At 41.3% G+C, this 144,179-nt stretch overlaps 3 protein-coding genes and 1 long non-coding RNA gene across 5 annotated transcripts in view; 2 read left to right on the top strand and 2 right to left on the bottom strand.

Annotated features, from left to right (window-relative positions):
- The window catches only part of Rbm27 (RNA binding motif protein 27), a 64,528-nt gene extending 10,730 nt beyond the window's left edge, over positions 1–53,798 (bottom strand). The window contains exons 1-15 of one of the 2 annotated variants that reach the window (XM_051163906.1): positions 53,543–53,798; positions 40,067–40,185; positions 34,835–34,959; positions 30,074–30,165; positions 29,242–29,435; positions 28,423–28,683; positions 26,979–27,272; positions 23,082–23,216; positions 15,001–15,165; positions 10,458–10,607; positions 8,190–8,334; positions 7,363–7,516; positions 6,043–6,339; positions 3,696–3,836; positions 1,167–1,286 (exon numbers count right to left, since the gene is read on the bottom strand). In XM_051163906.1, coding sequence (XP_051019863.1) covers positions 1,167–1,286; positions 3,696–3,836; positions 6,043–6,339; positions 7,363–7,516; positions 8,190–8,334; positions 10,458–10,607; positions 15,001–15,165; positions 23,082–23,216; positions 26,979–27,272; positions 28,423–28,683; positions 29,242–29,435; positions 30,074–30,165; positions 34,835–34,959; positions 40,067–40,185; positions 53,543–53,601 — 2,451 coding nt within the window. In that variant the 5' untranslated portion in view covers positions 53,602–53,798. The remainder of the gene's footprint in view (positions 1–1,166; positions 1,287–3,695; positions 3,837–6,042; positions 6,340–7,362; positions 7,517–8,189; positions 8,335–10,457; positions 10,608–15,000; positions 15,166–23,081; positions 23,217–26,978; positions 27,273–28,422; positions 28,684–29,241; positions 29,436–30,073; positions 30,166–34,834; positions 34,960–40,066; positions 40,186–53,542) is intronic. The other variant, XM_051163907.1, reaches the window with a different exon arrangement.
- A 16,115-nt stretch (positions 53,799–69,913) lies between these two features.
- Positions 69,914–124,781, top strand: Lars1 (leucyl-tRNA synthetase 1). The gene is made up of 32 exons (XM_051163920.1): positions 69,914–70,094; positions 74,912–75,036; positions 75,899–75,986; positions 76,363–76,443; positions 77,854–77,991; positions 82,085–82,246; positions 82,907–83,019; positions 83,770–83,833; positions 84,193–84,260; positions 84,826–85,051; positions 88,968–89,055; positions 89,132–89,208; positions 90,219–90,272; positions 90,992–91,132; positions 93,521–93,598; positions 97,417–97,502; positions 97,588–97,653; positions 97,733–97,815; positions 98,648–98,786; positions 99,206–99,418; positions 100,198–100,255; positions 101,222–101,285; positions 105,251–105,434; positions 107,247–107,337; positions 108,497–108,637; positions 109,582–109,722; positions 110,478–110,588; positions 112,402–112,512; positions 114,536–114,640; positions 115,789–115,884; positions 116,849–116,981; positions 124,402–124,781. The coding sequence occupies exons 1-32, from the start codon at positions 70,089–70,091 to the stop codon at positions 124,605–124,607; spliced, it is 3,537 nt and encodes a 1,178-aa protein (XP_051019877.1). The 5' UTR covers positions 69,914–70,088; the 3' UTR covers positions 124,608–124,781.
- Positions 83,242–83,573, bottom strand: LOC127204689 (uncharacterized). Its single transcript, XR_007832501.1, has 2 exons — positions 83,375–83,573; positions 83,242–83,342 (listed from the first exon to the last, which is right to left on the bottom strand). It is a non-coding gene; the product is annotated as an uncharacterized LOC127204689 (long non-coding RNA).
- Positions 124,782–128,362: 3,581 nt separating the features above from the next.
- Plac8l1 (PLAC8 like 1) lies at positions 128,363–143,900 on the top strand. The gene is made up of 4 exons (XM_051163919.1): positions 128,363–128,546; positions 133,837–133,976; positions 142,248–142,384; positions 143,683–143,900. The coding sequence occupies exons 1-4, from the start codon at positions 128,428–128,430 to the stop codon at positions 143,821–143,823; spliced, it is 537 nt and encodes a 178-aa protein (XP_051019876.1). The 5' UTR covers positions 128,363–128,427; the 3' UTR covers positions 143,824–143,900.
- The last annotated feature ends 279 nt before the right edge of the window (positions 143,901–144,179 follow it).

Below are 144,179 nucleotides of genomic sequence, written 5' to 3'. Positions count from 1 at the left end.
ACAAAAACCTCAAAATTTGAAAATCAGAAATGACACCTTTGAATATATTTTCCCAATGATTACAGTATAACTGTGTAATTTATAGCTATACTTTGCATCTTTAAAGAAAAGCAAATTGGGGGCTGGAGAGATGGCTCAGAGGTTAAGATCACTGTCTGTTCTTCCAAAGGCCCTGAGTTCAATTCCCAGCAACTACATGGTGGCTCACAACCATCTACAATGAGATCCGGTGCCCTCTTCTGGCCTGCTGACTCACATGCAGGCAGAATATGTATAAATAATAATTAAATAAATCTTTAAAAAAAAAAAAAAAAGGCAAACTGTTTTCACTTTCCAGTATAACAGGCCAAAGCCTTATTCCTGAACCGGAAAGTCTTAAAATATGAGATACAGTTATAAATTAGGAATGATCAAAGATTTTTGATTGGAAAATTTTGTTTCTACCCTCCTGGGAATTAAATCTCTTTATGGAGACAGTATATATGAACATGTGTTTTTACTGAAATTCCCTATGTAAACAGCTTATATCTAAAATGCAATGTTACTCAAAGCTGAGTCTTACAATGGTCCACAAATGTGTTATACTTATATGAAATGTTACCTTACTTTAAAAAAGGAATTGGAAAAGAAAATACTTTGATCTTGGGATGTGGCTCAGTGGCTGAAGCTTATCCAGCAAGTGCCAGGCCCACCCTGGGGTTCCATCCCTAGCATCGTCCCACCAGCCCCAAGAAAAGAAAACTGTCTGGTTTTCTTCCTTGATTGGAAAGAATAAAAAAAGATTAGCCGGCTGTGGTAGCCCATGCCTTTAATCCCAGAACTCAACCTGGTCTACAAAGAGAATCCCAGGACAGCCTGGGCTACACAGAGAAACCCCGTCTAGAACCCCACCCACCCCAAAAGAACCACAGCATATAGAAACTATTAATGGGTATAGTTCTAATGATTATGTGCTTAAGGTCCCTGCTTAACACTCAACCAAAACCAACCTATCAATGAGTTTAATGTAGCAACTGTGGAGCATGTTTGCAGTTTGTTCATCATTTTAAGTGTATTAAATGGAGGAGAACACACAGCTTATTGTATAGCCCTACAGCAACGTGAATTTACAGGTTAGCATACGCTAGCTTAACAGAACTAGCAGGAAGAATAATGGAAATTGTTACCTGTTTCTTCTTCAGAACTTCTTGTACATCATGAGATTTAGGCCCTGAACAAAGCTTCGAAGGTGCCTTTAAGTTTGAGGAGCTATAAATTGTTTTAGGATGGCTTGGAGTAGAAAATACCTTTAAAAACAAACAAACAAGTATTGATTAAATTAAATGTTAAAAATGTTTAAAATCAAGAAAGGCGTGGTGGCACATACCTTTAATCTCAGTGCTCAGGGAGGCAGGGGAAGGCATGAGTTTGAGGCCAGCCTGGTCTACAAATTGATTCCAGGACAGCCAAGACTATATAGAAAAATTCTGTCTCAAAAAACAAAACAAAACGAAACAAAACAAAAACCCAAACAGCTAAAAAAAATTTTTTTAAGAATAACTGTTTCTACTAGAGACAGAAAGGGTTGTTTTTTGTTTTTGTTTGGGGGGCAGTGGTTCAGACTGGGTTTTCTCTCTGTAACCCTGGCTGTCCTGGAACTCATTCTGTAGACCAGGCTGTCTTTCAATTCAGAGGGATCCACTTGCTTCTGCCTCCTGAGCGCTGAGACTAAAGGTGTGCGCCACTGCACCGATCTAATCTTTTTTCCCCCTTTCATACAAGAAAGCATAGCTGATAATTTCCTTCCTGTTCTTACGAAGGGTGGGTTGATGCTGGGGATGGAACCCCAGGACCTGGCACATGCTGGGTAAGTTTTTCTCATTTTGTTTAGTTTATTATAACCTAAATGCCACTTCATGATACATATAAAAAGTATTCTTCATTCCTTTTTGAAGGTAAGTACATTTTACTATATAGATGTACTACATTTAGGAAACCAGTCCCCCACTGGTAGGCATTTGGAGACTTTCATAATTACAAAGAGCTTATAATTAGTAGCTTACACATAAACACTTCACATTTTGGACAGTGTATCTCTGGCGCAGACTCTTAGAAAAACTTTATATATGTGCATATAATTTTGTTATAGTACCAAACACTCCAAATCTCATTTCATGGGAGCCGAATTATTTAGCATTTCCATCAGCATTTAAGTCTCAAGCTCATTTATTCTAGTTTATGATGTAATATTTTATTTTATTTTTATTTATTATATATAGTGCTCTGAATGCATGTATGCCTGCAGGCCAGAAGATGGCATTAGATCACATTATAGATGGTTGTGAGCCACCATGTGGTTGCTGGGCATTGAACTCAAGACCTCTGGGAAAGCAGCAAGTGCTCTTGACCTCTGAGCCATCTCTCCAGCCCCCATTATGATGTAATTTTTTAAAACCATCTTTTCTATATGGCTATCCACTTATACTAATATCAAAAAAATTATCTTTTTTCTTTTTTTTGGTTTTGGTTTTTCAAGACAAGGTTTCTCTGTGTAGCCTTGGCTGTCGTGGACTAACTTTGTAGAACAGGCTGGCCTCAAACTTATAGCGATCCACCTGCCTCTAACCTCCCGAGTGCTGGGATCAAAGGCGTATACCACCACCGCCCAGCTAAAAAAAAATTATCATTCTTGATCTGATATTATTTAGTCAATAAATTTCTTTTGCAATGAAGTCTATTTTAGATTTTCTGTTCTCTTTCACTGGCCTGGTAAATCATGTACCACCATTAAACTGTGTTAGTCATAGACACCTTATAGTACTTCTGGACTGCCACCTTATCAATTTTCTTTTTCAGACTTCCTCTACCTCTTTGTAATAATCACTACACATATTGCATGGATATATTCCTAAAAGCAAAACAAAGACATCCAATACTTGGTTTTATGACAGAATTACATTCACTGTTTTGTTTTGTTTTTTTTTTTACATTCACTGTTTTCTAAGACTTTGTTTTTAATTTGATGTGACTACATGTATGTCTGTGCATGAGCATGCGGTGCCCACAGAGGCCAGAAAGGGGTATCAGATCCCTGGGAGTTTAAGTGACAGGCAATTGTTAGCTGCAGGTGTGGTGCTAGGAAGCATCCCCTAGCCTTCACCAGGTTCTTAATCACACCTAAGAGGAAAAGCAAGACTTGGATGTGATGGTATCAGTCTTTAATAAGAGCACTGGGGAGGCTGAAGCAGCAGGATCCTGAGCAGAAGCCAGCCTGGGTGAGCCTTCTATCAGACCATGCCTCAGAAAATGAGGAGGCAAAAAAGAAATGGCCTAACTAAGGACATCTACCCATTACTATACCACTACAAGCTAAAATTCACTAATTCTTAGATAGCTCTAATAAAAGGAAATTAAGTAACAAACTCCTGACTGAGCTATGGAAATTAGGGAAGTACATTTAGGTCAAATGTCATGTTTATCCTGTTGAGAAAGAGACTATAAATCTCCCCCCCTCACCCCACCCCTGCCCGAGACAGGGTTTCTCTATGTAATATCCCTGGCTGTCTTGGAACTCTCTTTGTAGACCAGGCTGGCCTCGCACTCACAGAGATCTTCCTGCCTCTGCCTCCCAAGAGACTACAAATCTTAATTGTAATGAGTTTTTGTGCCACTGAGTGAGTGACTCTAAATATACATGGAAGTCACAGGATGCATACCGGGCAATCCTCCCCAGAACCACCAGATTGGTTCAGCAAGTGAGGGGTGTCACTCTGGTTAGTACTTGCATGTCCAAGACGGTGTTTAACAGGAACTTTGTTAAGAACGTAGGCACCAGAGGTCTGTGGTTTGCCCATCATCTGCAAATATAAAAGAAACATCTTTGTGATCTAAGTTTATAGACACAACCAAGAGTATATAAATTTAAGATAGAGGTTAAAGTTGAAAAGAGGAGGGGCTTCATTACCTGTAAAACTGTATTTTTTTTCTAGGCATTATGAATATACAGATGATTCTATTATCCATATTGTTTTGGATGTCTAACATGTCGTAAGAGATGGGAGGAGCTCAGTAGTATAGCATGTGCTAAGTATATACAAATCCTTGGTTCAATCCTTAGCTCTAAAAATATGTTTCACAGTAATACACACACACTACTGCTAATAACTTTTTAAAATCTTCTCTCCAGTATACAATGTTTCAAAGATAGTTTTGTTTGTTTGTTTGTTTGTTTGTTTGTTTGTTTGTTTTCCGAGGCAGGGCTTCTCTGTGTAGCCTTGGCTGTCCTGGACTTACTTTGTAGACCAGGCTGGCCTCGAAATCACAGCGATCCGCCTGCCTCTGCCTCCCGTGTGCTGGGATTAAAGATGTGCCACCACCGCACCACTGAAGACAGTTTGTTTTTTGTTGTTGTTGTTGTTATTATTGTTGTTTTTTAGTATAAATAGCAGTGAAATGAAAAGGCAATCTTTGGCTACATTCTTTCACCATTCATCCAACATCTAGGACAAGCATTCACATTTTGGGTCCAAATATGAAACAGAACACAAATAAAAATGTATGGTTTAGATGCTAATGAGCAGCAATGCTTAATAGAACTGGGAATGCATACATGCACATATTTTTCAGTGTTTTGAGATAGGAACTTGCTATGTAGCACAGGCTGACCTCAAACTCAACAGACTTCTGCCTCAGAGCACTGCTTGCTTGTTTTTATTTTTTCATTAGAACACATTTACCTTAAACATTGTTCAATCTAGATGGAAATTACTGCCAACATCTGAACAGCTCTAATGTACAGTAGTTAGCTCTTTCCTTCATTTACTTCTTCATTCAAATATCTAAGAATATATATATATATATATCAGGCACTATTTATTGTTCTAACCACCAAGGACAAAATAAATACAAGGATTATAATCCTTACTCATGGCTAGACATACTAATGCAGCTTCTGAGGCAAGGGTGGACGATCATATCAAGACCAACCTAAGCTACAAACTAGGAGCTCCTCTCAAAAATATAAAACAGAATCTTAATTCCTTTTTTAAAGAAGTAAAATTGTCTTCATGGAAAATGGTAGGACAAATGGGTGAAAAATGAAGGTGACTAACTCTACTATAAAACAAAGTAGCTCAAGTTTCAGAATTTAGTGTATGTGCCTTGCTACAGGTACTTGTTTGTTTGTTTGTTTGTTTGTTTTTCCCGTGTGCTGGAATTAAAGGCGTGTGCCACCACGCCCAGCTACAGACTCTTCTCAAACACTCAGATTTAAGAAGCTCATTATCTAGAGACTGACTCTGTCCTACAGATGAAGCTAATCAGGTTAGACCTTGATAAACCATCCTGTTGTACAATAGTTCTCGCAGCTGCAGAGCACTGCAAAGCTTTTTGAACCAGATTCCTGGTCCTTTTTCACAAGAATTGATTCAAAAGATGAGGGCCTGGGAAAAGCTAAGTTTGAGAACCAGAGTTTAGAACCCCACAGTCACATAAAAGCCACACAGGTAGGGAAGACACCTATAATCCCAGTACTAAGGAGGAAAAAAACAGAGGATCCTTAGGGATGGATGACCAGCCACACTAACAAAACTGGCAAGCTTGGGATTCACTGAGTCCCTGCCTCAGTAACTAAAGTGGAGAGGATCACAAAGACACACAATGTCATCAGGTGTGGTGGCACACACCTTTAATCCCAGCACTAGGGAGACAGAGGCAGGTGACCTTGGTGAGTTTGAGGCCAGCCTGGTCTACAAAGTGAGTCCAGGACAGCCAAGGCTACACAGAGAAACCCTACCTCAAAACAACAACAACAACAAAAAAGACATACAATGTCAAGGTTGGGCCTATGCCCACACCAAATAATTGTTTAGTTAATTAAAATAAAGTTGGTGAGGTCTAAGAATCTATACTTCTATAATAATCAGGTTTCAAGAGAGCAGATGATGCCATGCTGGTTTCTATGTCATACCACGAAAAACTCTAATGTGGAAGGTGCCAAGACTGTGGATTGGAAAATACTAGCTGGGGAATGAGACTGGAGTTTTAGTTAGTGAACATGATTACCTTTTGGATACCTCCATGGACTGATGAGGGAGAAGACTGGGTTACCATCACCTGCTGTTGATGAAGATGCTGTGGTAGGCTATGGTGCTGCTGTGAAAGGTGACTCAAGCTGTGTTGCTGTTGCAGGAGAAGCTGTGCTGGGGACTGGAGTGCTGGTTGCTCATTGTTCTCTCTATGCCACAGGACTCGAATGAACCGATTGTTCAAAACTGCTTCTGTGCTAGAAATGGCTTTCCTGGCCTCCTCATTGGTAAGGTATTGGATGAGTGCTGCTTCTGGATCACCCTTAAAAGCAACCTTTAAAGAAAATAATAGGAACAACTTAAACTTAGCAGTTAAATATGGGTGGTCTAGTACTGTAAACTAAATTATGTGCCTCCAAATTCATATGGTGAAATTCTAGCTCTTAATGGAGAATAGGATTAGGGAAAAATTCAGGTTACACAGGGTACTAAATTTGTGGCCTTTTAAAGTTAAGGTGGTCTTAGGAGAAGAGAAAAGGGTCTCTACCTCTCCTACCCCCATCTCTCACCCCCTCTGCCATATGAAGACAGTGAAAACCCAGGTGTCTACAAGCTAAGACGTCATCCCTCTGAAGTAGCTTAGTATAAATAGCATTGGATCCCCTTGGAGCTGGAGTTACAGGAAGTTGTGAGCAATGTGGATGCTGGGAACCAAACTAAGGTCAGATCGTGCTCTTAATTGGCAAACTGTCTTTCCAACAATAGAACAAATTTCTAGTGTTTATTTATTCAGCTTATGGTATTCAATATGGGTGCCTGAGAAAACTGTTTTACCTAAGCCACCCAAGTTCTTTCTCAAATGCCATAAAGAATAATAATGATAGAAAACTTTTAAGAGAAAAGGACATGAATTTTAGAAACTTTAAACAAACATGTAAGTACACTCAATTAAATCCTCACTTATAACCTCAAATTCATAAATTCAAATTTCTAACAAGTAGACATCAAAAGATTATGTTAGCACTACAACTGATTTGATCTTAAACAAGATGCCAAAAATCTGAACTTCTTAGATAATGGCATTAATACAGACAGGAAAAAGTCATTTGTACAGACAAAGACATATGGACAACTACTACTACTACAACAACAAAAATAACAGAACTAGCCCAGTGTCTTTAGGAAGGGATTACAGAAAAGAATCAAATGAATTCTCAAGAGCAAATTCAACTAAATAATTCCATGATACATGGATACAACGATACACAGATGCAAAGTCAGAATTACCACTGCCTCTAATCAAGATGGACTGCTAGGAATGCACACATGCATTCTGTCACTGATAGAACTAAATTACCTGGATATTAACTATGGTTCCAAATTTGCTGAAGTGTTCATTGAGTTTGGTAATGTTGTTCAGTTCCTGGGGGATTTTTTTCACTTCTAATTTGGTGTTTGTATACTGATTCTTCCTCAAGAAGCCTGGTTTACTTTGATTGTTGTTCCCCTGTCTGAAACAAGCATTGATGAATCTTGGTTAATTCTTTCATCTTATGGCTATCCAAGAGATGCTATCAGCAAGGAAGGTAAAGTTTAAGGACTCTCCAAAAACTACAGAACTTAACATAACCCTACTGCAATACAATAAAGAAGAATAAAAGAATGAAGAATTTCAAAGAGAAGCAGTCCAAGTGATACTAAAGCATGAGCCACACACGTTCCAGTTTACCTTTAAAGCAAAGAAAGTGCAACATTTCTAAGCATGTGTTTTTCAATTTCTGCAAAGATGCCAATGTTTTCCTTCTAGTCACTTCTGATATCTCAATGATGTTTAATATTGGGTGAGGAATAGGTACAGTATACAAATATCATATCATGAAATACCATGTTAGCTTTTTAATTTCTAGGATATTCTAAAGATCTCTCGTGGAACCCTAACTCTGAGGAACATACTTTGAAAATCATTATTTGATGATTTTGTTTGTTTTTCTAAACAGAGTTTCTCTTTAACAATCCTGGCTGTCCTAGATTGGTAGAACAAGCTGTCCTCAAACTCACAGAGTCCTGAGATTAAAGGCATGTGCCACACCTAGCAAGGTTAATGATATTTTTAACAACTTTATTAACACAAATGAAACATTACAAGCATTGATTACATATTTCTAATAAACAAAACCATCTTACTTTCCCAGCCAAGGTTTCTTCGTAAGTGGCCCTTCCAAACCACTAATGGTTCTCTTTCGGCTCTCTGGTTCCAGGACTACTCTGGTGATGTTGCTATTAATAGAAACAGGAACTGGTGGTTCAGTCTGGATGACAATATTAGCAGCTGTTGAAAACAAAAATTCCCATTACTCAATTTTAAGGAAACATCAAATGATTGGAATATTTAATATAAAGCTTAAAAAGTCCTGTGTACAGAATTCACCTACTACCATTTTCTACTTTTGTGAAAAACAGATCACAACTGACTTCTTGCCTCCGTTTTCCAAGGGCTAGAATTAAAAGCATGCATAATTGTGTCTAGCTTACATCTTCGTTCTTAGAAATGCATTATCAGCAAGAATAAACACAAATGCCTCTATTCTTTACATTCTAAAAAAATGCAAGCTTAAAACCTCAAAGGCAATCCAATATGACAATTATCTCAAGCACAGATCATCAATGAATGCAAGAAAGTTATTTGAGAAAGTTGTCAGAAGAGTAAGGTATTTACTTCATAGATGCACCATAAATGTGCTTACTTTTACAATAGAAATATACAACAATTACTGTCTTCAACAAGGAATCAAACAGTACAACTAGAATTATTATCTGCTTCCAGTCATGGTCCAACAAAATGTTCACCAGGTAAAGATTTTTTGTTTTTGTTTTTGTTTTGTTTTTCAAGATACTGTTTCTTTGTCCCGGAACTCACTCTATATAAAGCAGGCTGGCCTTGCACTCAGAGATCTACCTGCTTCTGCCTCCCACGCTAATCATTTTCTTATATGCAATACTACTGCATTGTTTCCCTCCTTTTTTTTTTTTTTTTTAAATTATGGCCCCCAAAGAGACCCCATGGAGAGCCAAGGAGTCCCTCCTGGGAAGGAGGTGTTCTAAAGAAAGGAAGAAAAAACAAAAACAAAAACACTACAATGGGTGCCATCAGTTCCTGAACAGGTAGTAGATGATGGGGTGCTGGGCTCCACATTAGCTGGTGGAGACTTCAAAGACATAGGCAGTGCACAGCAGCAGTTCCTGAGTGTGCCTGTTTGTCACCACCTGGAGGATGGTGAAGTTCTTCAGGACACTGTTCAGCTGTGCAGGAAGTGCCAAAGGAACAGGCCTTGGAGGATCAGGTAAGTGTGACAGGAGCCAGCCCCCACTGCTCATGCTTCTGAGATGGGGGAGGCGGGCTGTTGGTTTTTTTTTGTTTTGTTTTGTTTTCCTTTTTTTTTTGAGATCCAGTCTCTGTAGGCTAGGCTGGCCTGGTATGTGAGCAATCTCTGCCTCAGTCTCCTGAGCACTGGCTGAGGTTATAGTGAGACAGCATGCCCAGCTCTATGCTTATATAGGTCCGTATCTTACTCTAATATATTAGCAAGGAAGGAAATGAACTCATATTAAAGGTATATGCTGGTATTTAATCTTGGCTTGATTTTTTTTGTGGGGGGGAAGCAGCTTGGAGATAGGATCTGACTACATAGCCCTGGTTGGCCTGTAACTTACTATGTGAACTAGGCTGGCCTCAAACTCACAGAGACCTGTCTTTGCCTCCTGAGTATTGGGATTAAAAGCATGTTTAATGGTGTTTAAAGCCACAACTGTCATGGCTTTATTTATTTATTTATTTTGGCGGTTTATGTCTTAAAAACTTTGAAAGAGGTACTAATATGTAAATTTTGTTTGTTTATTTGTTTGTTTTTGTTTTTAAACAGGGTCTCATGTGGCTCAGGCTGGGTTTGTACCTGCTATGTAGATAATCCTCCTGCCTCCACACAGATAACAAATTGCCATGGGACCCAGGTATATAGCTGTAATCTTAAGGAGTAAATTGATAAAATGATAATTTACTTTAGTATTTTGGCTTGAACCATTATCGGTTTGAAGCTACAGCTCTCAAAATAAAGAATACACCTTTGATTAGCCCTTTGAGGGAAAGGGACCAGTCACTTCACTTTGTACCCAGCTGTTTACACAGCACACAGCTAAAATGGTTTGAAGTCCTACCAAAAAAAAAAAAAAAAGGCAATGAAAATATTACTATTTTCTGTGTCTAAAAAGAAAGATATTCTAACTGTGCCATTAAAATAAAATTTAGAAGGTTACTAACAGACTTTTGAGATGATTACATACTATCCTTCAAAAGTATAAGCAGTGTGATTACTTCAAGAGACAGACAGACAAACAAAGGTCTTAACTATGTTACACTACATCATCGTGTCTATCATCAGAATAGGGCATTCTCACCTCTTGGATTTGCATCCATATCTCCAGATGTGAGGCCAATCAGGTTAGGACGCTGTGTCTGTGCTCTTGAAAAGAACTGTCTGTACTGTGATCTGCCAGAACTAGTGATACTAGGAGCTTCAGGATTATAACCATCTGGTTCGTATGTATCTGGAAGAAAAAACACAAAAAAAACAAACTCAGAAAATCAGAGCGTGCTTAAACTATTGTCTAATTACTATAAATAAAGAGCTGTTCAACTTAATGTGTTCTTCAAAAAAATATAATTACATCAATTCATATATACTTCTCTTTGAGTTATGTCAGACATTACTTTTAGGAGTAAAAGAAAATAGTACTACTGTCACAACATACAAACACTCAAATTTAAACACTGATATTTACTTCTCAATCCACTCAGTCATGTTTACCCTGTATATTAATCACTTAATGTAATCCTCAATAACAATACATATTCTTATCACCAATTTTTGCATACACAAAAAATTCATTCAAATATTGTTGAGTTTTGTTTCTCATAAATTTCTAGTATTTCTGTAACCAGCAAATAAATCGATTATTAAGCCTAAAAAAGAGTAGTTGGTGCCCTATCCAAAGCATATTTCAAATAAGAGGTAGGTAAGTTAATTGTATAAACATAATTATTTTAATACCACTCTATTATTCATTGATATACTTTTTTCTTTTTTTGGTTTTTCAAGACAGGGTTTCTCTGTAGCCTTGGCTGTTCTGGACTCGCTTTGTAGACCAGGCTGGCCTCGAACTTACAGTGATCTGCCTGCCTCTGCCTCCCATGTGCTGGAATTAAAGGCATGGGTTACCACGCCTGGCTCCTCGATGATAATACTTTTATCACATTTCTTATACTTTTTTTCTAAAACAAACAAACAAAAAATCACTTTTAAAATTCTAACCCTATGTAACTATTTTATTAATGTTAAAAGCAATTTTGTTTAGTTGGGTTTTTTTTGTTTTTTGTTTTTTTGAGACAGGGCTTCTTTGAGGAACAGAGCCCTGGCTGTACTGGACTTGCTTTTTAGACCAGGCTGGCCTCAAATGCACAGAGATCCACCTGCCTCTACCCCTACCACCACCACCACACACAGCCTAAAAGCAATTCTGAAAGAAATGAGAGACTCAAATGGCACATATCCTCTCTGCTCTAAATTAAATCATAGTAAGAAAGACTGAAGATAGTGGGTTTTTTTCTTTCTTTCTTTTGTTTTTTAAGATGGGGTTTCTCTGTATAGACTTAGCTGTCCCGGACTCACTTTGTAGACCAGGCTGGCCTTGAACTCAGATCCACCTGCCTCTGCCTCCCGAGTGCTGGGATTACAGGCCTGGGTCACCATGCCTGGCCTGATAGCGGTGGTCATAGTTATGATTCAGAAGTTCTTTTGTTTATTCTCCTCCTCCTTCTTCTTCTCTTTTTTTTTAAAGAGACTTGCTTATTTATTATGGTACAGTGTTTTGCCTACATATATGATTGCACAAGAGAAGAGGGCACCAGATCTCATTATAGATGATTGTGAGCCACCATGTGGTTGCTGGGAATTGAACTCAGGACCTTTGGAAGAGCAGCCAGTGCTCTTAACCTCTGAGCCATCTCTCCAGCCCTTCTCTTTTGTTCTTAATGGAAAATGGGTTTAATGAGTCACATAAAGTTAAAAGTGCAAGATCAGGTTCAAACACATCTTTACTAAAAGCCGGCATTTTTGTGATCCAGAGTATAACAGCTCATAAATGAGCCACTTGCTGGAGAGAGCTCCATGGCTAAGAAAACATACTGCTCTTGTAGAAGATCCAAGTTGCATTCTCAACACTCATGTTGATTGGTCACAACCACCTGTAACCCCAGCTCTAAAAGATCCAACACCCTCCTCTGGACGGGGTGGGCTCCTGTACTCACCACATGCATATACTCACACACAGACACACACAGACACACAGACACACACAGACACACAGACACACACACACACACACACACACACACACACACACACACACACACACACGCACAATTAAAACAAATAAAATAAGCCAGGTGTAGGGGTGCGGGCCTTTAATATCAGCAGACAGGTGGTTCTTTGTTAGTTTGAGGCCAGCCTGATCTTCATGGTAAGTTCTAGCTAGGCCAGCCAGAGCAACATAATGACAATCTGTCTCAAATAAAATAAAATTGTTAAACAATCCCCCTTAGGAATTTCCTGAATTCTAAAAGCATTTGACTCTGCAGCTCCTGTCTAAATAAGCTAAATAGACTCATGCCTTTGGTGCAGCATATCACTCCCAACCCTCTTAGATTAAGCCTTGCCCTGAATACTGGATTTCCCCCAACTTCAGGTTCCATGAGCAGATTCTCTCCCTGCACAAAACACCAAGTCCAAGTTTAAAGCAGTTAAGTGCCACTGAGGGGCAACTGACTGAGACATCTGGCATCAGAACTGGAACTGCTGGTCAATATTCCTTCTTGTACACATTTCCGCCATTTTCTTTCCTTAAACATTTAAAAATAGCTCATGGTGTAGTATAGACAAACATCAATACTTTAAAAACTAATTCCCTATAATAAAATAATAAATGATTTTGAAAAATTAGTTACCAGAGTGGTCTGTGCTCCTTCTTCGGAGGAGAATGGCTAATACATTACTAAAATAATGACATTCCTATTATAGGACTTAGATTCATTATCAAGTCTTATATTCAGCCTCAGAACTTCCTGGTGGTAATTTAATAATACTAAACTCTATCTCAACAGTTATCTAAACAGTTAAGGCGTCAGAGTATTCTTTGGATTATACTGAATTACTTCAGCTCCTTGTAACTTTCTGTCTTCCATTTCTGGAAAACAGATCAATGGTCAGTGTTTCCTTAATCCCTCACCACTTTATTTCCTGAGATAGAGTCTCCCATTGAGTGTTCACCTATAGTGGCTGGCCAGTGAACCCAGGAGTTCTCTCAACTCGGCCTCTAGTGCCAGAATGATAGGCGTGTGTCCGTGTCCCTATGCACAGCTTTTTATGAAGGTGCTGGGGATTCAATGTAGTTCCTCACAAATTGGGGACGAACTGAATGACCCATACCCTTAATTTTTTGTTTATGCCAACTAGGCTGAATTGTTACTGAGAAAAACATGCTTTAATGGCATATAGAGTAAAATAAAATCCTATCTATTTATTAAATTTAAGTACGTATAAATGTCTGAGCAACTCGGTCTGAAGAAGATATATAAAATAACAGATGCCACAATTATGCTGTCCTAGCTAGTTTTATATCAACTTGACACAAGCTAGAGCTATCTGAAAAGCAGGAACATCAACTGAGAAAAATGTTCCCATAAGATACAGCTAGCTGTAAGGCATTTTCTTAATTAGCGATTGATGGGATGGGGGCCTTGTGAGTGATAAATCCCTGGGCTGGTGGTCCTATGTTCTACAAAAAAGCAGGCTGAGCAAACCATGATAAGCAAGCCAGTAAGCAGCATCCCTCCACAGCCTCTGCATCAGCTCCAGCCTCCAGATCCCTGCTCTGAAGTCCTCTCCTTTGATGATGAACAATGATTCAGAAGCTTAAGCTGGAATAAACCCTTGCTTCCCCAAGTTTCTTTGGTCATGATGTTTCATCACAGCAATAGTAACACTAAAACATAAGCCAACTCTAAAAATGAACAAAGTAAACACTACTTCAACTTTTAAGCAACCAACAATGTATGGTCCACAGTTTTCAATCACTCCCTAGTAGTAACAGAAACTCACACAGTTGAGACTACAGAAAGGTTTGAAATTCATACAATCAAATCATCTTGTTTTATGACCCCTGGGAACACAGAACTCCAATAAACGTAATGGTTCTACAGTCATATCAGGCATGGTGAAAAACACCTGAAAACCTAGCACTCAGATTCCAAGTTCAAGGTTAATTTGGACAATGAATGTAGTGGCCCTTTCTTGTTTTTAAAAAGCCCTTTAGTTAGTTATAAACTGAAATCTAAAGGCAAAGTGAAGAAAGTATCTTTTAAAAAGAGAGACTATCAAGACAGCAATAAAGCATAACACAGATCTTCAAAACACATATATCAATAGGGCGAAGTAGTTCTACAATACTATATTCATTATGAGCCATCTGTCCATATAAAAGGGAGTAGAAGGGAGAATTTATAATTATCCACCACTAGCAAGAAACCAGACGTTTAGCTTTATTTCAAAGAAAATTAACCTAGTTTCTCTTGTAATATACAAGTAATTAACTAGAAAATACTCAAGCACATAGATACTATCTTTCTATCTACATGTTTAGATACTACCTCAAGGAAGATATGACTGTTACCAAAGCACTGAACATAAATATACAGGACAACAGAGATGACGGACACACATGCAGAGGGCCTAATCATCAACAACCTCTAGGGACAAATCAAAGAAACAAGAGAACAGAAAATAACTCTGCCTAGGAGCGCTAATGGGAACTTTTGACAGATCAGAGTGACCAGTTTAAGTGTAAAAGATCAGTGAAGTGGATGGCCATCTGAAGCAAAGCTTACCTGGGACCAGAGGGGTGGGGCTGGAGACTGAGGTATGATACCCAATGGAGGATCCCATGAGGTTTCGAGGTGGCACCAAACGAGCTGCCAACAGAGGAGGCGGTGTCCCCAACTGAAGTCGCTCGGATGCAGCAGCACCATGTTCACGAGAATACATGGGCTGTCCTACAGAGGAAAGAATAGGAGGGCAGCTGGAATTGAGAGTCACAAGCTTGTTTCTCTAAGGCAATGGTGTACTTCCTGAGACTGTGAGCCAAGAACAGAGAAATTACAACAACAGGAACAGTAGTAGAGAAAGACATTATTGAGATTCTAAGTCAAGAAAGCATAGACATGCAACTGGTTAGGATGTATCAAGGTACAAAGAAATTAGCATTACATAATCTGCCCTTTAGAATCCTCTCTGTGTCTGTCTCTCTTTCTTGAGAGTTTTGTGTAGTCCTGCTTGTCTCAAAGTCACATATAGCTGAGGCTAACATTGAAATTCTGATTCTATTGTGCTTCCATGGCTCAAGTTCTGAGACTGCAGGAATTCAACACTTGGCTTTCTATTGTTTTGAACCTTAAATGAAATAAATGCTAATTTTATTTAAAGCTGAGCAATGAACAATTCAAGTTAGAGAAAGACACCCTGAGCTACTGTTCACATAGAATCTGGTATTCAGTGAGCTGTGCAGATACCAAGGTTGTCATGCACATATCCCTCTAAGAAATGTCAACTCTGTACAAAATATACTCCTGTATCTAAAAGCAGGGGAGAAAAGTTAGAAACACAAAACAAACTACCATATTCATAGCCTCACAAAGAATAGTAAATGTTCACTAGGAGACAATTTATAAATGAGTGGATACTTGTTACCACCATAGAGAGGATGATAACAAGGAAAAAAGAAAATAAATGAAGGAAAATGCAAACAGGCCAGTGCTGGATATAGGAAATGAATCTGGATATTAGGAGCTATGTTTTAAAATAAAGTACATTTATGGACACAAACATACAAACACACACATGTCCACATACAAATACATATACAGATACAAATTGTATTGGGAACAAGATTGGGAAAAGGCAAAGTATTATAGAGTAAAACCTTCCTTTGGTTTCTATTTAGTAGCATTCCCTAACAACATATGAAACATATAAATTTGTAAGATTTAGTTTTTTTATACCACAAGGCTATACATTCACTACAACATAAGACATAATAAAGCAAAGTTAGAAAAATTTTTAATGTGACTATGTCTTACAAGTTGCAAAATCCCTTTAGGTTCTTAACACATACTAATAAGACAGGCCACAAAGTAATCAACTGATTTAATAATACTAAGGAAAAATAGAATACAATCTCTTACTTCTCTGTCCACATGCATGGAGAAAAGGAGATGACGAACCTCACTGTAAGCAGATGACATAACTACATATTTAACACCAATCCTTTCAAAATGTGTTTTAAAAGACAATCACCATACTGCAAGAGAAACTTAAACTGTCCTTGATCATTTAAAATAGTTCTAATATCATGCAGAGAATTCTCTGGGATGGGGGGGGGGGCGGGAAGGGAGGAAAAGAAGCACAACCTCAAAAGAAAACCAAAAGAAACATAATTCCAATCTATATGATGGCTTCAACTATAAGATGTAGCACAAATCTGCGTAGTATATGTAATCAGTAACAAGACTATAAACTAAAGGGCAAGCTTGCACAATGTCAATTTCTAAGATCACAGACAAGATGTTATTCAAACATTACGAAAGGTGGCTGTGAGTTGGTCAGATGCATGCCTGACGCCTATAAAGGCCAGAAGAGGGGATCACAGACCTTGGATCACACACCACGGACAGTTGTGAGCTGCTGTGTGAATGCTCAAAGAGCATCAGTGCTCCTAACCACTGAGCTGTCTCTCCAGCCTATCTAATTTCCCAACACACTGAAAAATACACATAAAGCTCTTTATTTGAACAAGTCAAATGATGCTGTTTGGAAATCAGCAGTTAACTTACAAAGGAAAACTTGAACAGTCTTAAGGGTTCAACTTACTGTCTCAAAGACAGTATTTTTAAAAACTACATTAAAATCAACTAAATGAAAAGATATTTTTTTAAAAATCTATGTTGAGGGCTGGAGAGATGGCTCAGAGGTCAAACACTGACTGCTCTTTCAGAGGTCCTGGGTTCAATTGCCAGCAACCACATGGCGGCTCACAATCATCTATAACATGATCGGATACCATCTTCTGGTCTGCAGATGTGCACATAGGCAGAGCACTATATACATAATAAATACATAATTTTTAAAAAATCTATGTTGAGAACACTATTATACTCTCCAATGATTTTATGTGCATGTTTTATGTTAAAGTATCCCTGTGAGTGTACATGTGTTCCTGTTGAGTGTTCGTATGTATGCCACTGTCTGTGTGTGTGTTATGTGGGGGCAGGGCAGAGTACCACCTTGGATGTGTTTGCTTTTTCCCCTTGCTTAGTACAGAGTCTCATGCTATTTACCAGCTGGTCCTCAAGATTACAGAACCACCTCCCCATGCATCCACTGTAGTGATGACTCAATCACAGAATTTACTAATTGATTTATCTGTGTGTGTGCACATGCAAATGTGTGGAGGTCAGAGGACAACTTACACTAGCTTTCTCTTTCCACCTTATGGGTCTTGAGAATTATATTTAGGTCACCAGCTTAGAGGCAAGCACCTTACCTTTACCCACTGAGCCATCCTACCAGGCCCCTGCAATTGTGTTTTAAATCCTTAGATGGCTATCAGATACTATTCCTAGGGTTTTAATTTTTTTCTATAAACTGTGCTTGTTGTATATGAACATGTTCATATGGTAATATGCATGGGAACACAACAAGTTGACATTAATGTTCTGCTATACTGCATTGCTTTCCTACTCCACCTGACTTTTAAAAATTGAGACGGGGTCTCATCTGTGTTTGGCTGCCTCAAATATACTATAAATGAGGAAGGCCTTGAATTCCTGCTTTTCCTGTCTTCACTTCATAAGTGCAGAGATTACAGGCATATACCACCACCTCTGGTTTTACGTAGTACTGAGCACTGAACTTCATGCATGGTGGACAAGCATTCTACCAACTGAGCTACATCCCCATCTCACCTCTTATCTCAGAGACAGGGTCTTTCATGCTCCAGGAACCCATCTGTCTCCTCCTTGCAGCACTAGAGCCACAGCTACTCACTACTATACCTGACTTGTATTGGTGCTGGGGGTCCAAACCAGATCCTCCTGAGTACACAGGAAGTACTTTACTGAGCCATCTTCCCTGCTCCTCCCTATATATTTTAGAATCAAATTGTAGGCTTTTAAATACAGAAGAAAATTCACAAAGTTGCTTAAATGACACAATTCAGATTGTTCTGATATTAATGTTCTATTTGTCAACAAATAATTCTCTTCATAAATACTGACACAGAATCTTAGACTATAAAGTAGTAAAACACAAATACCAATGAGAAATAATCACTTTTTACTGGTCTTGAAAGAAAAATGGGAACAAAAATGGTAATTATTAAAAAGCGCTGCTTTTATTCTAAGGTTTTATCTTTTGTTTATTTTGTTTTTTGTTTTTTTTTGTTTTTGTTTTTTTTTCCGAGACAGGGTTTCTCTGTGTAGCCTTGGCCATCCTAGACTCGCTTTGTAGACCAGGCTGGCCTCGAACTCACAGTGATCCACCTGCCTCTGCCTCCCGAGTGCTGGGATTAAAGGTGTGTGCCACCACGCCCGGCTTTTGTTTTTTGTTTTTCAAGATGAGGTTTTTCTGTGTAGCTTTGGCTGTCCTGGAACTCAGTCTGTAGACCAGGATAGCCTCAAACTCAGCCTGCCTCTGCCTCCTGACTGCTGAGATTAAAGGCGTATGCCACCACCTGGCTTAAAATGTTTTGGTTTTTTTGGTTTGGTGTTGAGAATGGCTTCTCTGTTACACAGAGCCCTGGCTGTCCTGGACTCCTTTGTAGGCCAGGCTGGCCTTGACCTCAGAGAGATACAGCTGTCTCTGCCTCCCGAGAATTGGGATTAAAGGCGTGCGCCAACACACCCAGCTTAAAATGTACTTTTAAAACTAAAATGAGGGGCTGGAGAGATAGCTCAGAGGTTAAGAGCACTGACTGCTCTTCCAAAGGTCATGAGTTCAAATCCTAGCAACCACATGGTGGCTCACAACCATCTGTAACGAGATCTGGTGCTCTCTTCTGGTGTGCAGGCAGAGTGCTGTATACATAAAAAAAAAAAACTAAAATGATACTATTTTCCTATGTAGTCTTTTATTGTGACAAAGTAAGAAGCTGAAAACTCTTATTTGTCTCCTAATATTCTTAAGTCTGTTACTAACCTCTGGAAAGCAAATACGTGGAGTTTCTGTTCTAAAACATCACATTCTTTCTTTTAAAGGCATGAAAGGCCACCTGAGATCTGTTACCTTATATATCTTAGCTCCCTGGCATCCACCACAATGCCTGGCACATGGTAAGCACTGAACAAATATTTTCTGAATTAATGAATATTAAGGTAGGTCACTGAGATTGCTGGCAACTGATAAACTTTTAAAAATCAGCATCAGCTGTGTGTGGTGATACACACCTTTAATCCCAGCACTCAGGAGGCAGAGGCAGGTGGGTCTCTGTGAGTTCAAGGACAGTGTAGTCTACTATATTGAGTTCCAGCTAGGGATATGTAGAAAAACCCTGTCTTAAAACTAGGTGATGATGATAAATAAACGCCAAGCAGAGCTTTATAGACTGTGTTACAATATTCAATTTGGTTTAAAAAACAAATGGGTAACTGCCATAAAAAAAAAAAAAAAACAGAAAAAAAAAACCAAAAAACAAAAAAACAGAATTTTTACTATGATTCAACACTAAATGTAAATATAAAAATGTTTGTAAGTACAAAAGACATGTTAAACTGTTAAGAGCCAAACTTGTATAGAAATGATGACAGTTAACCGCACGGTGGTCACTACTAAAACTGGATAACACTACTACACATACCTGAGTTCATTATATTATCTTTGTTTTTATCTATACTTGTATTTCTCCTAAGTAAAAACAATAATAACAGCAATAAAACAAGCCCACACTGTGAAAAGATACTAGAGTAATCATAAGACCATGAGACAGGAGAAAATGTCAGATGTATGATTTATATTCATAAAAGGAAAAATCAAACAGACCTATACTTAAGTATGTATCATTATGTAACAAATGCTTGTAGGAATCTTAGACAGCAGGCGAATGAATCTCAAGTACTTAGACTTGACCCTTGAAGCAGAAGCGAAAGCATATATGTAGCAGTAAAGAAAAGGCAAGTTGAGTCACAGCAGGAGCACCGACACTGTGCATGTTGAGAAGCAAAGAAAAAAAGAATAGGAAAGAAGACACATAGCAAGAGTCAAAAGCCTAAGAGAGGAGTCGCTGATGATTCAGAAGGAAACAGTAACTAACTACTGAAGAGTTCTCATGACAAAACCCTGCGGAATATTCACTTAACATTATGGGGGAGGTACTTAAACAGACATAATGGTGTTAAACAATCCAAATGTGCAGTGAGTCAAATGTGAATAAAAGGAGAAGGTCTAGTGGAAATATAGTAAAGGAGAAACTTCAGAGAAAAAAGGGTTTTGACGAACTAGGTTTAAGTAAGGTTGGAGCTTGCCTTGTATGCTATGGGCCCATATTCAAGCATACCATCATTGACGGGGGTGGAGGGAGGAGGCAATGTGTTAGCCATATGATGATGTCATGTGAGTAGTTGGCTCTTGTATCCATTGACAAAGACAAGAAGGGTGGAAAGCAGAGATTTAAGAACAGGCTTTATAGCCGGGCGTGGTGGCGCACGCCTTTAATCCTAGCACTCGGGAGGCAGAGGCAGGCGGATCTCTGTGAGTTCAAGGCCAGCCTGGTCTACAAAGTGAGTCCAGGATGGCCAAGGCTACACAGAGAAACCCTATCTCAAAAAACTAAAAAAAAAAAAAAAAAAAAAAAAAAAAAAAAACAGGCTTTATTAGGCAGAGGCAGAGGCAGGCAGATCTGAGTTCGAGGCCATCCTAGTCTACAGAACAAATTCCAGGACAGCCAGAACTAAAAAGGAAGGAGAAGGCTAACCCATACTGACAGGTTAAAATGGGAGATCAAGGAGCCTCATCCCTCAAAGAACAGTAGGATGCCTGTAGTGGAAGGCTGTATTTACATGTAATTCACCAGAGCTACACAGAGAAAACCTGTCTGTAACCCCTCGCCGCCGCGCCCCCCGCCCCCCATTTTCAGAGGTTGAAATCTGACAAGAAAATACTAACTACATGGAATATAACTAGTACTTTCAGGTCATCAGATGCCAAAGACATGTTAGATGCCTTACACAAATATAAATCCATTTTCTCTGTAGAAGAACCACAATGAAGCAGTATTGTTCTCACTTCAGAAAAGGAAACTAGGGTACATACAAGTTAAGTCACTTGGCTGAGACGAGAGAGTAGAAAAGCACCAGGATCTTAAACAGCTCCAACTACTTTACTTGGTTGCCTCTTTGTGACATGAAAGATGAGAACCGCTTCAGAGGCAAAGCAAATTTTTAAGCGCAGATACATAAAAAATGAACATGCCATGGTTTCTGTAGAAAAAGAGCTCATTATATGACACCGCGAAACAACCATTCTTTTGACTGTGTCTGATTTTTGAGACAATGGCTCTAGCTGCCCAAGGCAGACTCATACTGCTTGCTATATAACCTAGACTGGCCCAATGCTAGGATTTACAGGAGTATGCCATCATGCCTGGCTTAAATAATCATTAAAAATATTTCTGGAAAAACAACTTTAAAAAAACATATCAAGTTGGGCGGTGGTGACACACGCCTTTAATCCCAGCACTTGGGAGGCAGAGGCAGGTGGACCTCTGAATCTGAGGCCATCCTGGTCTACAAAGTGGGTTCCAGGACAGTCAAGGCTATACAGAGAAAAACAAAACAAACCAGCAAACAAAATCAGCTAGGCATTTGATTTTTAAAAAGGTATAAGTCAAGAGAAACCTTTGAAGGTAAATATGAATGTTACAAATGTGCTAAAACTTACTACAATTGATATGTTTCTATCTTCACTTCAACACACAGTTAAATAACTATTAGACATACTTTACCTGATTCTTATATACTTGTTTGAAAACAGGCCAAAATGTTCAGAGATTCCTTTAGCAGAAGCTCAATGTTGTGATTCCAACAGTCACTACAAAGTGACTCTACGCTGCCAGTCTAAAGTAATAGAGGGCTCCTTGCTTCTTCCCACCCCAGCATACAAAAGTACAATACAGCTTTATGACATGGCTGCTTTGTAAGTATGAATATACTTGTCCGGTTATGCATTCCACAAGAATAAGCATTTCATACACAGTGCCACAGTGCATATATGAAGATCAGAGGACAACTTGTAAAGAGTCTTTTCTTGCCTTCTACCATGCGGGACCCAGGGATCAAACAGCTTCACAGGTTTGGTGGCAATTGACTTTACCCACCATCTTGACATCCATGAAAACCATAATTTGGGTCAGTCTGTCTCTACAAATGCCCAGGCTGCCTCAGACATCATGTTGAGGCCAGACTAGGCAGAAATGACACTACAGAGCTGTAGTCGAAATGCAAGACCCATACCTTGGACCAGAATTCCATTACTGGACTGGAATTTACACTCACAGTAGCCCATACTCAAGTCCTAGATTGTACACCACCCAACTGGATGGCTATCCTTTACAGGGTACATCCCTGGAAGGTACACACAGAGAATCTTCATCAGAATATAGAGAGACATGCTGTCCCCTGTCCCACAAGGCCCAATGCCATAATTGCAGTTAGCACTCCACTTACTGCCTAGCCCATCTGATCTGTTTGGAGATGGTGGTTAAGAGCACTGTCTGCTTTTCCAGAGGTCCTGAGTTCAATTCCCGGCAACCACATGGTGGCTCACAACCATCTATAATGTGACCTGATGCTCTCTTCTGGCATGCAGGTGTACACACAGAGAGAACACTCATACAAAAAACAAAAACTAAAAATTTACTTACTTTCTGATACTGTATAAAGGAGGTTCTGGGGTAAAGGAGGAGGTAGTCTTGCTCCCACTGGTGCAAGATTGGGCACTGCACTTGTCCCAGGCTGGTCACGGCTGTTTATTAAGCTTGACTGTGAAATGGGAGGTCCTACAGGGAAAAAAAAAGTGGCAAGTAGAGATTAATGATTCCTAATAAAAAACCGTGATACTAATACTAATGTATTCAGATTTAACAATCCTGATGACATTGCTAATTCTCCAATTAGCCAAGCTCATCACAGGTAAAGGAAAGCAGAACTGGGTGCCTCTGCAGGCAGACATGAGAATAGAGGAACAACAGTAAATGGAATATGCATAAGTGAGCAATACACATACTGATGAATCTGCAATTGTGAATACCATGGAAAGTATCAAAGATAGTGGAGCCAGGCCATGGTGACTTGTGCCTTTTAGCCCCAGCACTCAAGTGGCAAAAACAGGCAGATTTCTGTGAGCTCAAGGCCTGGTCTACATATGAGTTCCAGGTCATGCAGTGTTACACACACACACACACACACACACACACACACACACACACACACACAGTGAGTGAGTGAGTGAGTGAGAGAGAGAGAGAGAAAGAAGAAGAAGGAGGAGGAGAAGGGGAGAAGGAGGAGAAAGAAAGGGAGAGAGAAAGAAAGAGGTGGAATGCTGGAGATTCAGTTGATGGAGTGCTTGCCAACGTGCATAAAACTTTGATTTGGATCCCCAGCAAGATGGCACATGTCTGCAATTGCAGCCCTATGAAGCTAAGAGGACCAGAAGTTCAAGATCCTCTGTCTCTAAATTAATAAATCGGGGACTAGAGGTGTTAAGGATGTAGTGGGAGTGTTTACCTGACATTTGCAAGACCCCGAGTTCAACTGTTAGTACCCCAGTAAGAAAACTAAGTTTAAAATAGGTAAATAAAAAAGCTTAACAAGAGAATAAAATCACTTCAATACGCCTGTAGGTGTAATGTGTTAAGAATAAAAACCTCTTAAGCTTCAGTTATATTTTCATATTACTTTTTTTAAAAAGATTGATATAATCAACTTACATGTATGAGTATTTTTGCCTGCATGTATACATACACATGATGTAAAATTGTGCCCACTACTTGTAGGAGGTAGAAGAGGTATCAGATCCCCTGGAACTAGCTATGAATGGTTGTGAGCCACCATCTGGGTGCTGGGAAGTGAACTCAAGCCCTCCGCAAGAGCAACAACTGCTCTTTACTGCTAAGCTGTTTTTTAACCCCCTTCTACCAACAGTTACTAAGTTAAAGGCTAGAGGTGTTGCTCACTGGTACAGTGCTTGCCTAGTGTACTAGCTTTGTTTTTACAACTTTACATAACTAATCACCTGGGAATTCCTCAATTGAGGAATTACCTCCATCAGACTGATGTGAAAGCAGCAATTTTCTTGATTGTTAACTGAGCTGGAGGGCTCAGCCCATTGTGGGTAGGTAGTCCTGGGCTACATAAGAAATACAGCCGAACAAGTCAGCGAGAAGCATTCCTCCTTTGTCTGTTCTTCAGCTCCTGCCTTGTCTTCCCTCAGTGATTGGCTGACTGTAAGCTCTAAACTGAAACAAGCCCCCTTTTCTCCAAAAACCCCAGGTTCAGTCACTGTTTTATCATAGCTACAGAAAGAAAACTAGGACATAAAGCACACACAGAGCCCTGGAAGGTGCAATCCCTAACACCCATCCCCCACGAAGAAAAACAAAGCTGAAAAAAGAAAAACATGCTTTCACTAACACCTATATAATAAAACTTTGTTATTAATCACTTTGAAAATTTTTACTTTGTGTATGTTTGTATGTGTGTGCACAGGTGTAAATGTACATGCTACAGAATATATATGGAGGTCAGAGGACAAGCTGAGGGAATTGGTTCTCTCCTTCTGCCATGTGGCTCTCAAGGACTAAACTCAGGTGATCAGACTGGGTGGCAAGCTCCTTGACTGCTGAGCCATCTATCTCATGATTCATTTTATGATTATCGTTGTTGTTGTTGTTAAGTGAAGGGCAGTTAGCCACAGTGTACCTGTGGTGGTCAGAAGACAAGCCTACAGAGTCAGCTCTCTCCTACGTTTATGTGTGTTCTAAGGACTAAACTCAGATCTCCAGCTTACATAGTGAGCCCTGCTGAGCCATCCTGCCAGCCCTTTTGCTATCAACTTTAATGTGCTGTACACTTCACTACAGGGTACACAGTATATGTAGTGGACACAAAGATAGGATTGTGCTAAATTATTTTTACTTATTAACTGCTTTGGTTTTAGTTTGGTGCTGAGGACAAAAAGCAGGTCCTCACACATAGTCAAACACTGTAGTACTGAGCTATACAGCAGCCCCAAAATAAATTGCTTTAAGAAAAATAGTGCTGGAGATATAGATCAGAGGTTGATAGTTTGCCCAGAATGCATGAAGCCCTGGGTTCAATTCTCCAAACTGGGAGAAGAAAAAGAGAGAAACAGATGATGCAGGCCTGTAATCCCAGCTACACAGGAGGTTACATACAGCAAGAGGATCTCAAGTTCAAAGCCTTGGACTACAAAGCTAGTTCAAAGCCAGCCTGGGCAGATTACTGAGCTCCTGACACACAGTAAATCAAAAGGGGCTGAGAGTAAACTTGAGTGAGGAGTGCTCGCCCAGGCGTGAATGAAGCCCTAAGTTCTATCACTAGTACCAGAACAGAGATATACTGCTTAAGTTAAATGGCAATACTTTTAAATAATTTGCTTTTTAAAAATAATGCGATGCTAACTGTCTTTAAGTAGATATTTTCTTATACCTTTGCATACATGTAAATAATTCATTCTGTAAGTTTTTCAATTGAATTTTTAAAATTTAGTCTTATCCTTGCCTTGCTATACTCATAACCTTACCTCGACCGTCTGTTCAGCCTCCAGAGTGCTGGATAACAGAAGTGTGTCACCACACCCATCTAGGAACCATTAATACTTTTTAAATAAACTTCTTAAATGTGTGCGTGAGGTATGAAGGTATATACAGCCGTGCATGTGCACAGAGTCCAGAGAAGGATGCCAATTGTCCTGATCTATTACTCATCACCTTAGCCCTCTAGACTCACTGAACCTACATCTAGGCTGCCAGGCAACAATCCCAGCTATCCTCCTGTCTCTCTACCCTACCCACTCAGTGATGGGTTGTAGGTACACAGCCACGTCTAGCTTTTGATGTCAACACTGGGGATTTGAACTCAGATCCTCATGCTTACACAGCAAGCACTCTTACTGACTGAGCCATCTTCCGAGGCCCTTAAATGGCCATTTTTAAACATTAGTTACTCTTACTTCAGGTAGACACAATAATGAAATTAAAGCACACACAAATACAAAATCTTTTTCAGTAAAGAAATCCACACTGTTAAAAATGGCATGGCATTTAGAATTTACTCCCACAAAAACAAATCAACCCAAAAAACTATGAGGAGTTATATCAACGTTGGCTTAATAGATAATCACTGAGGCCAATTGAACAAATTACTGCCCAAGTTATTCATCCTTATGTGTATCTAAAAGATTCTATAATGAAAGATTTCACATGTTTCAATATTCTTGAAGAGATTTTCTTTATATACTGAGAAAATCCATAAAACTTCCAGCATGTTTCTTCTCTAACATCTTAAAATACTAACAGCTAACAAGGTCTTGTCTCCAGGTCAACACAAATCAGGCTGCTACAAACAAAGGGACACTGCAGGTACTATAAAGAATGGGAAACAGTAAGCACATCTTAATTATGGGAGTATATTTTAAATTCCATTACTGCTTTTCAAACATTTAAACAGTTAGCATAACGGATGAGGTTCTTCTACACACAACTCATCAACAAGACAAGGTTCAACCGACACATACTTACTTGGTATGGGAAGCACAACGGAAGGTGGAGGCTGACCATGTCCTTGAGGAACAGGAAGTCTCATACTATGGCCAGGGCCGGGGCCAGGGCCGGGACCAGGGCCAGGGCCGGGACCAGGGCCTGGGCCTGGGCCTGGCATTGGAGGCATTAACATTCCGGGAGGTGGTGGAGGAGGAAGCCCAGGAGGAGGGGGTGGGAAAGGAATCATACTTGGCAGAGCAACTTCATCAACAACTAGAGGATCATTTCCATGATCAAACTGACAAAGGTCACCAAGTACACAAAATCCTCTTTCTGTAAGAATTAAAATTAAAAAAACAAAAACAAAAGCCTTATTATGATGTACTATGAGTTCAAAGAATAAAACAAATTCCAGAAAACTCAACATCCTACTTTACATTGTAGCTTTTTTCTAACAAGTCCAAATCTCCTTAGTGCTGTGCTGTTAATGACCACATAACCCTGAGGTAAAGGCAAGCATACTCCCTACTCTCTATGAGACTAGGACGTATTGGAATTTTAAAGCAGTAGGTGAAATGGGATATTAAGTAGCTACTGATTATTAGATTAACCAAGTTGCTAAATTTTTATAATAAAAATCAGGTGTGGCGGTGACTCCTGTAATCCTAGCACTCTAGAGGCTGAGGCAGGAGGATTACAAGTTTGAGGCTGCCTGAGTTACATCCACATTTGAGGCAAACCTGGGCTACACAATAAGACTCTCATTTTTAAAAAGAAAGTTATTTTTTTAAAATAATTAAAAACTATGTATTTTACCAAATATCCAAAGCTTTGAAAGGAAGTAATAAAAGCCTTGAACTATAATTTCATTTCAATGATCTATTTCATATTATTATTTTAGAGCAATCATTCTTGCTATCAAGAATATAGAATTATTTATAATATTTCACAATATAATAACTGTAGTTGACAATAGCTGATAGAGAAGATCATGAACATTCCCAATACTAAAAAAGAGTTTGAGATTATAAACAGGCTAATTACCCTGATCTGATTACTACACATGATATACATGTCCTGAAATGCTACTGTATACTATAAATATGTATAGTATCTATCAATTTAAACAATATTTTAGCATTAAATTTCCAGTAGGCAAGGTATACAAGGCTATTTATTGTAGCACTGCTTATAATTGAACATGCTGAAAGGACTTAAGTGCATATTTATGATAACTAGCTTAAACATATTTACATACATATAAAATATTAAGAGCCTAAAAAAACAATTGAGGAAGTTCTTTATGCATCATATGGAGTCATTTTTAGGAAACTGTAAGTGAAAAAACATGACCTGGCATATGAAGAAAACGCAAGTATTCACATAAAAGGCAAGGCAAGCTACTGGGATGCACCCATGCAGCATCTGCAACACTTGCTTTCCTAGCTGGGAATAGCGCATACAAAAGAGTAGCAATCTTTACCATCATAATCTCTGCAGCGCCTCTTTGGTGGTGGGTTTCGACCAAAAGAATTGGAAGAGCTATGATTGTTATAGTAATTGGACCAGCTCTCAGTTGTGTTTTCAGAATGGTGTGCAGGTGCAATCACAGTGACAGTGCTGGGAATAGACTGCGCCCCAGAGGAATACTGTTCAGAAGAGTTTGCAGGTGGAGCAGACACAGGCACATAGGAGCTCTCCAGGTCATTTCTTTCACTCTTAAACTTTGATCTTTCCCTGTGTTCTGTTTTAGAATAAAAAAGAAACAAGAGATGAAGAAGTCCTGTGTTTATGTGCTTAAGCCACACTTCTTGTCTCAGAACAGCTGAGGACATTAGTCTATACTTCCTGAGCAATCCACAATCTAAATGCACTCACTAGGAGTATAGTCTAAAAACAGGAATATCACCACTGCGCATATCTCAATTGGCTTGTGAAAAACAATGTTTTACAGTATCAATGTCAAGTACATTGACAGAAGAAGGGCCAGCTTCACTGGCATTTTAGGATTTTTCTGTCTTTTTAATTTTTTAAACATTGGACAACCTTATAGCAAGCCAATTACTTTCAAGAAAAATAAAACAAAAAGCAAAAGGTAACCTTTTTACTTAAGTGTCATTGTTACTGATCAAAAGACATTTGTATCAAATATAAGAATTATTTAAATGTAAATATATACTATAATAACTTAGGAATAACTTTTAAAAAACTGCCTTGATTCCAAAAGTGTACAAGATTAGCCTTTTGAGACAATCTCTCCCACCTCTATCAAATACGCTTTCCTGGGGTGTCGCCTACTCACCAACATTCCTGTTTGGATCACGGTCTTTGCTCCGGCCCCTGCTCCGGCTTCTACTCCGACTCAAGCCGCGGCTCTTACTGCGGCTCTTGCTCCTGCCCCTTCTCCAGTCGTACTTCTCACGATACAGCTCGTTCCGCTCATAGTACCGCTCATAGTCTCTCCATTTGCCATCTTCTCGTTTCTTCTCACGTGTCCTATAATACACAGATATAAAAGCCATATGTAGACTCTGGAAATGAGATCTGTGCACAAGTCCAGAAGATAAAATACTCTCTTTACGTCACCACAATTCATAATGTCTATTTTAGAATGTCTCAAGACTACCACTAATTCTTCTAACCATTATTAAGAGAGAAGGGTTTTCCCACTTCAAGTACACAGGGTAGGGAGAAATAAGAAAGGAAAGGAAAGTCCAAAGTATGAGGGAGAGTGGGGAAGAAGATAGAAATTAGAAGGAGAAAGGGAAATGGCTCACAAGAAGTCTTCTTAAATAAAGACTGTTTTGTGATCACAGGTGAACATATACCAAACTGTACTCTTTTGGCAAATGCTAATGTGGATAATTTTAATACCTCACCCCCTAAACAAATGGAACACTTCATTACAACTCTCTGAGGAGACTGCTCCCACCCCTGCACTCTTGGGAAAAGCAAATAATGGCTGTTTATAAAAGACACAGAAGCTAAGACAACAGCAAGACAGAATGGAAAGAAGGCAAAGTTCTCACCTCAGTGCTTTAGAAAGGGCATGGGGACACAGTCCAATAATGCTAACTAACTTTGCATACTGAAAAACAGCTCTCAGTGTCTTACTATTAGATACCAGTACAAACCTTCGTTCACTAGATTCTGAACGACTCTTCTGGGGACTAGGATATTTCTTCTTCCTAGTATCTCGCTCTTCTTCTGCTGGCTCTTGAAATACCTGCAAGATTTGTTAAAAATAAGACCAGTTCCTCTCTAAGTTACAAAACTCAGACATGTGATAAATCTTTCTAGTGTAAGAGAGGACATAAATAAACAGACTGAATACTTCAGTCTGAGCTAAGTGTGGCCCCAGACACTTGTAATCCCAACACCTAAGAGGTAGAGGCGGGGCATCCGTACAGTCCCTGACACCCTGTCTTAAAACAAACAAAGAAAATCAACAGATACTCAAAAAGAAAGATAAACTCAAATTTATTTACAGATAGTTATATGCACACTTACACTAATTTAAGCCATTCCCAAAAATAGTCAGAGAACAGGAAAAGTAAAAAACAGGTTCACATTAATTCAAAAAAAGATATGTTACTGGCTGTGGTGGCATGTTCACATGATTGAAACAAAAAAATTGTTATGTTTGAGACCAGCCTCGCCTACAGCAAGACCCCGTCTTAAAAAAAAAAAAAAGTCACGTATGGTGGCTCATACCTGCCACCTCCACATCTAACAGGGCTGAGGCAGGAGGATTGCCACAAGGTTAAATCTAGCCTGCGAACACAGTGAGTTTCCGGCCCCCAGAGCTACGTAGCAAGACTGTCTAAAATGTAGTAGTAGTAGTAGTAGTAGTAGTAATAATAATAATAATAATAATAATAATAATAATAATAATAATAATAATAATAATTTTTAAACCAGCACACCAACTTTGATGTTACTTAAAGTAGGTAATTATAATTTAAGAAGACAATAAATGCATCATTCTCTAACCTGAGACAGGAAACTAGCAAGCATTTGGTACCACACAGTAAAAGTTTACATCTTCATTTCGAAACATAGTCAAGCTGTGAATGGTGATGACACCTTTAATCCCAGCACTGGAGAGACAGAGGCAGGCACATCTCTTTGAGTTTGAGGCTAGCCTGGTCTACATATCAAGCTCCAGAACAGACAGGGGTTCACAGAGACCCTGCCTTAAAACAAATGGCAAATAAACCAATATTAATAGATAAGAGTTTGGGCAGAGTGTGGTGGTACAAGCCTTTAACTCAGCACTTGAAAGGCAGAGCCAGACAGAGCTCTGTGAGTTTGAAGCCAATCTGGTCTATACTGCAAGATCTTATCTTAAAGAATAAATAAATAAATAAGCAAGCAAGCAAGCTAGTTTGAACCAGGTATGTTAACAAGCAAAAAAGCAATCTTAGCAAGCATTTAGGAGACTAGACAGAAAGAAAGATAATGAATTCAAGGGAACCTTGGATACCACAAGACCCTTAAAATTAAAAAAACAAAAACAAAAACAAAAAAATGAATCAAATTGGTAAGAACTAAACATATTTTCAAATAATGGAGAAGAGCCTCACGTATTATCAAAATCAGGAAATGAGTAAATGAACCAGAAGGTAACAATTTAACAAAATGCAGAGTGCATAATAATAGCAGCTACAATATGGCAGCCATATGGCATCAGCAGAGACTACACACTCATCCAACTGGATTTAAAAATCCTTTTCTTCCAGCAATGTGCAAGAAATTCAATTGATGCATTACTCCACTGAAGAGCAACAAGCTGCACCTAGATAATAAAACCCCCACAAAACAAATAGTGTTTCTTCACAAAATAAAATCTCAGGAAAGTTTTGGTAAAAAGGAACAAATGCCGTGTGCATCATAAATTATAGCATACATCTTCTGTTGTTTTTTCAACACCAGGATAAGCTGAGTCAATGGTCCAAATTCTCTTGCCTGTTTCCCCTGTGGCCAATAATCTAATTATAAAAACAACTAACTGTACAATGCAGCTGAGGATCAAGAAGTCATGATGGCTAGTCCTAAGATTTGCTTCAGAGCCACTCACTCTAAAAGTGCAACTGTGCAGACCAAAAATTAAACCATTATTTATGTGTGGCCGTGTGAACTATTGTTTTACCGATAATCACAATTAACTCAAGCATGAAAATTAGGAAAAAGACATGCCAGACAACTGTCAGTTAGAAGAGCTCTAGAGCTAAGCTCATATTATAAAGGTTTCAAAATTAGGATGTATTACAAAGACACTATGAATAGAACCTTGTAAAGATTTTTTTTAACTGTTCTTTTAAAACGAGATAATAGAATTTTTAAAAAATATCTGTTTGTGTGCGATTCCTGTATACATGAATGTGTCCCACATAAGTGCATGACACCTGGGGAGGCTGGAAGATCCCCTAGCGCTGGAGTTGCAGGTGTTTGCATGCCCTGATGTGGGCGCCAGGAAGCTCAGGAAGGACAGCAAGTGCTCTCTCTCTACTGAGTTATCATCTCTCCAGCTCCCAGTACTACATTTCTTAATATTCAAATCAACTGTCATCTAAACAGACTCTTACAAATCAGTGAATACCTGTAGTGACTATAGAAAAAGGCTACTTGCCAGAGCTAGAGAGATGGCTTAGTGGTTAAACGGCCTGGCTGCTCTTCCAGAGTACCCGCGTTTAATTCTCAGTACCCACATGGTAGCTCTCAATTGTCTGTAACTCCAGTTCCAGAGGATCTGATACCTTCCCACCAATGCACACAAAATTAAATTAAATTAATTGAAATTTAAAAGGCTACTTGGGCTGGAGAGATGGCTCAGAGGTTAATAGCACTGGCTGCTGTTCAAGAGGACCTGAGTTCAATTCCCAGCAACCACATGGTGGCTCACAGCCATCTGTAATACGATCTGGTGTTCTCTTCTGATCTACAGGCATATATGCAAGCAGAACACTGTACACATAATAAATAAACCTTTAAAAAAAGAAATACTACTTGCCATAAAAATTATAATTATAAAAGACTTAACCTATACCAAAGATCATATATTATATACTATATAAAGCATCAAAGAAAAATTTCTACAGGATGCAGGAAGGTTTCCATTCCTGCTACTTAAAAAGATATACCAAGGCTGGGCATGGTGACATATGCCTGTAATCCCAGTACTTGGGGAAACAGAGGCAGGTGGATCTCTGTGAATTTCAGACCAGCATGGTCTACAAAATGAGTCCAGTACAGCCAAGGCTACAGAGAAACACACACACACACACACACACACACACACACACACACACACACACACACACACACACACACAAAACACCTCACTAGTCTACTTTGTAAAGACTTTTTGAGCTAGCCTTAAAACTTTGTGTCTGAACCCTTAGGAGGTGAAGGCAGAAGGATCAGGAGTTCAAGGGCCCTCTGTCTCAAACAAACAAACAAAAAATATTATTTATTTATTTGGTTTTTAGAGACAGGGTTTCACTATGTAGCCTTGGCTGTCCTGGACAGTGTGTGTATAAATGTTTTGCTTTCAAGTATTGTCAATGTATCCATGCATCCTGGAACCAGAGTTACAAATGGCTGTAAACTTTCATGTGCATGTTGGGACTCAAAACCAGGTCTTCGGCAAGAACAAGTGCCCTTAATAACTAAACCAACTCTACAGATGATAAAATAAAAACTTTCTTTTTAAAGATTTACTTCTTACGTATATGATGTTGTGTCTGTATGCACACCTGCACACCAGAGGAGGGCACCAGATCTTATTACAGATGGTTGTGAGCCACCACGTGGTTGCTGGGAATTGAGCTCAGGACCTCTGGAAAACCAGCCAGTGTTCTTAATCTGAGCCATTTCTCCAGCCCCACAAAAACTTTTTTTTTTTTTTAAGTTGGGAAGTATTTCTATTCCTGGTTCTAGACTAAAAACTACATATATTTGTACATACAAAATCTCTTTTCCACATTCTTAACAAAGATTGCCGGATTTATACACAAAAGGAACTAACTATAAATGAAGGCTGTAATATTTCTATATTGGTTCAAGAAAGCAATTAGGTTAGTGTCTTTTTGTAGAATTAATTTTTTTTGGTTATGTTGTGGGGGTAAGCATGTGCACATGAGTGCAGGTGTGCAGAGGCCAAAGGTATTGCATCCCTCGCATGTGGTTATAAGCCTCTAGATGTAGGAGGCAGGAACCAAACTCAAGTACTCTGCAAGAGCAGTATGTACTCTTAGCCCCTTAAGTATTGAGCCATCTTTCCAGCCCCTTAGCTTGGCATCTCTAATCATGTTTTTATACTTTATAACATAATGTTTCTGTTAATTTTTCCAGTGTTGACAGTGTGGTTAGAAACAGTAAATCATTTTTCCATATATGTGATGGTATATTACTTAATGGTTTATATTTTATTAATACTTTACTTTCACCCAAGCTTTTGTATGTAACCAACTTTTCACTTTTTAGAAATCGCTGGATTTCTGAGGGCTAAAGAAATGGTTCCACAGTTAATAGTGCTTGCTGTTTAATTACAAGGACCTGAATTCAGATGTTGGCACCCACGTAAGTCCTACTCACACCTATAACCCAGCTCTGAAAAGCAAGAACACAGGATCACTAGAGCTTGTGAGCTTCTAGTGTAGCTAAGAAAATGTACCTCTAGGTGGAGGAAAAAGATTTCAGGGTGGGCACAGTGGCATACACCTTTATCCCCAGCATGGGAAGCAGAGGCCATGCTATCTACATAGCAAATTCACAACAGTTAGGACTACATAGTAAGACCCTGTCTCAAACAAACAAACAAACAACAATAATACCAATAATTTCAACTTTCAATTAAGAATCCTGGTGACAGACTCTAAGAAGTGTATTACCTCTTCTTTAATTTCTTCTTTTTCTTGGACTAGTGGCTTGGGCTCAGGTTTAACTGGTTCCAATGGTGGAAGGTAGTTTTTAGTATAAAGACTTTCAAATAGTTTGTCCACAAAACCTGAAGTTTCTAAAGAGAAAAAATATTTAAATGTATATAAACAAAAACGGAAGGTTTAAACATTGTTGTCAACACTTTAGAAATACCAGAAATCTTTAACACTGCTGTCAGGCTTTAAAAGCAAGACTTACCTTAATGGAAGAGAAATCCACTTGAAAGGCTTTTACTTCTTTTTAATTCCTTCAGACATAATTGTATGTGTACAAATGATATAAATATAAGATTTTGTTGCTTAAGTTAATTGTAAAAGATTAGAAACAAAGTTCCTATAAGAAAGAGACTAACAGCCGACGCAATGAAAGAGACTAAAAGCAGACACAATGGTGCACGCCTGTAATCCCAGCATTCAGGGAGACAGAGGTAGGCGGGTATCTGTGAATTAGAGGCCAGTCTGGTCTACAAAGTAAGTCCATGACAGCCAAGGCTGTACAGAGAAGCCCTGTCTCTAAACAAACAAACAGAAAAAACACAAAGGGAGACTAAGAAAATAAGCTATTAGCGAGCAACAGTAATTAAAACAGCATGGTACTGGCACAGCAATAGGATGGTTGATCAACAGAATCGAATTGAAGATCCAGAAATGAGTCCATACACATAAGGTCACTTGATTTTTGACAAAGAAGCCAAATCTATTCAGTGGAAACAGGATAGCATCTTCAACAAATGGTGCTGGTCTAAATGGATGTCTACATGTAGAAAAATGCAATTAGACCCATATTTGTCACCATGCACAAAACTCAAGTCCAACTGGATTAAAGACCTCACCATAAAACCAGAGACACTAAATCGGTTAGAAGAAAAAGTGGGGAAGAGCCTGGAACACATTGGCACAGGAGACAACTTGCAGAACAGAACACCAACAGCCCAGACCTTAAGGTCAACAATTAATAAATGGGACCTCATGAGGCTGAGAAGCTTCTGTAAGGCGGAAGACACTGTCAACAAAGTGATAGACAGCCTACAGACTGGGAAAAGAGCTTCACCAACCCTACATCTGAGAAAGGTCTAATATCCAAAATATGTAAAGAACTCAAGAAATTAAACATCACCAATCCAAATAACCCAATTAAGAAATGGGGCTCAGAAGCCGGGCATGGTGGCGCACGCCTTTAATCCCAGCACTCGGGAGGCAGAGGCAGGCGGATCGCTGTGAGTTCGAGGCCAGCCTGGTCTACAAAGCGAGTCCATGATGGCCAAGGCTACACAGAGAAACCCTGTCTCGAAAAACAAAACAAAACAAAACAAAAAAAAAGAAATGGGGCTCAGAACTCAACAGAGAATTCTCAACAGAGGATTCTCAACAGAGGAATATCGAATGGCTGAGAAACACTTAAAGAAATGCTCAACGTCTTTAGTCATCAGAGAAATGCAAATCAAAACGACTCTGAGATTCCATCTTACACCCATCAGAATGGCTAAGATCAAAAATTCAAGAGACACTGCATGCTGGCGAGGATGTGGAGAAAGGGGAACACTCCTTCATTGCTGGTGGAAATGCAAACTTGTACAACCACTTTGGAAATCTATCTGGCGCTTTCTCAGAAAAATGGGACTAGGGCTTCCTCAAGACCCAGCTACTGCACTCCTTGGAATATACCCAAAAGATGCTCTCCACCACACAACAAGGACATATGCTCAACCATGTTCATAGCAGCCTTATTCATCACAATAGCCAGAACCTGGAAACAACCTAAATGTCCCTCAATTGAAGAATGGATAAAGAAGCTGTGGTACATTTACACTATGGAATACTACTCAGCTATTAAAAATAAGGAAATCTTGAAATCTGTGGACAAATGGAGGGAACCAGAAATGATCATACTGAGTGAGTTAACCCAGAAGCAGAAAGACTCACATGGTAGACACTCACTTATAATTGGGCACTAGCCCAAAAAGCATGTCCCATGAAAGTTTTTACTTACCAGGAGACTGGGATAGATGTAAGCACATCCTACTGGGACTCTAGGTAAGAGAAATATAGGAGATGAGAAAATAGAAGGATCCAGAGGGTCCTAGAAACCTACAAGAAGAACACTGTGATGGGTGGATCTGGGCCCAGGGGGGTCTCCTCAAACTATTGCACTAATCAAGGACAATACAAGTAGTAAACATTGAACCTCTACTCTGATCTAGCCAATGGACAGGACATTCTCCACAGTTATGTGTAGAGCGGGGACTGACTCTGACATAAACTCTGGTGCCCCATATTTGACCACCTCCCCTTGGTGGGGAGGCCTGGTGGCACTCAAAGACAGAAGAAGCAGGCTACCAAGATGAGACGTGATAGCCTATGACTATATAGTGGGGGAGGAGGTCCCCCTTGGTCACAGACCTAGGGGAGGGGGATACGGTGAAAGCGGGAAGGAGCGAGGAGGAACGGGAGGATACAAGCGATGGGATAACAACTGAGTTGTAACCTGAATAAATTAATTAAATTTTTAAAAAAGGAAAAAAGAATAATCAGGCTTTTCTTAAAACAAACAAAATAAGCTATTAGATAAGAGTTTACAAAACTTCTCTTGACCTACTAAGAATATCAGATCTGAAAGATATAAAGTAATATTTTGTGTTTATCTGTTTAAAGAAACTGAAATGATGACTGAAAGAGCACATGTAGAAGAAGAAGAAGTAATCTCATGGTATAATCTTGCATTGGACAGAATTCAAAACCGCTCAAAGACTGAGTTAGATATGTTTGAATGGGTTGAAATTAGTATTTGTGTTTACCCCCCCTCAACTCCATGTTTTGGCCATATTTGAAACTTTCTCTGACAAAGAGAGTGAGAGAAACAGGTAATTTTGCTGAAAACATAAATATCAAAATATTTCTATTTTTATTCTAATTAAATTTAAGTAACTTTTATTGGTCTTGCCCTAAGGACCACCTAAAGCAGTACTGCTCAGTGACAGATGGTTCAATTTCCAAAATAAGGGGGGGGGGGGCTGTGTATTTAAAAGACTGACATTATATGGGCTCCGCTCATGCTACAATTGCCACACATTTCTAAAATGCCAACTACGTTTCCCACAGAAAAGCATCTTCATACACACTCCTTGAGCAAACTTTTTTTTTTTTTTTTTTTTTGCAGAATGGTAAAACTGTTAGCTGAAATGGAGCGTGGTGGTTCACCCTTGTACTATTGCATTCAGGAGGCTAGGCTGGAGGGTCACCAGCTTAGACTACTGTGTGAGTTCCAACAACCTGTACTAGAGTAATGCCCATCCCCCTGAGGAAAGGAGGTGGGGAGAGGGTGGGAGGATAGATAGATGAATGGACGAATGAATGAATAAATAAATACCACAACCCAGAGGCTAGAGAGATGGCCAAGCACTTAAGGGAGCTTGATTGTTAGTCTTACAGAGGACCCAGCTTCAGTTCCAGAACCCCATGGCAGCTCATAACCATCCATAACTGAGTTCCATGGGACTTGGCACCCTCTAGTGGCCTCCCCAGGCACCAGGCATGAAAACAGAAAACTGACATACATACATGTAGGCAAAATACTCATACACATAAAATAAAAATAAGTTTTAAAAAATTAAAAAGGTTTGTCTAGTATACAGAACACCTTGTACTTAATCAACCATAAACCAGGATTAGTGGCCTATGCCTGCAATTCCCGTGCTTCAGAGGTCGAGGCAAGACGAGGAGAAGTCGGGCAGAGCTAGGAGGAAGAAAGGGTAACTAAGTACTAAGGAAAACTGTGCTTGATGACATCTGAAGAGACCAAAAAGACACAAGAAAGACTCTTACAGGCAAACATAAAACACGCCCAAGGGCTCTACGTGAAGATATAGTCAGTGACATTCAGAGCAGAGAAGTGAGCAGTGAGGTTTAGAGAAAGACTGGGTGGGGTGAGGGTAGAGTGGGGCAGAAAGTATCAAGAAAACAGCAAAGGAAACTTCCTGCAAGTTCTGTATCATAGGAGGACTTCGGTAAAAAGGCAGGAAATCTATTTATTTTAAGACAGTCTCATGCAGCGCAGGCTGTGTAGCAGAGGGCAGTGCTGACCTTCTGATCCTCCTGCCTCTAACTCCCAAGTGCTGAGTTACAGGCTAGCACACACGGCCAGCTGAAGATGAGAAGTTAAAGGTGCAAAGAGGAGAATCATGCCCATCTTCTCTTGGATCTCAAGATGATCCGGCCAAGATTTTAAAAAAAGAACATTGAGTTTACTGTTTTAACAGCAAGAATATGCAACGTCAGGGCCAAGGAGATCACTCAGTGAAGCACAGAATTTGAACCCAGAACCCATGCATGATGGCACCTGTTTGTAGTCCCCACACTGAGAAGGAAGCTCTCTGGAAGGCTTGTTGGCCAGCCAGCCTAGCCTAATTTGCAAGTTTCAAACCAATGAGACAAACTCAAAAGACAAGATAGAAGGATCCCAAGAAATGAGAGAGGCTGACCTATGTTCTCCACAAGAACATATGAACACCTGCACATGTATGAATATAAATACGTATATATACATTCAAACAGGGGCATGCAGACACAGACACTCGAGTGCGTGTGCACACACACAGAAGCACTAGAAGGCAGCTTCAGTAGCCTTAAACAGTTATCTCTTAACCATGAACTAAGTGCTGTCAAAAGCTGCAAAGAACCTAACAAGAATTAGAGCCACTGTCTCAATACTGGGAAAACGAAAAGAAGGACAGGAAAAACCTGTCCTTCTGAAACACAAAACAAATATATAAGTATTCGTGAATGGGCACACTGAAGTATTCATAAGGACCCTGCCTAATTTACTGTAAAGTTTGTACCTGTCTCATTTCAGAAGCACATATAGTAAAACTGGAACGACACAAAAATTAGCATGCTACTACGCAAGGAAGGACTATTACACACAAACTCCAGAATTGGGTTTCCCCCCTTAAGCTACACCTTCATAATCTGGTTGTGTTGCTGCTGTTTTGAGGCAGTTTTGCCCGGTAGCATAGGTGACTTGGAATTCCCTATATAGGCCCAGGTTAGCTTCAATTCCAAATTCTTCTGCCTCAGCCCCCCAAGTTTTGGGATTCTAGGCATGTGCCACCATCCCTGGCTCTTTTCAGGAAGTTTAAATTAAAAATATTTATGTAAAATACTTGGCTGAAGGCCCATAACAATTACCTTTTTGTAAAAAGACATCAAGTTGGTCAGCACAAAAGGCTTTCAACTCCTTCTCAGGTTTGTCCTTCTTGACCAGTGCTACAACATAGTTGGCTAGGGCTGAAGGGTCAGCGTCACATCTGGTTAGACAAAGAGAAAATTAAAATCATGAAACATTATTTGTAAACAGTGATGTTAAAGAAATTACCTATACTTTAGGAAAATCAAAGGTCAAAGATCTAAATTGGCTGTAAACACAGGCAGCTGTTGTAGCAAATAGTATTATATATAGATAAATCTATACCCCAAGTGAGAACTTCCTTTTCTGCTTTTTTTTTTAATAATTAAGTTTTCCTCCTATTTGCAAGGTTATAGTAATAGCAAAAACATTGAATCACTATATTTATTTGCTTTCTCAGCAGCAACAAGGAAAAGGTCATCACTCAATTGCTGCCACCAATAACAGGAACTATGTGCTTCATGCGACCAGTGAGGAAAAGCAGCGAAGGGAACAGATTACTCCTCTTCTCAGAGTAGCTTTCCCTACAGCCACAGTGACCAGCATCCAAAATCAAAACCAGCTACTCAACCTACTACTAACCTTCTCACCCTGCTCCGTAGTCATTGCTGGCTAGTCTGCATCACAGCCGTAAGCAAAAGAACACTAGAAACAAGTATACAAGTGCTTGAAAGGCAGCAGAAAGAACCATCATTTGCTTTGATACTCAAAAATCACCTCCAATGCCAGAGATCACATGATTCTGGCTTGCTGACTTCTGACAAATCTGTCAGAAGTAATGTTTGATCTATGTCATATCAAACTAAAAGTTTACATGTTATAAATATGTGTGTGTACATATGTATATATTTTTAAAATATACTAGATTTCCTAATACATGCATATTTAAGTAACACATATCCCATGTGCCTTCAAAGAGTTATTTGGGTTTTTTTGTTTGTTTGTTTTATTTCTGAGACAGGGTCTCACTGGTCAGAATTTTATGTGTGGCTTCAATCTGTGATACTCCCCTGCCTCTTCCTATGGAGGTGTGCTACCATGCCTGGTTCTTATCAGCGTAAAATGAACATTCAGGATGACAGTATATTAAATTATCATGCAAGCAAAGTGATCAAATCCTTACAAAATGCCATTCAATATAACCTTAGTCTGTAATTTTTAAGCCTCCTTTGTCAAGCAGAAAGTTTAAGACATTAACTTACGACCATCAATCACATGTTCTAACAAAAAACAAAAACAAACCAAACAAACAAAAAACTAGCACCTCTACTTCAGAAGTGGCAATCCATACCTATTAATTTCCAGGATTCAGGAGACCAGGGCAGGAAGAGCACACTGAGTTCAAGGACATATTGGGCCAAGGAAACCCCATCTTAAAACAAATGAGCAACTAAACAAAAGCCTACTCATTTGTAAAGAGCAAAACTTGTCTCCACTGTCCACTGCCAACCCCATCTTAAGGAAGGGTGGTCCCACACAGCTACACACCTAAGGGACTGGGACAAGAGCTTATGTGGTAACACGCTCGCAGCACAAGCACGAGGACCTGACTTTGGATCACTGGTGAAGCAGAGTCAGTTAGATCCCCAGAGCTTGATGGTCAACCAATATAGCAAGTCAGCAAGGTTCAGTGAGAGACGAGGTAGAGAAGGACCGAGCAAGAGCTCCTGATATTGATCTCTGACTTCCACATACACATATGCACACAGAGAGAGATCACGCAACTAGTTCTAGAGAAAGACAGAGACAGACTATGCACCTAATCTAAAATACAAAAAATGTATTTACCCTCAATTTTATAAAACACAGAGCTAATTACAAAATCAGAAGCAATGGTCACAGTGTGCTAAGAATGAATATGCATATTATAAAAATATAGATTTTAAAAGAAAGTCTATTTTTTAAAATTAGGAACTATTATTATGGGCTGGAGAGATGGCTCAGACAGAGCCCTTACTGTTCTTATAAAGAATTAAAGTTCTGCTCCTAGAACCTCCCAGTACCCACATCAGGCAGTTCACAATCATCTGTAACTCAGGGGATCCAAGGCTTTCTTTTGGCCTCTGTGAGCACTGCATGTAAGTGCACAAGCCTATGCACAGACATACACAATATATACAATTGTTTACAAAAATAAATCTTTAAAAATATATTGCCTTTTGGAGAAGTATGACTAGATGAATTAGCACAAGTCCAATTTTATATTTAAAATAAAGAATTATATATACACACACACACACTTGAATTTGCTAAACAAAGATCTCTTAAAGATTCTCATATACACACAAGCAACATGTGAGGAGCTATTAATCAATTTGGCTGTAGTAATAATTTGAAAATGAAAAAAGATATCAAAATGGCAGAGAGATGACTCAGTAGTTAAGAACACTGGCTGCTCTTCTAGATGGTACAGGTTCAATTACCAGGCCACACTGGTAACTGCTTACAACTGTGTGTAACTCCAGTTCCAGGGGATCTGACACCCTCACACATGTGAGCAAAACATCAATGCACATAAAACAAAAATAAACCAGTTTAAAACACAACAATAACAAAACCCTTAACATGGATATATGTAGTTTAACCTTCAAAGAAATATCACACAGGCCATGCTAGTCTATATCTGCTTTAAAAGAGATGTGTAAAGCCGGGCGTGGTAGCGCACGCCTTTAATCCCAGCACTTGGGAGGCAGAGGCAGACGGATCACTGTGAGTTCAAGGCTAACCTTCTACCAAGCTAGTCCAGGACAACCAAGGCTATACAGAGAAACCCTACCTCAAAAAACCAAATAAATAAAAGAGACGTGTAGTCCACTGAACTTCACCTGATAAAACAGGGCACTTGGTGTTCTCTACCAACTTTCATATGAAGGAATTGTTCGTATTTCTTCAGCTCCTTAGAAAACCTGGATCTTGGACAAGGATACTCTTCTTGTTTAAACATTTACATGTGTGCATGTGTGCATGAGGATCAGAGGGCAGCTTGTGGGAGCCGGTTCTCTCCCTCCAACACATGGACTCTGGGGACTCAACTCAGGTCATGAGGCTTGGCGACAAGCACCTTTACCTGCTAAGCTACCTTACAAGCCACAGATAAGGATATTCTCTAACAGATTAAAAAAAAAAAAAAACATAAAAATAAGGGACCAGAGAAATGGTTCAGTGGCTAAGAACATGTATTTCTTTGATAGAGAATCGGAATTTGATTCCCAGCACTAATAGCCATCTGCAACTCTAGTTCCAGGGTCTTCAACTCATTTCTGGTCTTTGCAGATACTAGGTATATAAGGTGTATATATATATGAACAGGCAAAACATTCGTGCACATAAAATATTTAAATAAATAAGACAGAAAATGGCAATGTTATTTTTTTTTCTGGTGTTATCAAAACCTTCAGCTTTTCATGACCTGACAAATATAATTCTGAGAAAGAATATAAAGTCAGGTGTAGTGGCTTACACCTTTAATCCAGAGGCAGATGGATATCTTTGAGTTCAAGGCCAACCTGGTAGATATAGTGAGTTCTAGGACAGCCAGGGCTGTATAGGGTGACCCTGTCTCAAAAAAAGAGAACAAAACAAAAAAGAATATGATGTTTCTAGTCAGAAAAACAAAATATCTAGTTACTAGGTTTAATAAACCCAGGTACCTTTTACATAATTTAGTATTCACACTAAAGGACACACAATGCAGAATTGGGGCGCTTCCCATGAAACACATTATAGGGTGATTGAAACAAGTTGCCAATATTTAGCTCATGCTGGTCTGAATCTCACACTGTAGCCCAGGCTGGCCTCGAACTTGGAGCTGTCCTCCAGCTTCTCTTTAGTGGTGGGCTTATAAGCATGTACAATCCCTCTCCTCCCCCTTCCAATCTTATGAAATATATTTTGATGTGATTGCGTTTTAAAATTAGGATAAGAGTAGAAAAAGACTCTCGGAAAGGTTTAAGCATTTGTTTAATGTAAATAAAAGGATAGTGCTAACTGGTAGAACTCTACTACATGTTACATCCAAAGGAATAAGAGCATTTCAATCTACCATCTCCTAATACATGTTGAGAAAGTGGGCTATCAAGGAAACCATCAGTCTGAAATACTAAGTCACACTAAGTGAACAATGAAACAAAGACATTTGGGAGTTTTATGTTGAAACTGTCAGACCTTTCTGATGTCTTACTCATCCTTTCAACACACGACTCCTACTATAATCTTCAAAAACTTACAGTTATATTACAGTAGCCATGGTACTGATACTTAAGCTAGTAGTAACCCAAATAGGATTTCCAGAACTGTATTACAAAAACAACCTAAGACGCTTGATATACAAAACCACTTTTGTCCTCCCAAAATGACTTTTTCATTCCTGTACCCAAAAGTAGTTGCAAGAACAGCACGTACACAAAGCCTTTATTAGCTACTTATGTGGAACCAAAGTTATGGATTTTCCTTGACTACTTATATTGCACATTTAGAAAGAAATTTTAAATTTTTGCATCCATAGCTACACTAAACATGTATATTTCCCGGAAAATGAGTGTTAAAAACATTATGAAAAGTTAATAATATGCATAAGATGTATATTGATTGGGAATGATGGCACACCTTCTAGTGCCCTGAAAGTGGAGGCAGAATCAGGAGTTCAAGATCAGAGTATAACTTCAACTTCAGCTATAAGAAACATTGTTTCAAAAACAATACAAAACCAGGCGGTGGTAGCACATGCTTTTAATCCTAGTACCCCCAGGAGGCAGAGGCAGGTGAAATCTCTGAGAGTTCCAGGCCAGCCTGGTCTAAAAAGCAAGTCCAGGACAGTCAGGACTACAAAGCAAACCCTGTCTAGAAAAACAAAACACACACACAGACACACACACACGCACACACACACACATACAAAAAACAGTATTCCAGGGGCAGAAAGGTAGAGAGGAAGAAAAGATGTGGAGAGGCAGAGGAGGGAAGAGGCTTAGGAGAGGTGGAGAGGCAAAGGAAAGGGTAAAGGAGAGATGGAGAGGCAGAGGAGCGGGAGAGGTGGGGAGGTAGAGGAGATGGAGGGACACAGGAGAGGGAGAGAAGAGGGAGAGAAGGAGAGGATAGGGAAAGATGAAGAGGCATACATAGGAGAGGAGGAGAGACCGAGGCAGGTGGATCCCTGAGTAAAGAGGCCAGCCTGGTCTACATCAGGAGTTCCCGGCCAGCCAGAGTGACCTTGACTAAATACAACAACAAAAATCTAACACTAAAATTGCAAATCTGCAAGGAAACTAAGATTCCACACAAGAGAAGGGCTGGTGAGATGGCTCTGTGGGTAAAGACCCTTGCTACCGAGCTTGCTGAGCTGAGTTCAAGCCCCAGAAACCACAGGGTAGGAAAACTGTAGCTCCCAGAAGTTGTGCTCTGACCGCCACATGCACAATGAATGGCACAGGCATGGCCATACAAACAATGCACACATAAAATGAATGCATGCACACATAAACAAATAAAATTAATTGTTAAATGTTTTAAAAATTACAGAGTCCACCTTTGAAGTAAAACTAAGCTGTAATTCCATGCATGTAAAATGTATTTCACATTACATATACTTTTCTAACATATATCTGAAAGACAAATTGTTACATGCTTCAACCAGTAGTTACTGTTAATTGAAATAACAATCAAGAAAATTTCAAAACAGTGTGTTACCAATAAGACTCATTAAAATTCACATTCTATACAATGTAAGATGTTTTAATGATCTTTAAATCACTTTAAAAAAACAAATCCAGTTACAAGGATTTGTTGGTACAGACCTGACTTCCCAGCTACTAGAAAGGCTGAGTGGGGGAGATATAATCTTAAGGCATTCCTGAGCTACAGGGTGAACTAATAGCCTAGGCAACTTAGCGAAACTCTATCTCAAAATATAACTAAAAGGCTGGGGAGATAGTTCAGTGGTGGAGTGCTTGCCTAGTATATGTGATAACCTAGGTTCAATCCCCAGTACCATAAAAGGAAAAAAAAAAAAAAAAAAAAAAAAAGAAAGAGAAATAAAGTCATAATTTGTATTAGAAAAAACTATCAGAAACATTGACCTACAAATGTCTACAAAGCCCTCATATATGGACTTTTTCTCTTTTGATGAATTCTCCATTTCCAGATGCTACTATCTGACAGCTAACACATTAGCTTCGTATTTCAGACATATACTAATCCCCAGATGAAAAAGCTAAGGTCCTAAGCCAAGACACACTACTAAAAAGCCATTACAATCATTTGGTTCAGGAAGAAGACAGGACTTACTTAGACTTCTTGATTTTAACTTCTTACTGTGATTTGTTTCAGAGATAAGGCCACTAATAAGTGTGCTAATGAATACAGAGGGAAGATTTCATAATACACAGTATCTTACTGTATATTAATACCAATGTCCATATTTACTAAAAACTACACAGAGGAAACAAAAGTAAAGTACTTAAAAAATATATTTATTATAAAAAGACAACATTACTTCTTTTTGTTACTGTTGTTTTTGTTTTTTCAAAACAGGGTTTCTCTGTGTAGCTTTGGCTGTCCTGGACTCACTTTGTAGACCAGGCTGGCCTCGAACTCACAGTGATACGCCTGCCTCTGCCTCCTGAGTGCTGGGATTAAAGGCGTGTGCCAGCACGCCTGGCGACATTACTTCTAACCAAATGATGATGATGATAACTGTTGGAAGTATTTGAAATATTAGACATGCATATGATGGCCATAAAAATAACCCACAAATATGAAAATGCTTTTCTGATGTAATGTGAATTAGAAATTAGCTAGAAAATTTCAGTGGGTACGTTCAGCTACCAAGTTCATACATAGAGGAGAAACTGAAAATAAACACCAATAATTTTATCTTCTATAGTGCAATAATAAAGGCATCACCTCTTAATAACCTCACATTGGAAATTAAGTTTTAACACATGAATTTTGGGTGACATCCATATCAAGATCACAGCACTTTCCCCTTACTCCCATCCTTTTTTCAGGTAGGGTTTCACTATGTAGCTATTGCCAGAATGTGGAAGTAGCTGGCCTCAAACTCCAAAGTGCTGGGATTAAAGTAGTGCATATCTTACCCTGAGATGGGTCTCACTAGGTAGCTCTGGTTGTCCCGAAACTCACTATGTAGACCAGGCTGGCCTAGAATTCACAGAGATCCCCCTGTCTCTGCCTCTCAGATGTTGGAATAAATGGCATGCGCCACCACGCCTGGCTTCATCTTACTCTTAATTAGGGGTTTTCATGAAAATATATATGGAAGAGATACCTCCAGATAGATTTGGCTTTTGTTTTGCTTTTGATAATATGGATAATATACATGTCCATCTGTCAGGTCCTAATGCCACTGATACCTGAACAGTGGATCCTAGAACAGTACTCACCCATTAAATATATGCACAAAGTTACATTAGCAAAACAAAGCAAAACAAAAAACACCTTTTTTTTATGCTGGGACTCAAACCCAAGGCCCTCTGTATTATTAAGCTGGACCACTAGCCCAAACTTTTTTTTTTTTTTTAATTGTTGTTGGTTTTGTTTGGTTTTTTTGAGACATGGTTTCTCTGTCTTGCCCTGGCTATCCAGGTACTTGATTTGTAGACCAGGCTGGCCTCAAACTCACAGCGATCCCCCTACCTCTGCCTCCCAAGTGCTGGGATTAAAAACATGCACCACCACACCCAGCTTCAAACTTATTTTTCTAATTGTCAATCAATCAAGATATATATATGGATATTCATTCATTTAAACATTTATCGTTAATGAAGTGCCAATTCTTATTTATTTATTTATTTATTTATTTATTTATTTATTTATTGGAGACAAGGTTTCTGTGTACCCTGGCTCTCCCGGAACTTGCTCTGCTGACCAGACTAGCCTCTGCCTCCCAAGTGCTAGGACTAAAGGCGTGAACTACCACCACCAGGCTTAGTACCAAGTCTCTTGTTTGATGACTTGGATCACTAGTCACATGACTAGAAGATGACTATGAAAATACTTCTGGCTTCTAGCCTGTATCTATTGGGCCAGGAGGACTAAAGTCAGACATACTTAGAAAGCAGACCAAGGACCTAAGAACAAGTATGCTCTTAACTTAGAACACCAAAATGTGTCAACAAGTCTTATGGCGAAATAAGCCCTATTAGCCAATGAATGCTGTCTTAAACAAGTCTCATGTCACTTTATAGGCACAATAATTTGTGAAGCCACTAGTATACTTTAGAAAATTATGAATTCTTCTCCATCTTAAAAATATAGTTCCAAGTACTCATTACACCCTAGTAGTTTATTTACCAGAAGATCAGAACTAATGACCACTAGCTGATGTTTGCTTCTATTTGAGCAACTGTAGTGATAACTAGCCAGAGTTTAATGTCAAAAATTGCCGCCTACTCCGGGATGTAAATCATACTTGCTACTAAGCCAATAAATATGAACCAATGAAATAATTCTACTCTGCCAGGTGGTGATGGGTGACACACGTCTTTAATCCCAGCACTTGGAAAGCAGAAGCAGAAGAATCAGAGTGATTTAAGGCCAGCCTGGTCTACAGGGCAAGCTCCAGGACAGCCAAGGCTACAGAGGAATACTGTCTCAAACCCCTTCCCCCACTCCCCAAAAAAGAAATTATCCTTCTTGTGAAGCTTTTGTTGACCTTTCCATCATACTTCAAGATATCAACATATTTCCGATTTTAGTTTGAAAGACTCTTAAGTGGTCAGAACACACTGAAACTACACACAAAGTTCATGACTTTCACTTGCACCTTCTGTTCTTTTAGAATGGCAACAAGCTGCTAGAATTCAGAAACCACAAGTCCAGGATTTTCACTAGCGCTCCTGTTCTCATAGGATGGCAGTAAGTCACTCACTGTGTTATACACAAGACAAACACTTGTTAGATGGTAGTAGCACCCAACATTAATAAGCAAAATATCTACAAAGCTTAGTGTATTTCAAAAAACCATAAAATTTACAGTACAGAGTGCCTGAAGAACACAAAACACTTCTGACAGTCTGCATTATGACCACATTATATTTGTAAGGTGGGTACCAAAAAGCTAATATTTAAGAGAACAGATAATTTATCCAAAATCAAAATGAATCAAACAATACATAAGTAAAAACTAACTGCCCCAATTTGCACAATCTTCTATTATAACACAGGCAGAAAGAAGCAACTGTCCAAGAAGCTTATAAACCTCACCAGTCTTTTAAAAACACAGACCAATGGCACACAACCTGTAATCAAAACACTTAAAATAAGGCAAGATTGTGAGTGAGTTCAAGGACACTCTAGGCAACAGTAATATCCAGGCCTAGCAGGTGTGGTGGTGCACCCCTTTAATCCTAGCACTCGGGAGGCAGAGGCAAGTGGATCTCTGTGAGTTTGAGGCCAGCCTGGTCTACAAAAGCGAGTCCAGGACAGCCAAGGCCAAAGTTACACAGAGAGAAAAAACAAAAAAGAAAAAAAAGAAAGAAAAGAAAGAAGGAAAGAAAAAAGTAAGAAAAGAAAAGAAATCCAGGCCTATATAGACTTGTTTAAAAAAAAAAAAAAAAAAAGAAAAGAAAAGATGCTTTATGCTTTTAATCCCAGCATTCAGGAGGCATGGCAGGAGGAGCTCAGCAAATTCCAGGCCAGCTGGGTCTACAGAGTGAATCCCAGGACACTCACCTACAAAAAGAAACTCTGTCTCAAAAAAAAAAACTAAAAAAGAAGAAAAGAAAGAAAAATATAAAGCCAAACAAGAAATATTTAAAATTTCCCATCACAGAGCTGGGGATATAGGTCAGTGGTAAAGTACTTGCCTTGAATACACTAGGCCCTGAGCTCAAATCTTAGCATTGTAAAAGAAAAAAAAGTTAAATCCCATTTATTTTTGTAGAAATGTTGGTCTGTTACTGTAATAAAAATGCTGTCTTGGCCCTAGAGAGATGGGTGAGCAGATAAAGACACCCACCAAAAGGCCTGATGACCTGCGTTGTATCCCTGGAATACACATGGTGGGAGAGAACAGACTCCTACAAGTTGTCCTCTGACTTACACACATACACACACACACACACTCTCTCTCTCTCTCTCTCTCTCTCTCTCTCTCTCTCTCTCTCTCAGCAATAATTAACTTTTTACATGAGTAGTGATTTCTGATATAATGATGCCACAACATCCCAATTTATGCATAATCCTTACATGGTCTCTCTGACAACAATGTCTACAATTCTTTATAGGTAAAGAAAATAAGGACCCACATAAGATCTGTTATTCTAGTGTGTCTTTAACTTTTGACCTGGCTTCTTCCTCTTTTAGTGTAGTGCCATCAAAAATGGCCACAGTGGTCTTTCCCTAGCAAGCTAAGGGAGGTAAAGGGTTATTCCTTCCAGAGCTAGAGATGCGGCTCAGCAGTTAAGAGAACTAGCTGCTCTTCTACAGGACCGTAGGTAGCTCACAACAATCCATAACTCTAATTCCAAAAAACCTCTTCTGGAATACCTCTTCTAGCCTTCATGGGCATGAGGCATGTACACAGTGCACAGCGCATGCAGGCAAAACACTCGGACAATAAAAACATCATTTTTAAAAAGTACAGGAGGAACAAACTCATGCGCTCAGCCATAGCTGGATTCCAACCTAGCCGCTGCAACGAGCTGCATTACCCTGCAGCCTGACAACTGCTCTGAAATGCTGTGTTGTAGTAACATGTCAATCTACCACGAAAAATGGTCTTGAATCTAGAATATGAGAAAAGTAAATTTACAAACACAGCCCTCATTAGCATATCGTTTATTATGTTTTTAGGGGATCTAAACAAAAAGTAATCTGCAGTGACAGCACACCAAGAATGACAATCTATATGGCACTTGCACTATTTTTAAATAATATCTCTAAAACCAATACTATAAATTAAAAATAAAACTGTGTTTCATAGATCTAGGGAAGACACATTGTTAAGCAGTGGTGTTAATTTTTCTCTTTTTTTATTTTTTTGGGTTTTTTGGGACAGGGTTTCCCTGTGTGGTATTAGCTGTCCTAAAAGTCACTGGTAGACCAGGCTGACTTCAAACTCAGGAGATCCAACTGCTTCGCGCTCCTGAGTACTGGGTTACAGGCATGTGCCACCACGACCCAGCTCAAAAATTAAGTTTTAACACCAAGTTAAGTAATCTTTTATTTGGTCAGATGGTTTTCTTCTTTTGAGACAAGGTCTTCATACATAGTCTTAGTTAGACTGGAATTCACTATGAAGCCCAGGCTGGCCTGGAAATCATGGCAATACTCCTGACTTAGTCTCTAGAGTTCCAAGCCTCCACTAGGTTTCAAGTGTGAAATACCATGCCTAGCTTTCAAGTACTCATTTTTTGAAGATTTATTATTATATTTTTAATCATGTGAAGCTGCGTATGTCTATGTGTGGATATGTACATGTGAGTGCAGGTGTCCTCAGTTGCCAGAGATGTTGGATTCCCTGGATCCAGAGAACCAAACTCAAGTCCTTTGGAAGAGGAATAAATACTCTCAATCACTAAGCCATCTCTCAAGCTCTCAAGTATTCATTTTTAAATGTATTTTTCATTCAAGATTACAGACTAATTAAAAATTTCAGTCCAGAAAAAAAAGTCACCCTAATGAAACAAGCACTGGTAAGAAAGATAACATTCCTACACTAAATTTTACCGTAAGGGTTTTTTTTTTTTAAAGTACTAGCTAGTACTTTTATATCTAGTAAAATATTTTATGGTACTTCTAAAGGCGGGGACTAAATAAAAGGAGTTATAATGCTAAAAGTTGTTGCTGCCTAACCAAAACATAAAATATACATTTAATACTTTCAAAAGAACTTCTAGTAACCAACAGAATGAGAGCATATCAGGGGGTTGAGAAGACAAGGGCGGCGCGCTGGGGATATAGCTCATAAAGGCCTGGGCTCAGTGTCCAACGCAAAAAGACAACAGGACAGCACTGTTCAAAACAGACTCCCTCCGAGTGTCAATTCGAAAAACACAACTAATATTTTAAAACATAGGGCTTTTTTCCTATTTTTCAGTTCTTCACACGTACGGTGAATTTTTCTAGTTCTATCTGATTTCCAAACTGCACAATTCATTTCTATCTTTGTGCCCTAAAAACTTCCCTCTGAAGAAAAACAAAAACAAAACAAAACAAAACAAAACAAAAAGATGACAATATTCTTCTACCAAACTTCCAGGTATGTTCAGAAGTCCCTTTCATTCTAACTGGCCTACCACTCAGCAAACCCTCCGAAGGCCTCCCTGCAGTTGTTCACCCGCTCATTCATGTGTACCTCTGCTCTGCTCACTCACCCCCAGAATGCAAATAGCACTTCCAACATCCAAATTCCCCCACCCAGCCTCCTTTCCCATCCTGTCTCCACAAGAGCAACATGTTGGACTACAGCTAGATGACCTAAGGTACCTTCCCATCACCCCCCCCAAAAAAACCTAAATAGCAAAACAAAAACAAAAAGTTAATTAACTCAATGTCTTGGGTGTGAGGAACTAATAGTTAAACAGGGAAGCAAGTATGACAATGTGTCGTCGTCCCCCCCCCACCCAGCCTCAACTTTATCACACCTCCACACCTCTGCGACTACTTCTCACTTCCACCCCCTGGGAAATACTAATTTTTTTTTTTCCCTTAAAACTGGAGTAATCTGATTTCATGAATCAAAGCCTGCCTTTCTCCTCCTTGAACCCTCCGATCGATCGATAGATAGATATAGATATAGATATAGCTATAGCTATAGCTATATAGTCAGGGGGTAATGAGAGGGTAAATGCTGCAAGTATTACCAGAGCCAACCTCAACACCCATACTATATACGCTAGTTGATTCTTTCAACGCTCAATTAAACATAAAAATCTCCCTTTTCCCCCAACATCCTATAGAGTACCTGAAAATCACCAAGAATACCATCCACTCCTCAAGTCCACCTTAAAACCCCTTAATTTATGATTGCCCTTCCATGCCCGCATAGCCATTTCAGCACTCTTTCAAAGCCTCCTCTCCTCCCTTGGGAACTCTCCCGTAATTACGACGAAGCTTCAGGACCCCCAACTCTCCCTTCTCTGCTCCAGCACTCAGAGAAGGCCCTCGACACCCGGCTGCCGGGCGCTGTTTGCAAAGTCCTCCCGCCCGCCCGCCGCGCCGTCCCCAGGACCTCAGCCTTCACATTTTTTAAAAAATCCCTCGACAGTCGCGCCACCCGCCTCAGCTCCCGGGTCGCCGTCCTTCAGTCTCCCGCCGGCCTGCAGCCCGGGCCGGCTCCCGGTGTGTGTACTCGGGGAAGCCCCGACGCCCGTGCCCGGCCCCTTCGCCCTCACCTCACACCACCGTAGACTAGTACGAGACCGGCGACCAGGACTCCCGCCTCCCCTCCCCTCCCCCACGCCCCCGCGGGTCCCCAACGCCCATGCCGCCGGCCCGGCGCGGCCCGGCGCACTCACATCGGCTCCAGTAACTTGGCCAGCCAGGACTTGAGGGCATCCACATCCTCTATGAGCATGGTGCAGGGAAGGCGGGCTCGGCCGCCGCTTCTCAACTAAAGCCCGCCGCGGGTCTCCGCTCACAGCCGCCTCACGTTCCCTCACAGCTCCCGGTACCCTGACCCACCAGGCATCTTAGAGACTTCACCTACTCCCTGGGCCGGGGCCTAACAGGAACTAACCCAAGAGCCCTACACAACCTAGGCTGGAGGCTCAGGTGGGAGGGAGATAAAGTGGAGTGACGGGCGCGCTGACCAATAGGCGAGAGAGGGCCGCGCGAGGCAGTCCAATTGTAAGGATCGCCCGCCCCGCCCGCCAGGCCGTACCCAGTGAGGGCGGAGGGACCTAGCAAGGTAGGTGGAGAGTTCAGTGAACTCCCGGTGCAAGATGGTATCTTGGAGAAGGTACCGTGCCTCTTAAAGGGTCCACGGTGCCTCTTTTGACCACGCCGCCACCCACGCCTGGAATACCGGCGTCTACTACAGGGAGCGCCTAGGGAAACCCAGAGAGCCCCTCTTCCTGGTTCTTTCCGCTCGTTTTTTTCCTGGAAACTCACTCCGGTGTCCCGAAATGACTCAGCTGTAGTAAATCTGCAACACAACGTGCAATGCGTTCACGTTGGACACATTGCGAAGATCTTGCCTTTACCCCCCTTCTTTACACACTCATTTTGATGATCGGCACTCACGCTTCTGTTTTTTGCTACTAAGGTTCAATTACACAGAATGTTTCTCTGTCTCGGTTTTTGTTTGTTTGCTTGTTTTGTTTTCCTTGAGACAGGGTTTCCCTGTATAGCCCTGCCTATCTTGGAACTCATGGCCTCGGGCTCAGATACCTGCCTGCCTCTGCCTCCCGAGTGCTGGGATTAAATCTCTTAATTATCTCTAAATTTCAGTATTTAAAAAAAAAAAGAAAGAAAGAAAGAAAAAGAAAAAATAAATAAATAAATTTCAGTATTTTTTTCGGGAGGCAAAGAAAAAATGGAATTTGCCAAAAATAGGCAACTGATTTTTTTGGTTTGGGTTTTTTTGAGGCAGGGTTTCTCTGTGTAGCTTTGGCTGTCCTAGACTCGCGATGTAGACCAAGCTAGCGTCGAGCACACAGTTATCCATCTGCCTCTGCCTCCCGAATGCTGGGATTAAAGGCGTGCACCGCTACGCCCGGCTCTGAGTTTTTATTAGATGAGAAATTCCCGTTGGCGTTCTGAAATGTGTGGCTTGGTACTAGTATTAAAACAAATGCTTATTCAGACCAGAGGCAGTGGCTCACACCTGGTACTCTGGAGGCTGAGGCAAGGGGATCTCTGTGAGCTCGAGGTGCGTTCCGGAACAGCCTGGGGCTCCACAGTGTTACCCTGTCTGGGGGCTAGGGGGAAGGACTATTCAGTAACAAATACAGAGACCTCCTTATGTACTTAGGCACTAGGAGTCCAGTGGAGGGGGAATCTAGATAACTGAACAGTTTATAATAGTTTGGAGCATACATCTCTCAGAAAAGAGGCAGATCAACACAAAATAAGCAGGCGTACTGAATATACTGTGCATAGAGCAGGTACTGTCCAGCTTGCTCTCTATAAAGGGGCCAGATGATAACAGGCATTTCTGGGGGTGTGAACTTGGAGGTCATTGCGGCAACTATTCAACATGAAATGACCAGGCATGAACCTGGACATGTAAACAAGAGATTAAACAAAGATGTCAGTTCCGCGTAAAGTTTTTGCATCATGAAACCGTATTCTTCTTGACGTTTGAGACAGGGTCTTGCTATATAGCCCAACATGGAACCGGCCTGGGACTCTGTTCTCCTGCCTCTGCCTCAAAAACAAAAACAAACATCACTGTCCCTAATGTTATTAGGCGGCAAGTCATTTTCAGACACAATCTGGTTTTGTTATCCCACATTCCTGGCTCTTCTCCCCCAATCCCCAGCCTCTCCTTTCACCCTTCTACCCTCAGTTAACCCTCATGGCTTTCACAAGTGTTGGGTAACTCTCACCTTTTTCTTATACAGCCACTTTCCCCTCTCTCATGGCCCCCCTTTCCCGTGTTCAGGACCTCACTCGCCCCCAAACAGACCCATGTATGTATTAAAAGCTAGGATTCTAATATGAGAAAGAACAAGCAATATTTATCTTTCAGGGTCTTGGTTATCACACTTAATATAATACCATACAGACCCATCCATTTTCCTGCAAATTTCATCATTTTATTTGTCTTTCCAGCTGAATTAAATCCCACTGTGAGTAGGTAGTACATTTTCATTACCCATTCGCTTGTTAATGGACATCTAGGCTGATTCCATTTCGTAAAATATTATTCTTTTCGTTCTTTCCAGCCACTTACAAATGTAAATGGCACTGTAATCTCATAGGTGCAGGAAGACAGGTGCCAGCAGAGGTTGGCTTGCATACCCTTTATATATAGGGGAAAAGAAAATAGAAGGTTTATTAACAAATGAGCAGGAAGGCCCAGAGAGATGAATTGGTTTAGCCAGAATCACACCTCTTTGGGTGGAACAGAAGTAGCTCCTGGGACTTCAGATGGCAAGCTCAGACCTCTCCCACACCCCACTGGCTTCCTCTTCCTCTCCTTTTTTATGCTTATCCATGTTTTTCTTGTACTTCAGTGTTACCCTAAAAAATCATACAAGTTTTAAAAAGGAAATCCTGATCAAGTCATTCATTCTTACAGTCTCACTTGACAGGTAGAGGAGGAAGAATGAGGAGTTCAAGGCCAGTATCAGCTGCATAGAGAATTGGTGGCCAGTATGAGCTACCTGAAATCTTGTCTCAAAACAAACAAACAATCCCCCCAAAAAATAACCAAATAAATAATATTTTAATTAGGCCTAGTTACTTTTGGTTTTGGCTTTTCAAGACAGGCCTTCTCTGTGTTAGCCTTGACTGTCCTGGACTCACTTTGTAGACCAGGCTGGCCTCGAACTCATAGAGATCCACCTGCCTCTGCCTCTGCCTCCCCAGTGCTGGGACTAAAGGCATGCACCACCACACCCAGAGATTAGGCCTAGTTCTAACTGTATAACTTGACAGTATAAACAGGGTATGGTGGTTCATGCCTGTAATCCCACCACTGTTTGAGGCCAGCCTGGCCTACAGAGGGAGTTCCACAACAGTCAGGGTTACACAAAGAAATTGTGTCTTGAAAAAAATAAACAAACAAAAACAAGAAAGAAAGAAAGAAAGAAAGAAAGAAAGAAAGAAAGAAAGAAAGAAGTAAAAAACCCATAATAGTGTACACCAGTTAAGAGTGCGAGAATATGCTGAGCAGTGGCAGTGCACACATTTAATCGCAGCACTCAGGAGGCAGAGGCAGGCGATCTCTGTGAGTTCAAGGCCAGCCTGGTTACAGAGGAAGTTCCAAGACAACAAGAGCTACACAGAGAAACCCTGTCTCAGGAAAAAAAAAGTGTGCAAGAGTGCTTGCTGCTCTACCAGAGAACCAGGGGCAGTTCCAAGCACCTATGCTGGTGACTCCCAGTTGCCTATAACTCCAGTCCCAGGTGTTTGGTCTTCTGAACTCTAGGGCCACAAGCCATGTGCCTAGTACATATACAGAGACACAGACAGACAGACATGCACAAAAATATAAATCAATCTTTAAAAAAAAAAACAAACACAAAAGATGGACATAACGACACATGCCTTTAATCCCAGCACTTGGGAGGCAGAGGCAGGCAGATCTCTGTGAACTCAGGCCTAACCTGGTCTCATAACAAGTCTCATAACAAGTTCCAGGACAGCCTATGTAGTTAGACCTTGTCTCAAGAAAGAAAAACGAAACAACCAAAACCACACAAACTGAACTGCACGGTAGAAACAGAACAGGTATTGCCTATCACTGTAAGTAACGGCTTGGCCAGAATGGCAAATGAGGGTGAGGGAGGTTGGCGTATCCGGTAAGAACACTTGCTGCAGAGGACCCTGGTTTGATTCCCAGCACCCACGCGGTGGCTCACGTTCAGCTGTAACTCCAGTTCCAGGAAATCTGACACCTTCTTCTGATGCTTGTGGCATCAGGCATTCAGGTGGTCCTCATATATGTACGCAAGCAAAACACTCACCCAAATAAAATAAAACAAATATTTCTTCTAAAGATGCTTAATGCATTTATTGGACAAATTTATAGGCCTAATCTCATAGGTAAATATTAACTTATCAGCTTCCTCATGACCAGTGTTATTGCTTGACTAAAGACACTACAGCATGCATAGTCATAATTATGGTGGAAAGATACCCTGAGCAATTTTTTTCCCTTTCCTCTACTTCAATGTTATCATAACTATTTTGTGAATTTAGGACATTTTGTACATGGATATAGACCTAGTGTGTGTGTGTGTGTGTGTGTGTTTTAATAAATATTACAACCACTTCTTAAACATAGCATTCCAACCTGTTTCTTGAATAAGTAGCATGTATAACAGAGTTGGTTCAGTCAGGCCAGATGTCACAGCAGGGAAAGGCATTTGCTACCAAGCCTGACAACTTGAGTTTAATCCACATGGAGAGAAACAGCTCCTGCACATTGCCTTCTGACCTGAGCGTACACACCATGGAGCATGCTCTTGCTCTCTCTCTCTCTCTCTCTCTCTCTCTCTCTCTCTCTCTCTCTCTCTCTCTCTCTCTCTCTCTCTCTCACACACACACACACACACACACACACACACACACACACACACACACACACACACAAAGTAAATCCATAAATGGTTTTTTGAGAAGTAGAGTTGCTCTTTCAGAAGTAAGTCTGCCCAATGTAGTAAATTCCACCTCCATGTTCGGCTCACGGAATTTGCCACATGGCTCAGGAGCTGTCAGCCAGAATGTCTCCATTGATTTTATTCAGTAGCTTGCATTGCATATAAAGAACTGACTTACCTGCAGTCCATGAATAGATGGTGCACTTACTCCAGATGTGCACTTAGTGGGCTAGCCTGGCCTGACTCTGCACTGTGTGTGTGTAGAACACTTGCCCATACAATCTCCAGTACCAAAGAGAAAGAGACAGTGACACATAGAGACTTTTAGAAGCAAGCCCCATACTCTACACCAGCCCTGGGATAAGTACACTGTTTCATTACACTGTTATAATCCCTCCTTCTCACACTACCCCTAAATATATTGGCATTATTCACAGGCAAGAAAACTGCAACCCATAAAGTCTACAAAATAATGAATACAACGATGCCCAGAACTCAGACCTTTAAACTGTCACTAACTTATCTTGATAATAAACACGAAAACGTGAGCTGTGTGGTTGGTTCAAATTCATTCAACATTCGTAGTCTGTGGACTGAACACACTACCATCCCATTAGCTATAGTTTTTGGGTAACGAGAGAGTAAGATTGATTGTAAATAAGTTTTGTTTTCTTTGTTGAGGTGGGTACTTACCAAAGGTTGACGTCATGCTCTCAGACATTTTTGTTGGTGTTGTTGAGACAAGCCTCCTGTAGCCCACCCACACCGGCCTCAGATTCACTTTGGAACTGAAGAAGGCGACCTTGACTTTCTGATCTAGCTGCTTCTGTCTTCCAGCATTACAAATGGGCACCACCATATTCCATTAACACGGGTGCTGGGAATCAACCCCATCAAACCCGTGCTAGGCAAGGAGTCTACTTCTCTAGCTGCCAAAGCTTTTTCTGGAGGCTGGGTCTCATCTAGCCCTGGATAGCCACAAACTCACTGTGGATCCAAGGAGGGCCTCGAACTCACGAACCTCCTGCCTCTGCTTCCTGAGTGGTGGGATTAAGAGAACATGCCACTGGGCTACTGTGCCACTAGACACTTGGATCATTTTCACTCTAACTGCTTCCTTTTCACAGCGAGGCCTTAACCTGGCAGAACTTCAACACCAGTGTTTCATACAAAGGTAGACAAAAGTGAGTAGTCACTTCTGAACCAGGGCAGATTATGTTAGCAAATAAGACAGTTGTCCTAATCGGCTACCCTGTGGCTAAGAACTGAGCCAGCTGAGCAGTAAGAGAGAAACTGAAACCCATTTCTGTGGCCAGGCGGTGGTGGCGCACACCTTTAATCTTAACTCTCAGGTGGCAGAGGCAGGCAGAGCTCTGTGAGTTCGAGACCAGCCTGGTCTACAGAGTGAGTTCCAGGACAGCCGAGGCTACATACTGAGAAACCCTGAACTGGGGGGAAGGGAGTCATTTGTGATTTCTCTGTGAAATTTACAAATAACTGCTTCCTTAAACTGAACTGTTATACACTTTCAAAGAAGGGAGCTTATGTGTACAAATTAACAGCATTCTCATCAAAATGTCAGTTTGGGAAAAGCCAAAGAGAATTATCTAATTTTATGTTTATATAATACATACAATATGTATGTGTCCATACATTTTTGTGTATACACACACAAATACATTTTAACTGGAGTTATGCCACTTATGGTCTTAATGCTTCTTTCAAGAACTATAGACTTATCTAACAAAACTACCAGTACCAGGCATGAGAAAATTTCTTTGGAGTTGGTCAGGTGAGTTCAAGAGATTCCCCCAAATTGGCTGGGAGCCTTTAATCCCAGCACTCAGGAGGAGGTAGAGGCGGGCAGATCACAGTGAGTTTGAGGCCAGCCTGGTCTACAAAGTGAGTCCAGGACAGCCAAGAAAACATAGAGAAGCCCTGTCTCGAAAAACCAAAAAAAAAAAAAAAAAAAAAAAAAAAGACCATATTTATTTATTTGTATGTGTTTGTATAGGTCTATGTGAGTGTATGCCATCTGTGCATGGGTATCTCACCCCTGGTGAGATGTTTGATTTAGGTGCTGGGAACAGAACCTGGGTGCTCTGGTGGGGGGCAGGGAGGGGGCAGAAGGCACCCTTACCTACTGAGCCATCTATCCAGGCCCCTGTTTTGTTTTGTGTGTGTGTGTGTGTGTGTGTGTGTGTGTGTGTGTGTGTGTGTTTACTGGCCAAGGTGACTCAGCAGGTAATCCAGTATCAGTTACTATTATTTGATATGCCAAATTTCAAATGATCTGTTCAGTCTTGTTCTCCAAAAGGAGAAAGGACAGTCCTTACATCAAAAAGACAATGAGAGGGAGCTGACTTCCCGTCAGTCTCCTGCCAATGATGCTGTGCTCCTTCCCAGAATGCCATGGAAGCAGAGCCTCACACGCTTCTCGATGCTTTTCCTGTCTGCAAAGGTATCAGATACTCATCCAGGTCCAGCAGGGGCCCACAGAGTTTGGAGAATGCAGGGTTGGGAGTGGGAAGTGGCAAGAATTGTTCCTAGTGGCCAGATACCAAAAGGGTCTCATGTACCCCAGGCTGTGCTCAAACTTACTATGTACCAGAAGATGACCTCAAACTTCTGACCTGCCTGCCTCTACCCACTAAAAATGAGGATGATAGGTTGGACATATACTCAGAGACACTAATTTCAATATTTTCTTCTGCTAATGCTCTCTCTCTCTCTCTCTCTCTCTCTCTCTCTCTCTCTCTCTCTCTCTCTCTCTCTCTCCCTTCCTTCTTGTGATCCTTGTAGTGAAAAACCAACTTAAAAATAAGGTAGGCCAACCCCTTGCTCATATTCCCTACTGTCCTCCAGGAGTTACATTTTGCAAAACTGTAGCATCCCAAGCAGAATCCTAACTCTGATTTCATCTTCACTAGTACTCATTTGTATACACACAGTGTCGTTCTTTTATTTAATGTGTGTGTGTGTCTGTGGGTGTCCAGATGTCCTTGTGTGTCTGTGGAAGTCAGAAGAGGGTGTCACATCCCCTGAAGCTGGAATTAAAGCAGTTGTGAACCCACCCAAACCCTGGTCCTCTGGGACAAGCAGCAAGCACTCTTACTCACTGAGTCATTTCTCCAATCCAGCTTGTCAATTTTATCTACCAGCCCAATCGAGGTACACAAAGGTGGTACTGCCACCCGAACAACCTGTCCTCCTCCGCATTTTTGTTTGCTTGTTTTTCTGCGTATGATAACCGCGGCTGTCCTGTACTCACTTTATAGACCAGGCTGGCCTGGAACTCACAGTGATTCACCGGCCTCTGCCTCCCAACTGCTAGGAGGACTAAAGGTGTGTGTGCCATCACGCCTGTTGCCTTCCATTTTTAAAATTATGCTATTTTTTCAAACATTATACAAATAGAAGCAGAATGTATGTAAATTTTGGAGACTGGCTTTGTTGCTGAGTGTAATCCATACAAGTTGTTGCATGAATAAATGGGTCGGTCCTCTTCATAGTGGGTAGTTTCCTATTACTATATGCACTACACTTTTTTTTTTTTTTTTAACCATCCACTTGTTAAATGGCATTCTGGCTGGCTCCATGTTTTTGCAAATACAAATAAAGAGCTTACATACCTTTGTTTTTGTATGTGAACGTACTATTTCATTTTCATTTCTCTAGAATATATGCCCAGGAGTGCAATTACAAATAAATTCATATTGAATTTATAGATTTAGTGTTCTGTTGTTTGCTTGTTTGTTTGGGGTTTGGTTTGATATTTTGAGACAATCTCATGTAACCTAGACTGTCCTGAAACTGTAACCTAGCGTGGCATAATCCCCCTGCCTCCATTTCTCAAGTGCTGAGATTGTAGGTGTGTGCTACACATCCAGCAACAGGTTTAATTTTTAAGAAAGCGTTAAACTTCTTTTCAAAGAGGCTTTCTCAGTTTACATCACCATCAACAAGGTGTAAATGGTTCAATTCCACCCTATATCCACCATGTCAATCCGTATTATACATTCACACACACAAACATATACATGTTTTAAAACATCTATGTGTATATTGAACCCCTTAAAACAGAGTTCTCCCAGAAAAACAAATCTGTCTTCAGAACTAAGGCACTCAATAAAGGCACACAATTTGACTCATAATTTGTCTACCAAATCACCTCCATTTACATAACTAAAATTTGAACTACTCTTATTAAAATGACTTTTTTTCCCTGAGCCAGATGAGTTGATCCAGGTGACCCAGACTGAGGACAAACTGATATTTTAAGAAAAAAAAAATTAGAGTTTCATATATAAGTGCTGTCTTTATACCATTTCTCCTTTTCTCCTTCCCTCTCCTCCCTTCAGCCCCCTTCCCCCACCATAATGCTTCCTCACTCTCAAACTTACAGCCTCTTTTTAAAAAAATTATTATTGTTTTATACACACACACACACACACACACACACACACACACCCAAATACAACCTGCTGAGACCATTTACTGTTGTTTATATGTATGTATATGCTTTTAGGGCTGGCCAATTAGGGAACTCATTGCTAAGGGAAGACTGATTCTTCCCCCACTCAGCAACTATTAAGTAATTGCATGATCCTCTTTATCTATGAGCGGGGCCTGTGAGATTTCTCCCATCCGTGTTGACTTGTGCTTCACCTTTTCTAGGAGATTGTATTGTTGAGATCGCATCGGTCCAGCTTCCCTGTCATATAAAGAGAACACGACATCTCAGCAGAGGTCCTGGCCCTCTGACTCTTACAGCATTTCTGCCCCCTCTTCTGACATGTTCCCTAGGCGTCAGGTGTGTGGGAGTTTTGCTGTAAATCTACCAGCTGGGGACGAACACCCCACGGTTAGTTGTTCTCTACATTTTGACCCATTGTGGTATTCTGTAATGGCCTCATTCTATTGTACAAATAAGCTTCTTTGATGAGGAGTGGGAGCGACACTTGTCTGTGAGTGGAAGGGTAAGATGAAGATTTTGCTGGTTTAGGGACGTGCCAGGGGCGGGCTCTTCTCTAGATACAAAGTAGTAAACGTGAACTCCCTCCTGTTGTAGGGGCCTTAGACCGATTAGACAGCTCTCGGTTACCCTTGAGACAATGGTGCCACTGGTGGAGCTCTGTGGGCATCTCATGCTGGTCACTGTTGGGGTTTTGGTATCATGGCTGGGTAGGACTGCTCATTACGTTTCTCCCTTGGCAGCTTCCGTAGCACCTTCCAGGTGGAGGAGCTTCCAGGTCAGACACAGCTCGGGTCCTATACCCAAAGCACATGGTGTTTTCAGCAATAGAGACTTTTCTTCAAATTCTGGGAGCAACCAAAGGCAACAACAATAGTCTATGTTGTTTGTGGGATTAAAGGCATGCACCACCACGCCTGGCTCATAAATATGGTCTTAATCTTAACAAACGAATAAAAAATCTAAACAAGCAAACCAAAAAGGAGTCATGGGCTGTCCAGATGGTTCACCCAACAAAGACTCTTTACAGCTAAGCCAAAAGACCTGAATTCAGTCCTCAGGACCCACAAAGTGGAAGGAAAGAACACACACTCAACATTTCTACTGTGCCCCCTACATGTGTGCTGTGGCACCAGCAGGCATGCCTGTGTGTATAAGTGCACACATACACATATACATATCACAAACAAAATATAAAGTTAATTTTAAAAAAAATAGAGTCACTGTGACTGCTTCATGTGTGTCAAACTAGATGGGGCATAAGGGGAGGCAGGAAAACTGGCTAGGAAGCTGGGGGAATAATCTGAGCAAGAAGAGACAATGGCATTTTGGACTAGCTGAGTGATGAGAGGTTGGACTGTGGATGTATGTTGAAGATTAAGTCAGTTTGTTTTGGTGACAGATTAATTTGGGTATTGAAGACAGATATGAGTCAAGACTGACACCAAAGCGTTTGGCCTGAGCAACTGGCCTGGAATGGGGGAAACAGGTTTAAAGAATGGCTTGAAGGGCTGGGCATGGTGGCAAATGTCTGTTCTGGAGGTTGGGGAGGAGGAATGAAAGTTCCTGGCTAGCCTGAGCTATATATCAAGACTATATATCTTAAAAAAAAAAAAAAAAAAAAGCCAGAGAACAAAACCAAACAACAACAAACTCACTGCTCCGCAACTCCAATTGTATTACATACTCTGATTACATACTCCTGAGAGCATCCAAGCTAGCCTAGGCACACTGAATTCCTGACTCACAGGAACCCTGGGAGATAATAAGTGGTTTGTCCTTTTAAACCAATAAGGTTTAGGGTAATTTTTTAGGTGGAAAGAGGTTGGTTTTTTGTTGTTGTTGTTGCTGTTTTTGTTTGTTTGTTGCTCCTTCTTCCTTATCTTGGGGATAGAAATGGGGACTCAGTACTCCTGAGATATATCTGAAGCCATTTTAAAACTTTACATTTTAAGTGAATTTCTTAGCAAGTTGCCTAGACTGCTCTGAACTTAGCGTGTGGCCCAGGCAGGCCTTGGGTTTGCAATTCCCCAGCCTTCTGAGCAGCTGGGATTATAGGCCTATGCTATTAGGCCCTGGTTTTTAAAATTTGTTTCAACACAGAGTCTTATCTTAGCTTTGTAGCCTAGACTGACCTAGAACTCCACACCTCCTGCCTCTGCCTCTCCTGCTGGATGACAGACCTGCACCACCACATCAGGCTCAAAAGCAGTGTTTAGTGACTCAGGTGTCACTTTGTCCGTAGAAGCTCGTGATGTAGCTCCCAGTGCTCTGTGGAATGTCAGACTCAGCATACACAAGATGGCAGCTGCACCCTGTGTATGTTGAATCTGGAGTCATTGCACAGTGACTGGTCTCTAGTCCCTGAGAGTTACAGACATCACCAATTTAAAAGAAATGTAGGTAAGGTGTTTAAACATTTTGTTCCTGGGGATGACAGTTTCCCCAATTTGGTTGCATTTGTCTAAAATAAAAAGCACTTTCCATGAATTTAAGGACTGTTCCTAGCTTGTGGCAATCAGGTCTAGAGTTTCCACTAACTGATGAAACTGGCTTTTTGTAGCATTTATCGTTCTTGCTTGCTTGCCTCCTTCATCTTTCTTGAGCACTTAGCTATGCACCAAACATTGGTAAATATTACCCCTGTGTGGCACATGCTCATATTCTCTCAGCAGGCAAAGGAGGCAAGTCTGATCATTATCTTCGCTTTACACTGAGGCCTCAGAGGTCCCAGGTTGAAGGAAGTTGCCTAAAGTCACAGAGATAGGCAAGCCTCAGTTCAAACCTTGGCACCTGATTCAAAAGCCCATAAACATAACCACTGTCCACACCCCCCAACCTCAGCTGACTCATGAATTGTGCTGAAAGTTGCACACAGAATAATGTTGTCATCAGTTGAGCTTATAAGCCCTAAAAAAGATTATTCTTCCTTCTCTTTATTTTTCTTATTGTTTGGATCATGAAAAAAAAAAAGTTGGCTTGTATGAGATGATTTACACCTGTGATCCTAGCCCTGGGCAGGTTGAAGGAGGAGGATCATGTGTTCTTGCTAGCCTTGGCTACAAAGTGATCTGGAGGCCAGCCTGGGTTGCAGAGTGAGGCAATCAATTGGAAAAGCGTAAAGAGAAAGGTGGCACATGAGTAGAAGAGAAGAAAAGCACTTATAAACTAAAGCTGTCTAATAGCAGAGTAGCCAACTGAGCCCCATGTGCCTGGGCGTCTGTCTGGAGAAGGAGGCATAGTTCTTCCCTCATGATCCCTTGTCATTCCAAGATAAAGAAGTCAGGTAAATAGGCATGAAAAACAATGGCACAGAAGAACTCAAAACAAGCCAAAATTAAGTATAGCCTTACAGATCTAAATTTAGAAAATGTACTAAATTGAATACAGTAACCAGTGGGGCAAGTTTGGGTAGGAAAAACAGGGAGAAGCTGAGTTCTATTCTGAGTTTTGGAGTTATGAGTATTAGATGGTTTGGCGACCATAAAGGCATAGGACACAATCATATGATCATAGCCAGCTTAATTAGCCTAGGGAAGGGAGTCTTAGAAGCATAAGTAAAGCTTTTTCCATTAAATTGGACTAATGTTTCCAGACTTATTTTCCTAATGCCATAAATAGCTAACATTTTAAAGTGCTTACAGACACATGTACATACAGAAATAGGGTCCATGAACACATCACTTCTTTCATCCTCATAGCAACCCCATGAGGTACATGTTATTATTACCTTTAAAGAGTAGTTAGTTGTGACCTCAGGAAATGATGACTTTGATCTGTTTAACTTGTAGCCAGAGAGCTTATCCATAGTGCTACCTTTCTAATTTCTTTGATAATAATAATCTCTTTTATAGATAGAGGGTAGGCCACATGACCTAGCAAGGAATTAATAATTCCCAGTCAAAAAGTCATATTACTACTCACTAACATTTAAATTTTCTTTAATTTTTTAATTTGATGTGTATGGATGTTTGCTTGAACATATGTTTGTGTATCATATACATGCCTGGTGCCCTTAGAGACCTGAAGAGGGTGTTTGATTTTTCTGGAATTGGAGTTACAGATAGTTGTGAGCCATCATATAGGTACTGGGAACTGGACCCTGGTGCTCTGCAAGAGTAGCAAGTACTCTGTCTCTCCCCCACCCCCCCAACACCTGCCCCCTGGCCAAAAAAAAAAAAAAAAAAATCTTAGTGTTGTCATGCACACCTTTAATCCCAGCACTCAGGAGGCAGAGGCAGGATGATCTCCATGAGTTTGAGGCCAGTCTGGTCTACACAGAGAGCTCAGGATAGTCAGGACTACATAAAGAAATCCTGTCTCAAAAACAAAACAAAACAAAAAAACAAAAAACCTCCCAAAAGCCAAAAAAACAAAAACTGAAACAAAACAAAACAAAAAAGCAGTATGGTGGTGGCACATGTCCTTAATCCCAGCACTCAGGAGGCAGAGGCAGGAGGATCTTTATGAGTTGAAGGCCAGCCTAGTTTACAGAGTAAGTTCCAGGACAGCAAAGTCTACACAGAAAGACCCTGTCTCAAAAATGAACAAACAAGAAATAAATACCCAAATTCTCTTGGTCATTGAGCCATATCTTCAGCTCTTTTATTGTGAGACCTCACTTGGTTCCTGGGGACTTGGCCTGACTGTAAGTAGCCAAGGAATGAAGAAAACAGAAACACACACACACGCACACACATACACACGCACACAAGACCTGGACTTGGGCATGCTGGGCTCCTCTGATGAAGACATGGAAGCATAACTTACCATGTTTATTACATATTATACACATCTGAACACAGAGGCAGATTTAGCTGATCTTGTAAGTAATCTCTCTAGGGAAGCAGTCTTTAGACAGTAAATTTCCAAAGGGGGGGAGGGGAGGAAGTTATGGCGGATGTTCTCTGCACATACTGTCAACATCTGCACATGGACGAGGGAGAGAGGCTTTATTATCCCTTCAGGCCTCACCCTTGAGGGAGGGAGGCACTCTTATCACCCACTCGCCCAGGGCTTCCTCCCCTCTCCACGCTTTATTTTCTTAATTTCTTTCTCCTTCTTAACAGATGCTTCTATAGTCAAAGATACCATCACTTCTGAACAGCAGTCATAGCTTCCTGTTTTCAACTATTATTCTTTTCCACTCTACTTTAGAATGATCTTCAGAACACATAAATGGAACCACATTCCTTTGCTGCTTAAAGCCCCTCCCTGAGTGGGCTCTCACAGCTCCCGCCATTTCATGTCAGCCTTTCCCTTTTACTCTCTGCTCTCCAGGAAGGATACAACTATGTCTGTCTTGTTTAAGGGTCTCTCCAGCATGAGGAGAGCGCCATGTATGTAAAAGATGCTAGGTGAATGTTGCTGGGTGAACAGAATCCAAATGACCTCTTTTGTGAAGCTAGGGATGAGACCTGGGACAGGGCGTATGCTAAGCAAGCGCTTAACCCTAATCCCCTTTAGAAAGATAGATTTCAGTCATTTAAATGGGAAATAAGGATGAATTTGGAGGCACAAAGGTGGTTTTGCATAGTTTATAGACACTGAAGCACCCACTTTTTTCTTTCTTTCTTTCTTTTTTTGGTTCCATTTCTATACATCCTTTCCCCATCCCTATCCCCCTGGATTTCTGAGAGATTGTATCCACTGAAACCTGGCTTAGAGATTCTTGTGAAGAGCCTTGAGGACACTGGGAATCCAACTAGGGTTCTTTGGTTCTCCGACTAGAACAAGCTGTGTTCATAACTGCTGAGCCATCTCCCCAGCCCGCACATGCTTACTTTCTGCTGTGATGTCTCATGCCCACTAAATGACATGCTCTACAAGACAGCAACTATGTCTGTTTTATTCCCCACTGTGTTCTAGTTCTGTCAGGTTCATGGGAAGAGCTTAAGTATTTGCTACATGAGAGATTTCAATTACCAATGTGATTTGTGATGACAAATAGTACACGCTAGGTTACAATTATAACAGGAAACTGCAACATCAGTTGTGAGATTCTCTCACTCATTGAAAAGTACTATAAAGTACCTACCATATGCCAGATACTACTAGGCATAGTCCAACTATCATACAGCTTGAAGTCTGGCGATAAACAGGCAATTACGTTTAGTTAGGTTTTTTTGTTTTAAATTTTTATTTTTAAAGGGGTGAGAAAGAACAGAGCACTTCAGGGAATAGATAGGAGACATTTAACCCAGATGTGGGGTGTTAAGATGTGATTTCTAAACTGTTGCTAGTTACAAGAAGGTGTGGAAAATGATGGAGTCTATGCGTGCAAAGCCCCTATCTGAGAAAACCAGAGCTTTCTTCTTTGTAGCTTAAGGCTCCTTTTCTTTTTCATCCAACATTTTTTTTTTTTTTTTTTTTTTTTGCGCTCCTATCATACACCAGGCATGTATTATACCATCATTAAATTTTATATTTTTCTACAACTACTTGTGAAAACAATTCTTAAGTACTGTTGGTAGCCACATATTTGAGCTGTTGGCCTCTCTTAAAGTGCTTTGTAGATGCTTACTGTTTACTGGATTAGTGGATATTAATCTGAACACTACAGAGTAAAACCCATCTATCATTAGGTCTGTCCAAAAGGATATTTTTGTGCTGACAGAAATATTTTAGCATATTTACATCCAACCAATATAGTTACATACACGGATGAATACTTGAAATGTGGCTTGGGCGTGGTCTGAGCCTGGGAAACAAGGTGGGTTTTCTGATCTCTCGCCTAAAGGTGCAGATCGTTTGGTAAGTGCTATTAAATGTCTCCATGCTGAGCTTTTGAATGTCACCGGTAGTAATAAATACATGTGCATAATGACAAGCATAATTAGCACCTCACTCACTGAATAGAAATCAATTCTGCTTTCTGGCACCCTGACAGAAGGACTTCTCCACCGAGTGAGAAGGTTCAAGTTCCTAATCCCACCTCCTTTAGGACGCAAGTGCATCCCGAACTGCATCACGGATCTTGTAGTTCAACGTACAGGTGACATCACTGCCGGTGTCACCGGAGAGTAGGCCTATGGCTACAAATAACTTCCGGTATTACCCTTGTCTTCTGGGAATTGTAGTCCACAGGCTCCTGTTGGACTTCAGTACTCATGGTCTGGGAACTACAACTCCCTGCTGCCCGCGAGATGCACCCGGCTGTAGTCAGTGAGCTGTGCGATTGCCTCAGCAAGTGTGAAGTGTGTGCTTTGGTATCCTGGAAAGCAAGGTTTCCACGAGTGGGAGCAAAAAGTTGGACCCACTCCCCTAAGAAAATCACTGGGGCCACTGTGCTAGATCTTGAGTCGTTTGGGCGGCGCCATGGCGGTGAGTTTGGGCGGGAAGAGCGTCCTTATGTTCGGGCCCTGGAACTCCGGGGATCTCTACATGCTGCCTGGCGCCGAGAAGGGAAGCATCCCTTTCTGAAAGACACCTTTCCCTCGCTTGAGGCAGAGCTTTCCTGGAGAAACATTTGCTTTTCTCGATAGTTGAGCCAGGAACTTAGTGTCTGCACTGTACATTGACTATTTGATTTCCGAATACGGAATTTCATCATGTGTTTAATAAAAAATAGAGGTAGAGAAGAATATGTACTGTTTCAACGTCAGCAACAATCGGGCATCTCACTGTGAATGTGTTTAGTGCCTCTGAAGTACTGACTTTTAAATACAACCTTAATTTAAAATTAAGCAGCAGACCCGCTGACACAGGTCTATTAGTCTCAGCTATTTTGTAGACTGAGACAAGAGAACTGAAAATTAAAGGCTTGCATAGGCTACAGAATGAATTCAAAGCCAACTCGAATAATTTGGCAAGACTCAAAATAAAAGGTGAAACGGGATGGGGAGATGGCTCAGTGGTAGAGTTTTTATCAAGCATGATCCAGGCCCTGGATTCAATCTTCAGTACTGGGGGGCGGGGGGAATTAAATAGCTTAGCAGGAAGGAGCACCTGGCTTTCAGAATTTAGAGCCTCTTGAACATTGCGATCGCGAGTTTAGAAACAAGCGCTACTCCTCTCTCGTCCACCTACTCAGGTGGAGGAGCCTAGATGACTGGGACGGGTATTCCAAGTGAGAACAGTGACGGAAGAGTAACTAGAACCGGAAATGATTGCACAGGTAGATGTGGAGAGGCTATGAACACGTAGGAGTGGGTAGGCTGGCAGGCCGAGGATTGCTGAAAAGGGAATCCAGATCAGTAGACAGCCCCTATAGGATTGAAGAATTTTGGCAGGTAGAATTTTACTTTTTATTTTTTATCTTTTTTGACTTAGTCTTCTGTGGGCCAGGTGGGCTTGAAACTCACTATGTAGTTTGAACTGCCTCTGAACTCTGAAATCTTCCTGCCTCTTCAGAATATGGCGGTTTCTTTGTTTCCTCTCTTCTTTTTCCTTTATTGGAAGCTACTGAGTGCCTTGGATATGCTAGGCAAATGGCCTATGATTATGCTGCATACCTACCTTGAAAGAACTAGTCATAGTTATAGTAAAATATTTCTAAGTGATTATAGAGTGAGAGTGAGAGAGAGAGAGAAAGAGAGAGAGAGGAGGGAGGGAGGGAGGGGGAGAGAGAGAGAGAGAGAGAGAGAGAGAGAGAGAGAGAGAGAGAGAGAGAGAGAAGCTCAAGTGAGCAAGCATGCCAGGGAGCCAGATAGGAAAAACCACAAGAAAAGAGAAAAGAGGTATGGACTGATTTCTCCACTTTATTCTGGTGATGTGTGTGTTTCTGATTGTGTAAGTAAACAGTATTGCAATTTGTATTCATGCAACAGCTTGCAGTTCATAAAAGTTCGTTGTGTCCGAAATAGACTGGAACACTGAGAGGGTACTGAACTGTTAGACTGAAAACCCGGATGGAGCTTACTTAGAGTTCTGCATCTAGGAGGTGGTAGAGCTAGGAAGTGGGCAAAATAACAAGAGAAAGCAGAAATAGAGGAGCCAGATGATGGTATCAGTCGGTTCTTACCATTTGCTGGCCTGCTGTCTGAAATTCAGATCTAGTGTCTTGAAAATGATAGTCACAGCTCATCCTCTGTAGGGTTGTGAAATTGAGATGATGTTTAGAAAGGTGTCCTAGTAACTGTAGGATGCTAGGGCATGGTGCCGCACACCTCAATCCCAACATGGCAGGGGCAGGGGCAGGGGCAGGGGCAGGGGCATCTCTGAGTTTGAGGGCAGGCTGGCCTGCATAGTGACTTCTAGGACAGCCAGGGCCTCATAGTGAGACCCCCTTTCCAAACCAAAACAACAACAGAAAACCCAAACCACAAAGAAAGAAGAAGAAGAAGAAGAAGAAGAGAAGAAGAAGAAGAAGAAGAAGAAGAAGAAGAAGAAGAAGAAGAAGAACCCCAAAAAACCAAAAACTAAGAATTGTAGGATACTTTGAATAAGAAATAATTTATTAGCTGGGCATGGTGGGGCACACCTTTAATCCCAGCACTCAGGAGGCAGAGGCAGGCGAATCACTGTAAGTTCGAGGGCAGCCTGGTCTAGACAGCCAAGGCTACACAGAGAAACCTTTAAAAAAAAAAAAAAAAAAAAAAAAAAAAAGAAGAAGAAGAAAGAAAGAAAGAAAGAAAAACAATTTATTACCCATTTCAGTGATTCTATTGGGGTAGGGGTTGGCTATCTCCTGGAGGACCTTTGCTGCTATGTAGAAACCTTTTTATTGCTGGGGATGGAATCCAGTTTGTTATGCTTGTGAAGCTAAGAATCCTCCACAGAGCTGTATCTCCAGTCCTCATCTTGATTATTTTAAAATTTAAAGTTCTTTTATCTTACTACTTTATGTGTACGGGATGTTGCCTGTATGTTTCTCTGCACTATGTATGTGTCTGCTGCCCGAGGAGGCCAGAGGGAGGTGTTGGCACCACGGAACTGGAGTTAACAGGTTGTTGTAAGCTGCCATGTGGTGTTGGGAACTGAACTCAGGTCCTCTGGAAGAGGAATCAGTGCTCTTAACACCTGAGCCAGTTTTCCACCTCCCCCTTTTCTTGATTTTTTTTTTTTTTTTTTTTAATTTGTGATGGAGACTTGCTGAGTTCTCAGCTGTCCTTGAACTTGCTCTATATTCCACACAGGCCTGGAACTTGCTGTCCTTTGTGCCTTAGTCTCCCAAGTAGTTCTGTGTCACCAGGTCTGGCCTGGAGACACTATTGTCACAACTAGGAGTGTGCAACTAGTACATCCTGAGGAGAAACTTTAAACATATGTGATTGATTAAATAATTGGAATGAGCTACTTGGCAACAAAGCTATAATATATAAATGCAAGTTTACTGGACTCGGCACTGGATGGGTAGGGGAAGGAAAAGAGAGGGCAGGGAGGTGGGGAAAGGGCAAGGGCAGAGGTGGGCAAAACGGGGCAAAAGAGGCCAGCGAAACCAAAATGTCTGCTTTACATAGTGAATCTCTGGGAGAGGGGAAGCCCCACCCCTTGGTAGAGGGCAGGCCGTGCCAGCCACACCCTGCAGCAGGACCTAACAAGATGCTTTAAATATATCCTACCTGTGCCAGGTAGTCCTGAAAGCAAAACCTGGCACAAATGTTAGTGCATAGTTTGGCCTCAAAAATCAGGTTTTTTTTTTCCTCTTGATAATAAGAGATACTGTTAACATTTTTACAAGCCTTAAAATAAGTTGCCCTTAATTGCAATTTAGGAGCCAGGTAGAAGTGACTTACTTTCATGAATACTTTGAAGTATTCATGTGGTCTAATTAGATAGAAACATTATAGTGACAGTATTAAATTGCAGTGTCTAATTTTGTCCATCCGTCCATCTGTTAGTCTGTCTGTCTATCTGGGATAATGTCTCTCTTTGTAACACTAGCTGTCCTGCACTGTGCCACATAGCTAAGGCTGGCCTCAAACTCAAGGTGATCCTCCTGCCTCAGCCTCCTGCTGAGTGCTGGGATTACAATTGTGTGCTATCATACCCAGCTTGTATTTAATTTTAAAAAGATATTTCAACATTTTTACATATTGATTCGAAGTAGATGGATAATAACTCTAATATTCTTTTTCTGTACAAGCCGAACTTTCTTCATCTATTTATGTATTCAACAAACATGTAGTGAACGTTCTCTGCGTCAGACCCTGTTAAATGACGTGATTTAAGTCATCAGGCAACAGAGTTGGGCAATATGATGTACTCTGAAGGTTGAGCCCACAGATTAGGTAAAAAGTGTTTGGTGGAGATGCTAAACACAACTTGAATATTATCTCTTGCCTGGGTTTTTTTTTTTTTTTTTTTTTTTTTTTTTTAATTTTGTTTTCTTCAATTAAAACACTGTCTTACTTGATTTCTAGATTTCTGTATATTAATGAAGCACCATATGGTGTCTTAATGCATGCATACATTGTGATCAGATGAACATCTATTTCCTCATACATAGCTACTTTATAATAGTGACAGCAGTCTGTCCCTTTCCCCTAGTTTGTTGTTGTGAGTCTAGTATACTATTTTGGTTTATTGAGACACGGATTCTTTTTTTCTTTTTTTTTCCTTCTCCTGAGACAGGGTCTCTTCGTGTAACTACCCTGGCTGTCCTAGAACTCACTATGTGGACCAGGCCGGCCTTGAACTCAACAGAGGTCAGCTTGCCTCTGCCTTCTGAGTTCTTGGATTAATAAACTGCTTGGCTCAATACCTGCTTTTTGATCTTGTTAAATGTACATTTTAAGGGCTGGAGAGATAGATGGCTCAGAGGTTAAGAACACTGACTGCTCTTCCAGAGGTCCTGAGTTCAATTCCCAGCAACCAAATGGTGGCTCACAACCACCTATAATGTGATCTGATGCCCTTTTCTAGCATGCAGGTGTACATGCAGGCAGAACACTGTACAGAGCACATAATAAATAAATCTTTTTTTTTTTTTAATTACATTTTAAGGTAGGCATGGGGACTTTGAGCTGTCAGTGAACAGCTCAGTTCTTTGTAAACCTAACTTCTTTTTTTCCTCTTAGTTTTTCATACAGGATCTTATGTAGCCCAGGCTAGCCTTTAACTTGCTGTGTGGCTGAGAGTGAACTTGAAGTTTTGATCCTTTGGCTTCCAACTCCCAGGTGCTGGGGCTACAGGCATGTAGTAGCATCCCTGGCTCTTATTTTTTAAAGCACACCATTCTGTCTTTCTGTATTCAATAGGAGAGAAAAGGAACAGCCAAAGTCGACTTCTTGAAGAAGATTGAGAAAGAAGTCCAGCAGAAATGGGAAGCTGAGAAAGTGTTCCAGGTCAATGCATCTCCCTTGGAGAAGCAGAAGCAGAGCAGGTGAGTCCATGAAGAGCCTCACGCTACCTGCCCAGGATAAGGGAGGTGTGGCCAGTGTCTGAAGTGGGCTGAAGGAGCTGGCTTCCACTGTGTAGTCAGGTCAGTCTCTCTCTACGGATTTCTTAGAATTTGTTCATATTAAGATTTTTTAAAAATGATGTGTGTGTGTGTTGCATGTTGCAGAGGACAACTTGGAGTAGTCAGTTCTTTGCTACCATGTGTTCTGAAGATTGACTTTGAGCCTTTGTCTGCTGAGCCGTCTCGATAGCCCATACAGATTTAAAAATTTTGTTTTGTTTTGTTCTTCAAGACAAGGTTTCTCTGTGTAGCCTTGGCTGTACTGGACTCAACTTTGTAGACCAGGCTGGCCTCAAACTCTCAAAGATCTACCTGCCTCTGCCTTCCTGAGTGCTGGGATTACAGGCGTGCACCACTGCGCCCAGCCTTTATTTTTTAATTTTTTTATTTTTTCTAAAATGTGTATCCCAGGCTGGCCTCGAACTCCAGATCCTCCTGCCTTTGCCTCCTTCAGCAAATCCTACCAGCCTGCGCCACCAGAACCAGCCTTTATTTTGTTTTTAAAAGGTATGTACATGCGCTGTTTTGCCAGCATATGAGTGTACCAGTGAGTTGCAAGGCTTGCAGACTTCAGAAGAGTCACAAATGAGTTTAGTTGTCATGTGGGTGCTGGGAACCAAGCCTGGGTCCTTGTAAACAGTGAACATCTCCCCAGCTCCTTAAATAACTACACTTTAAACAGAGCACTTACATAACCAAGCATCCTTTCCATCCCATTGTTTATTGTGGAAGAAATTTAACATTTTCTTTTTTGTACTCTCTTTTTTACATGACTATTTTTCAGCAAGGGCAAATACTTTGTCACTTTCCCATATCCATACATGAATGGACGCCTTCATTTGGGACACACGTTTTCCTTATCCAAGTGTGAGGTAAAATTCTTGGGTTTATTAAGATGTCTATAATAAATAAATATAAGAGTCTATAATAAATACCAGGTTCAAGAAAATTCTGTGTATAAAATGTATTTCCTACTAAAGGAATTACTTTTAAAGAATAATTTTGATTGTTTAAATTTTATAGTTTTGTTTGCATGCATTTTTGTTCAGTATTCTAGACATGTGTGCATGTTCAAAATTTCTGTGTTAGTGAAAAACTATAACAAAGAATACACTCTAATTTTGCAGTGACAGAATATCTAAAGTTCTAAAGCTGGGAAGAGGGAAATTAGTGCTGTTGTTAAAAGTTAGCATTTTTTGTACATGTACCATCTGTATTTATAATTGAAATTTGATTTTCTTCCTGTAGTTTGCAGTAGGATACCAGAGGTTAAAAGGGAAAATCTGTCTGTTTCCCTTTGGGTTACACTGTACTGGGATGCCTATTAAGGTAAGATTGCTTAGATGGTTGATTCCACTCTTTAGGCCAGATTAATAGTAATACCCAATGTGGTCTAGGAATTGGGTTTTCACATTGTGCCATATTACATTAAAGTGTTCTGTGAAATGAGTTGAATTTGCTATAGTGAAAATTAACCTGAAGCTCCAAACCATTAAGCCCCAGAATCCACCTAAAACCCAGACACAGTAGAGCAGGCAAATGTGTGATCTCAGTGTGCTCCCGCCAGGAGGGGGAGCCAGAAGATGGCCGGAAGCCCGGGGTCAGCTAGCCTGCCGTATGGAGCAGTCGACAAGCGACCCTGTCTCAAGGTAGAAGCCAGGTCTGACAGACTTCCTCACGTATGCTCACGCATGTGCTCACACAAAATATTTGAGGAAGGGTTTAAGGAAAAGTGTACGTTGGCTAGGTGCATCAGGGCAGTAGTCCCGGTTCTTCAGAGGCTGATGCAGAGGACTGAAAGTGTGAACCAATCTGCACTACGCTGTGAGACCCTGTTTCAGGAAAAAGGAAAAACACAAAGCACACAGTAATGCACAAGTGATTCTATGTTATTTCTAATGTGTTTTGAATAATTTACATTTTCATATCTATTGGAATTGGGTAATTTCTAACAAGTAAAATGTACAATGATGTATACGTTTGTACATACAGACCAAGCAAATAATACACATCGTAGTTTGATCATATTTGTAAAGGTCATGTCTTTGTTGCTGGTGCATGGTCACGCACACCTTTAACCTCAGCCTTCGGGAGGTAGGTACTGATGGACATCTGGGAGTCTGAGGCCAGCATGATCCACACAGAGACTTCCAAGTCAGTCAAGTCCGTGTAGTGAGACCCTGTCTCAAAAAAGCAAAACAATCCTAGCGCTCAGGAAGCAGAGGCAGGGGGTGCTCTGAGTTTGCAGTCAGCCTGCTTTACTAGTCTACAGAGTGAGTTACAGGCCAGCCAGATCTACATAGTGAGATTCTCTCAAAAACAAAACAAAACAAAAGCTTATTTTAGAGGTAATTCTCAATTAAAATGGATCAGAAAACTAGAATTGAAAAGCTTTTTTTTCCCCCTTTTTCTTTTTTTTTTTTTAAGACAGAGTCTTTGTGACTGTAGCTGTTCTGGAACTCATATAGACCAAAATGACACTGTGTTTTATGTATCTTTGCATTTCTGCTGTGTGCTAACCCTAACCCTGAGTACTGTAGATACTGAATAAAATACAAACTATATTAGTGGATTTTGAGGTATGTGATTTGTATCATTTGGGTTTTCTGTGGTGATATATATGTAATGGAATGTATGTATGGACATTGTACAAAATTTCAGGAGGCCAAATTTAGTTGGTTTTGGGAGCAGCATTATTTCCTTGGGGTCTGAACTTGGCTCTCTAATGTTGTGCTATAGGCATGTGCTGACAAGCTGAAAAGAGAAATAGAGCTGTATGGCTGCCCTCCTGATTTTCCAGAGGAAGAAGAGGAAGAGGAAGAAAGCAGTGTTAAACCTGGAGATATAATAATGAAGGATAAAGCCAAAGGGAAAAAGGTGTGGTGGTTATTTACACTTCAGTTGTTCTGGCGAATGTTGTCACCTGTCTGCTTAATTGTACATGCCCAACACTGCCACTGTGCCTGGCGCATGAGATGTACTGGGAATTTAAAGACAGTATCAGATCAAGGCTGTTTAGGTGGTTCCGTGGGTGAAAGACTCTCAGGGCAAGCACTGCATCTCCATCCCAGCACGCCATTGTTGAACTGGGAGTTAGACGCAGATGCTTGTGGGCCAGCTGGTCTGGACAACAGTCAGACCTTGTCTCAAACAAGCTGGAAGGTGAGAAATGCTACCCAAGGTTGTCCTGACCGACACATGTGCACCACAGATACTGATGAGCATGTACCCAAACATATGTCGTACATATACGCAGGAAGATGACAAGTACACCAAGTCGGGCTGGAGAGATGGACCGGCAGTTAGCAGCACTGGCTCCTCTTACAAAGGACCCATGTTCCATCCCCAGTTTCCAAGTGGTGCCTCATGGTCACTGTAACTCCAGTCCCAGGACATCTGGTGTCTCTGAATACCTGCATGCACATGGTACACAGACACATATGCAGGCAAAAGCACCCATATACATGAAAATTAAAAAAGAAGCCCATCAAATGAAAGTATTGTCTGGCTTTATTATTTTTTCCACTTTTAATTTCTTATATTTTTGATTTAAAAGAGTTTCAAGATAGCACAGCATTCTAGCATAACCTTTGTCTACTTCTCCTAATGTTACTCTTTCGCAACTATGATATAGTCATTCCATCTAAGCAGCAAGCATTAGTGCAGTGCTAAATGTACAGTTCACCTCAAGTGTTTTTAAGAAAAGGACTTTTTGCTAGGTGCACGCCTTTAATCCCAGCACTGGGAGGCAGAGGCAGGTGGATCTCTGAGTACAAGGCCAGCCTGGTCTACAAAGCGAAACTAGGACAGCCAAGGCTACAAGAGAAACCCTGTCTTGAAAGACAAAACAAGGGCTGGAGAGATGGCTCAGAGGTTAAGAGCACTGGCTTTTCTTCCAAAGGTCTTGAGTTCAATTTCCAGCAACCACATGGTGGCTCACAACCATCTACAATGAGATTTGGTGCCCTCTTCTGGCCTGCTGGCTCATATACTGGCAGAGTACTGTATAAATAATAAATACATCTTAAAAAAAAAAAAAAGAAAGAAAAGAAAAACAAAACAAAAAAGGACTTTTTAAAAAAAGATTTATTTTATTTTTAATTACGTGTGAGTCTTTGGGAATGTGCAGGTGTGTAGAGTCTGGAAGGAGGTGTTGGGTCCCCTAGAACTGCAGTTACAGGCAGTTGTGAGCAGCCTGATGGGGTTGCTGGGGACTGAGTATGCACTCTTAATTGCTGAGCTGCCTAGCCAGCCTCCTTAATTGAATTGGAAAATGTGTGTGTGTGTGTGTGTGTGTGTGTGTGTGTGTGTGTGTATGTGTGTATGTGTAGCAAGCTTACCAGTAGGTGCATACTTACAGAGGTCAGTGGACAACCTTGGAAGTTCTTTGCTGCCGCTCTTGTGGGATGGCAGCTGCACCTTGGGCTGTCAGGCCTGGACACAGGCACCTCTCCTGACTAAGTCCTCTTGCTGGCCTCTCATTTGAAGTCTTATCCATCTTTCTCCTAATGTCTTTTCTCTGATTTAAGGTCCTATTGGGGTGGGGGGTGTGCAGGGGCTGGATAGGCTGGAGAGATGGCTTAGCAGTTGGGAGCACATGTTGCTCCTGCAGAGGATCCAGGTGTGATTTCCAGCACGCACACAGTAGTTCATGCCTGTCCATAACGCAGTAGTTCCACTGAGCCATCTCATTCTCCCTGTGCTTATTAACTAGAGTTCTTCTGAAGAGTTGTCCTCTCCCCATTACTTGGCCAAGAACTTTGTAGTTGCCTGGATTCATGGGTGTTTATTCTTTGGCTTAACAGATGTGTGTTGTTATCTGAGTTGTGTCTCTTATTGGTAGGAGCTCTATGCCTGCCTGCCTCTCTTTCTTCCTTGTATATATTCACTTATTTAATTTGGTGTTCTGACAGGGGCTTAGCATGCAGGCTAGGCCAGCTGTGGCCGTGTGATTCTCCTGCCTATGACAGGAATGTGCATATTCTCACCAGGTGCTCTGAGTACCCTACCATCAGCTGCTGTTGGCGTACTTTTTCAGTCTATTTTATTTGGTTTCTTATGCCTTTACCTCCTTTCACCCCAACCCCTTCCAGCACCGAAACTCCAGGTAGGAGAGAAAGAAGGTTAGTGGGGAAAGGGGGTGTAGTTCTTTTCTGACTACTTCCTGCTCCTTAGGGTCATTGAGTTCCGTTCTTTATAGTCAGGATTCTCCATCCGACTGCTTCAACAGCCACCAGGAGTAGCAAGAGGGAGCCCCCACCCCACCCCACCCCAGGCTCTCAGTCCTCAGAATAAAACTATCTGCAGCTGGCAAAGGTCATGCCCCCTCAGAGCCTGCCCAAGGCAAATAGTCTGCTGAAGCAGCCTTATATCCTACACCTGTGATTAAAACAAAAACAGGTTTACCTAACTATTGAATTTTTAAACACACCAAAACCCTCACTACAAGGAGCCTTTATTTTTTTGTACTGAAGCATAGTATTTAGAAACTGAGGTCTGAGTGTGAGGTGTGCTCATTGTTACTGTGGAATTTCTGCTTCTGTGCCTTTCTGTGGAAAAGACCAAGGAAATTATTCATATATATTTTTTTCTCCTCTGTACTACTCAGTCTATTCTATTCTAATCCTAGTCTTCATGTGTATATATATATACACACATTATTTTTGTCTGTTTGCATAAAAGCGAGTGAATTTGAGCTGGGCATGGTGGTACACACCTTTAATCCCAGCACTGGGGAGGCAGAAGCAGGTGGATTGCTATGAGTTCGAGGCCAGGCTGGTCTACAAAGCGATTCCAGGACAGCCAAGGCTACACAGAGCTGTCTTGAAAAACCAAGGGAAAAAAAAAAAAGCAAGTGAATTCACAGTGACAATCTCTGGCCTCACGGTAGCAGCATGGAGGCCATTACAGTTTGAGACTCCTTACTACAGCAGTAAGGCGCCTGCTCTCACTGTTTCCCATGTGTTTACTTACTTGTTCAGTTCTACTGGACTTATAAAATAGTTTCAAAATTGCTACTTTAGATGTTTGAGAGAAACAGTTTTATTAACTAAATGGTATTCAGTGTTTGTGTATAGTTACTTTTATCCTTAAATTCTCATTAACACAATATTTTGAAAATTGTTTAGATTGCCTCTTTCCTCAACCCTTTTAGTATGGCCATGTCAGATATTTGTAATATAGATAGATACATTTCTTAAGCTCTGCATCCTATATTCCCTCCAAATCTTTCTTGAATTAAATTTACATATAGTAAAGTTTTCTCATTTTAAGTATATATAGTTAGGTTTTGAGCAATGCAGAGCTGTGCTCCTGTCACCATTGTCATGCAGAACAATTCCATCTCACCCAACACACCCATCAGCCACCAGTGTCTACAGCTTGTCATTTTAATTTCATTTTTCTTTAAAAAAGTTTAGATGTATTTACTTCTTTTTATGTTTATAAGCATTTTGCCTGCATGAATGTGTGATGCCTACAGAGATCAGAAGACTGCATTGAATCTCCTGGAACTCGAGTTGTGGTTGGCTGTGAGCCACCTGGGTGGTGCGAACTGAACCCGAGTCCTCTGCAAAAGAGAGACATCAGGAGTAGTTTATTTTTAGCTAAGAAAGGCGCGTGTGCTATTAGAAGAAAGGAAATAGAGAGTTTGGCACTAAGTTTGTCAGGATGGTGGTTCTTAATGGTTCCATTTGTCTTGTTACTGGTGTCAGTTTCCTCGTGGACCTCCAGTGGGCACAGCACTAGCCCCAGTCCTGTGGTGGTGTTTTGTGAGGCAGAGCAGGCGGATCCCTAGGAGAGATCCTGGTCTACATAGTGAGTTTCAGGCCAGCTAGGGCTACACAGTGAGACCCTTTCTTAAAAAGAAAGACAGAATTTCCAGATGGGATTACTAAATTAGAATTGCTGCGGTCCTGGGATGCTGAACAGTTGCTGGGTGTGCTTTAATGCAGTTTGTGTTTGTTTTTAGAGTAAAGCTGCAGCCAAAGCAGGATCTTCTAAGTACCAGTGGGACATTATGAAGTCCCTCGGGCTCTCTGATGAAGACATAGTGAAGTTTTCCCAGGCAGAGCATTGGCTTGATTTTTTCCCACCACTGGCTGTTCAAGATCTAAAGAAAATAGGTTTGAAGGTATGCCCTCACCCTCAATGTTAAACGTAAAAGGCATTTACTTTGTATCATTTTAAGAGATATGGTTAAACTTACAACAGTATATTCTGGCTGAATGTCACCAGAAATTTGGGTTAGATTGGCAACTAGTGGGATTTAAAGTGAGGAAGAAAAACTTCAATATCTGTCTTATTAGGATACATTTATTGACAATTGGTAGAAGGAAATTTTATTTAAAGAATATGAAGATGCTAAAGTTTAAGTCGAGTATATTGGCTATATTACCTATTTCTGTTACATTTATTATAAATCTTATATGTTAGCTAATGTGTAAGAGTAGTTTTGTTTTTGTTTTTGTGACAGGGTTTCTCTGAGTAGCCCTGGCTGTCCTAGAACTCACTCTGTAGACCACCAGGCTGGCCTCAAACTCAGAGACCTGCCTGTCTTTGCCTCCTGAGTGTGTGCAGCCACTACCACCCAGCAAGTATGTGTATTTTAAAGCCTATTAGTTAAACAAATTATTTTAATGATTTATATGTATTTAATATATAGCTGGAATTTTTAAAATAGTTGATCTAATTTTAAGTAGAAAGGAAAATAATTACATTTAGTAGAAGGGTAAATGATTGACTCATAAGAATCCTTGTTTGTAAAACTTATCTTTTCCTTTTCTTTCTATAGGTAGACTGGCGGCGTTCCTTCATCACCACAGATGTGAACCCTTACTATGATTCTTTTGTCAGGTGGCAGTTTTTAACATTAAGAGAAAGAAATAAAATTAAATTTGGGAAGCGGTGAGTTTTGTTTCAGTATAATAAACTAAAAGTCATAATTCTTGCATTACAATTCTGTACCTGTATTCTATTTTTTCTTATTCCCTATCTATTTACCCATCCATCATCTGTCTGTCTTATCTCTTTGCTCTCTTTTTCATCATTCTCTTTTTATTGTGTTGTGTCTTTTGTTTTCCTTTAACCTTGCCAGTGTCTTTTATTTTTCTATTTTCCTTTTGTGTGTGTGTGTGTGTGTGTTGGACTTAGGGCCTTGTGTCTCCTTGATAGGTATTCTGTCACTGAGCTACATTCCCAGTTTCTTGCTGGTTGGTGTCTTAATTTCTCTGAGCTGTTTTGTGTTTTTGACAACTAGAACCAGAGAGAATGGGATGATTCTGTTCAGTATTCCTAGCAAACCACTAACAAAATGATTTTATTTGTGTTTTAGCTTATACTTCTACAAGTTGTTAAAATTCTCCCTTGATTATGTAGATCAAGTAAAAATGACTTACTCTTCATATATGAATTTATCTCATAGTCTTGTTTCATTACCACAAGGCTAAAGTTAATCTGTAGTTCTCAGGAGTGTTCTGTTTCTTGATGGGGGAGACTTTAATAACTACATTTGGAGAAATACTCACCAAAGCATAAGTAGTAGACTTAGACAATGGCTCAGTTGAGGGCTGTAGTCTATGCCACCTGATAGATTATGGTATAACCTGAACTATAACAGGATTTACTTGCTTGCTTTATTTACTTTTTTTTTTTAAGGTACACCATTTATTCCCCAAAAGATGGGCAGCCTTGCATGGATCATGACAGACAAACTGGAGAGGTGATTATCTGGGACACCAGCCACTGTAATACTTTCTTTTGTTTGTTTGTTTTCCAAGTCAGAGTTTCTCTGTATGTAGTCTTAGCTGTTCTGGAACTCATTCTGTAGACCAGGTTGGCCTTGAACTCATAGAGATCGCCAACCTTGCCTCCTGAGTGCTGCGACTAAAGGTTTGCACCACCTCTGCCCCCTCACTGTGATACTCTTTAGTACGGCCACATCAAGGGTTCTTCATTGGAAGGAAGAATTAATTCCTATGTATAAGAATCCATGCCAGAAAATTGAAGCAGATCTCTGCATAGGTTAGCTAGTTGAGTCCACATCTTTTGCTTAGATCTTTCCTTTGTTTATTTGTTTAGGGTGTTGGACCTCAGGAATATACCCTAGTCAAACTGAAGGTGCTTGAGCCATACCCATCAAAATTAAGGTAGGTTTGCCAAGAATTATTGCTTCATGGTCTGTTTTCTTTTTCTCTTTGCTTTTTTGTTTGTTTGTTTTTCTTTTTAAGATTTATTTATTATGTATACAGTGTTTCACCTGCATGTATGCCCGTATGCTAGAAGAGGGCACCAGATCTCATTACATTGTGAGCCACTATGTGGTTGTTGAGAATTGACCTCTGGAAGAACAGACAGTGCTCTTAACCACTGAGCCATCTCTCCAGCTCCTGTTCTTTTGTTTTTCGAGACAGGGCTCCCTATGTAGCTTTGGCTGTCCTGGTCTTGCTTTGTAGACCAGGGTGGCCTTAAACTCACAGAAATCCACCTGCCTCTGCCTCCTAGAGTGCTGGGATTACAGGCGTGCACCACTACACTGGCATTCTTTGCTTTTTTTTTTTTCTCCTCATGGAGACAGGATTTGTCTTGCAGTCTAGTGCTCTTCCCTCAGCCTCCTGAGTCCTGAGATTGCAGGTGCCACTGTCACTTCTGAACAATCAGGTAGTCATGAGAGGATCCACATTTTTAATATAAATATGTGCTTTTTCTTCTTAGTGGCCTGAAAGGGAAAAATATCTTCTTAGTAGCCGCTACCCTCAGACCCGAGACTATGTTTGGACAGACAAACTGCTGGGTTCGGCCTGATATGAAATACATTGGGTTTGAGACAGCAAATGGTGACATATTCATCTGTACCCAGAGGGCAGCCAGGAATATGTCGTACCAAGGCTTCACCAAGGACAATGGAGTGGTGCCTGTTGTGAAGGAGTTAATGGGAGAGGTAAGTTGGGGAACAGACTCTCGATTTTCGTTGTATAATCTGAGAAAAGTTTTAGCAGTGTAGCTAGGAAAACATGAGAATCCCTTGTAATTAGAGTAGACATTAGATAATGTGTGCTGGGCCTTTGTGTTTTGCTGACTTCTCACATGTGCATTAACTTAAGCCACACCCCCCTCGGGCACAAACTGTCCGAGGGTTCTCCAGAAGGCCTGCCATGTGGAATCTGAGCTCAGCCCTCCAATGGGCCCTCTGCTCCAACTTCACCTGTAATAAACACTGTTCTTGAACTTGACCTAAGGAATCATTCTCTGTGTCCAGCCAAACCCAGCATTCAGTTTGCATGCTATATGTATTCTGTGTAGTTGCCCCTTTGTATTTACTGTATAGTAGTCTCTGCATTATCCCTGAGTGCTAGGATCACAGGCATGTGCCATGGCACCCAGTTTTATGTGATACTGGGGATTGAACCCAGGGCATCGTACATGCTAGGCAAGCACTGTACCAACTGGGCTATAGTCCTAGCCATTTTGTTTTTCTTTTGGTTTTGTAAGATGTCTTATCCTAGCCGGGTGTGGTGGCGTATGCCTTTAATCACTTGGGAGGCAGAGGCAGGCAGATCTCTGTGAGTTCGAAGCCAGCCTGGTCTGCAAAGTGAGTCTGGGACACCCAAACCTATACTGAGAAACCCTGTCTCAAAAAACAAAAAAAAAAAGTCTTATCCTGTAGCCTATTGTGGCCTTGAACGTGTGACAGTTCTCCAGCTCAGCCTTCTAAGTCCTGGGATTATAGCCACTATCCTCACCTAATATTTTGCAAGCTTTTACAAGATTCAAAAGTCAAAAGACAGAAAAATAAGAATGGTACCTCTTCAAGTCAGCAGAGAGCGGAGTCCTGGCTTGTTAATGATGTCAGTCCACAGCACCATCAGGGGTAGCTGACAGCCATGCTTACTCACAGTTTCCTTTTCAGATGTAGTCAAAGATGTCTGTGTCCTGTGTGCTCTTCCAGAAATATTTTCATAGTTCAGCAATGCATACATCACACGCAAATGCATAGGATATTTTGCTGTGATTTGGCAGTCAGTACCCAGCCAGCTTCCTTGTGATTGCTAATAACTACACAGTTTTCGCACATCTCATCAGTTTTTATTTTGTCTGAGAAGTTCTTAGAAACAGTATTAACAGCACTTTTTTCCTGCTCTTCCTCTTTTTAGTTTTAATTTATTATTGTGTGTGTGTGTGCCATAGCTCATGTGTGGAGATTACAGGACAGCTTTCAGGAGTCTGTTCTCTCCTTCCACTGTGGGAGTGGGATTGAACTCAGGCCATCGGCCTTGAACTATAAGCACTTTTTTCCAGGACCTGCTTGTGGCCCACCTGTTCTTCCCTTTTGGTTCCTTAAGTACTATGGATTGACCATAGGTTCTTGCTCGTGCTAAGCAGGTGCTCCATCACTGAGCTGTGCCCCACTGGTGCTCCATCACTGAGCTGTGCTCCACAGGTGCTCCATCACTCAGCTGTGCCCCACAGGTGCTCTATCACTGAGCTGTGTCCCACAGGTACTCTATGACTGAGCTGTGCCCCACAGGTGGTCCATCACTGAGCTGTGCCCCATAGGTGCTCTATCACTGAGCTGTGTGCCCCACAGGTACTCTGTCACTGAGCTGTGCCCCACAGGTGCTCCATCACTGAGCTGTGCTCCACAGGTGCTCCATAGGTGGTCCGTCACTGAGCTGTGCCCCACAGGTGCTCTATCACTGAGTTGTGCTCCACAGGTGCTCCTTCACTGAGCTGTGCTCCATAGGTGCTCTATCACTGAGCTGTGCTCCACAGGTGCTCCGTCACTGAGCTGTGCTCTAGTTCTTCTACTTTGTAACATGCTTTCACTAACTTTGCCAGGATGGTTTGAGCAACCTCTGATTTTTCCTGACATTATGATCCTTGTGCCTTGGTCTCCTGAGCTGGTGGAATTACACACTGTACCACTCACTGGGTATAGGATTGTTGCTATTTTTTAAATTGGCATGTCTTAACTATACATGATAATAAGTTTCATTATGCTAGTTTTTGTCAATCATATTGAGCCTCCCTGCCCCTCCCCTTTCCAATGATGCCTGTCCTCATCCCTCTTCTATGTTCATGTTTTTGTGACCCAGTAAGTTTCATAGGGTTGGAGGCAGGAGGTTCACTGTGAGTTCTACAGTAGCCTGAGCTACAGGGTGAGATATGAGATATTCTAAAAGAAGGGGATAGGCCCAGTGTTGCGACAGCGTCTAATTTTTTTTGAGGCAATAGGAATATCTTTTTTACCTCAACTTGAATTCATAATTATATTGTACAGAAATGCAGAATTTCTTTTTTTCTTCTAAGATTTTATTTGTTTTATGTATATGAGTGCTCTGTCTGCATGTATGATTGCATGCCAGAAGAGGGCATCAGATCCCAGTGTAGATGATTGTGAGCCACTATGTGGTTGCTGGGAATTGAACTCAGGACCTCTGGAAGAGCAGACAGTGAGTGCTCTTAACTGCTGAGCCATCTCTCCAGCCCTTGATGTGACTTTTTTTTTATTACCTAATTTTTCTGTCATTGAAAATGCTTTCCTCAGCACCCAGGAGACAGAGGTGGATCTCAGTGAGTTCAAGACAAGTCTGGTTTACAAAGCGAGTTCAGGACAGCCAGAACTACAAGAGAAACCCTGTCTTGAAAAACACAACAATACCAGAAAAAAAAAAAAGAAAGAAAGAAAAAAAGAAGGAAAATGGTTTCATGTACCAGTTCTTAACCTGAGACCCCTTTGGGTGGGTCCCATATCAGATATTCTGAATGTCACATGTTTATATTGTGATTCATAACAGTAGCAAAATTATAGTTTTAAGATAGCAATGAAATAATTTTATGTGTCCCCACAACATGAAGAACTGTGTTAAAGAGTCAAAGCATTAGGAAGGTTGAGAACTGCTGTGTTAGTGTTTTACTAGTGTTAAGTCACTTAGTGTTCGGCAGGTTTCTTCTCTTTTTAGGTTGCTTGTTTTGTGCATGCATGTGAGTAAGGCGTGTCATGCAGTGTGTATGGAGAACAGCTTTTGGAAGTTACTTCTTTCCTACCACGTGGATCCTAGAGATTCAATGAAGGTTGTCCGGCTTGCTGGCAATGCCTTCATCTGCTGAGCCATCTCACTGGCACTCATGTTTCTTAAAGAAAAGGGAAATGAGTATTTTATGAATATGAGTATTTTAAACAATTATTTATAATTGTTGGTGTATGGGGTGGGACATAGGTGCATGTTCCACAGTATACACAGAGGTCAGAGGACAGCTTTGTGGAGTCAATTCTCTCTTTCCATCTTATACAGATTCTAGGGATTGAGCTCAGGTTGTCAGGCTTATGTGGCAAGTTCCTTCACCTGCTGAGCTATCTTGCTGGCCCATTTGGGTACTGTTTTTCTCAAGAAATACAATGTCACAAGCACTGCATATGTTAGTATATCACATGCTTGAATTTGGTATTATAATCATTTAAAATTATTTTTGAACATTTGTTTAAAATCATAGACTATGATTTTGCTTTTTCTATATTTTATTTTGTTTACTTAGTACAGAAGTTGTGTACACTTATGTTTTGAAATATGATATATTATCATATCAATATTACATGATAGAATGACCAGCTAAAGCTAATTAACAAACAGTAAGTACTTCACAGACGTCCCATTTTTGTTGTAAGAACATCTAAAATCATTGTGATTTTCACCATGTCATTAACTGCAGCAGCTGCTTTGTACAGAGGTAGATCTTGGGAGCTTACTCCTGTATTGTTTTCAGCAGAAGCTTCTTGACCTTAAAATTTGAATGTTATGTTAACTTTTTGTCACTCTGGCTGTATTTCTACATCTTCTTGCTGTTCCTTTACACAGGAAATCCTCGGGGCTTCCCTTTCTGCTCCCCTGACGTGCTATAAGGTGGTCTACGTTCTCCCCATGCTCACCATTAAGGAGGATAAAGGTACAGACTTTGCTCTTAGAGTGCTTTCCTAATTGCGTTCTATTATGTCAGTTACTTTCACTCTGTGTTTTATAAGGCACTGGCGTGGTCACGAGCGTCCCTTCTGATTCCCCGGATGATCTTGCAGCACTCAGAGACTTGAAGAAAAAGCAAGTAAGTGCCTGTTTCATGTCATCGTTTTTAAATCCAGCATGGTATCAGTAAGGTGCTGCTGAGCGACTGTGCGGCAGGGCTAAGCACATACATGTTTGTCTCTAGCCTGCTTTTCAGTGTTTGTGTTTCTGTGGTTGGAGTTTAGTTCTAGGAAGGACTTGAGAGCTTGTGTGTGTGCTGTGTGCACCACCACGCAGAGGATAGCTCATCACATTCGGTGCTCTGCTCTACCACTCTCCACTTTACTCTTGTGGCAGTCACTTACAAAACCTGGAGCTAGGTTGGTAGCCGGCAGGTCCCAGAAGATTCTCTTGTCCTCTGCAGCACTGGGGTTACAAGGATGCCTGGCTTCTCACATAGGTGCCAAGGATGTGAGCTCCAGCCCTCATGCTGCGTAGCAAGTTCTCTCACCCACTGACTCATTCTCCCCACCCCGGAAAAACTTCTTATATGTAGATTTTCATTATAGCCAAGAGTTACCCTTAACTGGAGTGACGTCTTGGTGTCTGTGTGCATGTGGCAGTTGACTACAGTTCCTACAGGCTTGTTCAACCTGTGGCCTGTAGATTTCATGTGTCACAGGATAGCTGTGCATGAGGCTTAGTGGGAAAAATCACAAACTCATTTAAAACAGAATTTTCTTTTTAAGTTGACTGCGTAGCTTTTAATCGGAACTAAATATGGGTAACAAGTTGTATTACAGTGGCAAAATATTGGACATGCCTAAAGGCCATTCACATTAGAGTAAACTATTGAGTGTTAAAGGGTCACAGGTCCCTTCTTGAGGTATGCGGTAAGCATTGTTCTATGTGGGCAGAACAACTGACGGAAGAGAAGTTTGAAGGCAGGAAAGAGGGAGGTTGAGGCAGGAACATCATGGGTGTAAGGCCAGCCTAGGCTAGATAGTAGGGTTTTGCCTCAGGAAAAACAAAAAAAATTGAATTTGCTTTTCTTATTATTATATCAGTAACAAAATTGAGCATTAACATTTATTTATGAATTTTCTGTAGGCCTTACGAACAAAGTATGGAATTAGAGATGACATGGTCTTGCCATTTGAGCCAGTAAGTATGTGAGTGTTTTTCAGGCTTCACACATCTTTACCAGAGGGAAAAAAGTGACATTTACATGATTGTAACAAAATAACAGCGGGTAGAGTTTCAAAATAAAAGAAGGAATTTTCTTACTTTAATTTGATAATTTACTGTTGTAAATTAACAGCAAAAGAAAAATTAACGATACATATTTTCTTCCCACCTGGTACCTGTAATCCAGGAACAAACAGCCCTTAGCCTCATCAGTTTCACACTAAGCCTGTTTCCTTAGTATGGTTAATTCCTGCATTGTAAAGTTCATGTTGAGCAGTACCAAACTCGTGGACGTTTATTTTGCCACCTTGCAGGGCTGCTTGGTGTTTGTTTTCCTGTTAGTACTAGCAAATGGCTTTGATGAGCAGTCTAGAAGACTGAGCTTGGGCATGCTCAATTCCCTGGATGCGATCCTCAGGGGAAAAGACTGGAGAGTTTAATATAAACTTGAAACCATCTATAAAAATAGTTCACATTGCTTTGCTTCTTGCAGCCTTAGTTATTCAGTGACCTGTGAGGCAGGGGGTGAGGGAAGGGAGCTAGTGCCTGTAAACACTGAGTGTGTGTCACTGCTTGGTAATAGTAACATCCAAGGCGACTTTACAGAGCATTGGTGGCAAAGGGACCACATCCACACAGCTCGTTTGTATGTGCCTTTCAGCATGAATACATTCTGGTGTTCCTGGTCTCTGCAGGTGCCAGTCCTTGAAATCCCAGGGATTGGAAATCTTCCTGCTGTGACCATTTGTGACGAGCTGAAAATTCAGAGCCAGAATGACCGGGAAAAACTTGCTGAAGCAAAGGAGAAATTGTATTTACGAGGCTTTTATGATGGTGTAAGTAATAATTTTATTGTTTTTATTTGTAGTTGTATGCTTTGGTATTCCTTCTATTAGTTTTAATTTAAAAAGAAAAAGAACAAGAAAAATTCAACATAGTTTTTTGTAGCACATTAACTTGAAAGAGACAAATACATTTTATTCTCTTTGCAGTTTTTATCACATCCTTTCTGGAAACATTTCCAAAGATATTTTTATATTTATTTATTTATTTTGTGCTCTGGGAACCTCTAAGAAATGAAGTTCTTGAGATACTTAAAATTTGTTCCTGTTATTACACACTACAACTCTAAAGGTTGACTGCGTCAAGAATGCCTTTTCTTCTGGGCATAGTGCTGCACTCCTGCAATCCCAGCACTTGGGAAGCAGAGGCAAACAGATCTTTGAGTTTGAGGCCAGCCTGGGCTACAGAGTGAGTTTCAGGACAGCCAAAGCTACACAGAGAAACCCAGTCTTGAAAATCAAAACCAAAACCAAAAACCTTTTCCAGGACTGGAGAGATGGCATAGCAGCCTTTTTTTTATTGAGTTTCATAATGATGTTCATTATTTGCTTATCAGTTTTAGTGTTTTAGTTTTTCAAGACAGGCTTTCTCTGTGTAGTCTTGGCTGTCCTGGACTCCCTTTGTAGACCAGGCTGGCCTTGAACTCACAAAGATTTGCCTGCATCTGCTTCCCGAGTGCTGGGATTAAAGGCGTGCACCACCACGCCCGCCACTTATAAGCTTTGTTCAGTCTATTAATTTACTTGTTGATGCCTACTAAGTGCCAGGTGAGGACAACATAGCTGTTCTGAGCTTCCTCTCTCAGTTCTGCCCATGCTGATGTGCCTTAGATTTCCATGAGGAGGCTAAATGTCACATGTTAGTCACTTAAGGTTGAAATGAATGTTTTTAAGGACATCAGTGAGTGGTTTTGTTTGTTTGTTTGTTTTGTTTTTGTTTTTTGAGACAGGGTTTCTCTGTGTAGCCTTGGTTGTCCTGGACTCACATTGTAGACCAGGCTGGCCTTGAACTCACAGGGATCCACCTGCCTCTGCCTCCCGAGTGCTGGGATGACAGGTGGGTGCCACCACCACCCGGCGAGTGTTTTTTGTTTTTATATTTCTCCTTTCCTAGATAAACAAAAAATACTTAATCTTTTTTTTTTTTGTTTTTTAAGTCAATTGTGTACTGTCTTTGTAAGTGCTGCTCTATTGCTGTGGAGAGATACCATGACCAAGGCAACTTTTTGTTGTTATTGTTGGCTTTTCGAGACAGGGTTTCTCTGTGTGTATAACCTTGCCTGTCCTGGACTTGCTTTGTGGACCAGGTTAGCCTTGAACTCACAGAAATTCCCCTGCCTCTGCCTCCCAAAGGGGTGCGCCCAGCCAACCAAGGCAACTCTTATAAAGAAAGCATTTAATTGGGGATTGCTTACAGTGTCAGAGGTTTAGTCCATTCTCATGGGGAGCGTGGTGGCATACAGGCAGACGTGGTGTTGGAGAAGTAGCTGAGAGGCTTTCTTTCTTTCTTTCTTTTTTACTTTCTTAAAGATTTATTTGTTATGAGCTGTGTTCTACCTGCATGCCAGAAGAGGGCACCAGATCTCATTATAGATGGTTGTGAGACACCATGTGGTTGCTGAGAATTGAACTCAGGACCTGTAGAAGAGCAGCCAGTGCACTTAACCTCTCAGCCATCTCTCCAGCCTGTAGCTGAGAGTTTTGTACCTGATCTGATGGTTGACAAAGACTCTGCGCTTGTCTTGGGCTATTGAAACCTCAGAGCCCACCAGCAGTGACGCGCTTCCTCCAGTAAGGCCACGTGTAATCCAGCAAGGCCACACCTCCTATTGTTTCTCAAGCCTTTCCCTGATGACTAAGCATTCACATATACAAGCCTATGAGGACCATTCTTTTTCAAACCATGGAAGTGTTTTGAATGATATTAGGAGCCAACACTTAAATTACTTAAAAATATTTATTTATTATGTGTATGGTTATTTTGCTTGTATGTATGTGCACCACATATGTGCTCAGTGTCCTTGGAGGCATGATCTTCAGAAACTGCAGTTACAGATGCCTGTGAGCTACCATGTGGGTTCTGGGAACTGAACCCAGGTCCTCTGTAAGAGCAACAAGTGCTCTTCACTGCTGAGCCGTCTGCCCAGATCCAGTATTAACTTAATTCACAAAATAATGCTGTAAAGTGGGCAGTATCGCCTCCATATACAGGCGAGGAAATGAAAGCACAATGAGGCTATGTAGTTTACTTGGGGCCAGCCAGGTAGCAGGTGGCAGAACTGGCATTCAGAGTTGGCGGCTGTGCTCCATGATCGATCCTACACAGGGGAAGTTGAAGCAAATTTTAATTATTTTGTATGTTTCCTCCCCTCGTCCTTGTAGGTAATGCTGGTGGATGGATTTAAAGGACAGAGGATCCAAAACGTGAAGAAGACTATTCAGAAGAACATGATTGACACCGTATGTGGTGGCCTGTGCTCGGGAGGCTGTTGGGGAGGAGCTAACGGTTAACTAATAGACCTAAGAGTATTACTAGCAGTGCGTTCTGTAGTAGAGCACTGTGTAAAAAGACAGCAGAGTTGATGGCAGGAAGTCGGCCTGTTGACAGCTCATTTAACTTCCGTGCCCTGTAATGGGGATGAGGCTATGCTCTAAGGCCTACGTGTGTGTGGTGGTGCATGCCTGCCATTTCAGTGTTTAGGAGGTAGAGCCAGGGAGCTCTCAACTTCATGGCGAGCCTGGCCTACACAGACTCTGTCTCAGCAGGGCTCCTCCCACACAAGAAAAATAAAAAGCAAAGCTGCTGTGTGCAGAAAACTTTGGGGATGGTTCGGCAGCGGCCATTTTAGGATCTGGCACTGTGGCTGCATCCTTTTTCCCTTCTTAGTCTTCCTTTGGTAGAACTCTGCTTTGCTCCTTACCACTTGAAGTTTTGACTTCTGACAGTCATACTGACGCCTGATTCAGAGACAGGGTTATTTATATTTACTAAATTCAAAAAACACAGCTGCTATCTGTGCCCAGGAGGCAGAGGCTTGAGGAGTATGAGTCACTAGCCTAGATGCTGGCTCCATAACACAACAGGTTGGAGAAAGCAAAGCAGGCTGGCTGGAGTTCCAGCCCTGCAACCCACATGCATGATGGCGCATGCTTGATAACCAGTGTTGAAGAAGTGGAGACAGGCAGATCCTGGGTTCACGTCACTAGCCTGCTTAATCAGCGCCAGCCCAGGGAGAGACCCTGCCTCAACGGGAAAAAAGATAGATGGCACTTGAAGATGATGTTTGGCTTTTATATGCACATGCACATATATATACATGAACACACACACACACACACACACACACACACACACACACACACACAGAGAGAGAGAGAGAGAGAGAGACAGAGACAGAGACAGAGACAGAGACAGAGACAGAGACAGAGAGTCAACAGAAAACCATTTACTCTGTCCTTTCATGTTCTTTTTAACTTCCCATTGGAGAGGACAGCTTTCAACTTATTAATACTGATTTTTCGGCTGTCATACTTCTGTGTTTCTGCCTTTATCTCTGTTTCTCTCTTCTTTTTCTGGGACATGGTCTCACTTTGTAGTCTAGGGTGGCAACAAACTTTTGGAAATTTTCTGTGTCAGCCTCTCAGGTGTTGGGATTTTGATATGAGCCATTATGCCCAGCTTTCACTATTAGATCTCTAATCTAAATGCTTATAATGTATTTTGTTGTTGTTGTTTTGATTTTTGATTTTTCCAGAGACAGCCTGTGTGATAGCTCTAATTGTCCTGGAACTCTGTAGGTCAGGCTGGCCTTGAACTCATAGAGAGCCACCAATTCTGCTTCCCGAGTGCTGGGATTAAAGGCTCATGCCACCATCTGACTTTGTTTTGCTTTTTTGAGGCAGGTTCTCTCAGTGTAGCCCAGGCACTAAAACCGTCTTTTTCCCACTTCAGCCTCCTGTGGCTGGGACTATAGCTGTGCTACCACACCTGCCAGAATGTAGTTTTGTTTTGATGTTTCCTTAGGTGTATTTATCAACCACTGACTTCCTACTATGGAAAAAAAATCAAGATTTTAATTTTTAAGACATTTATTTATTTATTTATTTCATATAAATGAGTGCTCTGTCTTCGTGTACACCAGAAGAGGGAATCAGATCCTATTACAGACAGTTTTGTGCCACCATGTGGTTGCTTGGAATTGAACTCAGGCCCTCCCTGAGAGCTGGTATTGCAGGCATGTCCCACCATGCCCAACTGTTTATAATGTATACTGGATTAGTCACCATTGTTTTTGAGACAGGCTAATCCGACTGTGATATATAGTATTTTCTTCTCCAGTTTTTGTTTTCCCTTAGAATTAGTAGTTGCCCATGTACTTAACAACCTATTCCAAAACTCGAATCTGGTCTCTTTGCTTTAATTCCATGGCTCCTCTTCTGTTTTCCCTGCTCATTGTGATAAAGTTATGTCTCTAGTAGCTTTCTGGTAAACATAAATCCAATTCTTTTTTATTTTTTTATTTCTTTATTTTTATAAATCTAATTCTTTAATTCGAGTGGGAAATTGGTAGATACGGCACCAGCAGATGATGTGCTCCTTTCAAGTAATCTTCTAATTTATTTGTGTTCTGAACTTTGCCCTATAGTTTAGAGATTTGCCCCAGATAATAAGCCTTTGACATACTGCTGGCATGGGCTTGGGGGCAGTTACTGTCTACATGGCAAGTGTCCTAGTTTGCTTTCTGTGGCTGAGATAAACACCATGACCAAGCAACCTGAGGAGGAAAGGGTTTATTTTAACTTGCACTTCCAAGTAATAGTCCAACACTGAGGGAAATCAGGGCAGGAACTGAAGCAGGGACAGAGGTAGGAACTGTGGAGGAAGGTTACTGGCTCATGCTCAGCTAGCTTTCTTACATAACTCAGGCTCAGCTGCCTAGGGATGGTGCTACCCACAGACAGCCTACAGGCCGGCCTGATGTACGGAATTCCCCAGCCGACGTTCCTTCTTCCTGGGCGACTCTAGCATGTGTTAAATTGACAATACAAACTAATCAGTACACTTTGTTTTTTTAAACATTGGTCTGTCCTCTTTTCAGTGTCATCTTTTTCCAGTTGCAAAATCATGCCATAACACTCATTCCTGAGCTTTTGGAGACTCTCCAGTGCAAGTGTGGTTTCTCCTCAGCTTTTTCTTCTACTGGTTAAGATTCAGCTAGCTTTGCCTGGGCTTGAACCCAGGGCTTTGAACATAGTTACAACCCCTCTCTTACAGAGCTCCATGCCCAACTTCAGCTGCCTTTATTTCTGTTGAAACAGTTATTCACTTAGCCTTTTTTTTTCCTCCATTCTACTGGTCTCTGTAGAGTTAGTCCATCCCTTCATCTTCTTTATTGTCAGTTATTGGAGTTTTTAGAGGGAGTTAAATGTCTATTTCTGATTCACTGTTTGCAGACCAAAAGTATAGCTATTTAATTTAGATTGAAGAATTGCATTGTAAGTACAGAGTAGTGAGTCCTTTTGTAAATAATATTGGATTTTAGTTTTAAAAATTATCCTAGCATAAGTGTTCGGCTTTACACCATATTAAGAGATATTTACGCAGGGCGCGGTGGCACATGCCTTTAATCCGAGCACTTGGGAGGCAGAAGTAGGCGGATCTCTATGAGTTCGAGGCCAGCCTGGTCTACAAAAGAAAGTCCAGGACAGCCAGGACTGTTACACAGAGAAACCCTGTCTCAAAAACCTTAAAAGAAAAAAGAGAGATGTTTACATTAAGTAAAAATAAATAAGATTGGAGCCCACGTTGTAGTTCACACATTGTAGAGCCCACGTTGTAGTGTAGAGGAACAGAGGTTCAGGATTGACCTCTGCTACATAGAATGTTCATTAGCCTGGGCCAAATGAAACCTTTGCTTCAAAAAACCAAGAGTAAATAAATTGGTCAATTTTCTATTTGGAACTGAATTTTTTTTATTGCTCTAAATCTTATAATAAGGTTTTTCATGTTTAATCTGTATATTTATTTTTCTTTTAAAAACTGGTGTTGTGCATTTAGTTTTTTGTTTGTATTTTTAAAACAAAGATAGGAAGCTGTAATAGATAGCCCAACTCTCAGTCCTGACTAGAAAGTGCTAACATGGTGAGCAGCTTGCACAGTGGTCCACTTGATGAAGTGTTTAAGAAGCAGGTGTTGCAGGGAAAGGCAGCAGCGGGCCTGGGGAGGGGACAGCTTGATTGGACGTGACAGCTGCCATGTCTTTATTTCCTTCATTTAGGGAGATGCACTTATCTACATGGAGCCAGAAAAACAAGTGCTGTCGCGGTCTGCAGACGAGTGTGTTGTGGCCCTGTGTGACCAGTGGTTAGTCCCTGTTACCACAAGAAAATTCCCTGAGTCACTTTGGTCGTTTCTGACATTAAGAGAAGTTTACTTTATTCATTCCCAGGTACTTGGATTATGGAGAAGAGAACTGGAAGAAACAGACCTTTCAGTGCTTGAAGAACATGGAAACGTAAGACGGGAGAAAATAAGAGGGACAGGGAGTGAGGCTGATGGAGGAGAGGACACACCTTGGCCTTTGTTCTTCTTAGGTTCTGCGAGGAGAGCAGGAAGAACTTTGAAGCATCCTTAGACTGGCTACAAGAACATGCTTGCTCAAGAACTTACGGCTTAGGTCAGCAGACTCCCCATACTTCTGTTGCATGATAGACAGAAAGCACCCTTTTCATTGCCTTTCTTCCCCCTTTCTCCTGGTGCTTGCTAAGTTGGAAGTGATAGGCTTTGGTTAGAAGGTGAGAAAAACTAGGACGTGGTTCTCTGTAATCTACCTAATGTTAGATATATCCCTTCTGATCCACATGGCTTTTATGTTATGATGTTTATATGTGCACGTATGGTGTATGTATATGGTATGTACACATTTATGAGGAGGGTGTACATGCCTGTGCATGTGTGGAGGCCAGTGGAGGATGCCTGGTCATGTTCCATCACTTTCACCTGACTTCTTTGAGACAGACTCTTGCTGATCTTGGAGCTAGGCCAGCAGCCAGAGTCCCATTGACCCTCCTGGCTCCCCCTATAGTGCCAGGGCTAGGGGATTCAGGATTTTACATGGGTGCTGTGTTCCAGATTCTGGCTTTTATGTGTGTGCAGCAAGTGTTCTTACTTAAAGAACTCTCTCTTTACCCCTGTGTGACATTTTTTTTTCACTAAAGCACTCTAGGCGTTCACCTAGTTTTGGTTTTGTGTACTTCTTTTATCTTTATAAATTATTAAAGTAGAATTTAGGGCTTCTTAGTGTTGGGATGTAGCTCAGTGGTAGAGTGCTTGTCTACAATATGCAAGACCCAGGGCTCAAGTCCCAGCATCACCAACAAAGCAAAACGACAAACCGCATACCCAGAACAGCAGTAGAACTTCCTAGATAAGCAGCCGTGAAGATGTGGCGTCTACCAGTGGCCATCTCTTGGCTTTGGTCAACATGAATCTTTTTCTTTGTGTTGCAGGCACTCGCCTGCCTTGGGATGAACAGTGGCTGATTGAGTCACTCTCAGATTCCACTATTTACATGGCGTTTTACACAGTTGCACACCTGTTGCAGGGGGGTGACCTGCACGGGCAGGCGGAGTCTCCACTGGGCATCAGGTTGGTACATAGCTGAGGAAAAGAAGTGGTTCAACTGCACATGTTGTGACATTTTGGTTTATGTATTTAGAAATCCATTCTTTTGTCTTTATTTTTCTCAAGAATTTGGCAAGCAAGAGGCATTCACTTTAATCCCAGAATTTAGGAAGCAGAAGTGGCCATTCTAAGAGTTACAGGCCAGGTTGGTCTACATAGTGAGATCCTATCTTTAAAAAGGGTAGCAATATTTTGTTATGTTTTGCTTTTTTGCTGTGCAATTGAGAAAGCTGATTAAGCTCCCCACCCCATGCCTTCTCCATTCTTAGGATCTGTTTGTTCTTGTTTGATATTGTAACTAATTCCAATCTTAATTCATGATTAGGTGAAAATTCTGATTCTTTCAAAATAATAGTGTGTTGGTTCGCTTTCTTTCAACGCAGACCCCAGCAGATGACTAAGGATGTTTGGGATTATGTGTTCTTCAAGGATGCTCCATTTCCTAAGACTCAGATCCCAAAGGAAAAGCTGGATCAGTTGAAGCAGGAGTTTGAGTTCTGGTATCCAGTGGACCTTCGAGCCTCTGGCAAGGATCTGATTCCAAATCACCTCTCGTATTACATTTACAACCATGTGGCCATGTGGCCGGAACAAAGGTGAATGCTTAGTCTGTGTGCGTGCATTTATTGATGGTCAATAAGGGCATCTTAAGGCTTCGAGTGTCTAAGGGAATAGCTATGGAGGGGTAGCTGGATTTGTCCAGCATGCATTAGTGCAGAATGTGTGCTTCCTCCTGTCTTATACCAACAGCCCAAAGAGTATGCTCTATATTTCAGGTCACCAGGGCCTAGTGATCTGCATGCTGAAGTAATGCAGCAGTCCTAAGATGGGCTGTAGAGTGCATAATGCAACGTGTAAGATAAAAGACTGCTTATGACCTTTCACCCACCATTGTACTTACTCCCCTCCACTTTGCTATACTGTTTTGTTTTCTGTTTTCTTTTGGAACAAACGCTTATGCATATTCTGGGAGTTGAAAGCTATGTATTTTTATTCATGCAAAGGTAACCATAATGATCTTTCGTTTCTTTTGCATAATAGCATATTTTCAAGATCTTCCGGTGTTCATACTTGAGTCCTGCCTATGGCTTAAAACAGTTGCTGTATTTGTCTTCATGCCTCACAGAGACAGTCCTTTGGTTCCTTTCTGTTGCTTCCTGTTGAAATCAGGAGCACAGCACAGGGAGCAGTTCTGTGGGATGAGGCAGGCCCTATTTTTGAGCTCTAGAACTGCAAAGCAAAAGCTACCTGCAATTATACTACATGGCCTTGTCTCAACAAACTGCTCATTGTTAACATTTACTTTAGGGTATCATGGGAAACTGCAACTTTGTTTTACTTTTTATTTTCTGTGTTGCGACATGTGCCTGTGAAGTGATAAGTGGCCTGTGGCTGTTCGAGCAAATGGACACCTGCTGCTCAACTCAGAGAAGGTGAGGCTCTGGGCAAGGCTTTTCAGCTGAGGAAAAAAAGATATAAAAATATGAGTTAGTTAAAATTAAGAAAAAAAAAAAGCCCTAAACTCTCTAGGACTAATAGCATAAACTAAATTTTAATCTTTGAGTAAACAAAACAGATAGTACTAGGTTTGTTATGATGTTGGTATTTAGGATGATACAAATTAGGATGGAGGAGAGAGATGAAAGAAGCTAAGGACAAGAAGCATAAAGATCTTAGAACTGTGACCTTTTACATGCCTCTTACCAAGTGGAGAGAGTGCCTGGTGTCTTGATACTGTGACTTACAGCTCTTAAAGAGCTCCCTGCCTGCCAGGCCTACATAGTGAGGCCCTTTTAGACTAGGGCATTTCCTAAGTCTGCTGCGACTGCTGCTTCTCTATCTGCTGCTGAAGGTCCTGAAAGCCTCACTCTACCCTCAGGAGTGAATCTATTTTGCTGATGACTCTGGGTCAGCAAGCCTCTTCCCTCTGTAAGCAGCCAGTGTTCCCCGTTACAGTCGAGTCAGTTCTGGCTAGCCCAGCCTTATGGAGGTTTAGTGAGACCCTGTCCTAGCTGCTTGGTGCCTGGGAACCCAGACAGTTACTTGATAGCCTCGGGGTCAGGGCTTGCCTCTCTTCAGTCCTGTCCCCCTCCTTATCCTTCCCATTTCAGAGTCTTCTGCTTTTTTTTTTTTGTTTGTTTGTTTGTTTTTGAGAAAAGGTTTCTCTGTGTAGCCTTGGCTGTCCTAGACTGGATTTGTAAACCAGGCTGGCCTCGAACTCACAGTGATCCACCTGCCTCTGCCTCCCGAGTGCTGGGATTAAAGGCGTGCGCCACCACACCCGCCTTAGTCTTCTGCTTTTAAGCCATCGTGACCAATCTGGTTAACTTGATTTGGATTGTTTTAATTATGTATGATGTTATTAATGCCTGACCATTGCCTTTTTTTTTCCCCTCCAGATGTCAAAATCTACGGGCAACTTCCTTACTTTGAGCCAAGCTGTTGACAAATTTTCAGCTGATGGTGAGTACATATTTTCATCCTCACTGTTACTCAGATAGGGCTGCAGAAGATCAGTTGAAATTGTTGCTTGTTCTTTTTCTTTGAACAGAAATTTAAGAACTCATGTTTTCTTTGTGGATAAGCTGTACAGTATTTAAGTTAAAACATGAGAATTGCTGATAAAATCTATTCAAGAAAAAACTGAATGTGTTTAGATGTTAATTTTTTGTGCATTTGTATCTGATGTATGTCTGAATGTGAGCATGCTCGTACTGTGGTGCCTGCTTATGTGGGGGTCAGATGACAACCCCCGCCCCCCCAACATTGTTTACAGTGAACAGATGACAGTTTTTTGGAGTTGATTCTCTCTTCACCTTGCTTTGAGGCAAGGTCTTTCTTGTTTCTCTACTCCACTTCAGACTAGCTGGCTGGCAAACTTGTGGGTGATTCTCCTGAATTTTCAGAAGCTTTACCGGAGGTTATGAGTTGAGCTGATAACAGTGATCTATAGGTGTGAACACACGTGTTTAGAAGGTAGTTTGACATGCACATCTCATCCATCTAGTAAAACCATAGAAGTTTCTTTCCCATTGGGACTTAAGACCTTTCCAGCCACAGGTTTTGTCCTGGCTTAAAGTACCAGACATGAATTTCCTCTTTTAGAGCAGGCCTTAAATCCAGCTGGAAGGCTGTTGGTCTTATGCGTGACAGCTGAGCCAGTATTGCACAAGCCGGCATGCCTTGTCTGGCATGCTGGTGTTTCAGCACACAGAGTCCATGTACAAGGAGGAATGCTGGAGACAGTGTTCCACCAGCAGCCAGCAGGGTATGAGTTCTCAGTTCAGTCCCAACTCATGTCTGCATGTCCTACAGTCAAAGCATGTATATGTGGTGTCTTTGGCCATGGGGTCTTACCATCTGGTCCTGGCGTACACCAACAGCAGTAGCAATAGCTTTAGTGGCGTGTGGGACCTCAGGGGCTTCCCTGGTCAACAAATCACAGGAAGGTAGCCCATCCCTGGCACTGGGGTTTTTATTCAATAACCTATGGCCCGTGGGAGTGTCCTTTCAACCATGTATGGGGTACCTGTTGCATCTTCTTTCTTTTAATTAACACAGGCCCAGTTGGGTTACAGAGTAGTTAGAAGTACCATTATGCCTGGCTGTCTCTCCAAATCTGCCAAACACTCAGGTTAGCGTTAAGTCATCTATATAACAAAACCAGAGGGTAGACAGGACAAAGCAACGTCTTGAGCCACCGTCCTGTAACAAAGAGTGAGGTTACAAAGATGACCTCGGTGAAGCACTCTGAATTCTGTTGTCATCTGTCCTTAGCGAGTGTCAGGTGAGCCCAGAAGGTTATAACTAAGAAGATACTAAAGTCAAACTTAAGCAGGCTCTAAGACTACATGGAAAGATTGCGTCCATTTGGATCAACTGCTTCCTCTACAGATGAACGTTGGGTACAGAGCATGGATAGGAGAGAGATGCTGACTTAATTAGCTCCCTCCAACCCCTAGTCATTCTCTCTGAGCCACTACATGTCCACATCCTGGCGCTCTCCCATGGAGCCTTTCTACTTTTCTCTACACCTGATAAACTCAGTGGTCCTGACTTGATCTGCTTAGACTGACTTGGGGGCCAAGGTCAATGTGGCCCTGCTTTCCTGTGATATACCTGCTGGCTTCCTTGGTAAGAGTGGCCCTGAGTTGGCATAGTGGCTTGTTGGCTCTCCGTTCACCACACCTGGCCACTGGGGAAGTTCTTGACTGGGCAAACTGTCTCTACCCTTAGTATAACTGTTTTCTGGTGGGAAATGTACCATCCCTAGGCTGGGAGGATGATGACCTACCCCTGGGACAGGCTTGGTGGTCTGTACTTGTATTGTTCTATCATGGATGTCTTTTGTGAACTGCTCCTTTGCACAGTTTGTCTTCTATCAACTCTTGCCTCAGGAACTCCATCTCGGTGCTAATCTTGCCGCATTTGTCTCTGAGTAGCCCTGACAGACCTCTGCCTTCTGCTTTACCTTTTTCTTATTTCTCTTGCTTGTTCTTACAGGTACCTTTATATGCTGGTCTAAGTCACCAAGAGCTGCCAAAGCCACCAAAGGACTCAGCTCCAGACCAGCCTTGAGGTCCATGTTTGACCAGCCCTTTCTTTACTCCTCTGTGGACACAGTTCTATCTGGCCCAGTGAACTGGAGTTCAAACACAGCTCCTTTTATTCCTACTTCGCTAATGGTGTCTGCCCCTCCTCCTATTGCTGATGTTTATGGGGACTTGAGCTGGAGATAAGCAAGACTTTATGATGGCTTTCATTAGCCAGTCCACCAGGGACTAATTGCCCTCACACTGTCTCAGGTTATGTAGCCTGTGCCTTAGGAGGGATGGGAGATCACATTACTCATTTTCTGCCTCCACAGCAGTCAGACTGGTCCCGTCTGCTCCCATGTCCTGCAGCTTCATAAGCCAGGGTGAGACAGGCTGTCATTGCTTGTTTTAAAAACTCTCCCAAAATTTGAGCTCTCAGCAGTTCAAGAGCTGAGAATTTCTGGATCACATGCTCCCATCTGCACACTAGATTTCAGGTTTTCCTTTTTTCTACAAAAGGTTGGATTTAAGGGGTATCTTTTATTGTTTTTTGTTTTTTTTTACCATGTTCTGCCCATCCTCCTCACTGTGAACCTTCTCATGGGTTCCAGGTTGTTAGATCCAAGAACTTTTGAGCATAGATCTAACCTTTTCTTCTGTCCTTCAAGCTTTAAGATGTGGCAAGCCTGTACCTTCATCTCATCCTCTTGCTTTTTTTCTAATTTATTTCCAGAAAAGAGGCTAACACAAATGATGCTGCTGCCATCTCCCTTTCTTGTTACAATTGCTCCTTTATACAAGCGACTTCCTGCATGGCTGCCATCTTGGCCTCAGATATGTTTCTCAGTACACATAGCAGAGGCCAGGCAACCTCTACCACTGCTGCCGACAATCTCGACTCTTGAACACTAATCTTAAAGACTGCAAAATTCCCTCTAACCCTGTAACTGTTTGCAGGCCATCTCCATATTCATGTGGGACACCCCACTCATCAAGCAAGGCATACCATCCCATACAATATAAATGAAGACTGCTGTCCTGGGATTCCTCCCACAGATGCTCTTAATCCTGGAGGCTCAGCCTTAGTTGCTCGTCTCACTATTCAGAGCAAGAACCAGGCCTTAGTAACATTATCATCTCAACATGCCTGGGAAGAAAACACATTGTACTGAGCGTGGGCAAACTGGTACAAATGCATACAAATAATACAAATGTGATACAAAGGAGAAAAAGTAATTTAAGTAATGGAGAGTCTTAGTTTTGCTGTTGGTCCAGGACAATCATATATAACATTTGTTACTTCCTAATTTATATGTAAGGATTGCAGTGTACCAACTGGATGCATAATTTTTTCCTAGAATGTGTGTGGGTTGGTGTTTTTTTTTTTTTTTTTTGTCTGTTTTGAGACATTACATCATAGCTTGGGATGCCTTCAGACTTTCTATGTGGCCAAGAACTTCTGCTTCTAGCTCCCAAATGCTGGGATTACAGGTGCTTGCTACCATACCTGGCCATATATGTGTAATTATATATATTTGGTTTTTCAAGACAGTTTCTCTGTGTAGCCCTGGCTGTCCTATAACTCACTCTGATGACCAGGCTAGCCTCTTAACTCACAGACATCTGCCTGCCTCCCAAGTGCTGGGATTAAAGGTGTGTTCCATCACTACCTAGTCACTAACCAAGTGTTTCTTTGTTTTTGTTTTTTTTCGAGATAGGGTTTCTCTGTGTGATAGCCCTGGCTGTCCTGGATTCACTTGGTAGACCAGGCTGGCCTCGAACTTATAAAGACCTGTCTGCCTCTGCCTCCACAGTGCTGGGATTAAAGATGTGTGCCACCACGCCTGCTTCAGTAACCATGTTTTTAAGTGACTGATTTTTGTTTTCTTTCAGGAATGCGCCTGGCTTTGGCTGATGCTGGTGACACTGTAGAAGATGCCAACTTTGTGGAAGCCATGGCAGATGCAGGTATCCTCCGTCTGTACACATGGGTAGAGTGGGTCAAAGAAATGCTCGCCAACTGCAGCAGCCTCAGAAGTGGACCTGCCAATTCATTCAATGATCGTGTGTTTGCTAGGTAATCCTGGGCCAGCGCTATGCCATGGGAGTTGCTAAGTCTGGTTTCCAGGGGTCTGTTTTTCCTTTATCCTAAAATAAGTTAAATAATAGAAACAATTGCTATTTGTCTAGGACTTACATGTGCTAAGCACTTTTTCTAACTCTGGCCTCAAAGCAACCCTGTGTACTAACAGCATAGCTGCCTCAGCTTTCGAGATGAATGCCTTGATGCAGTAAAGGAAACTTGGGGTGTGAATTTGTCTGTATCTCCAAAACCTCTTCGCATTACTTTTCCCTTACTGTCTCACATTACAGTGGGGGTAAAATGGTGACAGGAAAAACAGGTTAAGAGAAAAGGAGATATACCTTCTACAAACATTCACGATATCTGCTGGCCAGGAGGGATTCTCAGTGCTGGTGCTAAAAGATGAGTAAGACTTGTGGCACTAGCTGTGAATTCAGTAATAGGTGTAAGGAGGATTCAGGGGAGACATGAGAATTCTGGGTTTCTTGAAGAAGTAGACAGTAGTCTTACAAGGAAAGGAGAAAACATAATCCCTGGCAAGAGAAGGTATTCAAAGTACAGATATGTAGGTCAGAGACAAGAGATAAAAGATATCAGAGCCAGGTCAGGTCAAATTAAATCTGGGATGATGAGAGTTGTGTTTCCTAATAGCTGGTATCCATTACTTAACATGCTATCACCTTAGTCAGGTGATTATTATAGTGTGTCATCTTTTCCCCCATTTTGGGTTTCTCTGTGTAACAGCTCTGGCTGTCCTGGACCTCTCTTTGTAAACCAGGGCTGGCCTCAAACTCACAAAGATCCACCTGCCTGTCCCTCCTGAGTGCTGGAATTAAGGGTATGTGCCACCATGCCCAGCTCTTTTTTTTTTTTTTTTTAATTTTAAAGATTTATTTATTCATTATGTATACAATGTTCTGCCTGCATGTGTGCCTGCCCACCAGAAGAGGACATCCGGTCTCATTACAGACGGATATGAACCACCATGTCGTGTCTGGGAACCGAACTCAATCTCTGGAAGAGCAGACAGTGCCCTTAACCTCTGAGCCATCTCTCCAGCCCTATAATAGTTTGTTTAAGCATCATTAACAATGTTTTCTTGGAGAAAGTGTTTGGGGGAGACAGGGTCTCACACTACCCTAGGCTGGCCTTGAACATAATATACTCCTGTCTCAGCCTTTCCAAGTACCTGGATTACAGGCCACCATGCCTAGCTCTACCAAGAAACCTAACAGACAACAACAAAATACTGTTAAGTGTGTTATTATAAATAGGAGTACTGAGTAGTAAAGGCCGGCATTGCATACAAATAGGTAGACAAATAGAGGACAAAGCAATTTTGTCTTAGGCATTTTTAAAAAAAACCCAAAAATTTAAAAAGTCTCTGTGTATGTGAGAAAGAGAAAACAACCTCAGGCTTTGGTGCTTGCTTTGCACCTTGTCTGAGATAGGGCCTTCTGGGTAAGCCAGGCCAGCTGCACAGGGGGCGTCCTGGAATTTTCTTGTTTTGGCTTCCCATCTCTCCCTGGTGCACTGATATCACAGGTGTGCACCACATCCTCTGCTTTAGTTGGCTTGGCATTTGAACTCAAGCCCTTAGGCTTGTACAGTAGACACTTTACTCACTGAGCCATCTCTCTGGTCCTTGTATTCAACAATTTGTAATGTTTTTGGTATCATATTAATTTTGTTGGTTATTCATCTATGTGGCAGTTTTATATAACATAAGTAAAATGTATGATAATATGAAATACATAAAACATAGTTGCCTTTAAACTGAATAGATTTTCTTTCCCTATTCAATAGTGAAATGAATGCAGGAATTATAAAAACAGATCAAAACTATGAAAAGATGATGTTTAAAGAAGCTTTGAAAACAGGTTTTTTTGAGTTTCAGGTATGCTATTCTTTTGGTGTCTAAAACATGTGAGCATTAATTCAGTGTATTTCCTTCTTTTTCTTCTTGCTATGAAATAATTGCATGTCTCAAGTAAAGACTGAAAATCTTTTCAATGAGTTTCTAAGTTTTCTGTTAAATTGTGGTTTTAAAGTAGTTTTCTTTGACATTGTGTCTGTGTATCTATTTAGATAGAAAACTGCTCTTATTTTACTCCTGGGCTTTAAGGAGAGGTCCTCCTGTCTCCACTTAGGCACACTGAGTCCTAATGCACAAAAGCATTTTAAATTGATAAGTGCGAAGGCAAAGGTGTAAAATTGATTGCCATCAACCTGAAAGTCCACTAGGTGTCACTATTCCTCCAAGTTTGGCATTTCAAGGGCCGCATGCAGCTGTACTCAGTCAGCTTTGTAAAAGATCCCATGGAGATGTATGGAGCTTGGTTTTCAGATGTGCTTAAATAGGCCAAACGCTGAGCGGAGAAGTTTTGCATTCATGCTCCTTTATGTCGCTGCTGCTCGGGCCCTGCTCAAAGCCTGACCACAGAAAACAGTTCAGAGACCTAGCTTACATCGCACTGACGTAAACATGCCTTAGGAAAAAGAAAAAGAAAAAGAAAAAGAAACAAAGAGAGAGGGAAAGAGCAAGTGAGCTGAGCGTGGTGGGCTCACGCCTGTAATCCCAGGACTTAGAAGACTAGTACAGGAAGATTGCTGTGAGTTTGAGGTTAGCCTGGATCAAAGAGCATGCTCGTAAAAATGGAGGCTGGGCAGGCCTAGAATATATTGTAAAACCCTGTCTCAGAAATCCGAAAAATTCTGAGACTTTTTTTTCCCTTGAGGTCAAGAAAATTGAAACAATTGGAACAATTTCCTGGTTTATTTTCAATCTAGGGCCTTGCATGTGCTAGACATGCTAGCATGTGCTAGGCTTGCTACTCACCTACATTCCTAGCCTTTCTTGAGATCATTAATATGAAGACATAATATTCATTGGGTAAAGATTGTTTTTATATTATAGAGTTTTAAAAAGAATGTGAAATTTTTATAATAACTTTTAAAAGACTATTCCTTAATGCATTAAAACCAAGAAAATGAATTTTTTATCTTTATTTTAAAGAAAATGAGGAAAATGACAAAGCATTTGAAATTTTGTGTAGGCAGCTAAAGACAAATACCGTGAACTGGCCACAGAAGGGATGCACAGAGAGCTTGTGTTCCGGTTTATTGAAGTTCAGACGATCCTTCTGGCTCCATTCTGTCCACATTTGTGTGAGCACATCTGGACGCTGCTGGGAAAGGTACACCACTGGGTTTTAAATGCCCCGGGAGGTATGGTTTGGCCTTAGTAAATAAGTATTGAGATAATGTTGTTACTTATGAGAAGTTCAGGAATAATAATAGAAGGTTTATCATCATAATTCTAATAGTTTGAAAGATCTGTACAGGACAGATACTATATTTGTGTTTGTATATATACATATACATTTGTACATGATACTCTGCATGTTTTCTACTGTTTGAGTATGTTCAGATGAACATTTGAATGCATGTGTGTAATATTGTTCTTCCAGTGGTTAAAAGGGTGGAACTATTTTAGAGAGAGACCTATAAATAACAGAACAAAGTGCTTATAAACAAAGATATAAGGGTATGTTTATATAAATGTTCTTGTTTTATGTAAAACTCCTAGCATATATAGGGCTTATGTATATATCAAGGATGCTATGTCAGCATTCATAATGTGAAGATAAATTCAGTTATTTCTCCTGGGCTTGCAGATCAGTAGATTGGCCTGTCTTGTGTTTCTTTCCAGTCTCCTTAACCAGGCATTTGTGTTTTTCAGTCTATGAACACATACAGAAATGTTCTAGTGATCTAGGTGCTGAATAGCCATACTTTTAATACTGGATGTATTAATAGGATAAAAACGGAGAGCGTGCATAATTTATATAATAATGATTAAATTTAGGCAAATTAGCATTACATAATTGTCTTTGAAAGTGAGCATATGTGTGTGGGTATTAATATGCTTGTACAAATGGATGCTGATTAAGAATGTAGAGTCAGACTTCACAGCTTGAGTTCCAGGGAACATTAGATCAGGGACTGTGGAAGTGTGCTATGTGTAGTCAGGTTTGAACTTGGGGCACTCGATTACAGATGGTAGCTGTGGTGTAAAACTGTAAGCAAGGCCTGGAAAGCAAGTGTTTTTTAATCTCACTCAATCCTTTTTTTTCCCCAGCCTGATTCAATTATGCATGCCTCATGGCCTGTGGCAGGTCCTGTGGATGAATCTTTGATCCGTTCCTCACAGTACCTCATGGAAGTAGCACATGACCTTAGATTACGGCTTAAGAATTACATGATGCCACCTAAAGGGAAGGTGAAGTCATCCTTTAAACAGTTTTTTAAAAAGACCATTCTTTAGGATATGTTGTCACAGAGCAAACTCCTGAAAACTAAGTGATTAAAATGGGTAGTGCTGTGTGTGCTGTGGACACAGCTCTAAAGAGTGTGCGTTCTAACTTAGAGGCTTGGAGCACGTGTGTTCTAACTGTTAAGGGTCTGGAGCATGTATGTTCTAACTGTTAAGGGTCTGGAGCATGTATGTTCTAACTGTTAAGGGTCTGGAACATGTATGTTCTCAGGTCTGGAGCATGTATGTTATGATGTTAAATGTCTGGAGAATGTATGTTCTAACTTTTAAAGGTCTGGAACATGTGTGTTCTAATAGTTAAAGGTCTGGAGCACATATGTTCTAACTGTTAAATGTCTGGAGCATATGTGTTTTAACTGTTACAGGTCTAGGGCATGTATGTTCTGTTACAGATCTGGAGCATGTATGTTCTAACTGTTACAGGTCTGGAGCATGTATGTTCTAACTGTTACAGGTCTAGAGCATATGTGTTCTGTTACAGGTCTGGAGCATGTATGTTCTAACTGTTACAGGTCTAGAGCATATGTGTTCTGTTACAGGTCTGGAGCATGTATGTTCTAACTGTTACAGGTCTGGAGCATATGTGTTCTGTTACAGGTCTGGAGCATGTATGTTCTAACTATAAGGATGATGGTCTAGGAGCTGAGTGTTCTCATCTTTGGTTTACACAAGAACCTGTGTTTTTCTTTTCTCCTGTGCAGAAGACTGACAAGCAGCCACCACAGAGGCCCTCACACTGCACAATCTATGTGGCAAAGAACTACCCTCTCTGGCAGCACGTCACCCTGTCGGTCCTGCGAAGCCACTTTGAGGTGATGCTGATTTCCCTCAGTACTGTTGTCTGCTGAGGCTATTTTTGCTTTGGTTTTAGAATGTTAGCAGTGATGAGGGAGGGAGCAGACAGGTGGCCTTTTTCAATTCTCTCCAGGCAGAGGGTGTCCTTGGTAGCTTATACTGGATGCCAAGAGGAATGCTACCATTTTTCAAATTTCTGAAGCTGTCTTACAAAAAAATGTAGCAAGCTTAGTTGTTTGTAATTAATTTTTCTTTGCATGTATAGTTAGAATGATGAAGCACAGGGATGGAATTTACCTTTTGAACTTATTCAGACTTTAACAGTGATTGAATTTATGAAGCTCAGCTCTTACAACATTTGGAGTAAACTGAAGCTTTGCTCTTTACTGTTTAAGAAATTGATGCTTATTTTGTAATTGCTTATGGGACAGTCTCTTAAGGACGACTGTGAAATGAGATAGTTCTGTTTGTAGGAGGCTCAATGTTTAAACTTAGTTTTAACCTTTTGCTTTTTTGTTTGTTTGTTTGTTGTTGTTTTTGAGGCAGGGTCTTACTGTGTAGTACTGACCAGCTAAGAGCTTGTTTGGTAGACAAAACAAACCTCAAGTTCACAGAGAGCCCCTGCCTCCTGAGTGTTGGGATTAAAGATGTGAGCCACCACCACCCAGCTCTAACTTTTCTTTAAAAAAAAAAATTAATTATTTTATGTGTGTGATTAGAGTTTGTATATGTATATAATTTTAACTATATGTTACCTCTATGTGTGTATGTCTGTGCACCATATACAAGCCTGTACATTGGTGACATATGATAAATGGTTTGTTTTTCTTCTTTTTTTGGAGTAGATAGAAATGATACTATTTTTAGCATCAGAAACTCTAGACAATCTTTTTTTTCACATTTGTAAAGGAGCATATTTTCCTTTTCTTTTAAATAAAGATTTATTTACTGCTGTATTTTAAGGCTTGTCTGAATGCATGCCTGCACACCAGAAGACGGCATCAGATCCCATTATAGATAGTTGTGAGTTGTCATGTAATTCCTGGGCATTGGACTCAGAACCTCTGGAAAAGCAGCCAGTGCTTTTAACCACTGAGCCATCTCTCCAGCCCCAACAAAGTAATCATATTTTAGGGCTAGAGAGATGGCTTTGCCAAGGACCTGGATTTGGTTCTTAGCACCTTTGGCTGGCTGCTCACAACTGCCTGCTAGCTCCAGGGGAGCCCCTTACCTCCATGGGTGTACACACACACACACACACACACACACACACACACACACACACACAGAGTTGGGGGGAAGTAGTCATATGTTTTGTATAGGAAATGTATTACGGGGCGTGAGGTGGGGCAAAGCTTAGAGGTAGGAGCTCCCCTAGCATGGGTGAGGACTTGGGTTCACGTCCCAGTATTACAGAACAACAATAAACCCCTTTACAAACAAAAAAGGAAATGCATTGCTCTTCCATTTTAATATGACCAATGAAATGATAAGCTTTTTGGACTTGAAGACAAGCTCTTTATAAGACTGCGTCAGTCTTTTACCAGGTAAACGTGTCTCCCTGAAGGGCTACCTTCACTAAGAAAGATAAATACTCAGTGCACCGCGCTGTTTCTCATTTGGACTGACAAGCATGCTTCTCTGGTTTGGAGAGGAAGGCCTTTCTGCATCAGCCACCAAACTCTCACTTGATGCCGCCAGGCTGAGCACCCTTCTCTAACAGCTGCCCGAGGCCACCCTCTGTGTCTGTAGTCCCTGCAGGCATACCCGTGGTGTTTCATCACATTTTAAATATGTCTCTTTACACCCCTCTCCTGCTCCTATTTTTAGGCCAATGGTGGAAAATTGCCTGATAACAAAGTCATTGCCTGTGAACTAGGCAATTTGCCAGAACTGAAGAAATACATGAAGAAAGTTATGCCGTTTGTCGCCATGATTAAGGTAAGTGGGTATATACATTGGACAGCTGCGGCCACTTGAGAAATGGTTAGCTAGGACAGGAGAGGGAAAGTAAAAAGCCTTGGGCACAGTCTCCCCCAGTCACGTGCTGCAGTAGTACTTTTAAGTTAGTGAGTGTGAGACATGAATGGTCAGATTTTGAATTTACCTGTAGAACTGCTGACTATGTGAAAATATGTATTTCAGAAGAAAGTTAACCTAGAGGCTGCACCGAATTATTCCCATGCTCTGCGTTCCTTCCTTTCCAATTTTGGGGAAGAAATGCATTCTTTTGGCTTACGTTAGGGTATCATCAGTAGATCCTGTGACTGGAACCATGCTTGTACATTTTTGTGGCCTTAGCTGAGCAGCATGAATTACAGTAATATTGCTTAGAGCTGGGTTAGTGGATAGATCTGTGACTATTGATGTTTTAAGCTCAGTATCAGATTTTTCTTTTCTTTTTAATTAATTATTTTTTTGAAACAGGTCTCATTATGTAGTCCTGGCTAGCCTGGAACTCTCTATGTAGATCAGGTTTTTTGTTGTTGTTGTTTTGTTTTGTTTTTGTTTTTTGAGACAGAGTTTCTCTGGGTAGCCTTGGCTGTCCTGGACTCACTTTGTAGACCAGGCTGGCCTTGAACTCACAGAGATCCACCTGCCTCTGCTTCCCAAGTGCTGGGATTAAAGGCGTGCGCATCTATGCCTGGCTGTAGATCAGGTTGTCCTCAAGCTCACAGAGATCTACCTCTGCCTCTTTTTTATTTTCCTCTGTCTGAGACTACACAGAGAGGGTTTCTGGAACTCGCTTTGTAGACCTAGCATGCCCAAAGCTCTGGGTCTGATCCCTAGCACCACATTAAACCAGATTCACTGCATACCTGTAATTCCAGTACATGGTTAGTGGAGGCAGGGGGATAAAAATTTCAAGTAATTACATAGTAAGTTGAAAACCAATGTGGGTTACATGAGAGCCTGTCTAAAGAAATTGGCTTTCTAGTACTTTTATGGGAAAGGAGACAGAACGTAGGTGATGTCTTACTCCATTTTCTGCTGCTATAACAGAGTAACACAGACTGGATGACCCGCCCCCCCCCGCCTCCCCCCCCCCCCCCCCCCCCCCCCCCCCCCCCCCCCCGCTCCTGTTAGCATTTTGATGTAGTGCTTTGCAAATGTTAGGCAAGCATCCTGCCACCACGTGACATCCCTAGCCAAGGCTGGGTAATTTGTATAAACACTGGGAGTTTGTTTGGGTTGTGCTTCTATAGGTAGAGAAGGAAAGAATAGCACGGGCACCTGCCTGGTGTGCTGCGCCACACAAGAGAAGGGCAGGGGAGGAGCACCTGCAGTGTGCGTGCGCCAGTAATTGACCTTCCTTATACAAAGGTGTCGACCTACTGCAGATGGTAAAGTAAAGCAGTGGAACAGTGTGGGGCCACTGTCCCGTGAATGGAGCACACTGTATTACACAGCTGTAGCTCTGCTTATGAAGTTGGGCCACTAAGGTTATGCTTTCAGCAGCAATATTTAATGTTGAAGAAAATTAAGAATAAGAAGTTGTTTGTTGAATATCACAAGATTATCTGAATATGACAGTGTCAGATTTCTGTAAGCTTTGCAGGAATATCTTTGAGAATTTTAATATTTGCTATCTTGTAAAATTAAAAAAAATTAGATCAAGGGAGTTTTTTCAATACTTTAAAATTTTTTTTTTTATTTGTACAGTAAATCATCTAAATAAACAGTTGGAAATCCACATTTATTTTTCAACATCTGAAAACTCCACATCTCTAATTTTTTCAGTACTGCCTTAAATCTCATTTTATTGTAAATGCCAATTATTCTGAGCAAGTAATTTGATTAACAAGCAAACACAGGTAAAGAGACCCATGAGTCAAAGGCCTTTCCTTTACCTGCTGAAATGTAAAGATTTTATCAGTCGAGAGAATGGTTACTTAGGAAAAATAGATTATTTTTTACCATGTCTTTAATGTGATTTTGTTTTTCAAAACCATTTGTCTATTAGGAAAACATGGAGAAGAAAGGGCCTCGAGTCTTGGATTTACAGTTGGAATTTGATGAGCAGGCAGTACTTATGGAGAATATAGTCTACCTAACGAATTCTCTTGAGGTAAGAGGGCCAGTTAATTACTGTGGTTTCGATAAAAAGCACAGTCTAATCTATAGCCCGCTAGGATACTTTTCATAAACTTCATCTTCTATGTTTAGTAATTTTACCAAATGAATAATTAATAAATGTTTTTGAGATGAAAGCAGATGAATGGATATAAAAGTTACAGATTTCTTACCTTATTCATTTATCAGTTACCTTATACATTAAAACGTGGGTGGTGTGGCCTTGGGATTCTCCCTACATTGTCTTTTAATCAGTCAAGAGACTTCCTAGTGGGCACAGACTCAAACAAAATAAAAAAACCCAAAGCCCCCAAACCAGAGTGACACTTTGTATTTAGATGCCTTAAAAATTTTCCTATCACGCTGCATTCTGAATTGTCCCACCCTCAGCCCTCAGAGTCACAGAACTGGTTTAATTGTAATATGTAGTCCTGTAGACTGAAATGTAGGTGCAGTCTCAGTCACAACTTACACAGAGTCTAAGAATGCTTTCCCTTAGCTCAGGCAAAAGGAAAACTAAAATGCTTTAGAGTACTGTTAGAAGACTCAGAATGTGGCTGTAATGATAAGAAGGCACTAAACCCACGCAGGTTTAGAGTGACTGAGAACTGTGTCATGGAACACAGAGATAAGGAGACTTCTACATGACAAGTTGTTTTATTCATTAGCACTGTGCATTTGGTGCTGGTCATTGACTCCACAGCCTCCTGCTTGCTAAGCCTGTTGATTATGAAGTCAAAGATTAATAGACATCTGTCTTATGTCTATCTCTAAAGGCTCATCTATATACAGAGATTCTGCTTGGGTCTTCCATGTGGACAGTAGGCATAGGGCAGAGGCATGTACTGGGATCTGCACATGTTAGGTTACTGAACTTGCCTTCTACTTATGTAACTTGTTTAGGTGGAAGGCAGGTAGACACCAGACTCTGAAATAGAGAGGACCACCCACAACTGTAAGGAGCCATGGCTCGAGACAGCTAGGATGAATGTTGATAACATTGTAGATTTCACTTAACATTTATAAGGAAAACAGTACAGTTGTACAGATCATTTCATATTAAGTGGAGAAACCAGTTTGCTTTTAATGAGATGAGGTGGTTGTGTTAAGTGCCACTGACAACTTCCGGTTCCATCTACTTAGCTGGAACATATAGAAGTCAAGTTTGCCTCTGAAGCTGAAGATAAAGTCAGGGAAGATTGCTGTCCCGGGAAGCCGCTTAATGTCTTCAGAACAGAAGTAAGTTGAAGGAGCTATATTGAATCATTGCCTCTTAGGCCTAGGCAAGGCTTGAGGTGTCCTAATGGTCTGAGTTGTGCTATGCTGGCCATCCCCTACTTTATTCTTATGCAGTATTAGTATTTGTAGTTTTAAAAAACAAAGTAAGATGTTCTGGGCCTGATTTTTCTTAAAAGAAACTAGATGTGTCTATGACTTTTAAATAGTGACAAAGCTTTCAAATGTCCCATTCTGACTATTTAACTGTTATGCAAGGCTGTTTGCTTTTTGGTGTAAACCAGGCAGATGTATCATCTTAATTACTGTGGAATTGTGCCCTACCTTTTTGGTCATTATTGGTGTAAGTATAAAGGTCTTACACATTCTGTTTAGCCTCCAAGAATCATTTCATATTTGGACTACATTTATGACTCCATACTGTCCTACTAGACAACTTAGGAATGTTTCTTTGGCCACGGTGCTTTGTTTTGAAAGAGTAAGGTAATCAGTTATGGAGACCTTCTGAGTTTATCATCTTGTAAAGATTCTCTCATTGTCTCACAGTGTGACTAGCAAAAGTGCAGCCACTTGGGTGGCAGCAATGAGTAAGTGAAGTTCTTTATGCAGCTGTAATAATCTCTTTGTTGATATGGAAGTCACATCTGGAAAGTGTGTCTTCCGTGCCTGACCTATAGTGTAAAAGTTGAACAAATATGGTAGTTGTGGAAGAAAAAGTACTGCTATTCTTATAGTCTGTCATCAGCATTGATACATGCAGTTGTAATCTGCTTTACCAAGGCATGTGGGTGAAAACATGAACTTACACAGTTTTTACACTGTTTCATATTTGACTGTACCTTGGTCATGATTTTACAACACAAAATTAGAAATGCTTTTAGTGAGTATTGAAGTATAGTAGAGATTACCCTTGTTTTTGGCACTATTCAAGTTTGATACGTCATAACTTACATTTTTGCTCTCCTAGCCTGGTGTGCCAGTTTCCCTAGTAAATCCACAGCCATCCAATGGCCACTTCTCAGCCAAAATCGATATCAGGCAAGGCGATAGCTGTGACTCTATCATCAGACGCTTGATGAAAATGGACCGAGGAATCAAAGGTAAAATGGTTTCCTTGAAATTCCCACTTAGTGTTAGCTCCTGTATTGACGCGTTAGTTGTAAGTGGGCACAGAGAAGACTTGCTTAAGGACAGCAGTGTAATACCATGGGAGAAGAATTGGCCCAGAACTGGAAACCTAGATTCTTTTGGGCTTGTTTGGGGCTAGGTAGCTAGGTAACTTTGCTGTGTCACATAAGTGCCAAGCAGATTCTCTTTCAATGTCGTCAATACAGTGAATTAGACATTTTTTCAGAGTCCTGGTATACTGGTTCTAAATTTTACAATAAATGAGTTATGTCTCTTAGAGATAATTCAGAATTAGAATACTCTTTAGTATTCTAGACTAAACTGTCCATCTGGGTCTCTTCCCAGGTAAAGAGGAGAAATAGAGTAAGAGTTTTGAGTGCTTTCCAGGCATTAGCTTTTGAATCTTTTTACAATTTTCAATGTAAGTACCATTATTATTATTCCATAATAAAATGGAGGTTCACAAAGGTTAAGTAACTTGTAAAGTTTGTTTAGCTGGAAATTTTCAAGCCATTTAGAAATCAAAACGTCTGACACCAAAGCTAATAATTTTTTCTTTCAAACAGTGTTTATCCAGGCAAAATCCATAAATAACCTCAATTTCTGCTCTAGATTAAGATATATGTTTTGTGATTAAATTCAATATAAATGTCCGTCTCAGTCCCCTGCAGAGTCTTACATGGCAGCCGGGCTGGCTGAAACCCAGGGAGACCGGCCTGCGTCTGCCGCCTGAGTGCTGTGGCTTCCCTTTCCAGGTTCCAGTGTATTAGCTGCTTTTCTTGTGGCTATGAAAAGAGACCTGACAAGTAGCAGCTTAAGAGAGGAAGGGTTGGTTTTTGGCTCCCAGCTTGAGGGTATATGTAGTCCATGGTGGCAAAGCCTGACAGCGAGGCCAGCCCTCTGCTGCTGCCGCAGGGTCTTGAGCTGCTGGTCACAGTACATTTGCTGGCAGGAATCAGAAGGCAGGACACTGGTGCCCAGCTGTCTTCCTCTTCTCATTCCTAGTCAGTCTGGGACCCTAGTCCATGGCGTGGTGCCTCACATTTACAGTAGGTCTTCTCTCCTAAGTTAAACCTCTTTGGAGATGCTCTTGCAAACATAACCAGATCTGTGCTTCCTTGATCTTAATGCAGTCAAATTAATGAAGAGTAGCCATCACTCTGACCTGGTCCTGCCCGGAAGATGAGAGGCCGGTCAGGCTGTCTATGACTTTCCTTCCCCCTCGCTTGTGTATGTGTGTGCGCGCGCGCACGCGCACACACACACACACACACACACGCACACGCACACACTTACTATGAAGCCCTAGGTAACTTAGAACTCCTTACGTAGACCAGACTGACTTTAAACTGTGGCAATTCTGCCTCTGCCTCCTAACTGATAGAATTATAAGTGTGTGGCCTTCTCATTTAAATTTTTAAAAATTCATTTCTTTGCAGTTTTGTATACAGGTTTCTGTACATGCTAGGCAAGAGGTCTCCTACTGAATTAATATCTTCAGCACTTTTCTTTTAAAATAATTTTTAATCACTTTTATTCGTTATTTATGTGTTTATATGCACATGCATGTAGTTCAGAGGACAGCTATCAGGCTTGTGCCTATTGAGCCATCTTGGTGGCCTTCTTTTTTTTTAAATTGTAATTAAAAGTGAACGAGTCTGGGCTTGGCATCACATGTCTATAGTCCCAGCATTTGGGAGACTGAAGTAGGATGATCAAAAGTTTTAGGCCAATCTAGAGACCAGCCTAGGATACACAGTGTGAGCCTGTCTCAGAAAGAAGAACTGGATTATTTTCCATTGGTGTAAAATTTGTCTTTTATTGTGTGATATGATGAGGCAGAACGTGTGTGGTGTGTGGAGTTGTGTTGTGTGACGTGATAAGGCAGGGCATGTGTGTAATGTGTGGAATTGTGTGATGTGACAAGGCAGGGCATGTGTGTGGTGCGTGGAGTTGTGTGATGTGACGAGGTGGGGCATGTGTGTGGTGTGTGGAGTTGTGTGATGTGACAAGGCGGGGTATGTGTGTGGTGCGTGGAGTTGTGTGATGTGACGAGGCGGGGCATGTGTGTGGTGTGTGGAGTTGTGTGATGTGACGAGGCGGGGCATGTGTGTGGTATGTGGAGTTGTGAGATGTGACAAGGCAGGGCATGTGTGTGGTGTGTGGAGTTGTGTGATGTGACAAGGCGGGGCATGTGTGTGGTGCGTGGAGTTGTGTGATGTGACGAGGTGGGGCATGTGTGTGGTGTGTGGAGTTGTGTGATGTGACAAGGCGGGGCATGTGTGTGGTGTGTGGAGCTAGTTCTTGCCTTTCACAGTTACATAGCTTCTAAGGATGAAGCTCAGGTTGCCAGGTTTGGGAGTTCACCCACCCAGTGTGCCATCCCACCAGCCCAGCATAAACACCAGCATAAATACTAAAGATATTTGTAAATCTCTACAGCAGCCCGATGCACTGAACTGTATGCAGAGCAGTGATTCTGTTAAACCAGGAACTGCAATCCACTCTTGGATGTGGATGTGTTTTGTGTTCTGCTCTGGCTGTTTGCTGTCTTTTGGACATCTGTTGAGAGTCGACCTTGGGTGGTCTGTGGAAACAGTATATATCCTATATATCTTGGGGTTTTGAGGATTCCACTGAGCACTGTAGGAGCTGCATGTAGTGAAAGGGTAGGGGAGTGAGCTATTGGAGCACTTTTCTGTAATGGAAGGAGAAACTACTGAGTCTGTAAGAAAAGTGAAGGTTCTGTGCAGGCCATGGGGAGTGAGAGCTGTGCTGATTACGGACACACTATGGAGCAGATACTGCTTGGATGGGCCTTGGGAAATGGAGGCAAGTGTGTTTCACCATACGTAATCGTTAAGCAGAGAAGACTAGGTGAGGGGCTTATGATTTATAAACATGGCTTTAAATTATAGTACAATGTTGAGAAATATAAAATATGCCAGTTTTCCTTTTCTCTTTTGGTTTGTTTGTTCGAGATAGTCACTCAGTGTAGCTCAGGCTGGCCTTGGGTTTCCAAGCCTCCTGAGTGCTGGGGTTATAAGTGTGGCCCACCATGCTTGGCTGTTGGAGTCACTTTTCAGGTCACTGAGTGCGTTCATATTGTCCAGCTACAGAGCTTCCTTTATTCCCAACTGAAGCCCTGTGCCTCTTAACCCCATGCCTCTTCCCTCTACTCCCACACGACCACTCCTTACCTCTCAACCTATTCTGGGTACTTCACGGCATATCTATAGTTTATTTTAAAGATTAGATACACTTTATTAATAATTTGTTGTTGTTGTTGTTTTGTTTTTTAAGATGTAAGCTTTTCATTTTTTAAAAGATATGATAGCTCACTCTAGCCCTGAGCAAACTTAAACACTTTTCCTGCCTGGTCTCCTGAGTAGCTAGAAATATTAACCAGCAATATTTTTATTTTTCTTTCTTTCTTTCTCTTTTTTCTTTCTTCCTTTTCTTTCTTTCTTTCTTTCCTTCTTCTTCCCTCCCTCCCTCCCTCCCTCTCTTCCTTCCTCCCTTCCTTCCTTTCTTCCTTCTTTCCTTCCTTCCTTATTTCCTCCCTCCCTCCCTCCCTCCCTCCCTTCCTTCCTTCCTTCCTTATTTCCTCCCTCCCTTCCTTCCTTCCTTCCTTCCTTCTTTTTTTCCCTTCTATTTTTGTTTTTCAAGTCAGGGTTTCTCTGTATATCCCTGGCTGACCTAGAAGTCACTCTGTAGACCAGGTTGGCCTTGAATTCACCACCTCCCAGCTATTTTTTTCTTTCTTCTTAAGCTTATTTCACTAAGCAAAATATCTCCCATGGGTTGGTGTGGGGAGATGGCTCAGTTTATAAAGTGCTTGCTGTGCAGATATAAAGGTCTCAGTTTGAATCCCCAGCACTTACATTGATACAAGCAAACCCAGGTGCGATGCCTGTAACCCCACTCCCTAGGGATGTGTGTAGACAGGTGGGTCCCACATAGGCAGCTGATCTGGCTGAAGCAGCAAGCTCAGGTTCAGAGGAGACCCTTTATAAATAGTAGAGTGGAGAGTGATGGAGGAAGACCCCAGCATTGACCTCTGTCCTCCACCACATACATGTGGACATGTGAGTGCACCAGTGCATACATATGCAGCACACACACACACACACACACACACACACACACACACACACAGAGTGTTTTCCAAGATTCATCCATGTTCTTAAAGGTTTATTTTTTATTTTATGTGTATACGTATCTGCCTCGAGGATATGTATGTTTACCAGTGCAGATGTCCATGGAGGCCAGAAAGAGATGTCAGATCTCCCGTAACTGGAGACACTCAACATGGGTGATGGGGACTGAACCAGGGTCTTCTTCAAGAGCAGGGAGTGTCTTAAGCACTGAGCCATCTCTCCAGTCCATATAGGTATTTTTTATGTTTTCTTAGTGAAATACCACAGAATGGTAGAAATGCCTTTGGAACAAATAAGCAGGACTGGAAAATTTGGAAAGATGAATATCTAGGAAGCCATGCTATGCCTCTTTATATTGTATTGCTTATGTTCAATCCTAATCAGATTTTGTAATAGAAAGAATGTGTAGCCCTGAAAGACTAGAGTGGATTTTAAAGAAAATGGATTTTGTGTGGACCTAAGGGTCCTTACAGTGAGGTTGTGGTATCCTAGAGGATCTATCTCTACATTGAAAACTGTATGTGAAGTGTTAAATCAGGGGCAGTGAGATGCCTCAGTGAGTTAAGGCATTTGTTGCCAAGCTGATGGGAGTTTGGTCTCCATGGTGTGGTGGAAGAAGAGCGTCCTCTGACTTACACATGCACGCTATGGCATGTGTACATTCCCACTCACAAAATAAATAAATGTAGCCCCCCCCCCCAAAGATGTTAAACTAGCATTTCTATTTAAGACACTCAGAGAACTGAGTTGCTCAGAGATGTGCTGGCATTGCTTTCTCTCTGCTGTCTTTTCTCATGGAACCTCTGGCATAGTTCCTGTCTTTACTCATACCAGCTGTGGATAATATCATACCGTGTTTTGCATTGGTGTCGTGCCTACATATATGTTTATGTGAGCATGTCAGATCCTGGAGTTGCAGACAGTGGTGAGCTGCCATGTGGGTGCTAGAATTTGAACTCTGGTCCGCTGAAAGACTATTCAGAGCAGTCAGTGCCCTTAACCATTGAGCTATCGCTCCAGCCCTATCATACCGTGTTTTAAGTCTGGTCTTAATAACTGCTGTAAATTTTGGAAAATGGATAGAAGCATTAGCAAAGTTTGAAATTGACATTTGTGTGAGAATCCAGAGATGAGATCTAACCTTGATACTTTCCATGGGCCCTCGAGTTGCTCTGATATGAATATATTGAGTATATGAGATAGAAAAGCAGTTCAATACACACTTCATAGTCGGTCTGCTGCACCAGCCATCGAGCAGTCCAATTAGTGCCAATTGTATTGTGGGTGATTATGATCTAGGGCCAGGATGAACTCGACTCAAGCCATCATTTCACTCTACAAAGGCCACTGAGCAAGTCTTGATGATAATGACTTTAAATCACTCATACCCATGCCATGTATGAACTAATAACTTGGAGGTGAGAGGCTTCATGTCATATTATCAGTCCCTAGGGGCTTTCAGTCACTCTTATCTTTCCTCTAAGTGCCTTAAATCTTGTGCAGTTTCAAACTTAAAATTTCAACGTTTTTAGTGATGAGAGAGATCTGGGATAAGAATAGATGGGAAGGCCACTAAGAAAGCCCTATAAATTTATTGGCAGTAATGAACTACATGGTAAAACATCAAAGCAAATGTGTTTTGTCACTTAGAAGCCTTACTGAGTGTTAAGCTTTCTTTGAAATAATTTGAATTAGAATTGTGGGACGTGATGGAGGAAGACTGTTAGAGAGGGCTGCAGTGAATGTATAAAACCTGCTGGCAGAACTTGTTACTACGTCTATAGCAAAATATTTGGTGCGATTTGGTGAAATCGCAGTAGTTGTGACAGTGAATTGTATCTACTCAAATAAGATGAAGGCCATGGTGGAGACTGCTGGTCTCTCTCCTATCTTACTTGTCAGGGCTGTGCTTTATTTTGGAGCAGGCTGTGTATGGTCTCTGCAGAGACTGAACACTCCCAGGCAGAGCTCGCTTTTATGGCCGATGCAGGTAATCTCTCTGTAAGCTCCGAGAGCTCTTCTCTAAACTTCAGCCTTTCAGTCTTTGTTTCCCAGAGAGAACAGAATGCCTGGAAGGCTGTATTCTGAGTCTGGCTGCCAGCTGCATTAATGTCTTACTTTGTCTCCGTACCTCTTACAAAGCCAAGCTGTGTCCTCTTGAGACACCAAGAGGGAATGTAGCTCACAGACCACCCAGCAATCTGTTTTAGAAAAAGCTTAGAAGTAATATAGGAAATGTCTTTTGGGGAGGGGCAGGTGAAGCACAAATGGCCACACTGTGCTTAGAAGGACATAGACCCAGAATGAGCATTTGTGTCTGTATTTTCCTACCCTATAAAAGCAAAATTGTTTGATGTTGAGAAGTCTCAGAATTGCTTAAATAGTTTTCAACCTGATTGTTAAAACACCAATTTATTCATAGGACAAGTGCTTGTTTGGTATTGGGCTAGTGTGTGTGTGTGTGTGTGTGTGTGTGTGTGTGTGTGTGTGTGTGTGTGTGTGTGTGTGTGTGTGTGTGTGTGTGTGTGTCAGGAGCCATATTACCAGCTTGCACAACAGTTGACCAGAGGCAGTCAGGTTAGAGCTCACCTCAAAGCTGCCCCTCCTTCTGACTCTCACCAGCACGTGCCACAAACACTTCTTGCCTCCTGAGCAGAAGAAGAAACAGGTAGTCCCATTTCTCACAGTGATTGTGACTTCTCCAAAAATAGCTCAAAGAAGGTCCTTTCCCAAGCTGAGTGCATCCGGGAGCACCAGGGGTTTGTTGAAGCATGTAATGATGATTTAGACCATAGGTCTGCACTTAAAAAAACACTGTTCTTCCTCCCTACGGTTTGACATTGCGGCTTTGTTACACAGAATCTGTTTTGGCTCGGGTGTAAAGCTGGAAGAGGATGAAGTTTACTAGATGCTAGCTTTGCTTCTGACACTGGGTCCTAAGAATCTGATGAAAATGCACCAGGAGTGGTGGCACATGCCTGTAATCCCGGCACTCAGGAGGCAGAGGCAGGTGGACCTCTCTGAGTTCGAGGCCAGCCTGGTCTATAAAAGGAGTTCCAAGACAGCTACACAGAGAAACCCTGTCTCAAAAAAAAAAAAAAAAAAAAAAAAAAAAAAAGAAGAAGAAGAATAAGAAGAATCTAATGAAAATGCTTGTGTGTGGCTGTTAGAACTAGGTTGTGCCAAGGACTGTATATGTAAATGCTCACATTGGTGATCTCTTCTGCTGTAGATCTTTCCAAAGTGAAACTGATGAGGTTTGACGATCCTCTGTTGGGGCCTCGACGAGTTCCAGTGCTAGGGAGAGAGCACAGTGAGAAGACACCCATATCTGAGAATGCTGTTTTCCATGTGGACCTAGTGGGCAAGAAAGTTCACCTGACTGAGAACGGGCTACGCGCGGATATCGGCGACACAATGGTCTATCTGGTTCACTGAGCTCATGCAGATTGGAGATTTAATATGGTTTCTAGAAAACTTCTGCTCTGAGAATCTCAAACTAGATCTAAATAGACTTCTTCTCTAATCCAGGTGCTCTTGGATTCTGTATGTAATCATAATTATACCAACTCACCTTTGATTCCTAATCTAATAAACTTGCATTTTTTTCAACTTTCGGCCTCTAAGAGGAATGGCTTGTGCGGTGTCTGTTATTTATTTTTTAACAAATAATAGCTGTTTCCTAGGAATGTTGAGTCTTTACACAAAGGTGCCAGGTTCCTTCCTTCTTGGTCCATTTTTGTGTTTCAGACAGGGTCTCACATTAGCTGACCTAATGGAGCTTGGAGGCCAGAAGAAGGCTTTGTTCCTTGGAGTAGGAGTTAAGGCCACTGAGATCCAGTTCTAGATATTGAACTCAGGTCCCCTGCAAGAAAAGCAAGTGTTCTTAATAGTTGAACTCTCTAGCCTCCTTCTTTCTCTGCTCCTTCTTTCTTTAAATAAGTAAAATACATGGTTTGAAAGTCAAAACTATCCATTCACAAACGTTTTATACCACATTTCCACTTAATGGCTAAACATTAATATTTAATTTCTTGGTCATGTCTTCTGTTTTTCTTCCCAAAACAGGCAGTTAATTTATCCAATTTTTTCTAATACGAATAGTAGGAGAAAATATTTTTCTATAAAGTTATATGTAAATATCTTTCTATAGAATTATATATACAATCATTTTGTACTTGGTTTCTTAAACAATAACAACATATTCAGGTTACGTTGTTATGAGCATTGTCTTTTGTGCTTCTCTTCCCCCGCCCTGCCCCACCCCGCCCTGCCCTGCCCTGCCCCCGCCCCCCCCCACCCCTCTTCTCCTTCCTTCCACCCTACTGCATAATGCTGGTGTGGAGGAGGACTTGCCTAGGCTCCTAGAATAGACACTGAGGCTGTTTGCAAGTACTACTCTGTAGACTCTGTTAAGAATATATAGTGAGAGGCTAGAGGGGAGCATCATCCAGCAGCTACGCGTACTTACTACTCTTGTAGAGGACCCAGGTTTGGTTCTTGGCACCCCATATTATGGCTCACAACCACCTATAACTCCAGTTTCAGGGGGCCTGACAACTCTTTCTGGCCTTCTTGAGCTCCTAAGTGCACATAGTATGCATAAATTGATACAGGCACACACAGACATGTGAAAATAACTCTGAGAAGAAAGAAATCATGGCAAATAACCTTATGAATATGTGGTGCATAGTTTTGAAAGTGTATAATCGAGCAAATTTGTAGAAGTGAGCTAGCTTACAGGTTCAAGGGTGTATGTTCCTGTACTCCTGTTAGCAGGTACCTGGGAGCAGCTAATACCAAGGATCTGAGAGGGGCGTGTAGCTACATGTGGGAGCAGTAAAGAGCAAGGGGACCTCACGAGACAGGCCTGGAGATGAGAGGAACATGGGGTGTGCGGACTACACTGCAGTCAGGTGAGACTTCACAGACCAGTGTGAGAAGAAAGAGGGCGAGGATGGAGCAGCTGAAGGAGAGCAGGGCCTCACTCCCAACTCCTGAGGCTTGCAGATAAGACCGTGGTAACGGCTGCAGACCCTGCTTGCTCTGAACATGGTACTCAAGATGGGATGTTTATGATTAGGAGTGAGAAGAGAATTGGACACAGGTAATTGGATGGGGCCTTCTCATAGGAGCTTTTGGATTTCAGGGTAAATCTGGGCGTTTTTAATAGTTACTATACATTATTGAAGTAAATATATTTTTACTTTTGTATTTTATTTTTGGTTTTTCAAGATAGGGTTTCTCTGTGTAGTCCAAGCTGGCCTGGAATTCTGTAGACGAGGCTGACCTCAAATTCAGAGATCTGCCTGCGCCTGCTTCCCAAACATTAGGATTAAAGGTGTGTACCACCTTTAGTTAATGGCTTAATTTTAAAAATATATTTTGATATAGTTCTTAAAAATATATTCATTTTACACGCTTAAGAATGTACGGATTTAACACTAATTGCTTGTTCACTGTTCTCTTTAGTGTCTTGAACATTACATTTACCTTAGAGCAGTGGTTCTCAACCTTCCTAATGCTGTGGTGACCCCCAGCCCTAAAATCATTTTCGTTGCTGCTTCATAACTGTTATTTTGCTGCTCTTATGAATCATAATGTGAATATCTGAAGGGGTGATTTGATCCCAAAGGGATCACAGCCCATGGGTTGAGAACCATTGTTAGAATACCCCTAAACTGGGGTATTTCAATTAAGTTTCTCGTTGTTCACTGCTGTGCTGTACACATTATAATAAGTGCATGTGAGAAAGACAACCCAAAACCAGGATAGAACATGACCCTTCTAAGGAGCTAAAAGAATGTAATAAAGGAATACTTACCATATTTTCAGTTTGCAGTTGGAAGTGGTAATTTGTTCCTCCCAATGTTTCTTGGGATAGGAAATTCAGAGGTGTGCTGCTCAGGGCTTTGCCACTAGCCACAGGAGTCTTCAGAGCACTTGAATTGTAGCTGGACCAGATCACGGTGTGCTGTAACGGTAGTTTATGTTCTAAAGTTTATAGAGGCATGGCATGCAAAAAGAATGCAAGATATCTTAATAATAATTTTAAAATAATAGTTGGCAGTTCTGGATCGATGGCTCAGTGAGTAAGAATACTGGCTGCTCTTCCAGAGAACCTGGCTCTATTTTCAGCACACACATGGTGGGTCACAACTGTCAGTCTGATCCCAGGGGATTTGACATTCTCCTGGCCTTGTGGGCACCAGGCATGCTCATGACACACAGACATTCATGTCACAGCACCCACACATAAAATCAAACATTTTTTTAAAAAAATGATTGTGCCAAATTATTGTCTTGAATATATTGGGTTAAGTTCATCTGATTATTATTACTTTTTGTTTCACTTGGCTAACAACAGTTAAGATAGCTCACAGTTTGCAGCACATCTGGAGATTTGTTGAAATTCAGGCTAAACATACTTTTTGTGCCATTCGAAGATAAATTATCTGTTTATTCCATTTCTAAACTTGATAAATCCTAGAAATTCCCCCTTGTTAATGGTACGTGATGACAACATTCAAAGCATTTTGTTTCAGAGGCATCTTCCTGGACGTCATTTCTGGAGCTGTCTGTGCAGGCCACTTCCCTTTTTTCTAAAATCATTCTCAAAACTTCCAGACACATTTTGGATACTTCTGGATTCTTCCAGGGATGTATGATATGGTCCCTTCCCTCTTTGTAATTAGAATTATATGGTTCAATGCTTCTCTATGTTAGGGATAGTCTATCCTTAGTCTTTTTTCTTAATGGTTTTCTGATCCTTTGAAGACCCTTTTTCTTGGTAACTAATCTTCAAGCTGGAAGACCTTTCTGTCCCTGCTTTTGGATAAAGTATGGAATTGCCTCATCTTTCAGGGTTTACCCACTGGTCCTGATGTTGAAGCAGCCTTGCTGCCTAGTAGGGTAGACAAGAGCAGCTTCTGTGACAAGAGACATGGTGGGTAAGGTGCTTAGTAGAGCAAAGCTCTTAAAGCATTGTCCTATTAAAGATGGGTCCCTTGTTCTAAATTCTGTGTTTATGCTGTAGCTCTAGCAGTCTCTCCCTTCAAGTTAGAAAAAAAAGGACAGACCTCCTTTAGGTACCATGCTCCTTTTTAAAAAGATACAATGTCTCTTAGACTGCTATGACCTCAGGTTCCAGAATAGCAAGGTAACATTCTTTTAAAGGCGTGCTTCACGTGAAGCTGAGCTTAGAGTCAGTCTTATTGTCCAAGGGAAAGGGTAGCCAGATGACAAGACACTTCTCACAATGAACTGGCTCAGACATCACTTCTCCAGGTGGCACAAGGACACTTCCTTACCCAGTACACACATACCGCTCTTCTCACTCCTGTCATCTGAAGACGAGCACTTGATCTCGAACTTGAGGTAGGAAGTTAGGTGGCTTTTCACCCAGGTTTTGTTGTTAGTTGGAACATCTAGCCATCTTTTTGTAAAAGGAGCCAGGGAAAGGAGAGTGACCTGCGGGGAAAGTGGGAGTTACCTACTGCCATGTGTACCTGAAAAGGGGGCAACTGTGCTTGGCTTATGGAAGGAGAAGGGCCACTTGAGTTAAAGGAAGTTTCTTCATTCTCAGTTTCAAACGTCCCATCCTAGCCAAGTGAAACTTCTTTTTTTTTCAGTGGGGGGTAGCTGCCTATAATTTCCATTCCTTTGACATAAAAATATCAGAGATCTGACTTTAAGAATTTGAAGTAGCTGGGTGTGGTGGCGCACGCCTTTAATCACAGTACCCAGGTGGCACAGGCAGGTGGATCTCTGTAAGTTCCAGGTCAGCCTGGTCTACAAAGTGAGTCCAGGACAGCCAAGGCTACAAAGAGAGACCCTGTCTCGAAAAAACAAAAACAAACCAAAACCAAAAACAAACAAAAAAAAGAAGAAAGAAAAGCCAAACAAATTAAAAAGAATTTGAAGTAAACAAGGAGGCTTGAGTAGAAGGCACAATAAATCCATAGCATGTGAATTTGATTAAAGAATTAGCAGAAACTGCCCAGACTGGCCTACTCAGCCTGTGAAGCCAGAAAGCGGGAGGGCATGCTTTACCAATCTGCCAGCATTACTAGTTAGGAGTAGCAGATGAGACTGACTGCTGTCAGCACCTCCCCTCCCATCTCCACTACCTAAAGCTTCCCTCTGCTTTTGACAAGCAGAGTTGCCGTCTCTCTCCAGTTTCTCAATGCCATCTTGCTTTTAGCACCTAGTATTTTTATCCTAGTAAAATCTCTATCCTGGAAAATTGAAATGGTTGGTCATTCTGACTATATTTCAAGGATAGCACATACATCAACTGAAAAAAAAAAAACCCAATAAAACAAAACTGACGCAGATTTCTCTGCCTTCTTTGTTCCTCAGGAAAGCAAAGAATGCCCATGTTGCACCCTGTATGCTGACGTCATGTTAACAGTAGCTGCCATCAGTTGCATGCCTACCACGCACAGTACGTGATATTGTTGAGTGCTCATGGCAACCAAGAGCTAGAGTTCTTCAAACACAGTTGGAGAAGAAGGGCGAGGCCAGAGCTGAGGGCAGTGATGGAGTCTTTCTTAGACTTAGAACTAGCATGTAGCTGAGCCGGATTTGAGATTCAAGATTCAGTGGGCACAAACCTGCTCTTTCTACCTGTGAATGGACAACTTCTCTGACTAGCACAGGGCTGTGGGCATCAGCTGCATCCATCATGTCCGAGCTTGTTCCTGTTCTTCATCGTGGCATAAGCATCCCTTGGGGGTTATAGGCAGACAAGCTGCCCAAGAAGCTACAGTACTTTCATCTATAGCAGCCCTGGAATAAGATAAGCCACCCCTCCCCCTTGCTCTTGCTTTGACTCTCCCTCCTTCCCCCTCCCCCCTTACTGCCCCTTGTTCTCTTAGGATAGAATTTTGCTATGCAGACCTGGCTGGTCTTAAATTCTCCTGCCTTATTTTCCAAGGTGCTGGATTACAGGTGTGCATTGTCCTACCTAGATTCTTAATGGAGCCTCTAAATGCCTGTCACATAGAAAGTGCCCAGGGAATGGCTGGTGTTGTTATTTTAATTATAACAGATGAGCAGTAAGCTTAAACTGAAACATCTTGGCCAGCATCTATAAATCTAAACATTTTAGTATAAGATCACCAAAAGATTTAGAGTATTAGAGTAGAGTGCTTATTGAGTTCAAAATTAGGCATGCGCGCGCGCGCGCACACACACACACACACACACACACACACACACACACACACACACACAGAGTAATTTTTTCCAACAAGTAAAAGTTACCTTTTTAGTTACTTGATTTGGAGTAGATAGAAGACTGGCTTCCTTGCTGTGATAAAAGGTGTTATACACATAATTTTAAGATAGAAGCAAAAAATTCTTGTCCAGGGCTGCAAGCTGTAAATGGTTCATTTCAGGGAAAATTCTTATCCAGGTGCTCAGCCCTCAGAAATCCCTCCACTAAAATCAGAGATGATTGAAGCTCTTAGCATAATGATGGAAGCCTCACTGGTAGGCATCATGTTGGGAAGGAAATGCCTTGGATTGTGTAGAGCGATGTAGAAAGCTTTCAGGCTCCCCTCTGCTTTTATTTCATCAGCTCACACCTGAGAGTTATGTCCTCTACTACAGAATTGAAACACAGTTCAAGTAGCATAGTTTAGCTCAGAGGAGCTGGATTTGAGAAAGACTCAAATACAATAGAAGAGACAGTGAATCCGTTTGATCCAATCAGCAAATATTTATCGGTACGCACTCAGTTTCAGAGCAGTGTGCTGGATGCTGGGCACGCAAAGAGGAACAGCAGCATGTGCTCCCGGCAACAAGGAGCTCACGTGGAGAGAGATGGGATAGGGCTAATACGAATGCAGGTGCTTCAGGGCCGGTTTCAAATGTTCATCAGTGGTTGTGGCAAAAGATCCTAGGTCAGGAGGAATTAATGAGAACCAATTCCCTCAGTTCTGGAGGTTGGAAGTCTGGGCTCGGGGGAGTGTGGTTGGGCTCTGTGAGGCCTCTCCCAACTCACAGGGTGCTTTCCTGTTTTTTTTTTTTTTCTGTGTATGGCAGAGAGCTTTCCCTTGGTCAGTCTCGCTAGCTGAGGATCCCTTCCTGCTGACCCGCTGAACTTCGCTTCCTATGAGTCCTCTCTATTATACAGCCACACTGGGGGCTAGGAGCTCAATATGCATTTCAAGGAACATGACAGTTCACAGAAACAACCCCTAACGCCCTTCAGAGCAAACAAAAGCATATACACGTGCCATGATTCTCTTTTTCTTCACATGGATCTGAGTGACAAATGGAAGGGTATTTTATAAGTCTGGTTTGAAGTTACCTGGTTATAAGTAACTAATCAGCCACTGGCTGCTGCTTTTCAGCAGCCATGCCTCTGGGAATTTTTTTTTTTTTTTTTTTTTTTTTTTGAGAAACAAAACTCAAACGTGTTTTCCAATGTAGTAAAATATTTGCAAGTTAGACTGAGTGTGGTGACATAAGCCAGCACTCAGTAGGCAGAGGCCAGCCAAGACTGTATAGTGAAACCCTGTCTCAAAACCAAAACCAATGCACCAAGCAACAGCGGGATTCATGAGTTCTATTTGACAATGAAATGGACATAATGCTAACTGTTAGTGTTTGATTTAGCATTAGTTTATGTTTTACACTTTTTCAAAGGCTCAAGAACATGTCCAGACTTAAATTGCTAATTAGATCCTGCATATCATCTGTAATGCCTACCAGATAAATGGCTAGAGATGCGCAGTTCTGGAGCAGTGACCCCAGCCCAGCCTTCCTTCTGAGCTCTTGGGTAGCATTCCCAGCTCTTTGCTTAGCATCCTCCAGATGACCCATCAGATCTTTGGTTCAGGTGTGTTTCAAGCATCCTCCCTTCTCGCTTACCTCCTGTCCTGTTTCCTTGCCATTCCTGTTACATGGACATCAAGCTGGTGAGCCACTGGTGGCCTCCAGGTCCACTGCACAAGGTGTTAGGTGGTAGCAGAATGCTTCCTTAAGACTTAGCTGTAAACCTGAAATGGCGCTGACTTCTGGATCTCCTCTTTGGAGACCTGTGCGGTTGGTCTGGGACAAGGCTTTGGAACTTGTTTCAACAAGCTGTCCTGTTTGGTAGTGGTTGGGTGAGCTGTTAGCTTTCTTGTCACTGGGACAGGATGCATGAGATAAACAACTGAAAAGAATTGTGTGTTTTGGCTTATGGTTACAGAGATTTCAACTCATATTTTTAGCCCCGTCGATTATGGGCTCATGTTGAGATCATACGGTGGAAATGTATGAAGGAAGGTAGTGTGTACTTTAGGGTAGACAGGAAACAGAGGAGGAGGAAGGGGCTGGTCCCTGGCCCCTACAAAAGCAACCTGCAAAAGCATGACTGGTCCCTTCACAAGGCAACTTGCAAAGGCATTGATTCCAAAGAAAACACTTCTCCCAAATAGCCCATACCACCTAAAGTTTCCAGACTGTCCCCAAATCATACCATCATCTGGGGACCTTCAACCGAAGTCTGTTGGGGGACATTTCATGTTCAGCTATAGCAAGCAGCATTGGTGTGATGGAAAAGATATATCATGATATCATAACATCTCATTGATTTTATCGTTCCAACTCAGAGGTCCAAAAGGCCTCCCCAGAGCAACAAAATCTTACGATTGCTCAGACACGTTTCACTTTGACTTCTAGGGCATCGAGAGCCTGGTGACCTACTGGAACACTGGTGCCTGGGGAAATGGTGTCTTGGTTATTTTGTCGCACATCAGAGATCAGGTGCAAACACTTCATGGGGCTTGCTGTAGGAGAGGCAACACGGTACAGGCTCAGACTCATTCTAGATGCCACTGAGTCCAAGTTGACCTGACTCCCATGAAGCTTGCAGCAGTGTACCTTCATCTACCGGAATGCCTGGTGCCATTTCCATGGCTGAAATTCAGGCAAAATTTTCTACCACGGAAAGAGGGATTCCCATCCCCACCCCCCACACCCCACTGTTGCAGCTCAGTCCCTTGAGCATTTGGTTCCTAATTTAGATGTACAGAAAGCAGAATTATCCATTCCTTTCAGGGAAAATCAACTCCAAGTTAAACTCGTGGTGCACTTTGGGACGTTCGGCACCGAGACTCCAGTATCCCTGCTCAGGTTACCGGCTGCTCACTCAACCCAGCTCCCTGTCATCCTCTCTTCAATAGAGGCGCACCACTCTTGGATTATAGCCTACCTCACCTTATGGTGTTCCCTCTGGGGACAGACAGTAAGCTAATTGTATGCTTTCAGTTGACACAGTAAGCCCCAGGACATGGTTTTCCCATCTGAACTAACAGGAGCTTAAACCATTTAGCTGAGGTCATGCCACCATGGAGGGGCATTCTGGGGTCTGACCTGATGTCTCTCTGTTTCAAGTTTGTGAATTTAACTATTATGAAACGCTGGCAAACACTGAAGTGGTAGATGGGACATTGAACTTGAGTGACAGGTTGCTCTTTAATGGGACCAAAAAAAAAAAAAAAAAGCCCTTAGAGAAGGCATGCTGTAAGAGGGAGCTGGCGGAGTCAGCCTGGATTATGAATGAGAGTCCCTTGGCACCCTGGGTCTCTGCTCTCCTCTATATTGCTTTGTCTTTATCAGTGGTTGTCATTCTGCAGCACCTTTGTTAAGTTAATCATCCTTCACTTCCCAGGAGACTTGTACCAGCTGGTGTCGTGGTGAAGCAGCCAACGCGCAGAGGAGCCAGTGGCAGGGCCACAGTCACAGCCATTGTTCCGACTGGTGGGGACTGGAGCACTGGCCTCTTCAGTGTCTGCAGGGACAGGAAAATCTGTACGGGCTTCCTTTTCACTTAAACCCTTCCTTACCATGTTCTCCCCCAAGGTGTCAGTACGTGGAAAAGCTATTCCAGCACAAGGTCAGAAAGTAAATGATTCCGGAAAGCTAGTGTCTCCTTAGTTGGAAAAAAAAAAATTGTGCTTTTCAACAATGTAGGCCAATTTATAGCCTAAGTGGTATTTTCAAAGTTTTTTTTTTTTTTTTAATGATAGAATTCATAGTTGACAAAGACACATAAAATAACTTCCCGCATCCACTAGCAATGACAGTGTGGAGTGGTAGAGGAGAACCAGAAGGGTTATGATAGCTTCCTAGGACCTCAGTCTAATGCAATAAACTCTCTGCAGAATTTACCAGGAGCATTAAACCTGCAGCCCTGGTTACTGTAGGAGAGCTTGGAACAGCAGACATATCGCACCCATCCACTGAATTATACAGCCATGAAAAGTCACAAAGCAGAGTACCATTTAATGGGTAAAAATATCTTTTGTGTACAGTTTTATTTTTATTCAACTATTATTTTCTGAGGCAGGGTCTCACTATGTTTCCCTGGCTGGTCTGGAACTCACAGACATCCACCTGCCTCTGCCTCTTGAGTGCTGGGACTAAAGGTACATGGTACCACATCTGGCTCACATGTGGTTTTGAATTCAAGAAGCCAAATGAATGCAAATCTGGGCTCATTAGTTTCCATCTGGAGGAGGTGAAAGCATTTAGAAATAAAGTATAGAAGGATCCAAATACAAACATTTACAGCAGAAGTCTCCAGATGGCAGGCTAGCAAATATGCTTAATTTTTAATTATCTCTTTATATCTCCATGTGAAGAATATGTATTACTCTCTTTTTTTGGTTGTTGTTTGTTTGTTTGCTTGTTTTGAGACAAGGTTTCTCTGTGTAATCAGATCACATTATAGATGGCTGTGAGCCACCATGTGGTTGCTGGGAATTGAACTCAGGACCTTTAGAAAAGCAGTCAGTGCTCTTAACCTCTGAGCCATCTCTCCAGTCCCTATGTATTGCTCTTATAATGACGAGAATGATATAACAGGCCCCCCTCCCCGCTTTGTTGACTGAGATCTTTTCTGGCACTAGTTCAGTTGTCCAGAGGTTCTAGTTTCATGACAGATCTTTGGCTTAGAGCAAAGGCACATCGAGGCAGTGTTGAGCTCAGCTGCCATGTATCAGGGTCCCCAGGTCCCAGAGGAAGCGAGTATTATGCTCTGCTTTCTGTCCACCTTGCTCTTCCTAGAGGTAGCTAGTCTTACGTTATGAGTCCAGATAAGGTCCACATAGTTAGATGGCTATGGAGAGATTTTTAAAAGAAAATATACTTTAAAAATTTAACGCACCATTTAATGATCATTAAAAAAGAAAAGTATAAAAGACAACCAAAGGACAGTACAGTAGCTATATTTACCCCTCGGGTATTTTAGTGCACCCTCTCCCCCAGATTCCTTAACTTAGGTGTGTACATAATTTACACAAATGGAAGAATCGTAAATACACATTATTTTACACCTCTGCTTTAATTTCATCACACATTTAGGTCATGAATACCACATAAGCACATCTGGAGCTAATTTCTTAAATTGCTTTATGAGTCCCCTTGTACCAAAGTTTGTTTACACAGAAAGCCCTGCTGGTGGGCCTTTACGCGGTTCATTCAAACCAATGTTGTGTGAATACGCTTGTTCAGATGTCCTTTTTGCATGGTGTGAGGATCTCTGCCTTGGGTAAGTGCTAGTGGCTAAACTTGTTGGCCAAACAGAGCATGCCTTTTAAAATCATGGTAGGTGTTGCCCAGCGGCTTTCCTTCTGGAAGGTGAACTAATTTACACTTCTACTGGCAACACATGCGCATGCTCCATTCCTCTCTAAAGTATGTAATTATCGGAAGGAAGGTTCGAGTCCTTTGCAACAACAGAACTGAAATGTGCTGAGCTCAAGTTTCCACCCACTGTTCCTCCTCTTGCTCTCTGGGCCTCCACACCATAGCTTCTTGTCTTTGTCTTGACTTGCCTGTGAGCTAGAAGGATGGAATTCCACACACAAAGGTAGAGAATAGGCCTGGGTTTAGGTAGGCTGAGGGAGCTTGTGTAACCACCAAACTTGTAGGTGTAAAAAAGAAAAGGCTGAATGTATGCCACAAACCCCTATTGACCTTGAGCTCTGTTAAAGAAGAAAATATATGACTAATTGCCCATCCATACATTCACATTATAAAAAAATGAGAAGTTACTGAAAAAGGATCCATGTCTCTTTGTAAAAACCAATTTGTCCTTGTAAACAAGAGCAACAACAAAAATCAATTTGGAACATTTCCCTCCAGGTATTTTCTCTATATTTACCTGTGTATCTATTAGCAATATAGGCTATTGCTTTGTAGCTCTTTAAGCGAAGCATAAATGGTATTCAACTGTACCCATTATACAATCTAATTTTTAAAATTCAAATTAGTCTTAGATACTTAGCTATATTGGTATTTAATTGATCTTTCTCCATGTCCTTTTAGAAAAAAGTTTATCTGTGTGCACGGTGTGTGTGCAAGTGTGCAGTGTACCACTGGGCATGCGCAGGGGGCAGAGGAGGGCATCTGATAGCCTCCTCCATTATGCTCCTCTTTTCCCTTTTGAGAGTGGGTCTGTTGATGACCCCAGAGCCTGCTGGCAGTCCTCAAGCCCTAGCGCTCCTCTTGTCTCCGTCTGCTGCAGTCCCGGTGTTTCAGGTATGCATGCTGGCTTGGGATCCAACCTCAGGTCCTCATGGCTGCACAGCAGGCATTCCTAACCACTGAACCCTCTCTCTAGTCCTTCAACCTCCTCTTAGTGGCTGCGCACTCATGCTTTATTGGGTCTTTAGCCCACTGAAGAACACTTAAGCGTTTACATTTAATGATACAGACAGTGCTGCAGCGACTATCCTTGCAGGTCCCTTTGTGTGCAGTTGCTTAAGCAGTACTCTAGGTGCTGATAAGTGAAAGTATTCATTTTTAGAGGGCTTTAAATCTTAATGGATGGTGCAAAGTTACATTTAATGCAACTAGGCCACTTTCCGCATGCACGTATTGTTATGCCATGTCCCCAAGCATGTGTTAGAAAAGGGCATTCCTGTGAGTGGCCAGTGGATATGGATATGGATGGATCCATATGCCTTTCTAATGACATTACTGTTGCCCATTGGCATCTCCTTTTCAGCAGGCTACCCACTCATGCCCTGCGCCATTTTCTTCTCTTTTGTCTTCTTTTGCATGTGGGTTTTTAAAGAGCTCTTCCAATATTCTACATACCAACACTGGCCTTAGACATCACTGCACAGCCTCCCCTTTAGGAAAAGGATGCCATCCTTCTTCTGCTCTTGTACATCCCTTCCTGGGCTCGAGTCTCAGCATTCTCATCACCAACCACACCCCTCACCAGGTGGACCAGTGACACGTGACTCAGAGGGTCCTTCCGAAAGGATTCACGCGAATTCAGACCATCCCACGGGGATAAATGTAGTGATAACGGGCATACTGTCCTGGAACACACAAACCCACATGTGTTATGGCAGGACAGAAATGTAAAATATGAGAACATGTGGACATATATGTAGTAGTAGGCCTTTTGGGGGATAGACTCCTGGAATACAAGTCTGGTCTCTGTCCATTACTAGTAGTAATGTTATAAACTTAGGGGGAATTACTTAATTCTTCTGGGAATTAGGTAAACTAATTGTAGAATGGGTACAGTAAGAGGACCCGTTTTATTCGTTGATTGGTTTTCTGAGATAGGGTCTTAGTAAGCACAGGCTGTGTTAGAATTTCCTGTGTCTCCCAGGCTGCCCTTGAACTCATGATCCTGTTGCCTCAGTCCCACAAGCACTGTGGTTATGGGGAGGGCTATTATGTAGGCCTTAAAAGCATCTAGTTTGTATGATTACTTCAAAGATTGTATGAACTAACATGTACAAAATGCTTTCAGCAAGAGCTTGGCACACAGTGAACTCTGATTACATGTTGGCTATTATGAAATAAAAGTTTAAGCTTCAAAACTTGGTCAAAAAAAAACCCGACAGCTGAATTCTATTTCAAAGAGATTAAATTTGAGTGTTGTGGTTTGAACGAGAGTGCCCCCCAAAGGCTCACATGTTTAAAAATTGCCTGCCATCCTCCCTGCCAGTTGGTGGAACTGTTTAGGAAAGATTAGGAGGCATGGCCTTGTTGGAGGAGGTGTCACTTGGTTTTAGGGAGTGGGCTTTGAGGTTTCAAAAACCTGCATCGTTCCCAGTTAGCGCTCTCTCTGCCTCTTGTTTGTGGGCCACCTGTGAGCTGTGAGCTGTTGCTCTAGCACGTGTCTGCCTGTCTGCCACCAGACTCCCACCATGGTGGGCATGGACTCTGGCCCTCTGGAACCGTGAGCCCTCGAATTAAATGCTTTCTTTTATAAGTTGCTGAGGTCATGGTGTTTTGTCACCTTACAGTAGAAAAGCAAGACAAGTATCTCAAAAGCACACTTACAATAACATGGTTGTCTGATAAAAAGATTAAACAAAATAATAATAAAAAGAGCAGCCATGTGGGTCCTGAAAATACGGCACAGAAGTGCCAAGCAAGGCACAATCAGCTTCCTTACAGAATGCGGACAGCTCAGAGACATGTAAACAGAATCGATCAGGTGTTTGACTGCCAGCTTCACAACTAGGCAAAATTTCATTAATTGCTTTATTTGTGGAAATTTATAGTATTTCATAATCTTCATTGAACGTGCCATGATTTCAAATTGCCCTAATTCAAGGTTGCATATGCTAGGAGACCTCTGTACTTGCTGTAAATTTTACTGTTTTCAAAATTGTTCAGACTAACTGTCCCTGTCTGCTTGGGAATTATTTTTCAGCACTGGGGCCTTATCCTGGCGCATTCTAGGCAAACACACTACTACTGGGGGAGCCATATTATTTAAATGCTTGGAGTCAAGATTTTTATTTTTAATTCAGATTAAAATGTCTCAGGATTACTTGAGGCTACACTCAGTCTGCTTTCAGCTACATGGAACCTACTGTTCCTTTGCTTCTGACACACCGGAAGCTGCAGTGCCTAACACTGTATACATGCTACAGTGGTTAAAATAAAAAGTCTGGCAATAGCAAGTGCTGGCGAGAACGTGAAACCATTAGAAGTCTTGAACGTTGATGGAGGAGGGGGTACAGAATGGCTCAAACCCTTTGGACAATTATTTGTCTTTATTTGTAGAAGTAGACGTATGGACTAACAACTCTACTATCAGGAGAGTACTCAAATAAAATGAAAGTGTATATCCACACATAGAATTAGAGGCATGTCTGCAAATTTCAAGATTCCCTTGTTTTTGATAGCTGAGTAGTATTCCATAGTGTAAACATACCAGAGTTTCTTTATCCATTCTTCGGTTGAAGGATATCTAGGTTGTTTCCAGATTCTGGCTATTATGAATAAGGCTGCTATGAACATAGTTGAGCAAACATCCTTGTTGTGTGGTGGAGCATCTTTCAGGTATCTGCCCAGCAGTTGTATTGCTGGGTCTTGAGGTAGAATTATTCCAAATTTTCTGAGAAAGCACCAGATTGATTTCCAAAGTTGTTGTATAAGTTTGCACTCCCAACAGCAATGAAGGAGTGTTCCCCTTTCTCCACATCCTAGTCAGCATGTGTTGTCACTTGAGTTTTTGATCTTAGCCATTCTGATGAGTGTAAAATGGAATCTCAGAGTTGTTTTGATTTTCATTTCTCTGATGACTAAGGATGTTGGGCATTTCTTTAAGGGTTTCTCAACCATTCAATATTCCTCTGTTGAGAATTCTCTATTTAGCTTTGAATCCCATTTCTTAACTGGGTGGAGGGCAGGGACTGACTCTGACATAGGGTGTCCCCTATTTGACCACTTCCCCTTGGTGGGGAGGCCTGGCAGCACATAGAGGAAGGGGAAGCAGGCTATCTGGATGAGACCTGATAGGCTGTGATCATATGGAGGAGGAGGAGGTCCCCTTATGTCACGGGTCTAGGTGAGGGAAATAGGGTAAAAGAGGGAGGGAGGGGGAACAAGAAGATATAAGTGAGGGGATAACAATTGAGATGTAATCTGAATAAATTATTTTTAAAAATTAATTTAAAAAGATAGAAAATTAAAAGAAAAGCTTTCTAAGCAAAAATAAAATAAAATAAAGGCATTTATTATTTAAAAAAAGAATTAGAGGCATGTCCATACATAGACTTAAATGTCCATATAAAAATTATATAAATAAGAGCTGGACATAGTGGTACACACCTGTAATCCCAGCACTTGGGGAGGCAGAAGCAGGCATATCTCTGTGAGTTTGAGGCCAGCCTGGTCTAAAAGGGAGTCTAGGACAGCCAAGACTACATAGAGAAACCTTGTCTCACAAAATAAAACAAACAAACAAAAGAAATATATGAATAAACATAAATCATAGTGGTATTAATATAAAAATGGAGCTATGAAATGTTGATTAGTGGGAGAATAGATAGTTTGTGGAATAATCATACAGTGAAATGCTTTTTATTCAACACTAAGAACTACAGATTCATATAACATGAGTAAATCTAAAGCAAACAAACTAAAAACCATGGTATTGCACAAAAGCAAAATACTTATACAAGTAAATGTGATTCCCTTGAGATGAGAGATAGGCAGGGGAAAAATGTACTTATGGTGATAGAAGTCATGGCTGTGTTTCCCTTAGGAGTAGGGGTGGGAAGGGTGGGATTTACTGTATAGAAACTCGACAAACGCTGTGTGAGGGCGGCATCCCACATCTCCTGACATATAGGTGAATGCAATTATTAAACTCACCCAAGGTGAACACTTAAGATTTGTTCATTTGTGAATATAAAATTACCCTTGATTAAAATGTTTAGTGTGTGTGCTGGCTAGTTTTATGTCAACTTGACACAAGCTAAAATCATCTTCAGAGGAGGGAACCTCAATTAAGAAAATGCCTCCATAAGATCAGGGCTACAGACAAGCTCATAGGACATTTTCTTAATTAGTAATTGATAGACAAGGGCCCAGAGCATTGTGGGTGAGACCGCCTCTGGGCTGGTGGTTCTGGGTTCTATAAGAAATTAGGCTGAGCAAGCCAGAGGAAGCAAGCCTGTATGTAAGCAGAGCTCTTCCATGGCCTTGGCATCAGCTGCTGCCTCTAGGTGCCTGCCCTGTTTCAGTTCTTGTCCCAACTTCCTTCACTGATGAGCAGTTATTTGAAAACAAAGCCAAATAAACTGTTTCCTCCCCAAGTTGCTTTGGTCATGGTTTTTCATCACAGCAATGATAACCCTAACTAAGACGGTGTGTTTTCAAAGACTGGTCATCATGGCACTTTTTTTCTTCACAGCCCTAATCACTTGAAATCATCAGGGCTGTCATCTTTTCACAGTATTAGATGATATAACATCCAAACTGCATGTCAGATGCTCTTAACTTGTGGCCCACTAAGAGTTTTTAGTGACTTCATGTACTCCATGGATGGGAATGTACAATTTCCTGCCCATGTGCATGCATTTTCTTTTCCCTTCTGGACCAAGTTCCCAACTGCCATTACATTCTCAAAAGGCTCTGTGGCCTCAAACATCTTTAGGATAGAATTCCTGTTCGAAAGTCCATTTAGGCTGTGTAGCAACCCATATCAATAGCTAACAGCCAATGAACTCATAAGAGGAAGCCGTTTCCAGTTGACATGCAAGGGTCCAATTGCCTAATAGTTTACAGATAAAAATGAACAAATGTCAGTGGCTCTGTGAAGCTAACAAAAATTAGAATAACCTCTGCTTTGAGAAATAGAATAAAATCCTGATAAGAGTAAGAAACAGAATCAGTGTGTTTTTTTTATCATTATTATAGAAAGGGAGGTCTGTTATTCAAGCGTATCCTAGGATTCTAGGTCCATGCTATGCACTGAAATCAGACAGATGAACACAACAAGCATCAATTATTATTCAAAAATTACTTACCATTTTTGACAGGGGGGAAAAAGTTGCCATAGTCAATGCTAACAGAATTGTGTCAGGTTCAGCTTTGGCAATACTTAACAAAAGGACACAATTTTGATCCAGCTAAGGAATGGTAATTTTCTAACTCTGAGTTTCAAGAATTGTCTATTCACTCCCCACTTCTGGCTTTAGGCAGACAGTGCAGTGTTGACATTGACGGCACAGGGTTGTGAATCTATTTAAGATGTGAAGTCATTCCCTGAATATCTGAGACAGCTGGTTTTCTTTTATGTGCAATTGACAGGTCTCTGTGGTCTGTTTTGTCCCATGTGTCTTGAGTGTGACATTGCCAGGCATTATGGAGAGTGTCTTTGTTGGCCACTGTTACCGGGGTCTACCTTTGCATTGAGAATTGGCACCAGAGAGAGACATAAGATACAGGTAAGGGCAATTGAAGTGTGTATGCTTCTCAGTCTTTATGAGAACCGGGATGCTTTCCAAACCTATGTCCTAAAGTGACAGGCGAGAGGGGGTGGCGATGGTTGTATTGGTGAAGATGCTCAAAATGTTCACACTTAATGGAAGCCTGTGGGGGACAAAAGTTCTGGTTTCATTATTTACTGGGAGTTATTGCTTAGCTAAAATGCTGTATAGTGAAGGATGTTTCCAAGAAGAAATCATAACGAAGGCTATTGGCCAATAGGCTTGGTCCAATCACTACCAATTCATGCTTCCTAAGATGTGCTTTGATGTATATAGAAATAAGAGGTTACAGCTTCTATCCCTTTCCATCTACAAAAGTAAAACCACACATATGTCTCTTGTTACTTCAAGACATAGCAGATGGAGTCAAACTTAATTTGGAGGATGTACTTGTGAGCTCTGACCTTAACTGTAGCCCATGTGATACATGTAGATTTTACTTAGGGAGTTCCCTAAGGTCCTTAAATTTCAGTAAAGCCAAGACTGAAGTCCATGAGAGGGTGAGGAGAGATGGGTGGCATACATATAGACACAGATGGTTTTCAAAAAGGAACATTTTGCGTTGGGCACAGAGACACATGGTCAGTCTCTCTCCCTCTCCCTCTCCCCCTCCCTCCCTCCCTTCCTCCCTCCCTCCCTCCCTCCCTCCCTCTCTTTCTCTCTCTCTCCTCTTTCCTCAGTATCTAGGTATATTGTGGGATGATCTCTAAAATATATTTTTATGTAAATAAAACAAGACACAGACTTATGTAACTAATCATATAAAATGACGATACATGTAAAATGTTTAGGCTGACAAAGTTTGCCTGGAAATAAAGCTGGTAACCAATGATTATCTCTAGGCAGGTAATTGGGTGGCTGTGGCCAGCTCTGGGGGATGGGAGGGGAAGGCAGTGGAGGGGAGGGGAGGGGAAAGGAGGGGAGGTTTACCTTTTACTTTCCCTTATGACTATGGGGTTTTGGGGCCACTTTAGTTTATTACCTCCTACCACACACACACACACACACACAAAAAAAAGATATCAAAAAGAAAAATCAAAGGTTTCAGTAAGAGACACTTGTCAAAAATGAAGGGGCACAGCTATGAACTGTAGGTATTGACCAGCCACTGCTTGGCACTTGGGCTGTCCAGTGTCCTAAGTGTTGACTTAAGTGTTTGGGGCTCTTGAAAACAAAGGGTGAGATGGGCCAGTAGGGAACATAACACAGGTTCCTGAGAAACAGAAATGGTCCTGTATAATTTGATCTTGCCCTAGGGGACCCTCTGTGAAGACTGGATGGTGGTGCATTGCTGCTGGCCTTTCTCTCTCTGTCAGGTGGCCCGAGAACTCAAGATGAGAACCTCCCAACTCTACGAAATCTGTGAGGTCCCTGCACCCAAGGACAGCCTGGTTTGATAGCTCTCCTCCCCTCCCTCACTCTCTTACACCTTCCTCCAAAACCCATCTCAGAAAGATTGTTCTTTTGTGTTCCATAGGTTTTTGCAGGAATAGGAGAATAAATGATTTGCTCACAAGTGTCTCTGTTGTGTTATGATTTCTCTGGGGTGTTGAGCATTTTCTGACTTTACTCTTTTAGTCCTGCCATGCACAGTACATTCTAGAGGTGAGTGGTGTGTATTTTCTCTCCCTAGGTTTTGGGATAACGTCTCTCCTAGCTTTCTGATGCCTTCCTTTCATGAGAGCTGCCTGTGAGGCAGGAAAAATTACTCTGTATCTATTGTATCAATCCACTTTTCTCATAGTATTAGTGA

The sequence above is a fragment of the Acomys russatus genome, chromosome 20 (assembly GCF_903995435.1).
Source record: "Acomys russatus chromosome 20, mAcoRus1.1, whole genome shotgun sequence".
In the NCBI taxonomy this organism is placed as follows: domain Eukaryota; kingdom Metazoa; phylum Chordata; class Mammalia; order Rodentia; family Muridae; genus Acomys; species Acomys russatus.
The sequence above is the reverse complement of the archived record's forward strand: the minus strand, read 5'-3'. Positions and strand labels throughout refer to the sequence as shown.

Bases quoted from the DNA above. Each gene is read 5' to 3' on its own strand.
- Lars1 (XM_051163920.1), top strand. The intron at 83,834-84,192 runs GTGATTATCTGG...TTATTTGTTTAG, and splicing joins ATGACAGACAAACTGGAGAG to GGTGTTGGACCTCAGGAATA. The intron at 101,286-105,250 runs GTGAGTACATAT...GTTTTCTTTCAG, and splicing joins TGACAAATTTTCAGCTGATG to GAATGCGCCTGGCTTTGGCT.
- Plac8l1 (XM_051163919.1), top strand. From the start codon at position 128,428: ATGAACTGGCTCAGACATCACTTCTCCAGGTGGCACAAGGACACTTCC. The intron at 133,977-142,247 runs GTACGGGCTTCC...TGCAATTGACAG, and splicing joins CTGCAGGGACAGGAAAATCT to GTCTCTGTGGTCTGTTTTGT. The intron at 142,385-143,682 runs GTAAGGGCAATT...ATCTTGCCCTAG, and splicing joins GAGAGAGACATAAGATACAG to GGGACCCTCTGTGAAGACTG.